This window comes from Rhopalosiphum maidis, chromosome 2 (assembly GCF_003676215.2).
Source record: "Rhopalosiphum maidis isolate BTI-1 chromosome 2, ASM367621v3, whole genome shotgun sequence".
Lineage (NCBI taxonomy): Eukaryota > Metazoa > Arthropoda > Insecta > Hemiptera > Aphididae > Rhopalosiphum > Rhopalosiphum maidis.
Window position 1 is genome coordinate 17,344,894 of NC_040878.1, and position 144,179 is coordinate 17,489,072.

The 144,179-nt window shown below is 26.7% G+C and overlaps 2 protein-coding genes across 3 annotated transcripts; one reads left to right on the plus strand and one right to left on the minus strand.

Annotated features, from left to right (window-relative positions):
• The first annotated feature begins 399 nt into the window (after positions 1-399).
• Positions 400-76,802, plus strand: LOC113554005. 2 transcript variants are annotated; one of them, XM_026957633.1, is made up of 7 exons: positions 400-624; positions 6,156-6,264; positions 32,160-32,359; positions 32,479-32,614; positions 67,588-67,721; positions 76,023-76,236; positions 76,653-76,802. In XM_026957633.1, the coding sequence occupies exons 2-7, from the start codon at positions 6,219-6,221 to the stop codon at positions 76,730-76,732; spliced, it is 810 nt and encodes a 269-aa protein (XP_026813434.1). In that variant the 5' UTR covers positions 400-624; positions 6,156-6,218; the 3' UTR covers positions 76,733-76,802. The 2 variants fall into 2 exon arrangements, with proteins under 2 accessions (XP_026813434.1, XP_026813433.1); XM_026957632.1 differs by having other exon boundaries at positions 400-581.
• A 25,677-nt stretch (positions 76,803-102,479) lies between these two features.
• On the minus strand, positions 102,480-103,898 carry LOC113551034. Its single transcript, XM_026953036.1, has 4 exons — positions 103,874-103,898; positions 103,591-103,801; positions 102,946-103,260; positions 102,480-102,642 (listed from the first exon to the last, which is right to left on the minus strand). The coding sequence occupies exons 1-4, from the start codon at positions 103,896-103,898 to the stop codon at positions 102,480-102,482; spliced, it is 714 nt and encodes a 237-aa protein (XP_026808837.1).
• Positions 103,899-144,179: the final 40,281 nt, after the last annotated feature.

The following is a 144,179-nucleotide window of genomic DNA, read 5'->3' on the forward strand; positions in this document are numbered from 1 at the left end:
CCTTGCAAAATCTCCAAACCTAGAACGTTTGGCCAAATTGGGTGGGAACCCTAAAACAAAAAAACAAATTATCTTTCTTATCTGTGCCGTTATCCCTACCATACAACATCAGTAGATACGTCACCGATAGGATACTTATTGTTATATAAATATATAATATTATAATACATAGGGTATACCAATCCGTGGTCCTAGGGCTGAGACAATATTCGCACACGTTACACACACACGTATATATATATACGTACATGTTATATTAAATATTAAATTCATCATGTTCTGATATTCGTGCCAACCCTACAGCTGCAGGGTATTGTCGGCGCATGTCTAAGCGTGCGGCGTACAGCCCCGAGACCATGTGCTCGTGTTCACCGAGTTTTCGACAGCCGCCTACTGCAGTCGTAACGTTTCCACTGGTCGCGTGCAAGTGTGGTCCATTCGTGAACAAAGTGTCGATCGTTTTCGTGGTTTATATATAATAACATTATCACTCTCGTTTAATACATTTTTTTTCACCGTCTGTTTCGTTATTCACGTTTGTTTGTCGCAGAAAAAAATTTCCAATGGACGAATTCAACGAGGTTTGATCTTTTTTTTTCAAATCACACAAACTATAAAATATAGGTACACTAATATTGCAGTGCATCGTAACGATAGCGTCAAACTGCTATGATTTTACATGATAACTTTGGTCTGCTTGAGAACAAAAAAGAAAAAAAAAATAATTAAGCTTGCTCGAATGATTAATAAAATGCACTTGTGCAAAAAAGCTATACAGCAGCTTTTTAGTTTTGAAACTCAAATAAACGAAAAACAATGGCTATATGTGCTCATGTTGATAATTTCAAAGTATTTTTTTTTTTTTTTTTTGTAATAAATGAAATTAATTAATTTATTGTCATCTGTCATTATGTCATACAAAGTATGATTAAAACAATTATTTAATAAAGTTAAAAATTGCATAATTATTTTTTTCCTATTTAGTTTCTTATTTTTTACGTACCTATGATTTTTTGTAAGGAAAATAGAGAATTTTTTTTTATTTTTTGGGAGGCACATATCAAAAACATTTAGGAATAAACCATTATAGCTTAAGTATGAGGTAGGTTTATAATAGAGCAATATTTTTTTTTCTCTCGTGGTATTTGTATGTGTATTATACTATTTTTTGCATATAATTCGTAGTTTACCTTTGACTAATATATTTTGTAAGACTCTTGATGTCTTGATAATTTTTATACGCGTTATTATGTGAATTGGTTATATTACATTTTGATTTTCAGCAACTATTTTGAGGTACGAGTACTAGGTGTATAGATTCGCAAGAGGACTCGATCAATGTATTAATAATTCGAAATTCAATACGTTGCAAAAACGTTACAAGTTCAAGATCTTCACTTTTATTTTTATATGCATACTTTTTGTATACACATGACGTTTCATAATATTAATACGTTTAAATATTTGATTTATATTATCATGTGGTTATTATTTACGTTGAAATTGAGTCGCGTGAATTAAAAAGTAATCACAGCTAAAGCGAGACGCTTTGTTTATTTGGAAAAAGAAATTTCGTTTACTCTGTGACAGAGAATTATACACAAAACACGTATATAGTCGGATGTATTGTTATAATTATTATTACTCCGAGGGGGTCTTGTATCATTTATCATTGTATTGAGGGAGAAAAGCATGCCTATATAGACGTGACGTACGTGATTTGAACCCGAAACTTTGTATTTGGTTTGAAAATATTAAATCCAATTGCCCTCATTATTATTACGATTATTGTTATTATTATTGTTACAATTGTTTAAAAACATAATGCATTGTTTAATCATTATTGAAAATTGAATGCATTTCGTGGAAACACTTCTATACAGTTTAAAATAATAATTCAAGTTTAAATATTGTATACATGCATATAACAGAACATATTATTCGCATATTATAAAATAATGCATTTTTTTTTAAATATACGCCTGCATTTAAGTGATTCGTTTCGAAAATGCATCACCATGTGCATCATAAAATTAAAATGTATGTTGATACCCTTATGGAATGTTGTGAAGAAAACATATAGGCGCTGAATTATTAAATAATTGAAATATTCTTTATTGTTGCTGTATAAATATCAAATAATAGTTCTAGTATAAGGTTAAATATTAATAAAAAATTCATATTATGCGTTACATACTTAAAAAAAACCCGTACATTTTAATAGTAAAATATGTAAACACCTTAGAAAATACCAAAAAGTTTATAAACTCCCTTACATAATTAATGTTTTGATTAAAACATGATGCCTACGTTATTGTTGAAAAATAAATACGTTTGATTTTACAGATATTACGTGAGATACATTTGTGTACTTAATAACTTAATATACTATTATAATGTATAATTAATTATACTAGTCAATGACAATTTGATTTTACAATAATATGCTTTATAATGGTTAAATATTGTTCCAACAGTTTTTTAATATGATTTATTACTGTACACATTAAATATGTAATTAGTAATTTACTTACTTTCAAACTATTTATTTTGGATTTATTAATATTATATTAATTTCATTATACTGCTATCGGAACGGTGATTATTTCTGAGCATTGTTAAATCAAATTAAATTTTTGTTCAACATTTATTCGCATACCTGATTAATCAAAACTAAAACTATTATTACGGTTATACCTATCATTGTAAAATAAAATCGAGTTGTGATTTTAGAGTGCATAACATTTTCTTAATCAAAGATCTAGGTGTTTGATTAAAAATTGTAAAAAGTAAATCGTGATACTTTGTAATAGAAAAATAAAATTATGTTTTAAGTAAGATGAAACATTGAAATATCGGATAGTTTATTAAAATAATACATTACTCATAATAATACTGGAAGAGTTTTTCAGTTAGTAAAAATGTTTTAATCTTTTATAATAGTTGTTTAAAATACAAGTAATAATCAATTTATTAAATAACTTAAATATAAACAATTCTAATTTTAAACATTTTGCTGTATTTTAAATTTGGTATGTAATTTAATTGACCGAAACTGTTAAATTGTTTATTATTACATATTTTTAGTAAAAATTATCTTTGTTTCTGAAAAAGAGTTATTTTATTAATTATCATTTATCACACTTTAGTACATTCATAGTATGGTGTATGAGTATTAACAAATAAAATTATGTTCCAAAGGATTTGTTTAAAATTTGTGTTAGTCCCAAATTCTATTGTATTTTTTATACACTCTCATTGCAATTTCACAAGAAAAAAAATATACAAATGTAAAAAAGGTCGTGTGTGTAATTTCGGTCAATGTGAATGTTTCTATTGTTATAGCACAGAACAGAATGAGAGAAATAAAGGAAAATAAACACAACAAAATAATAATAATATAAACATAATGTGAATCCCCCCCAAAAAAAGAATGCTAAGTGATCAGAAATTATTTTAGTGTTATAAATAATATGTGATGAGTCGATTGAGGACTATTAACATTTTCTGTAATATTGGGTCATCAACTGACTAATGTCTTACCTAGATAATATCAATTTAGTATACGAGTATTAGTAAATCAAATTAAACATTTAGTTTTAAGGTTTTATTTAGCTAAAAATCTATTATTGAACATAAATTAACCATGCAACTTTACCAAAAACAATAACATAAATTCTTTAAACATAGACCCATCGAATACTTCCATCTATATCTTCAGCGATTATCGCTTTACTTATATGCGGACCGGCCTGGTTATTGCCATGTATACCATTATCACTTTACATTAAATAAAATAAATGTATCTATTCTTTAGTATTTAATCTACGAACTTTACTCTGGGTACCTATACAAAATGTCGATAAAAAATTAGTCTTGATGAGATTATATAATATTGTATACATTATAATATGTATAACCTAACCCGTTGTGTTAGAACTCATACCCGTTTGTAAACATCTATTCGAAATTTTATCCAAGTATTATATGATTGTAGTTATACCTTTGTACTACCCAATACCCATAGATACAGTTCTAAACTCGTTCAAATAATATTTCAGTCATTAAGTAAACAGCCCTTTAGTTTAATATATTGTGCAAACATTATTATATTGAATTTTCATGTAAAGTACATAGGTTCTGTCTCTAATTTATATATAATAAAAAGTAATATCGCTATGTTAGACTCGTGGACGACATACACATCAACCACAAACATATAATTTAAAAACTAAAAACGAAAATAATTGGAAATTTAGTTCTTGTAAATGTTTAATACAGTGAGTTGAAGAATTTATTTCATATAATAAAATCGTTGTCACGGTAAAGTTGTAAGACTAATAATTAATTAGTTTTTCACTCCATCTGTAGTAATTTAATTATTATTATATACTTTGGGATAAAGATGTTTTTGGGTAAAACTATGTATTCATGCGCAACAAAAATATCGAAAATGATTAGTGTTAATTTTAAAAGTGATTTCAAATAAAATAAAATAGTTTATTTTTGCGTAAGTAGTTTTTTTTAAATTTTTAATACCGTTATCTACGCGTAATGTGAAATGACAAGAGTGAAACGGTTTTAGCACCACATAGGTTTAACGTTAAAAGCCTTTTAGTCAAATATTTTTAGTTACGTAACCAAGAAATTTCTCGTCTTAAAATGTTATAGCTTTTAACTTAACCAACAATTAGTAGGTACTTATTAGGTATTTTTTTTTATTATTTTAATTTCTATAGCTGAAATACTCAGTACTCACTAATATTTTTTATTATAGAATTTTCCAAAATTACATATTGTTAAAGTCAATTATTACTGGGGGAAAAATGTCCATGGTTTCTTTTTCAACCTATGAACCTACTATATATTTTTATTCGATCTAATTGTCCTAATTTTTCCATGTTTGAATAGGACGAATGAAGTTTGATGAGTAATAAACATTGATTAGTAATTACATAACTATAGTACATAGAACAAAAGTAATTTAGTAAATTTAATAATCAGTGTGAATTAAATCAAAAAAATTTAATATACTTCAATGGTTTGTTAAATCAAGATTCATGAACACTCACATAACTCTCAGGCTTTGGTAATTTGATTAATGACTATATTTTCACCTATTATAACCTAACAAGTTATATATTAAATAATGTACTTTCAACGCATTTTATAATAATAATATTTTATACAATTTCTATAAATTACAGTATTTATTTAAAAAATATTACAATTATTGTGATATAAATAAAATTGTACAAGAAGTGTATTTACGAGTATTATTGTCTCATCGGATACAGTGAAACCAAGGTTGTAGGTATACAAAATCCATCTGGTGGTTCGAAAACTTATTTCTTATATCCATCTACACAATAACACATAAATGTACCTAGGATTTGATGAGGTATCGATCGATAACGAATCGCTGGTATTAAAACTTTTTTGCGTGAACGACCGCCTAATCACAAAAATTAACTTTTTATGAGCTTTACAATCGTAGTATTTCATTCCGCGTAAAAGCAGCATTATTATTTTGCAGGTAGTAACATATTTATACCATTTAGACTATTTTACTTGTCAATATGAATACATTTTTTTTTTTAATTAACTAAATTCTGGTATGCATCACTGCATCACAATATTCATTTTAAATTATTTTACGGAATCGTGTTTGATTTTACAATATTATTAACTACTGATAATTAACATGCATCATTATATTATATACTACGTATCTATGTATTTTTAAAGCTTATAATCGTGATAAATTTATCGTTATGGCTTTTAGAAAATTTGCTTTGCTTATGTATGTGTGTGTTATATAGCTGATGTCTCATAATAGGTAGGTACTATCATTAAAATAGCGATGATACATTCTTATTATCCGTTTGAATATGAATTAAAATGCTGGACAACTAAAAATTTTTTTTTCTAATGTTTATGTTATACTTATTATTAATAAATTGAATCTGCTACAATATTTTGCAATTTAATGAAATCTATTTGAATACTCAAATCAGTTAAACTATTTGGTCTATTGATATGATAAAAAAAAAAATCAAATAAAAATAGTGGTTTTTACTTAATTTATCATATTATTGATGATTACACATACATAATCCTAAGTTAATAATATGTATTGATAATTTTTTTTTCAGGATATTCACAAATTATTCAAAGGCTAATCAATTTTGAAGGATTATATTTAACTGAAATAGAACATGTGGTTTTTCCTGTTATTCATTTCATCATTTTACATTTGGACATGTAAGTGTTTTTATTCTTTTATAACTATGATACACAGTTAAATACTTAAATACAAAATTATATAATACCAACAATCAAACAAAAATACACGTTTTGTATATTCGACGTAATAATATGTTAAATGTATTTTTTACTAATTTGAAATAATAATTATAGAGTATAATATGAGAATTTGTTGCAAAAAAAAAAAAAAAAATATCGTGATACACATAATCACATAATATATTATTGAAATGATTATGAAATATTTTTAACAAAATTAAAGTTTTTGATTTAATATTTATACGAATTATTCAGATATCAAATTACACATTTTGAAAACTTTACTGGTATTACTATACATATAGAGAAGCGATGTTTCTAAATAATAATTAATAAGAAAACTTTTCTACTTTTCTTTTCATTTTAGCGTAATAATATAATATATATATATATATATATTATTTTTTATAGTTAATAAATATAACACACATTGAGTTAAGTTGAAAATGTAAAGCGTAAGATAAGTAGACTCAGAGGTAAAAACAACAACTATTAGCTTGTTTTGAAGTTTTTTGAATGTTACAAATATACTAGAAAATATATTCCATAAAAAATAATGATAAATAAAATGAATTAGTTTTAGTTGAAAAGAAATGTATTAATTTTTATAATTTCTCAAGAGAATGTATTATTGTGAATTATTTAAATTTTAAATTGAAGAAAGAACCTTTTTTTTCTTTAAATTATTTGTGTTTAATACACTATTAATTATACGTAGCATTGTAAAATAAAATAGTAGGATCTTTTTTATAATAAAGAAAAAAATTGACATCTACTTCTAACGGGAGTTATTATTATATGAATTGCTTCCTCGTCCTGCATACGATTGATTTGTGGTGTTAAAGATGAGTTGAGTTTTAAAACGACCAAAAATGGTTTCAAAAGCATCAATCACTTTAAGGATAAGGAGACATCCATGTAGAAGGTTATTAGTACGACCGAAAAAAAAATACTTGTCTGTAAACTGAGATAAATGTTTTGAAATGTTTTAGTGTATACTGTATACCATTACAGTATCTACCATATAATAGTATCGCAATTTAATATTATAATATAACTAACCGTATTATTTAGGTTCTTTAGTACTACATATTTTATGTATACAAATTATGATTTATTTATAAAAATTATTGTATTGTTAAAGTTTGTTATATTCTGAGAAGAGTAATTCTGAAATGCTGAAAATACTGTTGATGACACATTTTGAGAGTGAATTCATAAATTAAATTAAATTTATAAAACATTGATATTGATACGATTAATATTAACTAGATACTTCCCACTTATTTTCAAAAGCCTCACAGGTCACTATACAGAGAACTAAGGAAGTCGTTCATTGAATATATTCATATTTTATGTAACATTCCGTCACAATATTTCTAGTAGATATATACCACTAAATCATACACACACACACACACACACACACGTATATATATATATATATATACCGTGAATGAACAAGTATAATGCAGTTTAATCAACAATATTATAGGCTTACCAAATGCACAAAAGTGGCAAATGTAAAAAATTATCAAATAAATTGAACCATATTTGTTAACCATATATGTTATGTCTAATATTGTATAATATATTTATGCAACGAAAATTTCCCTGAAAATATTACTTGACATATTGGAAAATGTGAAGGATTTATACAAGCACATTTTTTATACGCTTATCAATGTTGTTATACGCTAAACTAATAATTTATGAGTACTAAACATTTTTTTTTTTATTAAATATACTTCTATTAAAATAATGATGTTAATAAATAAAAATGCTTAATAGCTTTTATGGATAAAATATAATAATGGCAGTTATAAGGCATTTAAAAGAATAGAAAAAATATTCAAGCTTCAACAGTTATTAAGAAAATTTCTCTTTAGTCAAAATGTATTTTTACAACATTTTTTTGGTAGTGTTGTGTTTTAAAAAGTTGCATTCAAAAGACAATTTATTCTTAGCACTTCATAGTATTATTCAAATATTGTAAAAACTTTACTATAAAGCTAAAATACAAAAAGTGCCACTTAATCATATTTTTTTATTTGAATTAATATATAATGTCAATAAAATAGTAGTCGAAAATCCGTTCAATAATATGTGTTTTTTAAATGAAAAATATATCGATATTTTCATTAAATTTGGTTTTATTAGATCCTTTCATACTTTTTGTATCTAATCGAATTCTTATAATTTTATTTTTTTAAGATGTAATAGCTTAAAAAGCTTTAAAGAATTTTCGAATAGTCCACCTACAGTAAACATCCATATTGACCATATTAAAGAACACCTAATATTAGGCTAAATCTATATTGCGCGTTATCTTTAAAAGCAAGATATTTTTTGTTTATAAAATGTATGAATCGAAGAACGTAGCCGCATTACTATACTGTTTATATGTAAATTTTATTAAGTTGCTATCGAATGTTATACCTAAATATCTGGTACATTAAACCATTGTAATATTTTTACACTTATCATCATTGCGTTTAGCAAAATTCTTACAAAAATATACAATAAGTTCCTAAAAAGGAATGACTAAATTATATAATATACTAAAAGTTATAAAATAGTTTTTTTTTTATATATTTAAAGATAATTTCCTCGAGTTATAGAGATTTACTACTTTTTTAAGCTCAATTATTATGTACAGAAATCCACGAATTATCTGTTAAGAGCATACGCGTATGATATTAATGTATCATTTTCACACTAGGAACTTGACAACACCGACAATCGAAAGCAATTTATCCTTTTCTCGTACTATGTGCATGTGAAATTGTGACAAATTTTGGGTAGTAATAATTTTGAAATGTTACTACTGAATTATTCCACATAATATCACTGTAACTGAATGTAATAGAATTACTGTTCGTTTCACTTAAATCAAATGACACAAGGACTAATGAGCTATGCAGAATATTATAAATTGAAATATTTTTTTTTTCAAGATGATATAATATTCTTATCTGAATCAATGTGTATGCATATTTATCATGATATTATCCATTTTAGTTATGCTCAAAAGCGACCCTTCAAACTAGATTTGCTTAATTTGCAAAAACTTAGGACCTTCCGACCATTGCATTCATCGAATATAATATGGCGTCATTGAATAAAATTTAGGTCAGTCGTTAAACACAGTTTTTTGTCAACGTTTTAACTGTATGAATATATATATAATCACTGGTCGAAATTAAAATTGTTTATTTAATTTTTTGTTATTGATGAATATTTTTAAATACATTTTACCGATATTATATGGGATTTAAACATAACAATAATACTAATATCATCATCATATAATTTTTTTTTATTGAAAGTTGTTACTAGAATAACGTCGCAACTGAACAATCATTGTAAATACGTTTTTGGCAAGACGATTTAGTTAATAGCCACAATAAGTTACTTACGTGATACGCTATTATAACGGCATCGTAACTTGGTTTAAAGTTCATATTTGGGGGATTTTATAGATCATACACACATGATAATATATAATATTACAACTGCTGTGGTGGAAATGACATCGCCGCCGTTGATCACTGCTCCAATAAGACGGCATAAGGTGGAAAGATCAATAATACATATAATATTATGTTCTCGAAACAATAACAAAACGTAAGCTTCGAATACAATTTAATATATATATATATATTTATAAATAAATAACACGCGGGTGGTATATAATTTTATGATACGGCGTTTGTTTATAACGGACCGGTGGATTGGATGACCGACGGGGACGAGTACTGGCAATAAATGATTTCTCCTATACATATATACAACAGCAATACGCACATATAGCCGATCGTAACGAATAGGCGAAGATGGCCTGACGTCGTCGAATCGCCAACTTTTTTTCTGATGTAATTTATCGCGATTCTCGTAGAACGCGAGCCGTCGAAACACTACAGCGACGGTAAGACGATTTTATCCTTTTAAACTCGACGATATAATAATATTATTTACACAGTGTGTATCATGTAGTAGCCCGGTGAAAACCGTTTGGAGGAGAGGAAAAAATTATCCGCCGCTACAACGATGACACGCGCTGGTGTAACGTGTCACCACTCTTCGCGCACGTCCGGAAACATCCTTAGGATCTCACCTATTTTTACTCTTCATTTCTTTTATCGCACGCGACGTGATATCGACGAATGTGTATGTACATTATACCACGCGTGTACCTATAGGATGCACCTATATTATTATAATATATTATTATATACGATACAATGATATTATACGTTTTATATTCCCATCAGTGGAAACGGAATATACGAACGTTCGGTAAGCGGTGTTACCTTTCTGCGAATAAAACACATCGTAATAAATTGAGTATCAAGAATACATTACATTATACGGTATGAACGTTTTATTAGATTACTATTCGTTTCGTAACTGTAAATTACTGTTTTATCAAAATATTTTTCAATTTGATATTTGTATTGGAATATAAAACTGGTATACTTCCAAAAAAAAAAAATGTTCTATGTATTCTAATATCATCATATATTAACAAATAAATAATTTGCTGTTTACAAAACAACATTATATTTTAGTCAGAATTATCGATGTAGGTAATATGACACGTTATTATTGCTTTTATCGTTTTGAGAACTCAAAAATATTAAAATACATATGTGTACGGGGCATAGTAATAATAATTATTATTGTCAAATATTATTTATTTACCGTAATGTAATAGTTGCAGGAATAATCAGTTTTAAGCATAAAAACTTCTACGGATTTGTGACGAAACAAATACACACGAACGCGTCTTTGTCGATATATTTACCTAATTAACATAATGGAAATGACATGAATTCTTCGTGATACGGCGCATTGACACGATGATTCAATATTGAAACGAAGTCAACTTGACTTGTTATACAATTAGTGAAAATCAATGAAAAATCTAATTTTATTTTCACTTCACGTACATCGGGAATTAAATAAGTAATTTAAAAAATCAAAGCTTAACAAACGAAACATGTACGCGCATCTTCTGTCGAAGAAAAAAAATTGTGTTTGTTAACTACATTTTGTGTTTTATTTTTTATTCTTAAAAGAATATTCCGGATGTACCTGTATACTGAAGTTTATTGTAATATTATAACAAATACGCGTGGCCAACGGGTGACTAAATGCATATATATTTCATTATCTTAATTTAAAGATAAACACTTTTTGAACCAAACAGATGTTTTACAACGGTTTCGCGTTGTATTGTTGTCGTGAAAGAACAAAAGCGCAACCTTTCTGTCGGTTCGCAGTTTATTATGGAAGTCCAAATGAAAGCCGTTCAGGCGATCACGCTTATATACACGATGAAAACGGATATCCGGCGGTACACCAGATCTTCCGGTGTCCCGATTTTTTTCCTCGATAGTCATTTTTTTCCCCTCCATTCGCGAATAACATCCCAAGACAAAACTCCATTAAAACTTTACGCCTTTGATGCAGCACCAACGCCGAAAAGTTTTTATTTTTTCGGACGATTTTAACCTTCGACCCGGTTTTACGCTGTATTAATGTTTTGTATTTCACCGCATAGTGTATAGTGTATGTTCTGGTATGCCCGCGGGTAATCCGAAGAGGGTTATTATGTGTTTTTGTGTATTTTTTTTTCTCCCAAAACGAGCGATGTCTTATTCCGAAATCAAAAGGTTGTGCGAGTAAAAAAAAACGCTCCTTCCTATCGTTCATATCACTCTTGGTCGGTTACAGTTTCCGTGACACATAATTCGACGAATGAAAGATAAAACAGCGAGAAATGGGATTTTTTCTTCTCTCTCTCTCACTATCGGTATTCAAGTGCCATCCATCATAACGTGAATTTTGGATTTTTTTAAACGCGTATCTATAAAAATAATAATAATAATAATAATAATAATAATAATAATAGTAATAATACACGATATATAACTATGTGGCGTAGCACGAGTCAGTTCGGACGATTGTTATATGTGACGTATAAACGTATCTATAAATATATATATATAATATGCTTAAGCGACTTTGTAGTGCGACCGACCGCAACGACAGGGAGAGAACCGTAACTCGATTTGGACGGTGCCGTCGTCGTCGGATTGAAAACCCGTAACACCGTGAGAATCCCATTAAAAGTTACTATTTAGATTTAATAATAATATACTACACACGCAGCCGCTGTATTATTGTCATTGTATATACAGTATAACTGGTGTGGTTTTTCACAGTCGCGGCATAATGTATTGTGAAATGGATGTTGACTTTGTGAATCCGTCGACGTGCGAGAAAATTGAAAGAGAAACCTACAGCAACGAGTTTTTATATACAATTACTATACACCTCTTGTGGGTTCTCGGGATACACGTGCGGCGTAAAGGGTCTCCTAAAATTTGTGTGACAAAAACGGTGAGTATCGCGTAAAAACTAACACGATCCCCATTATATTTGTCACATGAAATTTGGAAAACTATATAATATATGATATAAGGTGATTAAACAAGCACGAACACCTCAGTATAATACATTTATTTAAATTTTATTTTTTAAAAATGTTTAAGTAAATACATTAAGACCAGATTTTTTAAATACTTAGGTTATTTTATGCCATTTAATGATTTTTTCGCGGCGATATCAACTTATTTTTCCATAAGCGAATAACCGCCTTTTTTTCCTGAACATTTTTTAACAGATTTTGCTATTGAAAATTTGTATATATCTGATTCAAAATTTGAACAAGTAATTTTTTAATTATTCAACTTTATGTTCAAAGAATAGTAGAAGAAAAAGGTTTAGAAGGTATGGGAGTTGTGTTGGTGAGAAAATTACAATACTAATATACTGTACGTTACTGCTGTAATTAGTTTTAATTTATCATCATTTTTTAGTTTTTAAACATGTTTAACGTATAATAAAAAATACTAAAATGTTTTATTTTACATATTCTATTTTATTTGAATTATTTTTAAGGATTCTATTCTTTACATTATGTATTTTAGTAACTCGGAGGATACTCTTTCGAGTTTTGATTATAAATACATGAACATGAGCCTTCTGATTAGTATTTTATAAATAGGGAAAAATGGTCTCGTAATTGAAAGAAAAGTCCATATTACAATTATAGTACTATCCTTATATAAAGTGATATAAAAAAATCTTTATAACTGAAAATATTACCCTCTAGTATTTAAATAAATTCATTATTAATGGGAAAATGTGGTGAGCATGATTTGTGAATGACTCTGTATCTATGTATATGTATATATATATATATATATTAATATACGCGTGTGTGATTATTTTATACTATTATTATTGTAATATACAAACGAAACGGGATTATTTCCATTAGCGTAATACACTTTGGGTATCGTTATTTTTAGTATGTGTCATATACCTAAACGTAATATATTTTATTTTGTATGTGGTAACTGGTAGTATCATAACACTTTTACATGGAAATGGTTAAAAGTATAAAAGTCACTGTGTTACGCGTAAATAACACATAATGTGTCTACGCTAATAATATTAGGTATGGTTGTCGGTTCGTGTATTTTTGCGCCCTATTACCATCTTGTCAGTCACCAATTATAAATTTATTATACACATACATAATATTATTATTATCAATATAGTTTTCGGATAACTTTTTTTGGTACGGGTACCTACCGTACCTTTATATCGCGTATATTATGTATGATTTACACGAAGTGTGAACTAACTATTTGAATCTTCGAAATATGTTACAAGTACATTATATTATATATCAATGTTACACACAAGTTCAGATTAAATGTTGTATACTTTTATGAAATTTTTTTTATTTTAAATTATAACATTATTTTTATTGTTATACCAGATATATACCATTATATTATAATTTAAATAAATATTCATATGTCACGGAGCAATGCATTTATTTTCAATTGAACGAAAAATGCACGTTGGATATATTCTTTTTAATAGGGTTATTTTTTTTTTTTTTGTCAATAAGTATGTTGTTGACAAAAAACTCAGGTTTGTTTGATTCTCAACTAAAATATATAAGGACGTTAGCGGTGAAATAGGTTTGTCGAGCCCGAAATTCCTCTCCTCCCTATTAGGAACGCCATACTGAACATAGATAATAGACTATAGCTCTAGCTAGTGCATAAAAGGGTTTTTAGACTTGACTTTTTATATTTTTATCAGAGAAATATTTTATGGCTAAATATCATACCGAACGAATCGAATAATTTAACTAAAAGTATTTTATGGTTTATTAAAATATGTTTAATAATATTATAGTATTCACGTTCCCTATATTTTATTGTACCTAAATATAATTTTGAAATTTTATTTTTGGAATATTTTAGAATGAAATTATAGTATTTTTATCCAATATTATTTTAATAATTTTTTTTTTTTTAAAAATTACTCAATTTCTGTTTTTTAATGTTTAGTTTACTTTTAATCACATTGTTTAAAATATAATACATAAAAACAATGTATGAGATGTTATAAAATTGTATAATATTAAAAGTTAGTTTCTTACTTTACATTTCAAAAGAGTTAAAACTTTTTAACTATAATGAGTGTACAAATATTAAAAGAATCAACGTAATATCATTTTTCTTTTGAATTTTCTTTATTTTGAGTATTTTTGATTAAAAATACTATAACAACAAAGGTAAAGCGTCTGCAATTATTAAATGTGTAATAAGTATAATAGTGTTTATATAATTGTGTACATTGCACTTAAGGTTCCAATTATGTTAATGCGTTGATTTTTGTATTATTAACACTATGATCAAATATTTTTATAGTCTATATTAAGTGCACCTGTGTTGTTATAGTATTATATAGAACGGAAAAGCATTATAATTTACAATTAATTAAAACGTCTCGTAAAAAATAACGACTTAATTTAGGCGATATAATATTATATACCTCAATGTGAGTGTGTTTATCTCATATTATAGAATCAAATAATATCACACTTAGTACTTAGCACGTTCAATAAATATAAATATAAATAAATGTGAGTTATCATATTTTAAATAACTTTCGCGTGCGCCGTACTTGTATCGAATACGTTGGTCGTATTATATTTACGTATAATATAGGTTTATTAGGTATATACGTACGATTCATATTGCTATATCGGTATTACTTTTCACTTTTGTTTTACTTTACTCTTCGTGAAATAATAACAATAAAATAATGTGCTTTACACGAAATTTCGGCAAACGTAATAAAGTACAATAATGTATTTTATGTGTAATATACTTTACACGTGCGTGGAAGTTGTCGTTTTCACTGTTGAGAAATATTATGAACTGTATGCAAGTAATACATAATGATTGTACAAGTACATTATATTATAGTACATGTGGATAAGTACAATAGTTAATATAGTTTTGGGTATCATAGTTACTTGTTATTAAAGTTTCAATTATTTAAAGTGACTGTGGAGTGTCAAAGTTACAAAGTTACAAACAAACAATTTTGTATATTTTTAAATTAGGCAGGTATTACACTTGTATTGTGATGTTGAAAAGAAAATATTTTGTTGGTAAACAAAAACTTCAATAACTTAATTAATTTAAGACTCGTATTCACGTATGAGTACACATACAAGTATGTAACAATTGAAAGTGTGCTCAAATGAACTACCATTAGTAAAGTTATAATTTAATTTTACTATTTTTTTTTTTTTACATAGATACTATCGTAAAATCTTTTGTAATTTTCATTTAAGTTTTTAACCAAAACTAACAATAAACGATTTATTTGCTGCACAATTCATTATTATTATTATTCATAATTATACAAATAATAATGATTTCCTTTTAAATAAATGTTAGAATTCAAATTGTCTCGAGATAAGTAGGTATACATTTTAATGTTACTTACATACTTACGATTTAATTGACTAATCGTTACAATGGTAATAGTGATATATACTATTTAATTCAGAAGCGTGATATACATATGCAAATAATAATTATTATGTTTACAAAACAAACGATCATTTTGATATCATCACAAGACCATAATATTATATTAATATTACAGTGTTTCTTTAATCATTCATTAATAATTTATAATAATACATATTATACACATATACTGCACTTAGACACCGACCGTTGACTGTTACACGCATATAATTATTTTAATCATGTCCAGTTGTCCATGCAGGTTCGCACTTAATAATTTTCGAGTAACTCTTGTACATGTATTACTATAGTAAAACATTATTTAGTCTCGTATTCTTGTATTACATTATACCGCTGCATGTAATATATGTATCTTACCAATTATTATTATTATTATTATTGCAAACTATGTCTAACACAATCAATACGTTTGATTGACGAGTTCACGTATTACATATTTACATAAATATATATAAATATTTCGTATATTGGCAATAAATCGAAGCGTCGCGATACGACTTTGATCCGTTTCGTACATGCATCATAATAATATGATTTTTGATGTAACTGCACATATACACGCGAAACGGTTTCGTCATCCTGCAGCAGACAATGTGTATTATATTATTATCGATATTGTAATGTGATGTCACTGCAAAGTAATACCACGGTTATTCGATGTCATAAATATCATAGTATGTAAACGGGACCGATCGAAATTTCATGTTATAGATAAATGGCGGAGATTTCGTGATATATACTATTCTTATGACACATAATCCCCAGAGTTTTCGCCACACAAAATTCTGCAGATCTACCCGACCAGTATAAATTAAATCTGTTTGCAGGTAGTTAAAAAAAAAATAAAACATTTCTCCGACAAACAGTTGTATCGGTCATCTAATATGGTTACTGTCTAAAGAGTATGAGAGGGTGATATGTAATAAATTAATAAATATAAAACATATTTCGATCTGAATAACGTTATTTGCGATCGTAGGATCATAGCCTTGTAGATGCACCATAAATTAATGACTAACCACGATATGTGTACATATAAATATGTAAATTCATAGATGACATGCGTATAATTTATATTCCATTTTCAATCCAAATAATATAATATGAAACGTATCGAAGAATCTTTTACGTTACAGAAAGTGTTTACCGAGGAAAAAACATACGATCGTAAGACCTATAGGCATTTGTATCTACATGATTAATCTATTCCAATCGTACATTGACCATTCTTAAGACTTTCACGGCCACAATATAATGGAACAGTATAATAATATGGTCCGAAATCAATAGGTGTCTGTCTATATGAATGCAATAATCGTACGTTACTATACGTTAGACAAATATTCCAACTCTACGGTATAAATAACGATCCAAAGGGGTGACAACGGAACGAGTTCTTATATATATATATATATTATATACCTTTGAAATGTGCTTTTACGGTCCGATAATGTGGCTTTTTCATTCGCGCTGTAGTGCGGGGCACGCGCGCGTCGCACTATTTTCGATCGAAACCATAATCATCTATAGCACCTTGCGGGTGCAGTAAGGTTACTGCTACTGCAGTTAAAGTGCAATATAACTGCAACGAATGCGTCTGACCGGTGTACCTATATATGCATAATATGTTCACGTATGTATATATTATAATATAGTATATGGACATCGTCTGCTGCATTTATACCCGGATCGGTATAACCTTTTGCGAGAAACGTACGTGGATTGCGAATTGAAAATTGCATAATATATAATATAATATATTATTATATATTATTTTATTGCATAAGACGTGATGTGACTTGAAACGATTACGGTCGGCTGCCATATATGCATGTATTATACAGGTACGGTGGGTACCTATTATACGGCGTAATGTACAGCACTTACCAGCTACTATAGGTATATACACGAATACACTCATACGCGAATCTACTATATTATAATAATATAATGCTATATAATAATATGTATAGTTATAAATATATATATATATATTGTGTGTGTGTGTGTGTGTGTGTGTGTTACCGAAGAACGTAATAGAGGCGTGGGAAGTATTTATTTGTATATTTTTTTTTTGGAGTTTAGTCGATGTTTATAACTACAACGAGCGTGTTATCGCACCATAAAGTAAAGCTCTGAGTCGGCTGCAGCTTGGTGTAACTTCGTACATACCTACTTATACGAGTGCCTTACATAATAGTTATTATTGTTATTGTTACTATAATTTTTCGTTTAATTTTAATCAAACTTTGATCGATGTATAAGTTGAATAACGATAATATTTTTATTATTGTACGTGGTCACGTGCTGCAGAACTACGCGTTAAATCTCTATTAGTTCACTTCGATACTGACGGTACTACACTATTATATATATATATATAATATATGGTTGACCATTAAAGATATGAGATAATTATATTATTATTATAACTATTCGATAAAAAATGTGTTATTTTAATATGAATAATAAGTAATAATAATAATATTTTAGTCAAGATGCATATATTATTTTATAAATGAACCATAATTATTTAAACGATTTAATTTTCATGCACATGTATACAAGCAATATAGACTACATTTTTGAAAAATTAATTTACACGATTATTATAATTCAAACCTTATACATAATTCGAATATATTTCAAGGAGGTAAAATGAATAATAACGCAGCGCTCTACGAATTTAAGGTCGTCGGAAAGCACCCTCGATGTTTAGCTTATTATAATTTATAGGTCATGAATGGACTAAACAACATTTTGGGACGTTCAGTTATCTGGTTTTAATTTTGAAAATAATACTCGAGTGTCTTTTCTAGGTCGTCGGAGGAATGTAATTTTAAAATATATGCTCAAACGTGTCAATATTAACACATATTAATTTCTACAATAATGTATATCGTTCAGCGAGAACATCGAGGGTCGGAAAATATTGCCATTCTCGACGTAACGATGTTGTTATAACGAGCACCGATATGATTACTTACGTGTTTATTAACTGCTCCTCATTTACATGGTTTTGTTTATACAATGGGCGATCGATATAAAAATTAATTTTAAATTAGTTGAATATATTAAACAAACGGTGAGATACATTATGTATAAAAATTTAAAAATTATAATATACCTACAACGTGGTTATAACTATTATTTTTTCTCAGCTCAGTCTAGTGAGTTAATTATACGCAAAGTTTCAAGTACTTATACTTAATTTTTATTCTTATATTATAATTTTTTTTTTTTACTTTCGTATACACAATTTTCAATTATCATATTGTTTTCAGACTATGGTTATATTATATCTTAGGATTTTAAAAGATAGTATCAGTGAATGTCTACGATTCATTTAATACAATTTTATTCACTATAAAAATATATTGTTCATTAAAAATGACAATAATATGATGTGCTAGTATGAAAAATAATAATTTCCACCTGATTTTTAATTATGTCAGTGTGTTTAAAATACACGAGTATTGTTTAATAATACATAATATATATATATATATATATACATATAATGCAATTACAATAAATAAACGTTTGCTTATATATTATATATATTAATTATTTGTTTGCCAAATTGTAATTAAAAATCTTACGCCTAATAAGTAATAATACAGTGCCTATGCTTTTAAATAACAATTATATTATTTGCATGTAATTGAAACATAAAGTATCACGAATAAGAATCGAGTGTACACGATAATTAAAAACGTAGAAGTGTCGCTAATACATTAAGCGTAATATATACTAAATAGATCCAAATATTCGAATTAAAAATAACAATTTTTGAAATTCTTGATAAAATTTGTATTTGCTCAATGTTTTTTCCTTATTAAGTATGCAAATGCTAGAATCCTGCGATCTAATTGTTGATTATTGAACGCGTACGCCTTGCAGTATCGTAATATATACGACAAGAGTAGTATATTTGACCTTTTTTCATTAAAAACTTATCGCAAATTTATGAGTTTCAGCAAATATATGTACATTGACTTTCCTAAGAAAACGACGTGTTGTACGTGCGCGAATTAACGGGCTATGATAATAATAAATCTCATTGAATAAATAATATTCAGTGTTTTGTATTACTTTTGTCTTTCTTTCTAAATGCAAATTAATTGGAATAAAATAAGTATCTAATACTTCTAGGAATATAAGCTTTTGCTAATGCCACTTTTAAGACACTTTCATCTAATTTGTGTACTGGTTTGAAATTAAAAAAAAAAATAATAGTAATAATAACCCGCTTGTTTTTCCAAATCTCATTGCAAATGAAAATTAATGATTACTTTGTAAAAATGAAAAAAAAAGTATGATTCTTGTTTCCACGGAGTTAGGTTTTCCTAAATTATACTTTGAGTGCCATTTAGAATTACTCAAAGGCTACCACGGGGAGGTGGATTTCGTTGACCCCCGGAAATTATTTCACTTGTTTTTATATATTGATTTTGTCTTGTGTAAATTTGTTTAATTTTAACAATGCTGTTATTATAATTATTATAATTTAGTACAAAATAGTTAACAATTTTAGTTTCATGCTTAGTTATTGCAATCGACGAAGTAATTTATTTGTTTTAATAAGTATTTTAATTTTAGATTTTTCTGATATTTGATTTGGAATTGTATACTTGTATATATAGTATATACAATACATACATTAGTTTGTACACTTGAAATTGACATTTTTAAATCATATTATAGTATATTGTTGTGGTGAGGATAAGATTTATAAAACTGTTTATTGAAATTTGCGATTAATCATTTGTTGTTCTGCATAATAAACTATCAATGCAATTTGAATACACTATGAGTGGACACGTACTATACGAGTATTTACTGAAATAGAATTTTCAGAATGCTATAAAACAACGAGTACGTATAAAAAAAATTAAGACAAGTGGTTTTCGAATCTTAAACAATAATTTTGAAAGAAAATGTTTTTGGTGGAAACAAAATACAAACCCTTTTTTCATTTTGGCAGAAACAACGTACGCCCAAAACTCGAGCACCTTTCCACGGTACTGTCCTTCCGAGTAACACTAGCGATAGTGATTTATGGACGAATCGATTTCGCTTTTGTTCGCGGGTAGCCAGAGTATGATATGGGAGGAACTCGACGATACGAGTAATACATATATTTATAGTTGGGACTCGTTTATCCTCCCGCGGGTCGCCGTCAAAATAACGGTAAAATTCGACCGAGACAATGGACATTGGTTTATACATGCCCAGATAAATGTGGGCAGGACACTGTGAATGTACGGAATTTCCGAAAAAATTTCAATCATACCGACCTTTTCTAGTCAAAACATGTACATAGGTATTAGGTAATATATTATAATGTTCTATTTTATTATATTACAGCAGTGAGGCATAAATTGTAAGAGGTGCCTATTTAAAATTGTTTTGATTTGTTGTAGGTATGACTTTGGAATCCATAATGTATTTGATAAATTTAATTTAATATTGTATTATTAATAATTGATATTTCATATTTTATCGTTTTGCTATATTGAATTTACTATAATACTAATAAGTAATATGCATATTATATAACAATAACATATTTGAAAATGTTGAATTATGTTTGATATTATTGAGAATATATTATTTTTATAACTTGTGGTTTAGCTGTAACGCATTTAGCAATTTTAACATATAAAATATCCATTTTAAATTAAAATAATTTTAGTTTTTAAAGGTGATTTATGTTTTTTTTTCTAATTAAAAACTCTATTGAAATGAATTAGACATAACTGTTGGCTTAGAATTATACCTTATTATTGTAGTACAAAGAAAAACAAAATAGGTAGACATAATTTGTATTTGCGTTGAAATAGTAGGTACATTAATTTTAATGGTTTATTAATTCGTCGTCAACGAAAAAACAATTTGAAGCAGCCCGAAATAATGTTAGAAAAATAAATCGTTGTTAAACTGTATATCATGTTTTCCAATTGACCAATAAAATGTCGTATCCTTGTAATGCATTTAATCTTCATACAAATTGGCATATTTCCTAGGGCAAAAAATGTCAAATATTATGAATTATAATGCCATTTTTCAAATTAAGTGCACAGAAAAACCTCGTACTTCAATTGTTATGCTTTTTTTCCCTATTCTTACGATGTTTTTAATATCATTATACGCCATTTTTACAACGGCGATAAATTAAAGTGCGAACAACATATATGGGCTTAACCAAACATAAAATAACGTAGGATTTGGCTTAGTCCTGGTAAATGTACACAAAGTGGCATCTAATCGGCCTCGGCGGCGGAGGAGGTGGCGTATCACTGGCGCTCGCGCGCGTGCGCGCGAGCGCGTGTGTGTGTCGCCTTTAACTGTATAAAGTACAATACTCTCCTTTGGTGTCCTTTAAATTCTACAAATTATTACACATTTCCGAGTTTAAGCTACTTTCTATTATAAATTATCCACTTGCATAATTTTATACACATTTGTCAACAACGATAATTCCTTGGCGTGACCGTAAAACTTTACCTATTTAGGTACTTTATTATTATTATACAAACAATGCACAAAATAATATGTGGAAAATGTTTGATTAGTTTTTAGAAGAAAAGTTTTTCTCCTTCTTATTGTCAGTATTAAACTATTTTAGGTTCTGAGTGAAGCTTGCAGGGAAACATATTAGTTTCATAATAATAATATCATATTTATTAGGGATTTTAGCAGGCGTTGTGGTGTCGTACAGATATAGTGCTTCGAAAGTTCCAAGAAAAAATGGATTTTATAAGTTGATACTATAAGGAAGTTGTATTTAGATTTTCTCGGTATTTTTTCTATTATGCGCGAAGCAAAAATACTGAAAACTTACTGTCGAAACATTTTGAAGATATATCAGCGAAAACTGCGATTATTGACCTTTGTTCAGAATCGTTTTTCAATTACAGCAAAATTGAATATTACAAGTACTATACACAACTAAACTGTGGTTAAGTAAAGGGGAGTGGAGTGATGAGTTCCAGCACTTTGTTTTTGTATCCTATATGGCCTTTTATTTGAAACTATGAAACGAATAAGATTTTTTTATTCAATGACACTTTATTAACTTGTAGAGCTATTATTATTAATTTGAATAATAAAATTTATTAAAAATTCTTGTAACAGAGAATTGTTATATTTATGTATTTTAATTTAATTTGTTATCCTTTTATATTATACTTAAAAGCATTTAAATGTTTAAACGTTATAAAAACATTATTAAATAATTGTATTACTCTTCAGATTCAAATGATTACAGTAGAATAATCTTATCGATAATTGAAATTTATTAGTATGCAGCATAAATTGTATTCAATAAATTAAAAAAAAAAAAAAATAATGATAAATTAAAATACTATAAAATTATTTTTATTATTTTACTGTACATTCTATATTCTGCGATAATTATTTTTATAATTTATAATTATATTTTGTTACTATAAATTATCAATATTTATTTAATTTAAATAATTATCAGAAACCACTTAAATATTTAAATATAAAATGTAAGACCAAAGTGGATAATATGTATATATCCATATCTATATATCCACCTTGTGTAAGACATTGCTATATGAATTTATATTAATAAAGATTGGCGACATAAATTAAACATGTTTAGATATTTATCAGCTCAATATTATTTTAAATTGTATACGAGTTTTATTTTCATTATAAAACAGTATTAATTTTATTAAATAAAATATAATGTTTATTTAACACAATTTTAATTTAAACGTTTCAGAAGTTGTAAATCTAAACTATAAGATTTCAAATAGTTTTAGAAAATAAAATGCACTTACTTAAATTCGTTCGAAATGTGAAACGAAAAATTAAAAAAAAAAAATGTAGGGTAATACATTTTACATGAATAATTTTTTGCTTGTTATAATATGTTCTTATAAAAATTTGAGATAATGACTAAAATACAAGGACTTAAGTATTTAAATGCACATGATAATTATTACGTAGCATCATGTTACAAGTTCACGACGATAACAATAGCAATAATGTTATTATTAATTGACCAACTAATGGTGTGTTATCAGTGATTACTTTTAGTTTTTACTTATTATATACAAGTATATGAGCACTACAATATGAAGTGATCTATTAAACAGAGAATCCGTATCGTAATAGTTAATTTTTGTGAATTTTAAACCTTTTTTTTTTGTCACTACATTTTTGTTTTTTTATAGCTATTAATATACTGAATATTGAGCTAATAGTTTAAAAATGTAGAGCTGACTTATGATTGTGAACTGCTTTTCCACTAGTCTATTATTAAAACATGTCATAAGTTAAATGGATCACTTTGTATACTTATACATTATAATATTATGTTATGTATTATTTATATGTTTTTATTTTGTTAATGTAGTTTGTATATAACGCATTGAATGTTACAACATAATGTAATATTAACATATTTATATATAAAAACTTTAAATGAATTATTCAGCTGAAGTTTAATTTAATATAAATTATTAAAATTTATATTAACTTTTTCAAAACCCAATAATTTATTATTATTATACTATACAATATATTTTTACGAAAATAGGGTTATTTTTTTCTAATTCTGCAAACATTTTTTAATTCATAAAAATACTTATTTTGTCCTTAGAGGTAAATTATTGTATAATATTATTAACATAAAATAGCAGCAATTTTTTTTTTATATATATATATATATAATATGATTTTCCTTCAAATATTATTTATAATTATAATTTAAGTTGAGGTAGGTACTACAGGTAATATAAGTAGTACTTTTTGTTTGGACATTTTTTCGTTTAAATATAAAAATAAAAACTTTTTTATAATACCAAACAATACTTATGTAAAATAATAAATATTAACTTTATAATTTAAAGGAAATGTTAATATTATATTAATTTCTATAGAAAAATGTAATATAAAATACAATGTGTACACTTTTTAATAGATAACATTTAAACTTTAATATTAATATTAAATATATTTTTTTTTTGTTTACAATCTATATCAAATAAATCAATTGGTAAATGAAAAAAGAAAAAAAAATACACGAAGAAGACACGAGTAGAGAAAATATCCATTGATATCACTTTATAAATATATATCCGTATAAGTAATAATAACATTAATAAATTATTGGAATTCTAGTGCTATTGGATGGTGTTTAAAATATACGCGTTATCACAGAAGACTAAAAGATTAATTGTTAAAAAAAAAATTGAATTCTGAAGTAATAAGGAGCAGGAAGAAATCTGAGTTTGTATTGTAAACTAGTGTGCCATATATGATCAAATGTGTGATCTACACCCAACAATACTCCAGAGCAATATTGTTTTTCTTCAATGGATAATGTATCATGTCGTGTTCAGATACTTTTTTGACGGGTAATTTTTTAATTGTAAATATTATTTTCGAAGGTGTTGTGTGTTTAGCTGGAAAATAAATTGGAAGAAGTTGGATTATTAGTTGTTCTGTTATATGGGAATGTTTATTGTCGTTTATGTAATTATGCCAGTGTGTGGTTGAAAGTTTTCTTCTAGATAATAATATGTACTTACTAGTTTAGCCTTTTCTTTATAGGATATAACAAGGTAATTATCTGTGTTCCTCAATGGCGGCACAGTTCGACGGTGATTTAAATTTTTTTTAGTACATATCCATATTGATTTATTGTTATTTGAGAGAGACTCTAAATAACATTGATAAATGTGATAAAAGAATACTCTTAAGTGCATTTGATCATTTGTAGAATATATTTTTGTTATTTGGCATTCGTGTAATACATCAACGATTTCGAGCTTATATTTTTTTTTAGATAGAAGTTGTTAAATATGACGTGAGATTTGTATTGTAGATAAGGTTTTTGGTGATGACTTTAATGCTGCGTTTATAATTATTTTTGAAAATGAATATATCACATTTTCAGTTTCTGTGTTATATTTTAGTGATGTTGAAAGATTAATTTTAGTAAATGTTGAAATGATTTCCAGTTTGTCGAGCTAGGTGTTATAGTAGAATATTTTTTCGTTGAAATATCATAACATCTTATTAATAATAATAATAATAATGGAGAATGGGCAGAGCAGTGTCGTTAAGATTTGGTGCCCAGAAAAAAATTAAAAATATTCGCTCTCTATTTTATTTATCATGCATATTATAAGAAAAAAATTGGCGTCCCTTTAAACCATACGCTCGGGGCGCATGCCCACCCCCCTACAGCATGGCTCTGAGAAAGGGTAGATGAAAGAATATTTAAGTTTTAAACTTTTAAATTAGATATATTATTGTTTGGTATTTTTGTAATAAAAAGGTCAAATATATATCTGAGTTATTTATTGAATCAATGCATAACGCTTATCAATTTCTCATATTTTCTTTAAATACATTTTAAAGGGCTTCGGGACCCACTTGAAACCAGTGGAATTGTACCCTACGTGGGGGTTACTAAATTCGCTAATAATAATATGAACAGACATGATAATAATTTGTGAGGAACAGAAATATGAATTAATACAATTCAAATATTTAAGTTTCAAAAATGTCAATTGAGTTTGATCAGAAAATAAAGTGATTCAACATAAAAAGATTATGGTAATAGTGAAAAAAACATCGAATTTTTTCAACTTGTATTTATGTTGGTTTTAAAAGACAAGACTGTAAAATTCCATCAGCGTTTAAAATATATACAGCACCTATGTTTCTCATTCAAATCGACGTATTGATAAGTAGATAAACGACGTCACACATAATCTGAAATCTGATTTTCTGTATTTTTGGTTTAGGTACGTTTGAAAATGGATTTTAATAATAATAAAAAAAAAAATACAATTTATTTTTTTCTTATAAATATTTATTTCCCTAATATGTGTTGAAATTTTAAATTGTATTGTTCGTATTAAATAGTAATGTTGTTAAATAAAAACGCTGACAAGCTATTCACATTTTAAATGGTTATAATACAATAAAGATTAATATTTCTGATTTAGTTAAAAAATAATGTACACTTATTTTGTGTTTTTGTTTTTATGCACATCGCGCACTAAATCTAATCACGGATTAAAATCTACCGTGAAATTATAACATAAAATTGTCGGATGTAATATTAAAGAAATAAATAAGAGAAAAATTTGCCAAGCTACAATATTTTAAATAAAATGCCCATAAATTCGCTGGGTATGCAAAAAGAAGAATCTATAACATACATTTACATACATTATACTATGCCATTACATTAAGTATACATAAATTATTATCATCACATTAACGTTTAAGAGTTTATTATTCTATTTGATTGAAACTTAAAAAAAAAATTCACAGAAACAATATATGAATTAGTAAATAACAAATTCAATTGTTATTTAATAATCTAAATAAATCGAGTAGGGTTTAAGTTTAATTATTTAAAAAAAATAAAAAGATGTGTACTTAATTTTAAATTTGTTGATTACAGCAATGTAAAACAATATGAATTAATAACGTTTTGAGTTTAAAAAAAAAATTATATATATATCTATAAGCTTATCTTATATGATAAACCCTGTGTTTTTTTTTTCAATAGACAATGAATAAAAACATTTATGTCTTTCGTGAAGTCAACGAGGATTTATTTATATTGTAAACGATTTAATTTATTTATGAATGTCCATGCACGTTTCACACTTTCTTTGGTCCGAGAAATCCAATTTAAATTTACTGTCTGTCTGCAGGTCCGTAAACACATTAGGCGGCAAGGCGGCTACAAAACTTGACGTGAGATCTTGAATATTAATACTATAAAGTACTGTATAAAGTACTCAACGCTTCTGCAGAGAACCTTATTGATTTCGTGTAGGCTCTCAATATTTGATTTTAAATGTTATTTAATGTTAACATTTAGACCATTGGCAAGATTGTCACGTTTAGACAATACGTAGTATTATGACAGTGGTATTGTTGATTGTTGTCACGATAATTAATATATTATTACCTATAGGTATTGATTATAACAGGGATGGGCAATTGAAAGTTATCAAATGGGCCAATTTTTAGAAAATTAAAATTTAGTGGGCCAGAGTATAGTGAGCAAAAAAAAAAGGTCAATCAAAATATGCATTTTAATTTAGCATAGATGTAGGCCACGTAGCATAGAGTATAGACGATTGATTTGAAATTGTATGATGTAATTTGAAAATGTAGCGCAGATAAAAAAGGTTCGCGAGCCGCCAGTTGCCCACCCCTGGATTATAATATCAATCTACAAAAATCATCAAATTTGTTTTTCGGTCATAATGCTATAATAGACGATCATATCTTAAAAGTCTAAGTGAAGGTATTTAAGTATTCTGAGTATTAAATAATTAATCATTAGTGAGTTTAGTCTAAAATAGACTATAAAATGGTTTGGCGGTAGGTGTTACGCGTTCAGCAGTGACGGTTTATAAAATGAGGCTATTAAACTCGACAATAATAATTATATTGTACAAAGTTATTTTACACTGCCGTAATAATGCAGCAGTAATAGAGTTTAATATTATACACTCAGAGTTCTTAAAAATGTGTACCGTTTTAGGGTCGTATAACTATTATTATTATAATATGTATAATACTAGCCAGCGACGGTCGGGGCTTAACGACGATACGCATAATATATTATTATTATTATTATGTATAGGTTACCACCATCATCAGACGTATTATACTTTAATATTTTTCGTGACTGCCGTGGTAACTGCAGTTTAACACTCCGATTATCATCGTGAAATTATTATGAATTATGATTTGTATTCTAATACACGCGTGTAGCGTTGTATATAATAGAAATACACGACACTATAACACATGCATAAGCGACCTACTGCGATAATATGTTTTCCATGTTGTTCGTTTGTGTATTAATATAATAATAATAATAATAATGTTATATATTATGCGTCTAATAATGTGCGGCGCGGCAATACGGGGGCAAATGGAGTAACATATATTATTATTATTATTATTACTGTATTATATGCATATTATGTGTGTGTGTGTGTGTTTGGCTGAGATATTATTAATATTGGCCAACGACGACCGCACACCTCGTCCATATTAACAGTCGATTATCCCGAAACCCGATGAATTCCCAAATACACACACATTCACACATATATATTATATGCGTTTAATGCGAGAATAGCGTTTCGTTTGGTTAAGTCGCATAATATTATTGTGACAAAATACACAAAATGTACATTATTAGCCCCTACGACCGCGTACTCTGCTGCACCGTACGGTATTTACATTATGATGCGAATATATATATATATATATAAGGTACGTACAATATTATTGTTTTGTATTTCATCGTAATAGTCGTAAATTCGTAATGGTGAAACGACCAGACTACTGCTGCTGCCAGCAGACGATGACCGGGCCAGTTTTAAATTCGCGCCGCCGTCGTCATCGTCATTTGTGTACCTATAGCGTCATTATTACATTATTAAATGCGTCCGATCGGACCGAGTATATATGGGGACAGCCAACAGCTATAGCTGAAATATAGGTGAAAACACTACGCCGAATGCCGAGCACTGCAGAATTATTATTTCATACTCCGCCGGCAGGCGATGACGATCACAATAATATTAAATAGGTGGTTCGAGAACTGTTGACCTTCCGAATAGCAACTCCCACACGGTTATTCGCCGCGGTTATAATGAACTTTCGAGACGACGTTATGTATATTGATGTTTAAATTAATTTTCCGTGTTTGCTTAATATTTAAAATAAAAACAATATGCGTATTACATGTAAAGCAATATACTTACAACAGTTTAAGTATGACGGTGACGCGTGTGATATATGTTCAAAGATATTAATGAAAGTCGCGTTTTAATGTTTGGTTCACATGAAACATTTAAATTATTCTAATAGCTTTTAAAATATTTCTAAAACTTTCAGTTTTTAGTATAATACACGGTTAGAAATATTATGCAAAATCTTTAGATTCAAGAGAACTGTAAATAGTTTATAATTACAAAAAGTTTTAACATTTACGATCGTTCACAAATATTTGAAACTAATTAATTACACTGTCGAGGTTTTAGAATATTATATGGCACTTGAAAGACACTGGAAAAGTTAGAATAATTTATTAGTTATCATAGCTAAAATTTAATATTACTATAAATACCACGTCGTAAGTTCTTCAGGGTAAGAAGGCTTCAAGTAGCACTGACGTACCTGATAATTTCTCACAGTTCTTTACGTTAAGTTTTAGTTAAAGTGCAATGCAATACCTTTATAGTCCCTATGCTATATGAACTATAATATATTAATATGGTAAGGAGGGAAATGCGATAAGTCACTGAAACTTGTCGACAAGTTTATAATTGCTTTTAAAATTAAATTGAATGGTGTTTAAATGTTGATAACATTAAAATAATTTTTTTTTAATAAGATTAAATTTTTAGACATTCTATAAAACAACTAAAATAATTCTATTTAAAAAATTGACTTCAAAATATAATACATAATAAATACCGACTACCGATATAACAATTGATAATAATGTTACACTAATTAATTTAAAATAGTTGTAAACACTTACAATTAAAAATCATGACTAATCTATTCGTATTATGTTTATTATTTACGATAAATATAGTAAAACATTTTTAGATAATTTTAAACAAACAATAAATATACTTTGATAAATCAAGTAAAAAAAAAATAAACAAAACTTTTTTAAATCCACATAAAATGTATTTGATTACATCTATCTTATGTAAATTTAAAGTATTTTCACATATTAAATACTACTTTTGATAAAAGTGAGAACTTAATGGACCAAAAAATCAAGTTAAGTGTCAATTTTATTACACGGATTGTTTATTTAAAAAAATATACAATTTTTGTAGGTTAAAACTTTTTTTTTAATTTTTAATTTTATCAATAACCTATCAAAAACAATGCTTTTAATCATTATGATTGGAAAATATGACTTGTCTTGGACGTATATCTGCCGAAAAGTACTTGATAACGTATTATCATATATTATATTTAGTCCTACTTTGTGTGATGTATTCGTGCTTCTTAGGTATTCCTAATATTATGTTTTCAAATTTGAATCAAAAAATTGATTGTTTTGTAATTAATCCAGTTATGTGGTTATTTAATAAAAACCATTGAACATTAGAAGTACTAAACAAGTTTATAATAAGTTTAAATATTCTTATTGTACATCATCAATTCGTCACCATGTATTTATCATTGTTATAAATTTAACATATATTGTAGGTACTTATAGTACGAAAAGGGTTATGTATAGTTCTGATATTTCGACAATCTCTTGGTTTACGATATTATGAGTCTATTTTTTTTTTTTTTATTACGATATTAAAGGGCAATTCAACAATATTATATTATTTTACGTAATAATATAATAAATAAAAAAGACGAACGAAATCAGACATTGAGGATTTGTTTATATAAAACACGCTTTATTATAAATGTGCAAGAAAAATGCTAATCTTAATGACACAGTCATTGTGCTTGTTGATTTATACACAAATCTCTTATTTTAAAGTTGAAATTGCATACATTTCAGACTTTCAGAGGTGTACACAATATTTTCGTTTATTTTTGACACACTTTCACACAGATCATTATTGTTGTGATTCTGTTGTTTTTGTGTCAATAAGTGTGACATCTTTAAGCGTATAGCCGCTAATATGACACCTTATATTGACCAATTAAATCGAGAATTTTTCGAGTTGCTTTAAGACTAACCAACAACCATAGAAAAAAAACCAAACGACATTGTATAAAATCAATTCATAACAATCATTGTTATATTATTATAATACGTATTAACTACGCAATACAGTTGAATTCACAATTCATATTAGGTCTAATGCTGTTGAATCATTTTAAAAACAGGTAACGGATTGACCGTAAAAGCAGTGGTGCCTCGGTACAAGGTCCGCGGGGAGACAGCCTTGCTCCGGTGCGACTTCGAGCTGGAAGGTGCTCTCCTGTACGCCGTCAAATGGTACCGTGAAAACGAAGAGTTTTACCGGTTTGTGCCCAAGTCGAACCCTCAGAAGACGTCTTATTCGGTGGATGGGATTAAAGTCGACGTAAGTATTCCGTAACTTTTTTTCCCCGCCCTATACCATCACCAATACATCCCTTTCGATGCGGTCGTGTGACGATTAAACCGGCTTTTTATATTTTACGTATTTATTTGTTTGCGCAGCACACGCAGTCTAATAGCCGACAGTTAGTGTTGAGAGACATAACGCTGAAAACCACAGCTAATTACCGGTGCGAAGTTTCTGCAGAAGCGCCGTCGTTTGCTTCCGCACAAGATGGTGGCCGAATGGAAGTTATATGTAAGTATATAGTGATTTACGAAATTTAATTTAATCGAGCGACCTCATCTGCAGTAACGTCATTACCATAGTCACTTTATTATTATATTATATGGATTAATAAATGACTTTGAATGAATAATTTAATAATGAGTAAATATCGAACAAATAGCAACAACATTTTTATGATTTGTGACCGGAAACAAGTTTGCAGATTCACTAAAAAAAGTTTATTCGTCATTAAACAAACTTCAATAATATAATATTATTATTGATTAAATGCTAACCTATTCATACTAAATATGAATAATAAGAAACGGCAAAGTTATATTAAAATTAATCATCGCAATTTTTTCTTGTGCGAATAGTTAGGATTAGTAATGATGCCATGATAGAAGTATGTAAGTACTCTTTTCTTTATACATTCATTAAGCGTTCATTGTGACATTGTTAATATTATTTTGAAATACCATTTATGAGTATATTTAGTTCAAAATCGAACAACAATTATTTAAACGATAAGTTTTTATATTTTTATAATTAAAATATATAAAATATACCTAAAACGCACTTTTAAAAACTTTGTTAATTAAAATAGTACAATTTTATTATGCAAACTGAAATTATATTATTTATTATTAATAAGTTAAAATATTAGAATTTTTCATAAAATATAAACCTTAGTTTACATAGGTTCACGCAGTAGTTTAGTAAATTTTTTTTTATTACAGATAAAATGTAAATATTATAAAATTTAAGTTTTCATTCCGTGCAAATCACTTGAAAATGTAATAAAGATAAGTAATACAATTAAAAATTTAAATATATTTTCATGGTAAAATGTTAATGTAATATAACTATATAAAAATATTTGATAACTAGTATGTTTAAACTGTTAAATATTTATAGTTATTTTATTAGTAAAAATTAAAGATAATTCATAAATTTTGTTAAAACTGCCAAAGGTAGTATTTATTTTCGGCTATAGTATTTAAAGCAGATTTTATAACTTGTAAGGCTAAGATCAAAACAAAGGATAAAATACGTGTATCTAGTAAATACCCATCATCAATGAGTTATAATATTACCTACCATATCTAAATACACCACTCAATATATTGTATAGTGTTATCAAATCTATAATTAATGAAATAATATTTTTGTTTTTTCAAAAGATCATTACATTCAATTGTTATTAAAAATAAATAACAATTTTATAGTGCCTATTAATATTACACACGTGATAAACTGTCAACATATTTAGGAATTTCAATTAAACATACCTTTAAGTAATTTATAAAATAACGAGTTTACTTCAATGAACGACCCCAAAGTGCTTTTTTAAAGAAAGTTAATTAAGAATTTAAATTCATTGAATACTTTTAATAAAAAAATATTAGAAAAATTAATTCTAATTGCATGCGTTGATACGGTGTTCGAAGTAAATTCTCATTCTGCTGTTACTACAAAACTATAATAATATTGTATAATATACCAATATACTTTCAAGTTTTCAACGTATACCAAAATTGCCCCTCTCGGGGCAATTCATTTGTGAATTAATATATTTCACGTAAATATTTTGTTCACTAATTTTATCGATTTAAGCTACGATAGTTCTCGGAATTTTTCCAATGTTATATAAATTAATGTTATCTCTTGTTCAATTTCACCCAGTTCAAAACTAAGCAATCACAATTATTGTAACTTTTCAAAAACAATTAGACATTTTTTTATTTTTTATTCACTGTAGAAGATATTTAAATTAAACTATTACGACTTTACAAGTATAACGCTCAATGAAAGAAGAATAGTAACATAGTATAATACAAAACAATGTCAAAGAATTCCAACTTCAAATGTATAGCTGCCGTATCAATTAATAGCAGACCAATATTATACAAATCGTATAATTATATAAAAGCCGGATATGATAAATATTGCTTATTATATGACTTTTTAATAAGTATACCATATTTTTATTTTTTATTACACAGAGTGAAATATTTTAATTTAAATTAAATGAACATAACATCATTAGATTTCACATTAATTGTTTGTTAAATGAATTGGTGATTTAATAATAAATAACATTTGAAATTTTGGAATGCTCAAAGGATACATTTTATAAACGATTGTATAAAATGTATACATTTAATGTAGTTATGCAGTTCAATATACACAATTAAATAACATATTAAACCGTATATATAAAAGCATGAGGGTTATAGATATGTATCGGTGTGTCCCTAGTCCCTCATTAGTATATCTCTTGTAACATAAATTTAAATTTAGTACAAATTCTAAAGACCTTCATACAAATAACAAACTTAATGTACATAAAAAGTTGATGAACATCTTTACTGGAGTTTTGTGACAGACAATTTGTTATTGTATACTTGTATTGTGCTAGTATGTACCTCAAAAATCTTGTTTCTCTATAAAGAATTTTGATGTATTTCGAAACGTTTATTTTATTTATTAATATTGAATTTGTAAAATTTCCTGAGTTTGCAGCACATTCAGATAATATTATGTAAGTAAAACATTTTTAAATATCCACGGATGTATAATGCAAATATAGGAGTAAGCCATATGCCATTAGAATAGATTCAAAAATAATTTTTTTTCACGATAACATTATACACTTTAATTTAATATTTTCTTAGGTAATTATAATTACCTAATATAATAATAAACATATAAACCTAATGAACGTTTGCTAATACGGGTTTTTATATAGAATATAACAGTTTAAACGATCGCTGCTGAGGTGTGTTACAACAAAAATTGAGAAATTAAAATCACGTAATACAATTCGGTTGAAGCGATGATGTGCAATATGTTTTTGTTGTGTATCTCAATAGAAAAATACTCTAAAGTGTCATGCACGGAATCGATAAAATTGTAATTTTAAAATCTAAAAAATATAAGAACAAGGGTTTGTTTTATGCACGCATACTGGTATAAGTAAAAGCTATTGAACTTTAGCTGTCACATCGTACATGTATCAGAAAGTATAAGAACAAAACGCCGTATTATATTATTCGTTGTGTGTGCATGTGTGTGAACTATTGATGAGAATATATACGATGGTCTAGCGATGTTTATATTTTATTTTCTGTTTTTTTTTTTTTTATTCAAAATGCAAAAGTACCTCTCGGTACGAAACCCCTTGACGTTGGTGACACTACCGAGATTTCAATATCCCAATGTTAGTCTACGAATTTGGGTCAACCTTTTTGTTTGTTGTATGAAAAAACCTTGGACGAAAAAAATTGTATTTTAAACCTTTAATCAACTTCTACCCTATAATAATGTTTATAGATATAGATAAATAAAATATAAATTCTAATATTAGGATATATTATTCATGTGACACATAAATCAAAAACAATATTTACATATTTGTAGTTATTGCAAACTGGTTTTCAACCGCAATTTTTTTTAATTGACACAATTTTTTATAATAATATGCATTTAGTAGATATATATTATGTAAGAATTTTATTATTTATATATATCAACAGCATATTAATTAGTTATACAGTATATGCATACGTTGCGCATATTGTATATATGCATATAATATTAAACAATATTATACTTGTTTACCTTCGGCTTTGACATTTCAGCTAATTCATAAACTAATAAACTTACTTAAATTAAAAAAAAATATTAATTAATTGAATAACTTAACAAGAATTTTATTTTGATATTATTAATTATAGACCGTATCAAAATATTTAAAGTAGGTAATCAAAATTATATTTTGCATTAACCAAAATATATAATATTATAAACATGATATCAGTAGGTAAATTCATTTCAGAATAATATTTTAAAAACTTCTCGTGCCATAATCATATGTTAAATGTAACAATTACATAAAATAATATTTGGTGTACTGCAGTTTAAAATATTATCTTAAATTTGTTTTTTCTTTATATCTGCCCAATAAATCTATTTAAAATACTATCAAAACATTCCAGGATCTTCCACGACTGTAAATTTTGAGTTTACTGAACTCGCCGACATATTATTGTATAATTATCTTTGTTGATCACATTTTATAACTATAATTGAACCACAAATTACAGTAGTATATAATATACATCTATATAATATTAATATATAGGTTATTATTCTATAAACTATATTTTTATTTTTAATAAACTTAGTCTTATGATTTGCATAAATAATGTGGATCAGTACATATTTTTATTATAAAAAAATCTTTTTGGTTTCATTTAATAATATTTAAGTGTTTTGTATATAACAAGAGTAGAAATAGTTGAAAAGGATTAAATAACCAACTCTTTTAAATTCTACACAGTAGATATTTTTAGAGACAAATAATAGAGCATCTTCCTAGTAAATTACAAAAATTACTGAAATGCATTGTCACTTTAACTGTAATATACCATTGAAAACTCAGATTCAGATTAAACTTTTTTTTATTATTTTACAACTTTTTACAGTCCTAGAAACTCAAAAAGTATAACCCACTCGTTAACCTATACTTTGTTTCTTTTTCAGATTTTTGTTTTAAATATATTTAAAAAATTAACTGATTAAATTTTGATGACTAAAGATATCTTATAAGTAGTATCTAATAAATATCTTATACATTTCAAGTTTAAAATGTTGTCAGTATGCTTTTATATAAGCCGTGAACTTTCAAATCTATGTGCGATGCTTATCGCACTTTCTTTATTGTCACGTGTTCTATACATGACGCTGGTTCTGATTTGAGACAACATTGGACGCTATGTACTTTGAAATTAGAATTCGGTTGGCAAACAAATACGTATTCTGTCAATATGTTTACTAGAGATTCAGATCTAACAGCAGAAATACAGAAGGGAATTTCGTTTTATGTATTAAATGTTGTGGCATTTATATTATGGCACTAACAAAATGTTCGTTTACACAGGAACAGTGAATTAATTTAATAAATAAATAATATCTTATGTTTAAAATGTATTACCTATATTTTTTACCGTGATTTTATATTTTTGTGAATTTCTCGATGCAACAAAGAAATCATTAAGTCTACGTATAACTACGTAATAGTTGGTACATATTTTTATATTTTTATATCATAATAATATATTAATATTAAACATGATTCAAGCGAATTATATAAAAACAATTTTTTCTGTATATTTTGAATTAAGAGACCCATTAAAATTAATTTATGAATTAATTATGTATCTTATAATTGTTGTAAACGTAAATATTAATTTACTATAATTTTAATTCCAGTCCGATAACTCAAAGTTGAAGGGAGATAAAAATTCGCTTCGAGATATGTATTTTTCGAGATATCTAACTTAAATTTATATTAATTTATATTTCTAAAGGAATAAAAAAAAATTCGAGTTTTCAAGTTTTTCGAATTATCATGGTTTGAATTATCGCGCCTCGACTGTATTTTATTCTTTTTTTAATTACTATACATTTTAGTTTACAAAAAATAAAAAACATCAATTATTGTAAATTTAATAGACGTAACAATATATTTAAAACAGAAAAATGTATTTAGAAATAATTTTTCATAATTAACTTAAATCATAAAATATGTTATATTGTATTTTAGATATAATACAAACTGAAATTTGATCTCCGTCATTTTTTGCTGGAAAATTACATATTATTTTGTACGTTTAATCAATGACGAGTATACACTGGTATATTGTTTTCATGGATTACATTTTTGTTATAATATTTTTTCATGACATATGCAATTACACTATAACATAATATTTAAAAAGGATATCAATTGGAATTTATTAAAATTAAATTCTGCAATGTATAATATGAATTATAGCCAAAAGTACAATGAACAAATATAATTCTGGGATAATTAATTAAAAATAATATTTTAATATTTTTCATTTTTATTAAATGCGTGCAAAAAAAAACCCATAGGTATATCGTATTATTTTATAATTTGAAGAGTTGATATATCTATAGTTTAATTATTTGCATTATTTTTTTCGTTTACAAACCATTAGTAATAAACCTAAATGATTTTTTTTTTTAGGGTAGGTAAAATAAATGCTCCAAAAGTTTCATGTACTCAATGTAAATGTATATATATTTAGGATTCAGTACAGATAGTATTTCGGTGTTGCATTATATAGATGAGAGGTCATTATTGTAATTTTTCAATAGTTTTTCAGCAAAATTCTAAAAACTAACAAAAAAAAAAAATAAAACCACCACCTCAACAGATTTGTATACGCAGGAGACTCTGCAGGGATCAACCAAACTTTTTATATTATTTTATAACTTTTAAATAATTCTGCAGAGAGTTGAAATGTTTATCGATTAAATTTTCACTTTTTTTTATTTATTATAGACGTATATAATTTTTTTTAAATGTAACTGACGACGCAGACCATATTTTGGATTTCGTATGTACACAACTTTGAAAATATTAATTATTTACTCATAGTATAGTAGATGGAGAATATTCATACTTGAAATTTTAGTACTAGGTACTCATATTATATTCTTTATTATATCCAATACATTCATTATTTTTATGATCATTTAATATTTGAAAAAGTTCCTATAAATTACATAAACCAAAACCACGTTCCGTTAAGAGTAGTTTTTATTACGTGACAATTGCATAGCTTTCGGGTTGTTAAAAAAACAATACAAGGGGCCGAAGCAAGCAGAGCGGGACGAATAACCAACACTCTATGGTCTGCAGTCTCTGGTTTCTGTATCCTTTTTGTATATATTACCAACGTTTATATTGTTTAATTTGTCAAAATATCATGATACCGACGGTTTCAACTGATCACGGGGTTTCAATGAATTATATTATATTTTGAGTTGAATAATATTATAGTATGGTTTTATACGACCCCTGAGAGATTCAAGTGAATTTATAGCGAAATATAAATAAAAACCGTGTCCGAAAATTAACACAGTGAAGATGGACGTGTATGAACGTATCAATACTGCGTGTGCGCGAAATTAAAACGCACAGAAATTCATGAGTATATTAAAAAATCATTCTGAAAATGTTATTTAATTTCAATCAATTAGTGTATTATTTCAATATGAAATTCAAACGCTTTTATTTTAATATAATTTCATGAAATGTATTTAAAAATGTTTTAAAAGCTCTTTAAACTTATTAATCGATTTAAAAATATGAATGTAATTCGTTTTTTAGGAACTAAAGAAATTAATTTAAGTGGTTCGTGTAACTCTTGTAAAATATTTCTTTATTCAATATCTATGCGTACAATTATTATTTTGTTTAATTTCTTTCAAAGAATTTGTTTACGATTTTATCATTAACTTACTCATTTATAAAATATTAAAAATCGTATCCAATTAACAATTTATCACGCGTTTAATCTTTAAGTATTCAATATGGTTTATTATTTATGATCAGTTCAGAATATTTAAAAAAGATATTAAACATAAATATTAATTAATTTTATACTAATGCATTTTAACAATAATGACTAATGAGTAATGACCATTATGCATATTATTATCCACTAATTGTATAAATATTTAATATTTATACTTACATACAATTTCAGGAAAAATTATACAACTCATTTTTTATTAATTAATTTAATTTATTAATTTATTGGAAAAATATTTATGAATACCATATTGCATTATAATTTTACGTTATATATAATGTTCTTAATTAGTACTAAGTATTATTTGATTCTAGCGAACTTAAAACCCCGTTGAAATAGTATTGTACAGTTTTAATTAATATAATAGATAATCCATAAATATCTTTAACAGTGTAAATAATATTTTAAATAATGTTAGACAGCAGACAAACACTAAATACCGTAAAAAATATTTTATATTTTAAAAGAAAAAAAAGTGAATTTTAAAAAGTGCAGTAGATTTTTATATATTATAGTATCACCTATTTAATTATCTCGTATTTTATTCAATCATTGATCACGCTTGTCGAGTAAAAGAATACCTCCTTCTTATAAATGTAGAATATAGGTATTATTTAGTATTATTACCTGTACCTACGGCAGTTTGTGTTGTTTATTGCTCGTCGTAATATAGCAAAATGCGAGTACGTCGATAGTACCGCCGTCCATCATATATAATATATTGACATTACGTCGGATTGGTCATCGACTATAGTAGTCATCGATGTGTATTTATATGGTATTATTATATTATATATTTCAGTACTGTCAATCGCATTTTCGTACGAAAAATACTTCCCAGCCTTATGAAACAGACATTTTTCTCCTCTCTCTTTTTTTTTATGATTAATTGTCGTGATCGCTGCGGAAAGGTAACCTCCAAAATGCATTGCCATCGGTGGTGTGTACACAAAGCACGCAAACGCACACGCATACATATTATATATATATATAAATATAATATAGGTACATTGTATGCGTATCGTCCTATACGATGGGAGGGGTTGCGGTCGTAGATGAATTTGCCGTTCGACGTTTCGGGAAAAGCTAAAGAATTTCGTGACGGGTGTGATAAATTAGGTTCTCCGACTTGGACAATATTTCACGTGCAACACACAAAAATATAATACACTTGATTGGCCGACTACGCGCTACTTTACGATTCTCCATTTATCGATCGGCATCAGCTCGAACCTATTCTGTCGGTGTTGCTCATCATTGCGAAAGCCAAACAAAACGGGTACGACGACGTTTGCAGGTACACCAGAAACCGGGTAATATTGTGTAACGTACCATAAACCCAGCCCTTATAAGTTATAACTAGGGCTCAGATTTATATGTATTTATGAAACCAAAATATGTATTTACGTTAGCAAAATATGTACATAAATATGTGCTAAAAAATCAAAATATGTATTTTACTAATATGATTTATTTATTAATATTTAATTATATAATATACCCATATCAGTTTCTAATGAAACAAATTATATTTTAAATAGTAAAATTACTTTAAAAAAAGGTGTTACAAATAATAAAGTATAAATTAAAAAAGCTAAAAAATTTTTAATTATCTTGATTACAATTTATGATGACAGCCATTTTGAAATTTTGAAATTCAAAAGATCTTTGATTTGGTCGTAAAATTGCCTTATACCGACTAAAAGATCTTTCGGCTTCCACTGATGTCATTGGATAATATTGCATTTTGACTATGTTTGAAGGAGTAAGTTATAAATCTATCGTAGATTAAGTTAAATTATAATTGGTATTATTTTGTTACTATTTTGTACTTTTGGAAATATGGGAAATTGTCTGAATTGAAAAATATAATCGTATATAATTAATAATTATTAAAAAATCGTAAATGAACGAATTGTAAAAATATGTAGAAAAAATGGAATAATTGAGAAATATAAAAAAAAACATGTACTCATGGCAAAATATGTAAAAATATGTAAAATAAAATATAGTTAATTTCATTGGAAATCCCTTGAAACGAATTTATCACTTACCTAAATTAATTTATCAAGTCATAGTAAAAATATGTATGGGTTATAGAAGTTTAAAGCGCTAAAAACATAGTTAGGTATTAATATATTATATAAACATAAAGAAAAACTATGCGCTAAAAAACAAAAATATATAAATACTGATTATATTGTTTTGATACGCACATTTTATTTTTAATTTAGACAGTTACTTTTTAAATTATATAAAAATATCATTGTAATGTTCCGCATCTCTATGTTAATGTATATAGGGTGTCCCGTAAGGATTCACTCATTGCGGTATATCCTGAAATAATAGATATATCATAATTCTGGTTTTTAATAAGATTCACAGAGACAAGAAATACAAATATTTTATGTTTTAATTTATTTTAATGTTTTGATAAAAAAAGTTGAAAAATATATTTTTATTTAATTATTTTCAAAAAATTAAAGATAGCCATTTTGTAGAGTTCATTTTTCTGAAAATATTGATGTTTCAACATTTTCATTTCATTAATTTCCTAATTTTTATTATTTTTCTAGTTTCGAAAAGCCGGCCTTACGAGCACGTGGGCCACATGTTTGATACAAAAATACTACTATCGTATTAAATGATTCACAGTTTTTTTCAATACTAGAAAAAATATTAAAAATCAGGAGATGAATGAAATTAAAATATTGAAATGTCAATATTTTCAGAAAAAATGAACTCTACAAAATGGTTATCTTTAATTTTTTGAAAATAATTAAATAACAATTTATTTTTCAACTTTTTTTATCAAAACGTTAAAATAGATTAAAACATAAAATATGTGTAGTTCTTGTCTATGTGAATCTTATTAAAACACTAGAATTATGATATCTCCATTATTTGAGTAGATATATCAATGGGTAAATCCTCATGGGACACAATGTATAGAATATATTATCAATGTGCAACATATTATGCGAAGTGTTTATAAATAAAAAACTGCCTTTAAAGTACATTTAAATTTACGTATTTATATTTAATTAGTAATGTACTAATTCAATTAGTTAGATTTAACTAAGCTTTAAAATTTTATTCAAAAATTCATGTCAATAAATATATAGATATCGTTACACACAGCGATCAATAATATTAATCGGTTAAAAAAAAACTAGGAAAAAAAATACAAACAACTATATATTAAATATTGATATGTTAATTAGATGTTCTTCGTTCCACATTGACAAAATGACAATATACAAAGCACATGATACCATTATTATTGTTACTATTGTCAGGTATAAGTTTATAAGTTTAAATCTATTAAAAGTTTTTAGCAATTCACATCAATAAAATGCATCGTCTACTACCCGTAAACATACATATATCTACGACGTTTGTATATTATTTTAATAAATATTTGCTTAACGTTTTCAAGAACAAACGTCTGCACGTTATTGGCTTTACGCGATAAAAATAAATAAATAATAATAATAATAATAAACATAATATACCTACTGCACGCCTTGTCAACGAAACCGTATGGCAGTACATAAAATATTGAGTTGCAGTATAGGACTTTTAAACGCAATATTTGAAGGAAACCCATTAGACGCGCGTGTCAACGAATAAAATAATATATTATGTATAACATATTATATCGTATGGAATCCCGAAACCCCCGACCGTTGAATTAATAATTGCCGGCTTAAAACGTATTCATTCGTTGGACTCTTCATCTTCACTTCGGAGTTATTCGCCTGTCACAATGAGAAACGTGCGAGCTCTGTGAAAGAGAAAAGGTAAAAAAAAAAAACCAATGGGGTAAGATAAAGCATCAGCTGGATTTAAAAAATTGATACGGATGAATGTAAAAATAAAAAGTACCAGAAAACTGTGCGCATTAAACTGTCGAATAAGAATATAAAAATATAATATCATTTTAAACGCGTGTAGTTAAAACGTTTTCTTAATGCTCTAGTTAAAAATAATAAATAACCTACACATTATTATTAAATTATATTAAAAGTTACACGATCTTAAACCGAATGTTTGTTTTTGAAAATTATCATACCGCAAACATTTGAAAACATTGCATTCGTGTTATTGTTGCGAACAATGCAATTAAAAAATAAACTGTACTAATGCAATGTAAACGAATATACGATAATTATTACTACCAGAGATGTGAATAAATAAAGATAAAAGTTTATTTTTAAGTTATTTTATTTCTTGGACATTTTGATAATAATATTATTATATTATACGGATGTACAGAATTATTATACGCGTATTAAACCGTGGTACGTAAACCGTAACAATAATAATATAAACGATGCATTTTGCCAACGATTTACCTTCGCTAAAATCATTTTAATTATGTATCGTTATGACCGCGGTTAACATTGTCTATAATATTTTTATTATAATTTGGACGATAGGCAAACTGAACGATTTGCAGCACACATGATCGTTTCAGAAAACCGTCATAACATTTTCTAACTATATAATATTATGATATACGTACACCCAAGAATAATGGTACTATCACAGTTTTATTTATATGGCAATAAGACATGTTATAATGTCTTGTAAAATTATTAATGTATACACATTAATACATTATTATTATTATTCTATATTGTGTAATTACTGTAAGACTATTAGTTTGAATTTTGATTTAAATTAGGCGAATCAAAATTTAAAAAAAAATTATGTTATTAAATAAATAATTTACAGTAAAAAAGGATGTTTATTATCCGAAAAACAATAGTTTATATTAATATAGAAGATTTCTTAAATAGTACAAAAAATCGTAAGAACTTTAAAATATTTTACCTTACGGAGGGTAAGCACTGAGCATGCTTGGAGAACTATCTTATACATGTTATATATAAGTGTATGAAAAAACAAGGACATAAAATATATAAATAATATGTATCGCGTGATTTAGATAACTAAGACAAATGTTACGATACTTATTTATTAAAAAGTTTTACGCGCGATTTTTGTAATTTTTGTTATCGCACGTGAGTTTTATTTTATTTTGATATAGATAATTCTGCGTTAAATTTACTTCGTAACTAAATATTATATTTATAAACTCGTCATGTTATAAGTACATAAGTACCCCCAGACACGTATACAGAAACAAATACATGTTTTTGTGTTTATGGATTAGGAGAGGGAGTGAAATAATTCAATAGTCATATCGAAAAAGGTAATTTTTAGTAATATTTCAGGGGAGGGATGAACCTTGAATACGTGATTTTAGTAAGCTAAATTATAACGCAGTTTGTTGAAAACTTTAGTATATTTATTTTCAATTCCTAAACATTTAGATTGTTAGTGTATTTTATTAGTATAGTGCTATAGAATGCATAATGTTTATTCGATCTCATAAATGTAATAATCAAAAATAGTTCGTGTCCCGGTTCCGGGATTTAAGGCATCATCGGATTACAGATATTTTAAATCGTTACCTCAGAATAATCATATTCAATTTCAATAATTCTACTAAATAAGTAAATAAACAATTATTATTATTAAATATAAGACGGCCTCACACGTCTTGTAAGTACGAATGCATTTATGTATAAAACGCGGATTCGAATTTTTCGAGATTGGCCATGGTGATTTATAAGCAATAAAATAATAATATAACCATTTGATTTATGAAATAAAAAATTTTGTAGTTAAAACAATTTCTCACTTTTATAATATTTATATACATTAAATAGTTTTAAATTAAATAACAATTATAATAATAATAATAATATGTGTTACCATTTAATTCGTATGACTTAAATAGAATAAATTATAAAATATTATAATGTAAGTACGAGTATATTGCTTGTAATTTATTACTAATATTATAAGTTATAACTAATTTGAGATCAAAAGTTATAAATGGTTTATGGTTTATAATCGAATCCAAACTATGTTCACTTCTTATCATCATACTGATACCGATATAAACTTCTAAATTTAAAGAGCTGAACAGTCATAGAAAATGGATTATGCCGAAAATTGCCAAGTAATAATATTCTATATTATATATATTACTATAATTTAACTATATTACCATACATTACGTATGAATCATGAGCACATTTTGAGATCAATTTGATCAATAACTCGTGTACGTAATACGCAATAATATATTTTATAATATTACTAGTATCAGTTACATTATCGTTGTTACTACCTACCTGTATAAGTAATTTGTAGTTTGGTATTTCAGAACACCGAATTGTACAAATTATTGTGTGTATAATATATCTTTCAGTTATTGATATTTATTTAGTAAACGACATGCGTATTAACATATTATAAATTTACTTAGATGGTGTAAATTTTTGGAACATACAATTTAATATACATAACTATATTATATTATATGGATAATAAAATGTTTCTGCCCCTCCCCCCACCAACCCCAACAAACCGCCAAATTGAATGACCACGTGTCCTTTTAAATTCCTTAAACTACCGTCGAACGACTTATTTTTACAATAATACGATTTCCATATGACGTTTAAATAATATGCACTTAACTAATGTTAAATATAAAAAAAAAAATTCACCAAATACAATGCTGCTTGTTTGGAAGGATTCGATATGACAATAACGCTCGATACAGGGATATATTAATTCTCATATTTTAGTATTTATATAAGTGTCATATGACGAGAAAATTGCATTTTAATTTTTACAGTCACCGTGGTACGCCGTCATTATGTTGATCCGTTGAAACAATTCTGGGCCTTACATTTAAATACGCTTTGTTATAATATTATTGTAAACGTACTTTATGATTTTTTTTTCTCAACACTCGATTAAACTGCACTAATATAATATTAAAATATAATTCAATGCAATTATAACACGCGCACACTATAAAAACTAGTGAGAAATTGTTATTTTATTTTATGAAGTAAAAACATTTATTGACATTTATTAGAAATATGAATTCTTAAAACTTCTCACAAATAAAATTGATATTGTAATGCTTACTTAAAAGCAATAATATTACAAAACGTATGAATTAAGTATTATACTTTTTTAAATAATAATAATAAATTTAAAAAAAAAAAAAAAACGTGTGATCGATAATAATTGGCTTCAACAAACAGATCGAATATTATTCGGTCCATATCAAAATAGTCGTTATGATTTTTTTTGATTTTCAAATGTTTAACAAAGCAAGGTTTGATAAACGATGTTGTCCATAATGACATTATTATTTTAAACCAACCTCGTTACGCAGAAGGCGACTGCATCACGGGCCACGGACCACTGGTATTTTTTATTTTCATTTACGCGCTCCAGTTGGACGCAAAACTAAGTGAACCACGTCATATCGTCCACCGTATTAATTTAGGCGTCCTCGAAATATTATGTTGCAAAAAAAAAAAAAGAGTTAGAGAAAAAAATGTACACCGCACCTGTAAAGTTTACGGTACGCGGGCGGGCGGCGCGTAGGTATAGATATGTATCCGCGGTAATACGTATCGGTCGGTCAGAGAATAAAAATAAAAATCAACCGACAACTTTTGATGTTTCGGTCCATTAAACTTCTGAACAAAAGTTTTCGGGCAAAAGAATGCTTCGGCGATTACTTTCGTTCCCGTGAAATTATTATACCGCGCCACTGTGTGCAACACGTTGTTGTTGTATAGCTCGTGATTTTCTACAATCGCGGTTGTTGTTAATACAAAACATTTCTATAGATATAATAGTATATTGTTATGTTCTTATGATGTCGTTGTAGGCCCGAGTGCTGCTGTTTTATATCGATGAAATATTAACATTTAATAGAATGGTTTAACGTATTATTATTATTATATAAAGTTTAACACCGATGAATATTCGTTTGACATCTATTATTGCACATGCATATTATGTGCTTCAAGACCTGTCTTTTTGTAATCTAACAAAACATATTTTCGTAATGCATTATGCATTTATGTATATCGACAGTCAATAGATTGGAATAAAATATTTGATTTTAATTTATATTTTATCCGATAGACCGTCAATGTACAAATAGTATACCTATTTTCAAAGTAATTTCTTAATATGATAAAAGTGAGTGATGGCCGTTGGATCTTCTGGTTTTATTTATATTACACTCGTGTTTTAGTTAACATCATTTATTTTCTGTTCGATATTACTGTAGCTTTTGTTATATCTTAACCGCAGCAATACTTAAATATAAAGATAATAATATTATCACAGTAAATAGTTATCAAAATTAATGCAGTGGATAGGCGGGGTATTGTTTTATTTACTATCTATACTGATTCGGTCTGATGGAAGTTAGAATAAACTTGGGGGAGCCGTTTAACGGAAATAATTGATGAACTAAAATCTTATTTGTATCTCAAAAATTAAAATGGATTGCATTCATTTTAAGATAAAAATTAGGAAAACCATTAAAACACTCGAAGTATAGACACTTTATTTAATTTTGATATTATTACAGCGATTAAGCGTTTTGTTCAATACGTTAGTAAAATCATTTTTTTTAATTATCATTACATCAAATAGGTACCTATTACAAAAAATATAATTATAAAATACTCAAGTAGTATAGTTATTATTATCGTTTATTATCTGTTCAAGTAATTGCAAAACTATTAATATAGCATTAGCATATACATTAAACGTACAATACTTCCAATATAATATAGCATAATATACGATAATACAGTTTATAATGTCTATCAGTCGATTGAGCTCCCCCCCACATACAACCACTAAGCAAATGTACGGGTAAAACACCTTTACTGTCTATCAAATAAGTTCCAATTTAAACACAAAAATATACAAATAACATACCGAGAGTATGTAGTTTCTAATCGCGAACCATAGTTGAGCTCTCCCCAACGCGCAAGTGTATAGAGATAGAGGTGCACATATCTATTTTATTTTTTATTTCACTGGCATTTTAAATTTATGTGTAAAATCGTTCTGAGCGAACGCTGCTAGTATTCCCGATTGCACTCGAGCTGGAATCGTTCCAAACTGGCAGTCGAATCGTCAGTTTTTCATTTTCGCAATATCAATGAGAGAAATATATCGAACATTCGTAGGTAATAACGTTGGATTATATTACATTTTGTTTATTAAAATTATTATTTTTTTTTCGCGTTTCTCATATTATACCATCTCGTGGACGACATTTTTTTTTCATATATATTATATAGGTATGCTATTCACTCGTATAATATCGATTGCGTATGCATTACGTAGGTACAAGAATTTGTTCATACGCACTGGTACAGTGGTACAACGCGCGTATGTATACTTAAACATATACACGGAAGATATCGAAAAGCCGGAACCCGTATTTTTTTCTGTACATTTAAACGAAATGTTCGCAATTTGTATTGGAGTATACGGGGAAAATAGTATCTACCTATGCACTATTGCTGTGACAGTTATATTAAATAAACTCGCGTATTTTAATGGTTTTACCGTGTTTGAACGAGACAAATTATGCTATTTATTTAATTTAACTATTTAATAAAGGTTGGCTATGTAGTTACAGATAAAAACCAAAGTTAATTGATTAACACAGTAACACTAATTCTGTAAAAAATTCACTTTTTACTGTTTCTAGTATTTTTATATAATATTTGTTTTTGCCAATGCCACTGACTACCATCATTATAAATAAATTATAATAACATAATACAAATATTAATTTATAATTGTGCAATTAAATAATTAAAAAATATTATTCATCTTTTGATTATGATTATCTTTGGTTTAAATGATTGGCTACTTAATTAATTAAATCAGATTTTTATATTAATGTGCAATATTATTTTACACATTTTAAATATATATTGTATACGTTACAATATAAAATATAATGATAATATAATATTACAGCACAATTAATTGAACTATTAAAATGTATTTTACTTCAATGTATTTGCAATAGAGTAAGTATCTAAATACCTACAATTTTAGTATCGCGATACTCACATAGACAAGTATTTAGTATCTATCTAATATCGTGATTTGTAATACTTATCATTAGTTAAGTATCTTGTCCATTCCCGTCTAGGTACTGTTACCGAGTTACAGCGTAAATACATAGCCATTTTGATTTTTAGACTAAATGAGGTGTTATTTACGAAATTTAAAATGATATATACTATGTATTATAGTAATTTACATGGTTAACATCTGAATTGACCCAAACACTCCGACACTATTTAGGGCAGGTGAACGTGAGCGTTTTGGGCTTGTACTTACTACGCTTTTATTGTCATGTTTTTTTTTTTATTTTTAATGCGTACCTCTTTAGAATATAATAATAATATATGGTGAGGTTACTGCCGTTAGTTATTTACAATGCGTGTAGTAGTTATTTTCCATGTCCGTGTTTTGCCCTTCATTCAGAGGTCTACTGCTATTTAAACTTAAAAATTAATGTGAACATTGGTGAGGTCCGAAAAATTAAAATGCGTAAGTACCAGTTACATTTACACTACAAAATAATAATAAAACAATATGTATTTTTCTATTATCGACTGCAGCGTAAATCACGAAGGAAAAACCATTAAGTTAGGTAATAAAGATAAATTGATTATTTTTTTCATTTTCGAACAAAAAACGCAATAGTCAAAATAATATATTAATTACTCCTTATACACGTTTTTTTTTTTCGCTGATATTTTAGTTTTTCCATTACCGTTGTGTAAAACATGTTTTTTTTGTTTTCCAACCAGCATATATAAAATATATATATGTGCCTATAGGCGTTGTGTAATTATTATTATGATATTATCGCTGTATATAATAAAACTCGCTACAGGTCCAAAACCAAATTTAAGAATAAAATAGAAGAAATTTACGATTGTAGTAAATAATGTTTATGAGGGAGTTTTTCGTAAGTAGTATCCATTATTATTTTTACATTTGAATTATTAAAACTTATGCGTTTATATATTTGTGCGTCTTATGTACGTGTTTTTATCCATAGTTGTGTTATAGCGTGTACTTATTAATTTATAGTTTGAATGCTTTACGTTTAGTAATATAAACCTTGTATATAATATGATGTAAAAGACAATGTTACTATAAACGAGAAACACAATCAACGACCATGGCTGTAATAAGTTCGTGGTTTTTATAAAACATCCCTAATTAATGTATCTAAAATTAAATATTACACCGTAGTTATATTATAATTACATTAACACCGCGTTTTAATTTTTAGTAAACTGAGTAAACAGTATCGAAATGTCGTACGTCTTACAAAAGTTTCAACCAAAATCACCTATTCTAAATTGTGAGTATTACAATATTTCGAATAGGTAAATTATATCGCATATCAGAGTATTGTATTAATTTAATTTAAATTTATTGCATTTTTAACATTTTTTTAAAATAAAAATATTTTCTTAAGATTTATATATATTTATTTATAACTCGAATTAAATGTTCAAATTTAATTAACATACTAATACTTTTTAAACAAATCTCGTAATTCATATTTTAAAGTCAAATATTCTAATAAACATTATCCCAACATTAAATCTTTGTAACGGTAAGCAACGCAAATAGATTAATACCAAAATTATTTGGACAAGAATTAGTTAATAACTACATAATATATGAAAACTGCTGTTGCAATAACTTAACTTGCCTAAGCAAGCAAGATTATTTTTACATATCTATCAGAGACACAAAGTACCAATCAATGTATTTTTATCTTGGACGGTTAACTAAGCATAAAATATACTGAAATATTTACTCTGGAGAAGTCAAATACAAGTAATAAATAAAAATAAAATGTGAAAAATATATCCAACCGATTGTGAAATAGATATACTAAATCTCTTGATTTTTAATAATCGAAAATTTTGTTCAAAATTGACTAATTAAATTTTAAAAAAAAATATATTTGTTAGATTATTATTTTTTAGTATTTTTCAAAGCATACTTAGAAATTTTTTATTTTTTAGTGCAATAAATTCCATTTACTTATCGTTACAGCGTTACGTAGTTATTTCAATTGGTTTTACAAATAAAAATTTATAAATTATAAATTATTTCACTCACTTAAGGCATTTTTAAATAATATTTTCGATTATTATATTAAAACGTATATTTACTTGACACAATATACATCAATATTAAATTATATGATTTCAGTGTTTCAGACACACGCAAAGTAAACATTAACGAAGACTATATAATATTATTTATGCCTAATAAATAGTTAAGTTTTATTATTGTCCCGCCTTTAACAGTTTTTACAGTATATATATATATTATGTACAGAACGATTCACTAAGCATGCTCCTTCTTTTTTTTTATAAATTTATTAAAATTATGATTTTTGGAATTTTTGATTATATTATTATTTCAAATTATTTATACTTTTATCACATTTAATAAGTGTTCTGATACTAAGTTCTTTCTTTTTAAATTGGTACTAACTTTTTTTCTGTACATTATGAAACAGCTGATTTTTTTTTGAAAATATTAATGTAACTAAATCAAAATTTAAAATTTAAATCCGAAGTTGCTGTATCAATATGTATATTATAATTACTCTGGTCAACAATACATAAAAATGATTTAAATTAAAAAATGTAAAACTAATGTATTATAAGATATTGTATTTATTACTGTATCAGAAAAATTGGTAAAATGGTGGTGAAAATGGTTAGCGAATAACCCATATAATAAGAACATAATTAACTTAAATAATTTATCAATAAGCATAACATCAAATAACGTTTGTTGATAAAAAAAAAAAAATCATTATTTGATTTAGTATTATATAAGAATCGTCATTTATATTAGTATATATATTATATATAGGTATTCTCGGGTCCTGGTAGATCTTATGTAATATGATGATTAGTAATTCGCGATATGATTATACTATACTATAATATCGTACACGTGTTTATTAGGATGTTCGTAAAGCGTGTATAATATACGTATAGGAAGTACCTCCTACCTACTATACATAGATAAATAAAAAACCATATTTCACTCATTAAAAATTAATACAAATAAAATGAATAACAAAATTCTATCGAAATAATAATTTATGATAGTTGACGAAAACGAATAAAAAAAATGTCACAACCACCTTGCGGCACCCACCTCTCATCAACCCCATCCTACCACCACACTACCCAACCATCAGCACAAGGTATGAAATTTGTGGGCTATAATATTTAATGACGGGTCAAGACGATCGATGTTTTGCACTTCGATTTATTAATAATAATATTATAATATGTACCTAGGGCTTCGTGTTCTTGACACCAGTAATGGGAATAACTAAATAATGCACACTGCACAACCACGGCGACCGGGGCATGTTTATAATATTATTATTGTATAATATACAAAGTTATTCATAAATAACTGTGCATGTGATTGACACGTCCTGTCGGTCGCGTTCTGACAGAGTGTTATGCTTTCGTTTTGTGTACGACAGGCTCGCGAATTATTTTCTTCGTAGTTATAGGTAGGTACCTAACTACATTTGAAATGTTTGTCACAACGACGGTACGTGTATTTTACATAGTGATTCACCAAGCATACACATTACACACTTATATTTTTTTCATTTAACAACGAATTTATTTCAATTATGATTTTTGAAATTTAAAAAAAAAATACGTTAAGATCATGTTTCAAATTCTTGAGCTATTTTATACTTTTAAATGAAAACTTTCAATTTTTATTTTAAATTGCTCAGTAAATAACTTTAAAAAAAATTGTATATACCTAATTCGACATTTGAACAGGTCGATTTTCAGTTATTAACAATGGCGTACGTAGAGTTTATCGATGGGGGTTGATGCTTTTGATGATTAATCAAGTTAAGCATTTGTTGAGATTTCAATATATCAACGAATATTTAGTATTGCTAATCCGTATAAACGAGATTATCCCGCTCTATTTTTCAGATAGGTTTTAAGACGTCGAATAGTCAAAAAATGCTTGTCCGGGGTAACCATTTTCACTAGTTATTTAACAAGAATAAGAAGTTTTTATACAATAAGTAAACATTTTTCATTACATACATTTATAGAGCTGAATGCAGAGATTTTAAGATTTTCATTCATTCATCTTACATATTTCTGCAATAATCTAAACTTCCTGATATGTTTTTATTATGGGAAAGGGTTAAACCACTAACCTCCGTCCATCCGTTGCCGTTGGTATACTACTGGTTATTAAAAATGTTTATATCATGGATAATATTGCTTAAAAATGGTTTTACAAATAAATACGATTCATGTAAAATTGAATCTAATATTTGTTATACTTGAACTATTTTAACAAATTATATATAATAATATAATGGATAAAATTTTAAAATGAATACATACGCTATATATCTTCAGAACCCATTATCATAGACCTATTACCCTCGAACACAAAGTTAACAAAACAAAACCGACACTTTTGAATTTTTATTTTGATGCATCAAAATTTTCAAAAAAATTATCTGATAAACAATTTATAATAATAAAATGGGTGCTATAATTTGAAAAGCAGAAGCTCGCATCTCTACAGGACAGAGTAATACAAACAATCTGAAAAAATTGAAAATATCGTCTTTAGGAATACTTGATAGGTTGAAAAATCTGATTATGAATAACTACAATAATAAAGAAATAAGTGGCTGATCAATGACCATGCACGGTGATTCACTCTGTATACGCGTTATAATATCGTATACATCGTACACGTGCATAAACCTGGTGTCTTGAGATGCGTATAAAGGCTTATATTATTATGCACCATATTTACTCTTTTAAATAGAACGGAAATTGGAATAAATATATATTTTATATAACAGATTATACAGATCGATAATAATAACAATATATATATATATTTTTATATATAGTTGTATATAGGTTTTGTTATAATATTTTTTACTTTACTTATCGCACGGTTTGGTATTTTTTCTCTCAAATGTTCACGAAATGAAGGTATACCTACGTATTTTAGGGATGTTTGTGCTTGAAGACATCAGCCGCTGACGGTTATTAATTGCCTTCACCTCTGCAGTATATAATAATAAGATTATGAATAATCATCATAATAAAAAAAAATAAAAAATATAATAAGAAGAAAATGAGCAGAAGAAGACCTTTTTTTGGGTGGGGTAAGGGGGGGGGGGTTCAAATAAAAATGTCCCAGTTATGAATCGTAGGCACTTAATATATTTGACAAAGACTGATGTCGGATCGTTAGGACAAAAGAGTGCATAAAAAAATTATATGAATGAAAGACAAGAGAAAAATATTATGCATAGTATTTTTTTCTTGGAGAAAACACTTAAAATTGCACCTATTAAACGGACTGAAGTTTCAATACTTTAACGGTTAATTTCACTTGTACATTCATATATATATATTATATATATAACTATATATAACAACTAGTTTCTCCAGTTTTTAAATTTTACAACATATTTTATGCAAAAAGTTTATTCTGCAAACTAACTGTACTGTATTGTTTTTAATGTAATGCTTCGAGTGTTTCGACCGTTGTTCTTAATTTTTATTTTTATATAAATAAAGTCATATAAATACTCTTTTTTTTATCAGCCATTTCATGTTTTACATGTATTTCAAACGAAAACAAAATAAACAAATTGAAATTAATTAACAACTGTAGGTTTGCTATTTCTTGTACATTATCTATAATTTTTAAATGTAAACGTTTAAGTTATACTTCAGTACGAGTATAGGTGAAATAATATAGAACGAAATTCTGAAGGGTTGTTTTAAAACACTTTTATTTCGATACAATAATTAATAATATATCGCATGGTTAAAATTATTATTAGTTTATAGTTCATAAAACTGCGTTTATTAATATAGTTGACATTTGACAATCTTAAAAATAAAAATATATTTATTTCAAACTTGTTTTTAAGTATTTAATTATGATAGTTGATACTTATAATTAACTGATTTTAAACATTTGAATTCGAATAAATCTCTATATAATATGAAGATTGGCGTTTTGTATGCGACATGGGTGGCAGCCATTAATACAAGATAATAATTGTATGTATAACGTTGAGACTATATAAAATGAAAATCTGAAATTTCTAAATAATATTAGACGAACATAAGAATTATCTTAAAACAATTTTATTACATAATTTTAAATAAATAAACGCAAAGAAAATGTTATACTACTCTTGTTTGTTTTTCTAACTAAAACTCGTACCGTAATGCATTTTTGTTTTTATCGTAAAAATTATAACTATATAAATTATAATGTAATATAATAATATTTTACGTTTTTATGGAATATAATTATATTATTTTTTATTATTCATCTTGACAAATAATAGTTAAACAGTCAATTCAATATAAATAGTTACTATTTAATATAGAACAGACCACAGCGTTACATAACTCATGATGAAAGGTGTAGGTACCCAGCTATATGATATAGTGTTCATTTAGACATTATATTATAGTGTAGACAACGCACCGTTACGCACAGTTTGTAGTTACTGATTTCATTAAATTTGTTACATAGAATATTATGAACGTATTACCTTAATGGCTAGTACGAATTATATACCAACAGTTTATTATATATGAGCCACCCCGTAGAGTTTCAAAATAAATAAATAAACTCCCAACTGCAAAGGTTAGCCGAGTAAAAATAATTTAACCCATTTTATATTGTTGACCGTTTTTTTCAGAATCGAAAATTAGTTCACTTTATACGAACAAATCGCTGGATTGACTTACACAAAGCATATTATTATGCCATTAGGTGTATGAAAAATGTATAAGTATTTCGAGAAAAGATCATATGTCTGCTAATTTGAAGATAAATAAAATTAATCAACGCAAAAAGAACATTTAAATTATCATGATTAGATAGATAATTTTAATTATAAACATAACAATATAATATTTTGTGTGATTAATGGGTTACTTAATTCATTTTAAAATTAATTATAATATTGATATAATGATAAGCCTACAACGCCATGGACGGTAAGAGAACATTTAATATTTTAATATTATTTTTACGTCTTGTCAAGTAGTTTAAATTATATCTCTAGCTGATGATGTGTTCGGAATTGTACAGCAGTTTTATTCGATATTATTTCAAGTGAAAAAAAAACATGGCTACGAATACGATAGTATTCGCATACCATCGAAAGAATAACGATGACTACTCCACAAAAATGTTCACTTTTCATTACGATGTTCATTTGACTCACGACATAGCGATTTATCTTTTAAAAAATAATACCTGCAAGATACACACGACATATACTTATATATAAGACCTGGGGTTACGGTTTAATCACTATATATTCACTATAGTGACAAGTCGATTCAAACCATAAGTGAATACTGGAAAATCAAAGAAAATATATTTATTAGGGAACGTTTTACGTTTGGCCATCCAATTTTGTGTAACTCGCGCTACTCTGAATGTATCTATCAATCGTCGGATGCAATAACACACGATCACCTTATATTATTAAATACATCTCGAGACGACAAATTTTGGTCAGCATACGGGCACACCATTATAATATATAACCCAACTGATTTCGTTTCTCACCACTTGTCATACAAATATAAGATATGTATTGTTATTGGTGCTACAACAACAATTCTATGTGCTGTAAAACAACTTTTCATCTACCTCTATCAATGGAATAAAAAGTGTGATGTCCAAAATGTTTTCACCTCACCCACCCAGAATCCTTGAGATTTGTAGAGAACCATTTCTGTCGAATGCATACTCATCCGAAAAAAATAATCGATTTTGTTGGTTTAATAATTATTGATATTTAATCCGCATAGATATTTCTGTAATAATAAGTTATAATATTATAATGGATTTATTTAATTGAAGTTTATTATTTGAAAGACTTACACAAAAATGAAATCTTTTTCAGACAAACGGAGAATAACAGAATTACTAAGATAATCTTAGAACAATGTTTATAAATTAAGCAACAAGAAATATTAAATCATTCATAAAAATAAAAATCACTTTAAAAATATGATTGTTATAAATTTATAATCAATGAATAATTGATAATAATAAAATAATAATTGAATTCTTGATAACGATTCGCATTAAATAATTGAATATTTTTTTTAACGTCTTAATACGCTTTAAGAATATGTATATATTATTTTATGATATAATATTATGTTCCATCAAAGTTTATAAAGTATAGTTTTAGCGCTGTTGTGAATTTTCCCCACTATAGCTGGGCTTGTGTGAGATGTTTTTTTTTATGATCATAAACAGCGAAGTAACAGTTTTTGGGATTAATACGATTTAACGACATTATTTGTTGCCATAAAACGATATTATGCGTATTACGTATAATATAATATGAGATATTTCTTTTACTCAGAAATACGGAATACAAATAATTCCATTAAGAATTTATAACTCTCTATTTCAAAATAGAATAATATAAAATATAACAATTTTAAATCATTAATAATTTACATATATTATAATTATTGTTTATCAGACAGTAATTTATTATACATTTATCTACCAAGTGTTTCACCGTATAAGTAATTTTTTTTTTGATTTTAGACCAATGGTTTTCAATCTATGTACCAATGGTACCATCATGGTTTATACGAGAATAAAAAAAAATATATTGAAACCATAGTAATGGAGAATCTTACCTCTATGTCCAATCGTCATACATTTTTTTTAAATTTGTTTTTTTTTTCAAAATGTATGTAGTACTTACGTAAGTTTTTTTAAAATTTGTATTACTAACTTTTGACGAGTAATCAAATACATGGTTACTATAGGACCAACGTCTTTAATAGTATGTCTACAGTAGACAAGCGGGTATGTCCGAAGACAAACCAAGAGGTATTCTGCACTCTGTTAAGTTAAATATTGCTATGTATTAATTCATTACCGACGCAAGATAATTGAATTAAAAAGAAGTTGTCGAGCGGCTATAATTTAAAAACAATGTTTAGGTACCTACAATTGTCCTACATGTATTGGACTGGCCGCGCGATCAAACAATTTGCGCGCAATATGTGAAATGTCTGTAGTAATATACAATATCATATAGAGTATTTAAATACGTTATTCTTTTCATTCGTATTGTGTATACACTGTAAGTTCAAGTGTGTCTGCTGCAGTCACGCTGGGAGTATTTGACGCATTGTTATATTTTCAGTGTCAGCATTTAAAGAGTAAAATAAACATTTTTTTTCTGTCGGCAGTACTTCGCTTAGATGGTCTAAATATTTTACATAGTTTGTAAGCATAGGGACTTGCATTTTTCCGATTGCGCTAACTAGTAAAGTTCTGCGGCACTAACAAGTAACAGTCAGTTATTTCATATTAATGTTAACATTTATATTTTTAATGTTCTCTTTAATTTTCCGTTTCTTCGAAATAATAACGAGTGTTATACAACGGTACAACGACACAATATAAGGTGTTTATTGTGTTACCCACGCCAAGTATAACGATGTTTTATATTATAATTATATTATAACCGTCGAAGAGGAGAATCTTTTGATGTCTGCACAAATATATTGGTATAAACGAAACATATATATTTTAATAATAATAGTAATAATAATAATAATAATAATAACTATAATAAATAATAATAATCGCCGAGAGACTTTTGGTGAGCTTTGGATGAAATATTATTTGCCGGTGTCAAAAGGATACGCATGTAGGTAACTATACTACCTATCTATCTATATACTATTGGAAAATCAATAAGTCGCGATTCTTTTTTGATACGCAAATGACCTCGTTCAAAAGTATCGCTTTTCTCAGAAAGATATACCTACCGATACACCTTTATTCCGTCCATATTTCTTTTATTTTCACTCACATAAATATCCCCGTTTGCGTCTATCTCCCTTCATTTCCTATTCACTATTCTTACACGCGTGGCCATCTTTTATACCGGATTAGGAATCACACGTAAAGGATGCAATATACAACACGTGCAACGGTGATCAGAACGTTAATAATTCAAAATAATCGTACCCGGCCGATTGCGCCGTACTTACCCGTATCCAAGAGTAGATAATAAATGAGTAACAGTGGGCAATACGTACTGTGTATGTGCAATAGGCACAATTTAAGTGTTCGGGTATAGTGTATTGTACGGTATTATAGCGGGGTCAATTTCAATTTTGTAATTTGTTCGGGGCGCCCGCGTCATTTTTATACGTGAAAAAACAAGTTGCCGGAACGATGTAACGATTTGCCCACGCCATGTCGTGAACAGACACCGATGGAATAGAACGATTTTTCATTAATTCATCCGTGTAATATCATTGTGAATTGTCTTAAAATGAAGTAATTCGTCATTGAACTCTGATTCATACTATTTAAATCCAAGACGCTACACGCGTGTACAAAACAATATTGGTTTAAAAAATATTAATTTTGTGACGAACAGAAAAAAACACGTTTTAAAAGCGATTCGACCGTGATATAATCCAAAAACTGACGCGATGTTCACAATATATAGGCGAGAGATGCTTAAAATATATAGAACAGTTTGACAACAAGCTTTCCACAAAATTTAAAAATCTCCATAAAATCGTATTAAATAACTTAATTTAATAACTATTATTGTTTGATAAAATAATAAAAATATAATTTAGATTATAATAATATTTCTATCCATTTAGTTTAAATACAAAGCTGATAAAAACACATGCTGGAAAAATATAAACACCTATTATGAAATTATATTGTATAATGTATCTACTGCGACTTGAAATAATATCGCAATAGCTTCTATCATATTATGCTTTGAACATTAGACAATCTGCAAACAATAGGATTTATATATAGCCATATAGGTACCTACGGACTATTTATATAGCTGGTGCCGCTTAGTATTTGCTTTGACTTTGATGCGTATATACATATTGCATATTATAATAATATGTTGTGTATAAAACAACAGCGATATCATTTTACGTGAGGTACCTATGCATTCAGTCATTTATTCCGAAGAACCTAATATTATAAATAAATAATTCTCCACACAGAAGCTGGTTTTCAAAGTTAGTGTTATCACTTTTATCCTTTGTAGTCGAAACCATATATATCCACACACACACCCATACATATATATACATATATATATTGTAGTTTATAGTTTTCAATAACGTTTGACTCTATGTTTACAAACCTAATTTTTTTTTTTACACACCAAACTAGGTCGAAGGCAACCGTCTGTATGTCCCATGTAATATTATTATTATTATTATATATTTGGAAACTGATTTTAATATTATAGTATTGCAGTTTTAGATCGTTATTAGTCGATTAAAATATGGGGATAATATCAAGATTTTTGTTGTCATATTAAAGCAATTTAAATAATTTATTAATTATTATATACTAGCTGTTAAATATTCCATTCGACTTAATAGCATTTTGATGAGATTAATTCGGGAAACATATCGCAATATTATTGATAAAGTTCAATGCGATATTAATTAATACTTGTGTTTAGTACGAAAGTTTTAATGGTGATTACATTTGATAAATTGACATAATATAAAGAAGTTTCATATTAATGTCAGTTTATCAAGTACTAATGTGTTATAATATTTATTTAAAAATATTATTTATAAATATTTTTGAAATTATTACAATATATTTATGCAATTACTTGTACTGTACATACTTCTGTACTTATGTTTCGCTAAAAAAAAAGATTCATTATTCTATTTATCTATAATTTTCAGTCAGGTGTTTTCAAATAATATCTTGTATGTACAATACCACAATATCGTATACATAAAAGTAAATGATTTACAAAAAAAAAAATACATTTTTATATAAACTAAAAATTATATTTTCAGCTACTTATTTATAATTTAATAATAGCTTATATTTATAATTTTATGATATTATATTTGAAATATTCTAATTTCCTAAATTGATGAATATAAATATAAAATATAAACAGTTTTTATTATATTTTAAAATTAAAGTGAATCAAAACATTGTTGATACCTAGGTAATTTTGCTTATTTTAAATTATTTAAAGTATTTTAAGTTCAAAACTTATAATTCAAGAGAATACAAATTATTTTGACGAACGAATGCAGCAGTTTTATGTAAAATATGTTGTTTTCATTACGTTATTTCACTAAAGATAACTTGAGTTTAAATTTGAAGTTTACTTATTTTATTTATTTTTCCATAGGAAAGCATATAAAAAAATCTATCCACCTGCAATATATTATATTTTTCGTTATAAATCATTATTATTATTATATATCAAACCAATTGAAATTTGTTGGTTGAATATTTTTATGATACTTACTACCTACACATTGGCTACATCTGTTTCTTGTATCGAGGAGCAATAGAAAATTACGCATTTGTCTTACACTGCACTGCTACTGCAGACGTGCCAAATAAATATCTATAATCATATTTTATTTAAATTATTATATTTTTTCGAATAACCAAACATCATCATAATATAATACTGAGTACTTTATTTTTATTACACGAAAATAAATTAAGATGAAATTTAACATCAAAATCAGTAACCGTGAAAGGGATAATTCGATTTTAAATTCATACTGTAAACAAGGAAAAAAAAATCGAAAGAAGTATTATAGTAGTCCCACGATCCACACTAAGTCACATAAATCTATGCACGTAAATACTAAAAAGTTGTTTTCGAAGTTGTGCAGAATTGTAAAATTTGTAAAAATATATCAAGTTAGTGATATTATTATTATACACGGATATTATTACTAAGTATACCTTAAGGTGTATCCACTATCTAGACACAAAGATATATATTAATTAGTTAAAAGTTAATTTGCGTCAACAACTAATTCAACTTAATTCTTTAATTAAAACATATTTATATCATCGTGTGCAATAATAATGAATTGTGTAATTAATTAATATAAAATGGTCTTTAATATTTTTTTTTTAGTTTAAATATTGAGAAATGCAAAATTGCTAATAAATAATGTATATATTAGTTCATGAACTGAACGATAATTAGAAAAACCATTTAGGTAACATATTTTATATAAGCTATACAATTATTTTTTTTTCATATACACTTTTATCTTTTTTAATGATATAGTTTATATTATTGGATGGCTATGATATAAATTATAACTTATAGCTCAACGAAGTTATAAATGTTAACTTAACTAAACTAGATAAATTTAGTTGCCCAGTTTTAATAAAATATTTGAATAATTAGCTGGAATTAGAAAAACTGTGTGAAAAAAGATACGCCGTGGTCCTGTGATAACTAGCGGCGACATCCTAGTAATTACACAAAACGCACACAAAAAAGAAAATTCAAGAATAAAAAAAAGTGTTGTAATTTAATTTAAATTAAAGCTGAAAATCAGGAGGGAGCAATAACTTTAACCTCAATATAAAATGTCAGATCCCCTCGCCCCTAGATTACGATTATGTCCTCTGTAGTAGTCCGTAGTAAAGGGGCGACTTAGATGTATTTGATATTTAGGTATCTACATATTATACTATTATATTAAACACAGTCAACAGATTATTCACCAGTCAGGACAAAAAAAATTATCTTGAAATAAAAAAAAACTAATACGCTATAATTATTTGCATTGTTCTCGAACAGAGAGAAACTATTATATTATATAGTTGCGATAGATATGGCAAATTTAAATAGGACTAAGACTGTGATATACTCGTTATGTATAAAACCCTGGGCTGCGATTCGGAATAAACCTTTTTTGTAATTATTTTTCAGACGCAACTAGTATCATGCAGCCAGTGATTTTAATTGTAGAACGTAGAACGGTGCAGAATTTCTAACTAAGCTTAGGTTTCACTTGGCATAGGCTGCAACTTTAAATTATAAAATATACATGTTATATATATATATAATGTTATAATTTATTTATACAATTATTGTACACTGACACGTGTATAATATGAATTTTTCTGCGAAACTCGCCGATGAACTACCAAGCTCTATGATATTCATATTATTATATTGTATGATACACCGTTACTAATTGAATATACTGTGTGAATGCACATGCGATTAGGCACAGTGTCGTGTGCCTACCTGGCCTATGTTACGCAGGTAACGAGTCAGGACTTAGGATTATGTGGAAACCACTCACGACGCCCCACTACATGACATGCAATGGATAAAAATCCTCTCACCGGGGAAATCTTGTAGACAAACAACGTGTAAATAAAAAATAGGGTTTTACCTAATAAAGTAAATTGAAAACGATTCGTTATTTGTTTTGACGTCGCACAACAGTTGTAGTTACGGTATACCTACCGGTGCCGTATTTTATTACAATATGCATATCACATGTATGATATATGTAGAATGATTCGCAAAGCGTGGTCACTCCCATTTCTTTCGTCTTAAAAAATAAATGTAAACAATTTTGATTATTGAAATATTTAAGTAAGTACAAGATAATCTAAGTGTTTTTAAATACTTTCAAATATTGCGAATTTAAAAAGTTTCCCGTGGCGATACAAACTTCTTTTTTTTAAAAATAAAAATCAACCATTTTTACTGTAAATTTAGAAACAAATGATTTTTTTGATAATGTTATGTATCTATTTCTATCTATATGAAAATTTAACTAAAACAAGTAGTATCCAAGTAATTCAAATGTACATACAAAACATCATATTCCTTGAAAATGGTTTTATAAAAGTATGAAACGTTTATAGTTCTATACGTTGTATTTAAACTACGTAGTACTTATTATACTTGCTAAGTCAGCTATCACAAGATATACAATTTTTATTTTAAGAATTGATTTATATTATTATGTTTAAATTATCGTGAGCCAACTCTATTTCCTAAACTTATTATTAATTTATTGACTATTATTCTTAGCACACAAAATTGAATTACTCAAAAATACTAGAATTTTAAATTTTCATTTAGATAGGTACATAGTTTGTTTATATTATTATATATGATTATTATATTACAATAAAAATAATAGATAAAAATGCGTCATTTTCAGTTAAAACGTAAATAAGTATCTTCTATAAAGTGTATTAAAAAATAAGTAAATAATATAATTTGTGCATTTTTAATACTATAGATTTTAAATAGTCCTGATAAACATCACAGAGTAAAACCACCTACAAGTGTTATTATGTCAAAAGAAAACTAATTATATTAACAACTTTACTTATTGTTAATTAATGACAAAAACTATAATCTGTAGATTTTTTTTGTCTTTTAATAATCTCTTATAAAATATAAATTCTAAAAAAATATTTTAATATTTGTATAAAACTAAATAAGTCAAAATAATATTAAGTGTATTAATATATTTTTTGTGTATATAAAATTACATATTGATCATACACACTCTTTTAATAACAAAATTATTAAAAATCTAATTTTTGAAATTTTTAAATATTATTAAAATTCTATATTTTTAAAATCTTGTGAATCTTTTTACTGCCTAAGTTGTGTCCTGTAGATATGCAACCTTTTGTTTTTTTTTTCAATTGAAATTAAGGGAGATTACTTAAGAGGAATTTTCAACTGTAAATTATTTAAAACAGCGATTCTCAAACTTTTTTTTACGTACCATTTAGGTATATTATCAATCAGTTACGTACTACTTAGGTTTATTATCTATCAGTTACGTACCGTTAATGACTAAAAATAGAACGATCCAAAATCCAAATTGTACATTTAAATAATTTTTTTTAAATAATAAGACAGTAAAAACTACAACTACAGTATAATTATTTTTTATTTGTTAATTTTTTAAAATAAGATATGAATTAAATAACTGAATGGTTTATTATCCAAAAATGGGCCTCTACGTAACACCATGTAGTCTTTCGCGTTACACAGTTCAGAGAATCGCTGATTTAAAAGGTAATATTTTAAAAATTTCAATGTATCAAAATAAAGTTTCTAACAATTATTTTTTAGTCATTTAACATTATGTACTACTTAGGATAATAGTTGCATGTTAATGAGTGATTTACACTTGAAAAATATGGGAAGTATGACATTTTTAAAGTGTAAGAAGGTTATATCAATCTATTAATATTTATAAATTAGAAAAATTAAACTATGTTATAAAAAAATATGAACAATTTGAAAATATAGTTTTCAAGTATATTTAAAAGTTTTAAAAATGAATTGCTTGTTATAGGATATGATTTTGTAAATATATTTAAACATTTTAAATTAGTTGTGAACACAATATATTTTATATTGTATTTGTTTATAATTATATAATATTTTTGAATTTCTATACTAAAAAAAATTATAGTAATAATAACTACAACTATGGCTGTTTTATTACAAAAAGTTCTTTATTAAAGCTATTAATAATAATTAAGAGTAAACACATTTTAATTATAGTCCATGTAATTATAATTATAAAAATCTACGGTATGAAATACTATAATATTTTATTTATTTTACGCTTCAGTCAATAATATTGAAATGTTCTTTCATATGAGCAAATTAAATTCAACTGTATTTAATAAACATAATTATTATTATTTATTATATTTCACTCTGAAAATTTAATAAAATAGAAATTTGTATAGGTTGATATTAAACTAATCCACGTTTAATCATATTATAAAGCTATAAATAATAAAATTTATGTATTTGTATTTTAGTAAAAAAAAAAAAAAAAACTATAATAAAGCAAAATAATTCCTATATAGTATAAAATATTTACAACAAAGACAATAAGTACTTTATAGTTTAAAATAACTCTATTGGTTCAATACCATTATTATTTTTTGGTAAATTTAACATTTCAATCTCTGTATTAATAAGCATCAATTGTATAAATATCAATATGCTATTGTTACCGTTGTATAAGCAGAATTATAATTATTGAAATATTCCATAATTCACTAAGATTTTTAATTTTAACGAACATATTTTAATGCATCGCCAAATCAAATCAAAATTGTTTAACTATAATATGTGATTTTTTTTTAAAACATAAAAATGTGATACTACAATAGGTTAACGAAATAATATTAAAACAAGTTTTTGATGTAAAGGTTATCTCGAATATTTTCTTTTTCTTTAATAATAAAGGTATTATCTGGTAGACGGCGTTTCGCATAGATAATATAGGTGTATTCTTGTATAAAATAATATTTTAAAACTTCAAAGTAAGACAAGTATATAGTTAGGATTTTTTTCAATCAAGTGATTTTAAATCACCTAAATTAATAGTTAAATGATGCTCAGTTCACCAAAAAAAAAAAAAAAAAACTGAAATATAAAATTAAATAAAGGAATAAAAATGATTTATTAGCTTATAATGTTTAATTCCATTATGGAACGTCTTAAAATTACTGTGAATATTATGTCACGGAATAATATTTGATATTATGTAACGGTTAACTAAGCTGATAGTATATTAAGGATTATGTTAAGTCGATTAGTTTCTGTAAGAAAAGGAAAAATTAAATTAGATTTAATTTGTTTAATGTTTAACTGTTATAACAGGCTATACTCACATTTTATTTTCATTTATTTCATTTTATTTTCAGACTTGCCTAAAGACGGACCGTACATTACTGGTGATAAGTCAGTTTACCAGTTTGGTGACACGATCAATTTGAACTGTTCTTCAGCCAAGTCTTATCCAGCATCCAGTCTTCATTGGTTCATAAATAACATTTCGGTAAGTTAAATCCGATAAATAATCTTCAAGCATTGTGCTTTTTCAAAATTTAAAACAAAGACGAATTTTAAAAATAAAAACTGTTGTGTAGTTCACTAGCACATACGTTATCTGTATTGTTGAGATGTTAATATAAAATAGACGAATGGAAATATATTTGTTAAAACAAAAAAATAAATCAACATAATTTCCAATTATTTGAATTATTGCAAATTTGAATAAAAGTAAAATATTTTGACTCATCACTATCGTGTTAAAATAAATGGTTTCCGTCCAGTTTCGTCGTTTTCGATAACTGCAGTAGATGCGTGTTTCTATGAAGGTCTCTGGACATTGTACGACCCTTTTGCGGTTATAATATTACCGATATGAAATGGTCTGCTCAAAGACAGGTTATAATATTAATATAATATTGTACTGTCATAAACTACGTCTACCGTCCCCTCCCCCCTTGTGTTGTAGACGGTGCAAGTACACGACTGCATGCAGATACCATCTATATTTATATTATACACTGTATATCTACATTTTGTGTGTGTGTGTGTGTGTGTGTCTGCCAACAAAGTACACCGGAACCAAATTACATATTTCACTGACTATTATAAATTCTGAATCCTCCTTTTGTACCGTAACAACAATTTTATTTTTATTTTAAATTTCACTGTAACAATTCTCTACCCGTAAGTTCTCCATCGACAGTGTAAATGAACATGCAATTTAGATTATATGTTTATCGTGTATTATACGCTACGATAATATAAATTAATTTTGCAATGAATAATTACACTCATAAAACCTACTACACCTACATACGATTTAAATCAAATAATTCTTATCTCTTTATACACACTAATACGAACGAATAAATATACGTTAAAAATACCACTTGTATTTTTTTTTATATATTTATATAGTATATTACGTTGAAGAATTTTATAAAATTTATAGTCGTTTATATTTTACATAAATTTGTTGGTTCAGAATATGTTTTGCAAAAACATAAAAAACATATTGCTTTTCTTATTCAATAACGACGTATTCTATCTTTTATATTTATTTGGTACAATAATATACAAATAGATAAACGATACATTCGTTTTACTTCAAAAACCTAAGTCATATGGATATGTGTATTATATAAATATAAGTTTTACTTAAACTGCATTGTATGTAGATAAAAATAAAGCTTTATTTTAACATAGTTTTTCTACATCTAATATTATATATTTATACGTATTTTATCTTTTCAACCTTTCATATGCGAGGAGGATCTGCAAACGATAACCAAAATTTATAGATAGAACATTAACAGAATATGAAATTGAAAAAAAGTTAGTCGCACATCCTTTCTTATAAGTTATCACTATTAAGCTATTGTAATTTAAATAATATGATTTACTATAAACCTATGATAATTTGAATATAAACGTGATGTATGAAGTCATTTGTAATTAGGTTTGATACGTAACTACGAATTTAAACTGAATACATTTAAAAACAAATAAATAACTTTTTATTTACAAATGTACTATATATTTGAACCGTAAATTAGATCAATGAAACATAAGTTGAACGACACGAAAACGTATAAATTACTTATAATTGATACGCATTCCATGTCTGATGTGAGAAAATAATAAAACAAAATAATTAAGTATCAGATATTTAATATATTACAATTAACTATTAAAATGCCAGATAAGAACAACAAAATGTTAAACTTGTTTAAAAATGTTCCATTTAAGTGTTTAAGTTTTTCTTTATTATTTGTTATTTAATTCATAGCCTTTGATTATTACCTTGAAAAAATATATAATAATAATAATAACTATTCATATAATGTAAAAACTTTCATTTTGCTGGGTAACTTAATAAAAATAAAATTTGAAAAGTTGTTGTCAATAAATAAATATTTAATTTAGTTTTTACTGTTATGTGGATAATTTTCCAAGCTTAAAAAGAATAAAGCGCCTTGTGATTACATTTATTACATGTTAATAAATTGTTATTATTAAATGGTACTTTTAATATAATATCGATAAATAGCTGTAGCGTAGTATTTATATTTTAGAATGCGAATAAATTCAAATTCAAATGGTATCATTAATTTAGTTTCAAAATGATTGAAGTATAATAGGTAAACGTATTGCAGGTATTATTATCTAATATTACATCTTTCATTATTAATTTGAATTACCTATGAGTATTTTTGAGTCAATCCCCAAATGTTTAGTTTAATATTATCAAACTGTGTTCACATACGTTTAGTAGATACATACCTGTATCCAAGTTTTATTTTGGAACTATTTCCAAACAGTTTGAGAATCTTAGAACAACAACAAAACGTTTAAATTAATAACTGCTGTATAATAATAATAATAATATTATAATAGCAGAATTTCGCTTATCCGATGGTGCCTAAAGAGTACTTCGGTTAAAACAAGAAACTGTGCAGCAACGGGCTTAGCGATGCAAATCTAATCCGACATCATTCGTCAATGCGTTAAAATATGTTTATAGCGTTTAAAGAAAAACAAATTTTTTTTTACGACCCAAAGCTAGCTAGATTGAACTTGAGCGTTCAAAAAGTGTACGAGATAATATATTTACGGGCGCGAAAAATAATAAAATCTTTATTTTTTTCTATTACTGGATATTCTCAGCGAGGTGGTTTTATTGCCACCGGAGACGGGAGACGAACGTACGCCCGTGCTAATGAAACCCACATACCGGCTATATCGGATTTACACTAAAGATAAATTCACACAGAACAAAACGACACCGTCAACGTAACCGATTTGGATTCGTTTTTCTTTCTCGGGGCTCTCCCTATAGCCTTATCGCCTCGCATGTTTAATTCCGTTACCGACATTCCGCTAATATACACTACTTGCATGTGTTTAATTAATTGCTGTCCAAATAGCGACTACATTAACAGACAAGTGAAACGTTGTTCGTGGATTTTCACACAGCTCGTTTCATAATATACTGCTTATATATAGTGACTTGTGGAACGCAAACACAATTAAAAAGCATTGTTTATTAGTAGAAATAGATCGTTTTCGAGCTGACGCCAAACAGTTTCAGCGAACGCGTAAATAACCCTAAGACGGTTGGCAGCTTAAAAATATTATTGGTAGCTGATTGTTGAAATTTCATTTGAAAACCCATTAACTCGATTTGTACCGATATAACGGCGAAATTTTAAATTTTATCTCGATGATATGACTTGCGTTTACAACCCGCCGCGTCCGAAAGACCCGAGTGAAATTAATGTAGTAACGTTTATTTATTTGAACATAATTGTACGAAAACTACTGAACGTGGTCACAAAGTAATATGAATTTTATTTTTCTAAACGTATGTATAATTATAAGTATGAAATAAAATGATTTAATACCTATATAGCGTCTAAACGCGTGTCCTTTAGTTCGGCCATTCATAAAGCGACAAAGCATTAGCTTTTTGAGTTGAATGAAAATCTATTTCATCACCTTATACACACCACGTGTAATCCTCTCAGGTCTAAGACACACGCGAAACGGATAAATTCCGGTCCGCCGGACTTCACAAATATTTCGAAAGCTTACACATTCATAATGGCAAATAACTTGAAAGCCATTAGATTTTCTAGACGGACACTAAATATCTACTAGTAAAGTAGTAATATTATCTCAGTGGACGTATAATTTTTTTAAGAAAAAAATTGTTAGCTATATGTTCTGTACATTGCAGTATATAATGTATAAAACAATAATATAATTTGCATAAATAATCAATTATTACCCGTGTATAAAAATAATATACATTTTATATATGTGGTTATATTTTAATTATTATCAGCTAAGTAGAGAAAACTCTACAACCTTTATGTTTTTACGATGTTATACATGTACAATAAATAATACAAATAAACGCGAATCGCGAATTAAAATAAGTAGTATCTTCTGTGTTATCTGTTTGGTTGATATTTTAACAAAATGTCTCATAATAGACGTATTTTCAGTCTAGGTTTGTTTTTTGTTATTGTTTATGTAATGGAGACTTCGATTTTTAGAATATTATTGAAGTATTCCTGTTGATTATAATTTCTATAGTAGGGCTATTCATGTTATAGTGCAGTTGTTTGTTTCACGAAGATCTTAGGGATTTGAGTGTTATTCTCAGGTATTCGTTATGAATAATTTGTAATTTGTAATTTTCATTAGGAAGTAAAGTTTGGTTTATTAGGAAGGATAAGAGTTATATTCTTGTTAATTTCTTACTATTGATATACATTTTCTAAGTTAGTTTTTAGTCAAAGTGTATCCCTAAGTAATATGTATTTTATCGAATCATTTGTGTTGTTCTATTGGATTTTTTAATTGTTAACTTATATTAAAGATAAATTTGTGTATTTTATCAAGGTAAAAATAATGACTTCACTTTTAGTGAGATTAAGGTATCTTGATCAAGATAATTCGTTACAGAAGTTTTGTAGATATTATATTGTAAATTTTAAAGTATTGTTTCTTGTTTTTTCTAAAAAAAGCTACAGTATAAAATGAGCAATTTTTTATTTATATTCAAGATGTAACTGAGAACTTTATTCAAAATTTAAAAATGTGATTAAATATTTTTTAATTTTAATTTGTCATTGGTACTGGATCCACATGGTCGTATTATTATCTATGTACCATAGAAATAATGGAACTGAAGTATTTGTTAGTAAAACATAAATGTAAATGTAATAATAATTAATCAACAACGTTCAAAAATGTATCCACAACGATTTGATGACTGTCGAACGCTGTAATTATATATAAACATTTATAATATGGGAATAAAGAAACGAAATAATGACATATCCCTCGTTACGTGATTTATTGTTAACGGGTTTGTTTTATAATTCATAATTTACCTAAGTACACGTATAATTGTACCTTTAATGTATAATATTATTTGGTATTCTATAGTCGTGCATAAACCTTACATTGGTTAACTATAAATATGGAGTAGAGTATAATACAATATAGTACAATGACTATATTACACATTCCAATGTGATACTAAGATGAAATATTAATTTTTAATGCTTGTACTTTATCATAATTTAAACCTTAATATAGGTGCGTATATTTATAAATTGAGATCAATAATTTTGATAAAAACGTGAAATTCTAAAAAAAAAATTGTCAAAAATAAAGTTCACTATTATTACATTTTAAATCAGAGGAAAAAATATTACTTAAAATCATGAAAATCAATTAAAATTATATAGTATTGTAATTTGTAATAGGTATTGAAATTACATATGATGAACGTCAATGATTTAATTACCATTAGTGAGTTACGTTTAGTACAGCATAATATTTTATACAGAATAAATTGCTGCATAGAAGCTTTAAACAGTCGGTAAAAAATGTAAACAAATAAATTACTCGAGAATTTCTTAACAAGGTTGTCTTTTGCATAATGGCATTTAAAATATGATGTGTCGGTGAAAAGGATTATTACACGCAAGCTTCATGCACGCATTCGGTCACGGTGTGGTTTTTTTTTTGTCATACAAGGGAATACCTTGTGCCAAAATCCGGTGTACGAACCGTAATTATACAGTCAAGCAAGGGTTGAAGGGAATTTGAATTTTCATCACTATAATATTATAAGAATAACTTAAAATTTCAACAAGAAGGTTCACCCGTCAAATCAGACCCACGTTAAAAACCCAACAATCATTTACCATGGTTTTATAGAACTTTAAATTCGTGGCGCTCTTTTTCCGGTTAAGCTAAAACCTTTCTATTTCACAATATGTTTGTAAAATCTTCTTATGATTATCGTTTATATTAATATACAAAAATGACGGAATAATCTGTATATTTTTTATTTACTTAATTGGATAACACTCGAAATAAATATACACCTATAACCTTTGAAGTCCAAACAAGATTCTGTTAAATTATTCAGTTCCTTTATTAAACGTATAGGTTTATTTATTTTAAGTTCAACAATCTAGATGTTTGGATAAGATTTTTAAGACGTTCGTTTATATACATTATACATATATTATCAATATATCAATAAAAATATTACCATAAAATACATAACCATGAATCATATATTATAAAAAAAATCACTTGTCACCAATGATTTATTTTATAAATATATTTAAAAACATCAAACAGTTTATACTCTGTTATAAAATGTTACTAAATTAAAATAATGAATTGCAAAAAAAAAAATGAATGTCATGATAAATTTTATCTGATTTAATAAACGACAAATATATCTTATAATTATTGAATAATGTATTAATAACATTTAAATCACATTTTGGTAGGTATTATATTTCATAAAAATCTTGAAAAATGTGTCAATATCACTAAGTATAATTTGATATATTTTCGAAGGATCAATATTTGATAAGCAATTTATATTTGTTAGTAAAATTTATTCATGACTCAGTAAGCTATCTTAAAAAACGAAAAATACTTCTCTCAAATCTCTTTTTTTAAATTTCTATTGTGTATATTGTAAACTGACAAATGATTTTGGTGGAAAATTTCATTTAAACGTAGAACGCGTTATTTTTACATAATGTTTATGGTCTGTGGAATACCTACTTCTAACGCAAGGGACATCACCATAAGAATTTAAAGCTAAACATTTATTTTTATTTGTATTTTTATTTAGCGCCAATTGCAACTATAGTCTGTTTTCGTGATTTTTTTTCAGTAAAAGTAATAATATTCGATGTAGTTTTACAGTTAGAACATAATAAAACATAAAATATTAGTTAATATGAACATTTGGTTGGTAGGTTGCATCTCAATAAATAATTTCGATAAATAATGGATTAATTTAATAATTTAAAATGATTACAATTGATTTTGAAATATATTTGATAATAATAATTTAAAATACACAATAATCGGGATTAAAATAATATACATAATGTAGTTAAATAGAATAAATATTTGATTTTGATTTTAATACAATATATTATGAGTTATGAATTTATGATAGATAAAACGCAGTAAGCTTTAATTTAAAAATGCCTATCGAATTCTGTCTACATTTTTTTGACACGCCCAATAATAACCTTTAGCCGATTATTATGTAATTTCAATTGGTCTAATAGGTTTATTGACATTGAAAGTTATACATAAATATATATACATGCAATCGGAATACTAAACATATTTCATTTTTACGGTACTCAATGTTATTGTTTTTCATTATTTTATTTTTTTAATGTACAAGCAAAAGTATAAAAGGAGTGTAAGTTCCTCGCTAAAACGTAACTCTTGATTTTATTATTATATGTTGATACATTTAAAAATATCAACAAATACTATTGAATAAAATTATACTTAGTTTATTATGTTTTTTTTTATTTTAAAATTGTCCATATTTTAGTGAAATTAAAAATATGTATATACTAAATTCAGGTCACTTACAATTATGTTATTTAATATAGTTATAGTAATAATAATAATATTTTGTTGAACATACTAACATACAACACTCTTGATAAATAGTAAATGTAAAATAAGTGCATACAGTTACTTTTATTATTTATTTTTATCTTAGAAGGTATACTTAACTTTAAATAAGTTTTACAAGGTAAAATATTACTTTACTAATTTTAAACTATGTTGTAATATTATTTTGTGTGGTGTCAGAGTATTGATATTTTATCTAGCTTCTATTTATGCATCATTATTAAAAAAATAAAAATAAAAATGAAAATAGATTTGAAATTTAAAATTAATAAATGTTGAAAAAAAATGTATTATCTTTAATAAAAGACATTTTTTATCTAACACGAGAGTACCAGGGTAACCTACTGAAGGCAAAAATAATTTGATTCAAAGTAATTTATAACAAAAAACAAGGTTATAATCATCACAAACTTTTTTTTTTTAATAATAATAATAATTTTAATATTTTACAAATATTGGAAATAATAATATGTAATGATAACTATTTTGTAGTACCCAAACAATAATTAAATTGTAATAGCTAATATATTTTTAAATTAATAATATGTATCATTAATTTTATTATTATCATCATTTTATATACATATACATAAAAAAAACAATTAGTTTTCTCATTATTTTGAAGATTATATTATAATATGCAAGCCGTTTGAAATATAAATACATTTTTACATGATAAACAAAGCTATTTAATGATATTTTACGTAAAGGTGAAAATAATGATTTTTTCACGTATATTATTGTGTATGTTCTGTGCTATAAATATATATTTATTATTATTATTCATTTTTGAGATTGTGCGTGTGTTTTACAGGCGAGAGAAGAATCTTTGAAGAGATTCCCAGCACAAAAACACCCTCGAGGACTTGTGACGACAACTTTGGGGTTGCATTTACCTTTGGACGCGGAAACTGTGTTGAACGGTGCAGTGAGGGTTAGGTGTGTGGCGGTACTATCACCCGTATTATGGAGTAGTGACAACGAGAAAGTGCTGCCCAGACAAGATAAAAGAGAAGCACTCCTGCTCGGTAACAAATTACATTTATTTATTCATTGGTATCGAAAATAAAAAAATATATATAACTATACCAACAGTTGTTATTACATTTGAAAATCGGTTTGGAATAATTTCAAGTGTCATAATGATTTATTGCTAATACTGAAAAAAATTATTTTTTTTAGTCAAATAAATGATATGCTCACCCTCCAGCTAATAATAGCGTCTATTTTAAGGACATTCTTATAATAAAGGTACATGGTCGACATAAGACATCAAATATTGAATCACCCATATTGAATAAATTACAATTAAATATGTTTATTCAAAACACCAAATATCCATTACCACTTACAAATCTTAACATCTTTAAAGTTGTCTTTAACAACATTGTATATATTATGGAATATAGACATAACCTAACGTTCGATATTGTTATTTTTTTAGTTACAGGATCTTCCAGCGAATGTAATTCCAGCAGAGTCATCGTGTTCCTATTTTTATTATTCATACATGTGTTTTTTTAAAATGAAATAAGAAAACAAATTATTAATAAATAAATAAAAAATATCATATCAAATATAATTTAATTCTAATATTTTAATTTTTTGAAAAATGTATTTTATTTGTAAATTGGATTGTATTAGATATAGTTAATCCCTATTTAAATAAACATGTACTACTTGTGTTAAATATAAATAATGTGTTTTAAATTACTTAATATCCTCACTTCGAATCGTTTCTCGCATTCTGTAAGACTAGTGAGAATAACAATTATTTAAAATTTCTATTAGATAGATATAATATATAACTTGCAGGCAAGTAGCCATAATTTTTCTAAGTGGATGTTATAAAATTATCAACCTTGATAGACAAAATAAAATATTATACTATCTATATGTTGGTCAATCCCAGCTAATATAATTTATATTTTGATAATTAATTTATATTCAATAATGACTATATTTTGATTCAATTTGTTTTCAAAACAAATGTAATAGATGATAAAGTCAATGAGAGATGATTAAATTAAATTTACACAACTTTTCTCATAATTATACCATTGATAACTAAAAATATATTAGAAACTATCGTTCAAAGTATGTAGTAATGCTGGCTATAATTCATAGACACAATTTACATTGCAACAATTTATTGATACGTGAAATAATTAATAAGTCACATTTTTTAAAACAAATATAATTTTAATAATATATGAATATGACACGCTAAATAATAAATAACTTTCTATATAACTTACCAATTTAAAACTTTCTGATAATCATTATCATAAATTTTGTAAATGTTTCAAAAACTTATTAGATTTTCATTTACATTGAATTGATGATGACCAATAACGAATATTGCAAACATTGATATTGTTTCAACAAACAAGAATGTTTCACATTAATTTAATGACATACGACACATCAATCATACATCCTTATTATAATTTTATTTTGTGCATAATTTACTTAATCCTATATCACATTATGTAAACTTTGATTTTGCATAAATAACACAGGTTATGAAACACCTAATTATTAAAATAAAATTAACAATCAAACGGGTTTCAAACACAGTCAAAACTAATCAATTCCATAAGTGTATTACTGTTTAAGAATAGTATAGTCATTAATATTGTTTCAATTTAATATGTGCCTTGTGCCTATATTATATAATGCTATAGCGAGTCATGAAATCAACTACTGCTTCAAGAATTTATGTGAAATTAAAAAAGTTTGTAATGAAATAAATACCTATAATGACTAATATCTATATAATAAACTAATATGTGCCATATAAAAACTAAATTATAATATTTTGAAAAAAAATGTGTGATTATCATTATTGAGTAGTTAATTAAATACTATAATTAAGCAGAGGAATATGGACATAGAAAAATTTACAGAAAAATATAAAACTGTATACCTGGTTATTTATAAGGACTTAAAAAACTTACTAAAATATGTATGGTTAGATACGGATGTACAGACATATTATTGTAATGACATCACAATTTCTTAGTAAGATTTTTATCAGTCAATCAAATAAAGAAATGTTATCACATACATGTGGATAAAATGTATTAATAGTAATTGGTATTTGTATTATATGTCATTGTATCCAAATATTGTTATTATATGTATAATGTGTGTATATAAATATATCAAATCAAGTATAAATTACCGTTGAAATATTATACTTATGTTAGCTTACATTAGCTGTCGCTTCACACTGTCCTATTCACACAAAATCGTATCCTTTATTTTTATTTAAATTTATTTATCAATACCGAGTTTTCCTATAGTTGTAACATAAATTAAAATACAATTCTTTAACATGATATTATATGGGATTTGGCTATTCTATTATGATGGTTATACGCAACTAATAGGCGCGTTTAATCGATAGTAATTTGTTTGAGCCCATAAGGAATTTAATATAATATAAAATACGTAAAAATATAATGTATATATACACTATAATAACGTATAATGGAATAGCTGGTCCCACACACGCGCACACAGGCTCAGATGATTCCCTTTTTTTAAGAATTACTATACATATGTACATAATACTATATTCGTATAAATATTTTACATGCAACATACTATATTTATTCGATTTTTGCTATCATTAACTATTATCGATCATTGTTAATTACAGTTAAATTTGGTATATCATATAACGTATAATATTCCTATTTAGTACTTACCTCATATAATGAGATACCTGTAAAATGTTTACTATAAATTATTCAAAGTATATAATTTTTTTTAACGGCTGAAAAAATAGCAAGTCGAGATTTTCATAACAATAGTTTCAAAAAGAAGTAATATAATACGTAAGTACTCAACAAATTGTATCTTCAACAGTTGAATCTTAAACACGAGATATCCGATTTCTGAGAACGCCAAAGGACGCATCCAAGAGCAATTTTCTATAGCACTCGAATTTATTTTTACTATCATATAAGTTTTCAACTTTTAGTTTTCATGTTTATTACACATAAAATTTCTAGAAATATCCAAATATACGGCTTGAAAAACTGAGAAAAAACATACAATAGTAACATTATTTGTTCAACTGAATAACGTTCATATTACATTATTACTTTATATAAAGTCCTAACGATTCATTAATATTACCATTGAGATAAGTCTTTAAAAAAAAATGATAATCATATTATGATAATGCTTTGTGTTATTGTTAAGATGCTATATGGTCCATGTGATCATACGGTATTATACTATTACGGCACGTGACTAAAAAATAGAGATAAAAATAAAATATAACCTAGATAATAATTAACTGACACGGGGTATCTTCGATAGTCGATACCAAATACCGTATTTTATTGTCGTATTAAATACTATGTGTTCTATGACACAATAGTATATTTATATAAATTTAAAATTATGTGGTATACACTGTACATCAACTTTTTTAGCATTACCACCGCTAAACAACGATCCAAATATTATCAGTACATTCATATCTACGCCGTAAAATATTTTGAATTGTCAAGTAAGTCTTGTAAAATACCAAACTACCGTCATTTACCAGTAAGTACCAATTTAATTATTCATTTTTACACGCAGTTATCATTCATATCCAGCACTAACAATAATTACTACACTCTAAAATGAAAAAATAAGAACTTCAATGAATAAGCATGAAATCTCAAGGACCATTTTAGCGTAAACTCAATTATAAATATTTGGCGTTCCTACCTACTTATAATATGTTTTTAAAGTATTTCTTAGGAACCTGTTATCAAGTGGTTTTTCGCTGTAAATTCATATAGCAGTCAAACGTTTCTTCAACTTGAAATAAAAAAAAAAGCTTTTAAAATATTAGAATATTTGATACAAAATTTGTTAGTCAAATCATTTAAAACGTTTAAAAGCCATTCTTATATTTGTATAAGAAAGAAAATGTGATTTGCGATCTAAAAAAATAATTCCTACTTAGAAAATTAAATATTTTCACCATTTTGTTTTTTATTTTTCATTAAAAAGGTAAACACATCCTCTCGAACCTGTATTTTAATACCTAAAATGATTTGCAAAAAAAGAATTTTAAATGTAAATTTATATATTTGTTTCAGCTAGCCCAATACATGAACAATATACATATTTATGAGTTATAATTAAAATAAGTTAAAAGTGAAAACTATATTATATATTATTTATCACAAGAGTGGTCTATCGACCATTTCATTCGATAATTGGGTCACATTTTATCTACCTATTTTGTATATAATATGTATTTATGTTTTATTACTCGAGCACAAATGTACAACTGAAAAGTATAAAAATATATACAATTTATTAATTTTAGTACTTTTATAATTAAAATTTTTTTAATAACAAACAATATAAAACAAACAATTATTCAAATAATTATTAATTTGTTTTTAAATAACATGACACAGAATTCACAAATTCAAATCTAGTTTTTCCTCTTCTTCGTATTTTTATTGAAATTAAAAATATAATGTTTTATAGTTATAATGTATGTTCTGGATTTTAATGATCTTATGTTTCTTTAAAATTGTCTACTTGATATTTTAATGGTCCAATCACTTTATACTTTTTTGAGAAAAAGGTTCATTGTGGCCCTATAGCATAAGTTTACTATATATATATACATAATATATTTATATGAAGTATATATACCTGCATAAAACGACAACTATCAAAATACATTTTTTATAATTTTGAAAAATTGAAAAAGTGACTTCAAGTTGTTATGTATTTATAGATTCAAAGTTGAACGAAAAAATGTCATTGAGCAAAGTTATAGATACACAGGAAAAAACAGTTGCTGTAATAACAATACAATATAGTTTTGAGTTTCATAAGAAACTATACATCAATCAGAAGTTAAAGAAAGTACGCTTCGTATATATTTAAAATTTAAATATATTTGGTATTTATTTATAACAGTTGATATTGGTGTAGGTTTCAAATAACTGATTATAAATGGTTTTTAGAGCATTATTTATTTAAATATAAAATAAATATATATACCAGTGTACGTATATTAAAATAATTGTTTCCGCTTATGAATAATGCAGAATTAAAATATCAAGTTTTAATGATTATAATTTACCTAATAGTATTTGAAGTCTTAAACTTTTTCCTACTGCATTATTTTTGTTTAACCGAGTAATTCATTAGTGAAAAAGGGGAATAAATTGTGTTATGAATTAAATTCCTTGAATATTTTTCTTTTTATACTAAACTTAATGTAAAATAATTTAAAATTGCAGAACTTTAAATCAGATGGATTTTTCACCACTTTATAATTTAATTTACTTTTTTTGCAAATGTTAATAATTCTGATACCTGTGTAGGCATATTACGGTATTATTAATGATATTTTTTAAGTTATTTATAATTTAATTTTATAAACGAAATGTAGTTATTGTTATTAAGTATTAAATAAATTACCAGTATATATATATATAAATCGTGAATACATGTAAATTAATCATGTAAGTATAGGTCATGATAAAATAATATTACAACAATGCATAATAATAACTTATTTGTTTTGCATGACGTTATGTCATCAATTATATATACCTATTATCTATTGGTAATTACTATCGTCATTATATATATATTTTTAATTTGTTGATATAATAAATAAATAGTATTACAGTTGTAATAATTATTAGATATTGTATTTTCCATTATTATTAGTTTGAATAAATAGAATACAAAATATTACACAAAAAATAATGTGTTTGTATTTGCGATTCATATTGCTCTGGTAGGACCACATTGCCTGGAAAATGTGTATATTGTTTATAACATATATAACATTACATATAAATACAATAAAGTATATTATTATGTATTATACTTATAAGAAAATCGTTGTTGCCGAGTAATTTATATTCGATTTTAAAGTAAATTTTCTTAAGATTTGTAGATCATCAACTTTTGGGGACTAACAAATGATTAACCGCCTATATACATCCAGTTAAACGTTGAACGGCTTATTCGCTGTCGGAAATGGTTCCGAAAGCGTCTGACCGTTCCGTCTCGCAGTAATACCCGACCACACACGCATCGACACCGGAAGAATCACTCCGAAACAATTTACCGAAACCCGTTGGTCGTTCTACGCCGAGATGGGTACCGATATATGGGCACAATATACCAAAAGTGTGTGTATATATCGTAGTAGTATAATATATATACATTAGGTACGGGGAAAAAAATCATCCGGAAGCAGCAGTACAATAAAACAGGCTCGTCCATTGGGATTTGCCAAATTCGTTATTAAAGGGAGCTCCGAGACTTGCGGGGCAATAACGTTTTACCGGAGTCTATATATATATATATACATACGCACACACACATACACAATGTACCGTACACCCGTTAAATTGCAAACGAACGGCTGACCGACCGCGCAAGACGAAGATCGTTTTATTCGATTCCTTTTCGCACTGCGATCCGCGCTCGCGGATATCTTCCGAGGCCGAGGGCTTAGCCGATGCCGTATACGCAAGGATAACAGCCAGTTTTTTTTTTTTTTTTTTTACCAAAGAACGATTTTCTCCGGCCACAAATACGCGCACATAGATATATACTTACGAAGTATTATCGTATACGTACGCGCATGTATATATATAATATATATATATATATATATAGTCGTAAAAATTATCGTTGTGAAATTTCACTTCCATATAATGGCTGGGACTTGCAGCAGCCCATTATTATCGTTTATCTATAATACGAACTAAATTCAATGTACAGGGCGATATATTTTTTTATTTTTTTACAGTCGTCGCAGGCATACGGTTGTATTAAATATAATATTATTTATTTTAGATTTCGAGAGTTTTAACATAATTGATAATATTTCAAACACCAATATAATATGTCTAGAACATTGAAACATTAGTTAAGACCGTTATACGATATAATATGTGTTCTACGTGAAAAAATCACTCTGTATACCTACATCTGCAATACTCTTAAGTATTTTAAACTGTATTTTCAGATTAGATCTGTGGATTTTCATGAATCGAATACGTTGTAAATAAACGCTTAACACCACTTAACCGCACGATGCACGATATAATATACCGGAAGCAATAACATCTTATGTTTATTATACTATTTACTATAAAATAGCATTGGAGTAATGAGAACTTGTAAATTACTTGAGTGATTATATATTAATCAATACTTTAATACGTGACATACATGTTTGTATTAATAATAATAACAAAAAAAAAAAAATTCATATTTGATAAACTTATACTATTTTAAGAATAATCTAATAATTATTATTAACAATGATATTTGTAACTGCCTATGCTTTTTACGTTAAAACAATTATTTCAAAATAAATTTGGTTGTAAATAGAAATATTTTTACTTGTATTTGAATGCTTTTTATATAATTGTAACATAATATTAACAATACTATAATATTCATAATATTGATAATTTATTATTAATATTGTACTAAACTATTTATTTAAATGCAGATAATAGTTATTTATTTTAAAATATTTTACTAATTAACTTCCAAAGTAGTGTAGTATGTAAATTACATTAGGTTTCTTTTGTATTATATGACAATGATATTATATAATATATTATAATTACTTTTTTATTTTCGTTAAAAACGAATATTGATTAATTGGTTTACTAAATAATATTTAACATTGTTGTTTTAATCAAAAATTAGAATATTGGTTTTAATATTACTTATACGATTGATACATAAACGAATGACATTACTATCCATTGTTCCTTCAACAAGTAGGTAAAATAAAATAAACATTTTATGTTGATATATTACATTTTATTTTATCGTCTGATATGAATACACAGTACACATACACATACACGTGCAAATGGAAATCACTAGGTGTTGCAAATATAATATATTATGCACAAAGGTTGAAATGGTGGAGAGAATAATATATGAACAAACGGTTGCGACTTACTCCGCGTGTGAATTATTTTAGTGTTTTACATTTTATAATTGTAATAATTACATTATTTTGTTTATGACTTTGAACGCGTTTAAATGTATTGTACACAGTTCATATGAGTAATTTTAGAGATTAATATCGTTTTATATTTTATAAAACGCAAAGTTTAAATAAGATATTAAAACAGGAAAACGTGCTTGAACAAACCGATACAAAAACAAGATATTATTATACACTTCTTACACGATTATTTCTTGAATTTTTTGTTATTTTAATTGCACACATTGCACACAAAAGTTCACGGGCCGCCTTCGCAGTATAAAAATGTTTTTTTGAAACTAAAAAAAAGCTTTTTACTATAAAACTAATATAAAAATATAAATAAATGTATATGTATGTATATTACATTTTTTTTTTTTGGTTTGAAATGTATATAAAAAGTTTTGTTTGTGAATGTGGTCACGCGAATCATATCTTTTACGGCGCCCTCTACTCGTCCTTAAACGTATACTAATTTTCCGTGAAGGGAAGCAGATATTCGATATAACAGGGAGTTATTAAAAGAATAAAAAAATGACATATGGGGAAAGTCATATCATTGCAATATACATTGGCGAGGGTTGGTATGTATTATTATACAATAGTAACTGGTCACCTGCACCACTACCACATCTGTTTCACTCACGTTATAATATTAATAATAATACAAAGTTATTGTTTGAGCTGACCGACAAAAATCAATATATTATTATACACATAATGGTCATTTGGACAATAGAACAAGGCAAAAAAGTATAAATAATATAGTAATAATATTATGTATACTATATATGCACTTCCCGGTTTTCACTTCCGTCTTCATTTAATTAGTCTGTTTTCGTTTATTTATAAAAAAAAAGAAAATACTGGTTATTTATATTTATATTTATCGCTATTTTGATCCACGGCTTTTAATGGATTTTAAATAAGCCGTTTTTATTCGTTCACAAATTCTGTGGCATATATTTACTCTCTAAATATATATTTTTTTTCATTTTCACCTACCTAATATTATATTTATTAAAAAAAATAACAATCATAATAATAATTTAAATAATTTGTAGCGCTTCATTAATTATTCATAGGTAAACTTCGTGATAATGCCTAGAGCCTTGAATTTAATATTATATTGTATATATATATATACATATACATATATATCTATATATTACCACACATAATACATATATAGTGTATACTTACAAGTACTTAATGAAACAAGAAAACTGAAGAAGTAACAAAGTTGTGATAATTTCCCATGATAATCATGGGAATTGTTCCACACAAGCGACACAAGTGTAATTTAAATTTGCATATGCCAGAATCTCTACATGGTATAGTTGTCACATCAAAAGTAACAATAACGAAATCATCCAAACGAATACAATAATACAAAAATGTAAACAAATATAATAACTATTAAATGATAATTAGTAAGTGTTGTCGTTATTATTTATATCTGTGAATTAACTATCATTAATTACGTTTCACGGAACATAAACCACCAGATGAAAGCTTTTATTTTTATTTTTGGACTCGTCGATACATTACGCGTTATGCCTAACATAGTAGGTATACTACTATGATAATGATATTTACATCGTGAGTCTATTACAAGCGTAATTTAAATGCGTATTCTCCTACAGAATTCCAATCTTATCGATCACCTTACGGGGTTTATTTTTATATCTTATTTCAGTATGTCTATACAATAAAAATTTCTTTTTTACAATATTTTTTTTAATTTTAATGTATTTCTTTCCACCTGTATCTTTAACTTATCTATAACTTATTATCATCACGTATATATTTTCAAAGTTTCATACAAAAATGAAAAAAAAATGAATAACAAAAACGAAAGTTTTACCGTCGTAAAAGTTACTGCAGGTATATAAATATATAAAATAAATGACGGAAAAAATATACTGTGGTTACGGTTGCGCCACTGCCACTACCAGTCGGCACAAAGACGCGTATAAAAAACACACACACACATATTTATATATATATATAGACAGGTGAAAGACGACGGTGTGGCGGTGTGAGTGGTGGTCCACAGTCCTCTGGGTTTGGTATTACCGATTGGGTGCGGAAGTAGGGGTAGTTGTGGCGGTTAGACGGTAGTCGGTGCTGGCGGGTGTAAGGAAAAGATTTACAGTCGTTATTCATTAGCACACCGGCGTCAAAAGTTGGCAACAATTACAACGGTATCACGGCCGAGTCTCGGCGGGCGGGCGGTCGGGCTCGGCAAAGGCTGGTGCACGCGTTTTAGGACGTCGTAACTCAAAGGTCCCGCGTGTAATTCGACCCGCGTATACAAGTGCGTGCGTGCTTTCATGTGGATACGACGAAGAGAAAGAAGAATAATAGCCAGATTTATTGCGGCGGGTGGGTGTGAGAGGTACTTTCTGGGAGGAAGTGGTGGCGACCGCCATCCGCTCTCACACGCAGTACACCAAAATTGTCGAGTTATTTTTTATTTTTACACCTGTTATTGTATTTTTTTGTTTTTTTATAAACGTTGTGTTTTTTAGATTCTGAGCTGCGCTTAATAACTATATCTATCACATGTATTATGTTTTTGTCGTTTCACAATAGAAGTATGTGAATTTGGCACAACCTCCTGAAAACCTCCCAACAAAATTATATCACCCTGACTTGTTGGACATTCGCACTATAATAGGGCTTTGTTGGTAAAATAAACTAACGATATCAAGTAAACACGATTGCAGTATGAAAGTATTTAAAATCGTGATTAATGAATCATACAAGCAATTTAAACGCTATAACACAAACAAAATATTTATAATAATTTACCTTATAATAAGTAATTATAATATATATTATTTTTTTTCTAAACAATAAAATTTTGTACAACATATTATTACGAAAAACGCATAATCGAAAATAAAACTATGAATTAAATATATTTATTTAACACAAATCCTTAATCGTTTTCGGACAAATAGAGATTAAATCAGAGCGGACCAGGTTTACCTAGTAGATCAAAGAGTCAAAGACAAAAAAAAAGTTTTTTTTTTAAAAAAGAAAAAATTCGACAACTTTTCTCTTCTTTGCTATTGTTTTATAATATTACTATAGCAGATAAATTAGATATTCTACTCTAAGAGTCATAAGTTATAATATGATTATTTATATGGATCAGTGAAATTTCAGATGACTTTGAAGACCAACCATAATATATATTCAAATTAAAATAATATTCAAAAATAGTATTCAATAGTATTTTATTCCTAGTATTCCTTTTGTTAGAAACTTTATATAATGTTAACGCATAATTATAACTTATAACTGATTACGATCAATAAAAAAATAAGAAATTTTACATTATTTGAAAATTTGTATTTTTTTTATTATTATTATTGTATATTTGTATAAAATACAATATTTTGAAATATTATAGTGAATATATTCGTTATAATATATTTCTCGCGCAATCGATTTATACTTATTAATTAATTAACAATTTGTAATAAATTCACAGCGCGAATGATGTATATACATTCTCAGTTGTGTTAGAAAAATCGAAAAAATTTACAAGCATCGGAAAAATGTCCAAATATTATATATATGATCTAAATAAAATTAAAATTGCTAAAATTTAAAATAATATTAAATATGCCATATAACATATTAAGATCTTTAGTAAGTATCGTTAAGTAAAATTTATTAAACGATAATTAAATCATATACCTTGTGATATTAGTTTAAAGTGTAACTTTTTTTTTTTTTTTTTAAGAATTATAATCTGTTTTTATTTTCCTAAAATAAACAAATAAATTAAGATAATACAGTGAAGTTATTAATACTAAAAACTATTTGCAGAGTTAAAGTTTAAGTTCAGAATATCCTATTAAGTGTAACTAAATAACTAAATAATATTACTTTAATATTATAATTAGAAATTAATTAATGAAAATTACTTAATATCCACATAATACTATTATAAAGTTAATATTTATAAAATATTATCATTATTTTTTTCATTAATTACATTTGGGTAACATCAGAATTCAGTATAACATATTGAAAATATAGTATTTAAAAATTGTTCGATTGTAAATTCTACTAATTTCCAAATAGTCAATTTAAGATCCATATTTTGTAACAAGTAAATTTTATCAATATGTTTTACTTATGAGAAATATTTTATTTAATTTCCAACGATAGTGATGAACTGCGTGGATTATAAATATTTTTAATATAGTTTTAATTATATAATTTTCATAAGATATAACACTGTCTAAAGTATATTAATTAATAGAAAAAGGCTAAAGCTACATTAAAAAAAAACAATTGGTGGATTTTAGTTTAGTATTGATGAAATTTAAATTGTATCAAGTAAATGTGGTACCTATGAATAAACATACTATATATATATATTATTAATAAGATTAAATAATCATTTAAAATTTTATTTTTATTTTACTTAAGTGTATAAATAAATCTAATAATTTCACATCAGAAACATATAATAAATAGTTAAACAGTATAACTTCATAATTTAATGAAAATATAATATCTATATATCATTATGCAATTCTTTCTAATAAAAACTAATATTGTACTTTATGACTAGTTAACTACTATATTATAAAAATATCGAAATAATGCGAATAAAAAATCAAAATCTAATTTTTTGTATAAATTATATAAACATTGACTAATATACGTAGATGTCCGTTTTACATGAATAATAATAAAAAAAAAAATGTTTAATAATTTAATAAATTCAGTAGGTATATTATTTTATGTTTTTCTTTTCCATTTTGGTTCTTCTATGAATAAGATTTACCTTAACATGCAAACAGACCTTTACATCTAACAAAATACAAAACAATAAAATATACTTTTTTCGCACAAACATCAAAAAGTAAATATTATTCAACCGTATATTTGTTCTACGCTTACAATTCAATCATAATATATTATATTATATATTATACAATAGTTGGCGTAGTTACAAGCATCTTCCTATTTATTTCGTATAATTTACCTTTTTCTATGCTCGAGGACTTTATATACTAAAGGCCTATTGGTAAATTTTTGAGATCTAGTCACATATATAATAATAATAATAGTATTATAGGTTCTAAAAATGCTACTTTGTTAGATTATAATTTAAATTTGCCTACTACCTAAAACACATGCTTAAAACTATGATTTATAACATAACATTTGTGTACGCCAAAAATATATATCTTCATAGATAAAACTTGTAATTGAATCTTATTTCCAAGATCAAAAAAATATTATTATAGTATAATTATTTGAGAATTTCAATTGATTTTTCACTATCAGAATAGCAAGTAGCGTGTGCGTTTTTTTTTTTTTAAACCTAATAACTAATAAAATTTAATTTAAAATTCTTTTAAAAATAATATTTCCTGACTCGCGTACAACACTCGTATTTCACCACACAATAGTACAGGGAACAGGTAATAAATATGGGTAAATGAAGGTTCCCACACCATACATAGCTGGTAATAACTAAAAATCATCAATGATAAGTAAGTTTTTCCTAAAAAATACTACAACTATATAGTATATGTATAAAAAAGTTTCTACTCGAAAAAAAAATAATTTAATATTTGTTAAATCTTACAACCAAAAGTATAAGTTTTAAAACAAATTTTCTTCCCATTGTATTCAGACTTAGGGCAGAAGGGGTATTTAAATGTAGTTAATGTGGTTAAAATTGGTTTGGTTTTTAGTTGTACGCCAAAGTCTTTAATCCATTTTTTTAACATTAAATTTAATAAACTCAACAAAATGGATTGTCTCACTATTTCATAGCACATAATATATATTTAAGATAAGTATAGAGTGTATAGAAAGTATCTAATGCATGTAAGAATGGGAACTTACCAAACATTGGTAATATTCATTGTCATATTACACTTGCAAAAGACGACGCGAAAAGCATTGGTTATAGGTAGATTGAAATTACGCTGAACTGTTAAACGCTGTATATAGTCACGGATGCATAAACCAATCAAAAACAAAAAAAAATAAAATAAGACACATAGAAATGACGTGATTAAGAATCGGTCTTTAGAGACAAATTCAGAAAAAAACAGTCAATACTGTCAACGGAAAGTAAGCGTTAAACAAGTAAAAATTATATAATAGTCGCTAGTTACCTCCTCAAAATTTAACTATATAATAAAATACTTATTAATTATATGGAATAGAAACTTACTTTAAAATACAAAAATAATAATAATGAAAAAAATAAAAATAAAATTTAAACTAATTTTATTTATTTATTTAAATCAGAATTTTACAGATAGAGGATTTCCAACATTTTTCTCTTATTAAAAACCGGGTTTTTATGCTAACTTTCCAAACGCTTAGGCCCATGAATTCTGAACATAGTGGGATTTGAATATAACACTGGTTATAATATAACACCGCACCGTAGAACACATGGTTCCAGCGAATGTCGTACGTATAACCTGCATAGTGTAGGTATATAGTACAACTCGTATTAAGTGCTTAACCACGATTTTTTCATTTATTATTAATCATATAACAACGGTCACCACCTACAACGATTTTTTATCGAACCGTTTTTGAACTTTTCCCGTTGCCAGCGGTAAGTGCATATAAATAGATATAACCTAATATAGTGTCGTAAAGTATAACAAAATTCAAATACCAGTCTAGACCGAACCACGGCCAACCCGACGAAACGTGCCACCCGTTTTCTGACGATTTGTAAAGGTAGGATACACATTATTATATGTTTTTTATTCACGAGTTCCTTACAGAAATATATCGTATGGCGACAATTCCACTCGTCTCTAATACGTTTTTTTTAGTCATGAATTGCATTGGTCTTGAAATTCCAAATAAAATCTTTGTGAATTACTTGTAAAACATATAAATATTTAGGTTTAGGTACACATTTAGTTTTATTTGTGGAAACTGACTTGCACAAATTTGATTTTCGCATTTATATGATCATGTAAGTGAATGTTTGAATAATAATTTTTATTTGTACAAATCACTTTGTGTGAATTCTGTTTCTGTCTGTAAAAAAAAAAACAAAACTGTGGTTATTACATACAAAGACGAACATCTGAACGTGTTAATCAATATTTGATGTGTGTGCAGTGCGCTAGTGCGGTGGTGTGAATCGCCAGGTTAGGTTTGTGTTTATATTTCATGATAATAAATGTAAAATATTCTATTTATGTACTATATCCAACGTGAGTGGCGTTAAGTTTGACTCAGTATTATCTCCGAGTTTCACATTATGTTACAGTTTTTGATTATTTTATTCAAATTATAGTAATAATTTAATCCTTTGGGTCACTTTATACACGTATACCTATGTAGTTTTGTTTCATCGCATGTTCCGTGTATTTCTATATTAGGCCATCGATTAAATAAAACATTATATTATTTTAATATATATTAAATTGTCACTAATACTTTCATTTAATTTATTATTAAAATCGTCTCGAATACCCTCGTTTCGGTATTAATCGGTCACTAATTTACCACCTATCCATATTTTTCATATTATACAATTTAATAAGTAAAATTCTGAAAATATATTAGAACTCCTGTAAGAAAATTCACTATGTTATGTTACTAAAAAATAAATAGTAAAATTTTTGAACTAATATTAGTTAATGCTTTCTCCTTTCTCATCATATGACGTCCAATTATTGTAAATTACTATTTGCTTATTGTATATAATATGTATATAATATAAATTATAAAACTTGCATAGAGATTGTAAATTTTGATATTAAAACTCGTCTTAATCACCTAACGACGTGCATACAACAAAGGTAATATTTATTACGTATATTCCAGTAACTAAACAATTACGATTATGTGAGTTTGAATTGAATCAGATTAAATATCTTATATATATATATATATTAAATACATATACATTATACATAGTTCAAATACAAAAAATAATAATAATAAATCAGTGAATAGTGTCAATATTGTAATTATTGTTTTGTAAAAAAAGAAGTGATATCACGATAGAGGTGTTAACTTCGATTTTATGTATCAATAAAAAAACTTGTCAGAAAAACAAAAATTTTTTGTACAATTTTTTTAATTTTAAATACTTAAATATACATAAATAAATTGTTTAAAATGTATATCTTAATAAACTAAAGTAGTAAGATAGATCAAATCATTGACAAATTTTGAGATTTATTTTTTTTTTTTAAATTTTGCTAAATTTTTCTTAACATATCCGGTCACATATTATGTAACAACATTTGCTAGTAATTTCTTGATTTACTGTTATTTAAAATAAAAACATAAACGTATAAAAGAACATATAAACCATTTTATAAATTACATAAAAAGTGATAAAAAATTACTAACAATAATAAATGTCAATACGAATAATACGCTAATAGAATAAAAAGTATCATCGTCGTAATATTATTATTTATTTGTTCTCTAATTTTTCTCTTTCTTTGTCACCTACGAAACTTTGCTATGTTCAATAATACTTTAAGAACAATAGAAATGGTGTGACTATAATATATTAAATTGTAATTACGTTAATAACATATTATAAGTGTATTTGAAATGGTTTAGTCAAATTGTAATGATAAGAATTTCAGTTGAATTTTCCAAGAGAAAATAACGTAAAAATATTTTAAATACTTTAAATTAGGTACTACCATAAGAATTATTTAATTTTATTCAAAATATATTTCTGAAAGTATATCACCATAATAAATAACTGGTGACATTTTCCATTTTCTGGTATTGGTATTTTGTAAATAATTACGACAAATAAAACAAAATATATTTCATGACAAAATGGAGGTTTCGTAAATTCGAACATATTTTTGCGTTTTAAGACTTTTATTACTTATTTAACGAAAACTTGAGGAAATCAACAATTAATATAAATCATACACGAACTATATTAACCGATTAGTTACCGGGAAAAGGGTTTTAAGAACGATTTTAATCGAGTCACTCCACCTGTAGTAGTATCAACTGATTGCAGACATAACGTTTGGAAACAAAACATAATTATTGCTGAGCTCCATTCAGAATTTAACAAATATTATTTCGTTTAAATAATAATATGTTAAACAATCGTTCGATGCGAATTCTATACTCTCATTTATAACAGTAACTACCCGATATCGACTTAATCGAGTATAATATACACGTACGCGCGGGGAAACGAAAACGTGATGCGTAAGTTCCCGACCGGCTGCGGTATTGTTTAAAAATAAAAACGTGCGACAGTGTATATAAGTGTACGCGTCGCGCTTTTTTTTTTTTTTTTTTTTTTATTTCAAACGCCATTGAAAACAAAACAAGCACTCCAGTGCAGCAGTATGTCGGTAGAAAGTACTATTGTCTGAAGACTGTTTTTTTCGGAAGTGGAAAATGTCAGTGTGAGTATATATCTTATACACACACACTATATATATATATATATGTGTGTAATATTATTTCGTGCTCTTTCCGGGAGGGAGGTGGAAATTCTAACCTAGTACTCGGTGTGCGGTTGCAGATAGACACCGTGTGGCGCGCCGGGAGTTCGAGTGCTCTAACGAGAACCACGTACATATAGGTGTAGGTACGTCCGTCTGTGAATCGTTTCGCGTATCCAGGCACGCAAAAAAGTCGTCTCAGTCCAACCCCCTTATCACACCGGCGCGGCTGCAGGGTCACTTCAACAAATGTCACCCACCTTTTTACACGAGTGTGACGCAGCCTTTGAAGTGTTCCGTAGTCCAAGAAAAGGGGGTGAATCTCCTTGTGCACTAATAAAAAAAATTCTCAGTGTTTTCCGTTTTGACTATATAATAATAAAAGTAAAATACGTATAGTGCCATGTGCGTGTTGAACCGAACAAGTACTTATTATTATTTTTTTCTTTCCTTATTTATATTCCGCTGACGGGATATTAAATTAACGCGCACGCATATTACAATATTTGAACGTATACAAGTAGAACAATATACACACAATAATATAAGTCTCGGTCCGTTTATGATAATCGTTCGAAAGAAATGAGCATGGATATTGCATAAGCACTTACGAAGAATCTCACCGATCGATTTATTAAAATTTAAAACATTCTATGGCGTGGTGCACAGACTACGTTGGGTAATTTTGTTTTAGTACAGTATGCGGGAAAACTAAAAAAACTCAAAAGTTATTGTGCTTTGTCGGTAACTACAATAATTAATTTTATATGACCATATAACATGATTTTAAAACTATATCCATGCAATTTATTAGACTATTATTTTCAATATGTATTTATAATAATATTATCAAACAGATAAAATCAAATAGGAGTTATAAATAAAAGAAATATTATCACGTATGTGACTCAAATGCGAGTCAAAGACATTTTAAATATTGATATAAACAAAACTACATATGGTTTATATGTTAAAAAATGTATTCCTAAATTGTAAGTCCAATATAAAATAATAATTTAATTTTGTAAATAAATTCAAAATGAACAAAATAATATGCTGTAAGTATTATTGTTAAATGTTTGAAATAAAATAATTTGAAAATTCTATGAGAAGCTACACTGAACAATGAGCAATGAACATACTATTTTAAATTAAAAGCTTACGTAAGATATTCAATTTTTTATTTCATATAAACATATTACATACACAAAAAGGTGAGGGTTGTAAATTATTCATAAAACAATACAAGTGCAATTTATCGTTATTAAAAAAAAGTTTAAATGAAGTAAGTACATAATATTGTAATAAGTAATAATACATGCATAACTTTCATTGTTTTATATAATCGTTTAATATTATATTGATAATATTTTGCATCAAATTAAAAACTAATTGTATTGTATTTTAAGATTATGGAATTCTAGTTTCTGAAAGTTTAATAAATACACTATAATTCAGTTAGCCGATTAAGCTTTGAATAATTTTGCGTAGATCTAATAACTAATTATCAAATTTAAATTAAAACAATATTAATCAGTAAATACTACATTGGTCTGATGTAAACGGAAAAAGATTTCGTACCGTCATTCACTCTATCGGTTATTACCTATTCTTTACGGCTTATTATATAGGCAATATAGGTACATCACCGTATAGAAAATATTTTTTTATCACAATTTTTTATGTTATAAATTATAATAATACAAAACTATTATATCATGTTAATATATTTTATATTTTTATATATTATATTATTTTTTGTTGTTTTTTATAGCTAAACTCTATTATTTCTAAATAGATTATAATCCACTGCATAATATCACATATAATCATTACACCAGAGAAAAATATCAAATTAAGTGTTAAACATGTGTTAGACTATTATGTTTAATTGTAATTTCATTTTATTGTTTCAAATTTTAAGTCAAATAAATATTATCTAATAATTTAAATCAACATCATTAAATTATTTTTATTTTATTTTAACTGTATGGATTTAGCTAAAAAAATTATAAAACCATTAATAAAATCGTGGTTTTATATAAAAATTATATTAATTGCTTGAAAAAAAGTTTATTTGTGCTTGTTGAGATTATTTAATACTGACATTATAAAATATAATAAATTATCTGAAAAAATTAACACCATTCTTTCGTTAAATCATTTTGTTAATTGCACAACTACTATAAAAAAAAAAAAAATACACGTATGCGATAACATAAATTCTGTAAAATTAAAAATATGAACACATATTATATACAAGATATCATTTTTGGTTTTAAAATAATGACAAATATGTGTCGAATATAAAAATAATATATAAATGTCTACACAAATGAATCAGATAAAAAAAAAATGAATGCTTTAAAAGACGTATTTAACAACTCCATCCATACAATTTTTTTGCTTAATATTATATTATACATATATGTCGTAGTGGTGCACAATTGAAGACCCTCATTATCTTGTGCAAAGACTTTCAAAGGTAAAGGAAATGGATATTAGGATCGTTTGTAGTTTGAACGTGAAATGATGGAAAAACATTTTTAAGGACCTCATATCCCTGGAGCCACGGCTGAGACGTGTTTTGTGCAAAAATAAGAAAAACTTAAATAATTTGGTTTAGAATAAACTAGATCGTGGTCGGTGTCGAATAAAGTTTGTCTGTAATGAGACATATCAGGCAATGGGTTTGTGGTGGTGGTGATGGTGTTAGCGTTGACGCACGGGCACACAATACCTTTTGGATCTTTGCAAAATGAAGTTATGCAAGCGCACGTGTGTTTTTATATGCGTATATATATGTGTGTGTGTGTGTGTGTGTGTGAGAGAGAGTTCAGTGTCGTAAAACTTTGCAAATAAACTCATAAATACCTATCCGTCTGGCTTGGCTAGTGGATAATTTTCGACGAAAGGTTACATGGAGGTTTCACAAACGAATAAAATAAACTTTGCCGTTTTCTATTAATCTAGTATAAGGTTTATACGTGTATATATATATAATTTTGAAAGCAATCGTTTATAGTGTTTCATTCTGATGGCTATTTTCGAATTGAATCATTTTTCGATAATTTTCTGCAAAAGTAGAACATTGTCCGCTTTCAGCGGCTGTTTTTTCAGTAATCGTATGAAAAACGGTTAGAACTCAAGTTCTTGTTATCTAGAATTAAAAAATAATATCACAAGAATGTAGAAAAATATTAAAAAAAAAAAAAAAATAAAAAATATTATATTTTAATAATAATAGTAAAATATTAGTATTTTGCATTGTTAACATTGGAATATCAAAAGCCGACCGCGACGCAAATAAATAATGTTTGAAAATGTGTAAGAATAAGCTTCATCCGATAGCTTCATCTAGTTATCCTTTCAAATTATAATAATTTGATACAAAAAATATTTTTGTTAATATTTTTAGAGATATTGATTGAGTCACATTACAATAATTACTTCTTGTATTTTATATACATTAGTAAATAATACGTAATTATAAGTCGCTTATAATGAAATAATGAAGAGGTAAATATTTTTCTGGTAATTATAATATTTTAAATTTTTAAAAAGCATACTGCAAAAAGTTACACAAATCAAGGTTTTTGAATTATACATATATGTATATATTGATTACTAAGTTGTTTTCATAATTAAATATTAGCAAATGATTAATTTTAAAATAAATATTTGACAATAATTATTATTATTACATTTAAATAAATATATTTTTATTATTTATAGACACGTAATAATATTGTTATACTAATATTTGTGAAAAACCTAAAATCTGTAATAATTAACAATGTTAAGCTTGCCTTTGTGGTTAAACGTTGAATTACTTACATTGACTAAACCAAAATAAGGAGTGGCAACTGACAATTTTTTTAATTAGGTCGACTCTCATCAAAACATATCATAAATTAACACTACTTTAAATGAAACGATAGTTAGTACAAGCAGAGAAAAACGCTTAGTTTAAACGTTAAGTTTATATCTAGATGGCTAATGAATTGTAATAGCATGACCTGGACACTATTATGAAAAATATTTATTGATTTAAAAAGTATTATGATGAAAACAACTTACAACGTTTATTGAATAATTTAAAAAAAATTTTATTAGTTATAATAAAGTATACAGTGTTATTAAAATACTCTGAACTCAAACTAATTACAGTTAAGTAAAATAAAACATTTTATAAAATGTTGTGTTTTTAAAATTATTGATAAATATAATTGTATAATATTGTTGAATTAATACATTTTATAAAAACATTAGATACCTACAGAAATTATTACTTTTTTGCACTAGTCGTACGATGACAATCAAAAAAATTGGATGACTTTTTCTATGAAGAATAGGAAAACTGGAATCACGCACTTAAACAGTTAGCAAGTTTGATAGCTTAATAACTTTTTGGAAATATAATTCCATCGAAAACTATATGAATCTTTACTTAAGAAAAAATACATCTTTATATAATATTATATAAGTTATATTATGAAAGTCATCGAAATGAGATCGTTATTAATTGGTATGCTCGACGAGTACGTGCGATTTTATTATCATCGTTTTATTATTGTATTTATACTAACCATTTTTTCTTTTTTCTGATATGTATAGATACACTTTATTGTTGTCTTGGATTGCGAAAGTATATATGTATGCATCCCTCGTATAAATAAAGTTTACCTTTTTCAATAAGAAATGTTATTTCAGGCAATAATACGAACGTCGAGGAATAGAATAAATAAGAAACATAATAAATTAATAAACGATTAAACTCAAAATATTCTGATAAGTAATCATATTATATTCACATAAAAGCATATTCCTATAATTATACTTGAAATCATACGGTAGTGCCAGTATTTGGTTTTTGAACGTTTAGAAAATAACGATTTAAATATAATATATTGACTATTCCTCATATGATCATGAGACATCGCGCGGTCTACAATAAGATAGTCACCCTGTATATATGCGTATGTATACTTATATTATTATGTATACTCAATGTTATGGCCAAATATTATGCGTACTACGTATATACTATAATATTGTAGTATGGCGCTCGGGGTCGATTGATCCACCGCCGTCGAGCCGAGCAGCACTACCAAGCCCAATAAAATCCCCTTTACCGTCTTAATCCGACCATCTGAGCCTAATCTGCTTGATTGCGGTCTCGCATACACATGTACATATATATATATATAAATTAGTATGTGTTGTCGGAGACGAGATAACACAACCCAGCAACGGCTGCCACACGTGCGCGTAAAACCCTTTGCACACAGCGGCGCACGCGCACAACAACGATCGGTACCTACTACACGACTGCACGCCCACGTCGAACACGTAAGCTTCGGAGGTTAGTCTCGCGATCCAGCAGTATTCTAATTGTATAAATAACGACCGAGCTTGTCGGTGGCGCAAACGATAATATATGTCCTCGGGGGTTGTCCGCCTGTTTAAATAGTCACAGCCGTCGCCCTCACCCCCTCCCATCGAACCGATATAATAAATATATACCTTCCTGAAAACCATACGTCGTTACTCTCTACACAGAGTCTACAGTATCTGCGTATCGATATTTTATCGATATAAATTAATAAGAGACCCGACTCGGGCGGTGTGTTACGCTGCGCGTTTGTTTAGGAATTTTCATTATCGTTTTTCGCGTCGCGTCTATTAGGTGCCGTCTACCTACGTATAATAATATGTACGACAGTCGAGTGTACAATATGTATATATAAATAGGTACCTAAATACTATGCAGCTAGCATACAGCGTTTGTTATACCTTTACCTGTTAGACCGGAAATTTGGAATTCAACTCGTCGCCACCGCCGGCACCGCTGCCAGCGACGACGACCGTCGTGCATAAATCAGACGAAATGGTCGATTGAAACACTTTTGCGGACTATTATTATTATTATTATTATTATTATAATACACATACCATCACGAGCCAAGAGTCGTTATTACGGTCTATCATTATCACATCCGTTTTATCAGACCTTTATCGCGTTTTGTTTTTTTTTCCGCACACAATTTTAAACTTTTAAACGAACACCGAATAATTAGAATCGCAACATAATAATAATTTATTTTACATCGCACTATATATATATATTTTGATATACACTATATTTGTATATATATATTTATTTATTTATATTTAGCTACAGTCGAAAGAACTTATGATGTTTACTTCGATTTGTCAGTGCCGTCACCTGTAAATGCATTACTATTTTTGTGACTACCACGACAGACCGTATTGTCATATTGTTAATATCGAGTGAAATACAATTGTGAACCACTGTCGACTGATCAAAGAATTTTTGTTTCTCAGTCAAAATATAAATAATTTTGATCAATTGTTAATGTCAATAATTAGTATGGTTATTGGCTATCAATTATAAATTATTTACAATATTCGGTTTTGAAACTATTACGAACACGTTACTTTCAAATCGTTATTTTTTTTTCATCTACAGTCACATAAAATATGTTTTGTTTGCGTACAATGTTTTTGTAGTAATTGGCATCGGATTCCTAAAATTTGTTCGGAAATCGTTATTGTGTTTTATAATATTATATAATATAATATAATGTACTGTCGTCGTTTCACGGCGTAATTGGACCTACCGCCACCACTGTTGTCATTATATAGTGCTTTGGCTGACCTTGGACGATTCATTTTTCATTTTAATGAACATTATTCGTGTCGAGTAATTATACTAATCTACGCGATGATTTTTATACGCTCCGATTAAGAAATTTCCCGCCACTGCGCGTTAAATAACATAACCATTAACCACACGAACCACCTGCCCGTGTATTGTTGATTCAGGGACAATAATTTAGTATTAATATCAGTGGTAATATTTAGCTAATTAATAAGTTAAGCTCATTTATATAAGTAAGTTCGTTAGTTATTTAATATAAATGTATTATATTTTTACTTAATTTATGTTAACGTTGAACTTATTTATCTATTAATAATTATTTACTAAACTCAAGCAAAACTATTGTTTATATTAATACATTTTTAATTTAGGAAGTTTGTAACATTTATGTTTAATAATTTAACAAATGTTAGTAATTTTAAGGTTATAATAAAAATAAAATAACATTATAATAATAGTAATAAAAAAGGTTGGTTGAATTATTATAATATAATGTTTAGATTAAGTAGTATATACAAATTTACTTGCAGTTGCATATTGTTTTTTAAGTTTCTACCAAAAAATATACAAAATATTATTTAAAACGTAACAGACAATAAAAATTATATTAATTTATAGAATTCATAACTATTATTGTACTTTCGTAATAATAGAAATATTTGTATCTTATATGAATATTATAGTTGTAATGAATAGGACCCATCTTTTGTAAATTCAATACCACGCATTAAATGTCTACCTACTTATCTTATGTCTGATTAATTTAAACGAATCATTAGTTTGTTGTTTACTTCGATTTGATTGTATATCCTTTTTAAATGTCATGTGTATTATAATAACTTATAAATAATAACTCTATCGTATCGTATACAATCCTTTATTATCAAAAAAACATATAACATATTACATAGATACCTAATAATATTCAGTTTAAATACTACACGAATTGTATGAAATAGTAAATCCATTTAAAATATTCGTTTTAAATATTATTATCAATGCGTGTATAAATTTTCCTTTAAAATAATTAGATATATTATTTGTGGCGTTAGGTTAGATTAAGTTAGGATATATTTTTTGTCACATTATAATTAAATGATTTTTTTTATTTCTAACGGTAACCCTCTTCCAACCAAAGCACAAAATACAAAATAAAAACCGAAATAATTAGATATTCTCACTAAAAAAAAAAAAAAAAACTAAACTTATCAGTTGGTGTGACTTAGTCTAAACGGAATAAATTTAATTTTGAAAACAGATTTTTATTCATAAAGAAATGTTTTTAAGATCCTATAATATTATATTTTGAGAGATTTTCGCAGGAAATTCCTTATTTCCTTTATTGTACCATTCATCCATCAGTTACAAAATTCGTTGCCACGGATACCGATAATATAATTGTTTGTTTTATAAAATGTATTATACTTTTTCTCGCGTATATTCCTATAAGAATCATATTACATAATTGTCATAGCAACATTAAATGAATTACATTTTTTAGTTATGTACTGTTATTCATCTAATATTTCTACATGCACTATATTTCCATATAGCTGCGAATAAACGACTATATCACTTTTATTATTATTATTTTTTTTTTTTTTTGAGGGGAGGAGTGTTATAAGTACGCCTTAAGTTTCATGTAGTGTTTAAATATTTCAAATTGAGTTTAAATATGATACTTTGATTAAGTGATAATTTATTTGTTTTTCTCCTAATATTATCTAATCGTAAAATTTCTGCTTTTAAATAACTTAGAAAAAACTTAGTTATCTATAACGAATCAATAAAATTATCAAATATTTTAATACCATGTATTATATTTTTGTAACATTGTTCCTTGTATAGTATTCATAATTAATTTACCAATACACATTCACTAATATTTTAATCAGTTATAATACTACGAATACTCTTAATTTTAGTTTCAGTCCAAATTGTTTATTTTTTTACATATTTGCATAAAACTACAGTAAAATATACCCCAGTAATATGACGTTACTATACTTACTTGAATTTTATAGTAAAATTGCTTATAGTATTATGTAAATACATAATAATTTCAAAAAGGAAAATTAAAAATTGTATATGTTTTTATTGGTGCTCTCACTACTTTTTTTGTAGTCTGTTTTTAATATACATTTCTCTTCTTAAAGCTGTAGTATTCATTCGAACGCCATCTCTATGGGTCTTGTGTGCCGCAGGCCGCGGGAAAGTCGTTAATTCCACTTTGACGTCATTATTCAAATCGATTAAAAGACGGTCGATTGCGCTGTAAGTATCGATAATAATATCAGGTAACATTGAAAGAAATTATAATTATTTTTTCATTTCATAAATTATTTTATAGTTGTCTGTTAAAAAACAATTTTAGATAACGTCAATTTCAGACGTTAGTAAAAGAACATATTTATTTTAAAAGACTCCTTTTAAAAAATAATAATAAAAAACCCCACCCATTGTATCTTTCTTATATTCAATTATAATTGAATACGTATTTACTAATTTAATTTAAGTATACGTGCGCATATAATTTATTAGAAGAATAATATTGATAAAACGTAATTTTTCTAACCTCATAACCAAATCCTTTGTTGGTTTCACATCAATAAGTATTTTTTCCTCTTTATTATTTGCATATAATAGTTTTGTTGGGTTTGAAATTAATTTAAAATTGACAGATTCCAACTCTACTTCTTTTCGTTGATCATCCATATCATCTGATTTTAAATATATTGTATCTGATTTAGGAAATATTTCGTTTGTAACTTCTGTTATGTTATTGATTCCAACACCTTCTCTATGGATTATCTGTGCTTCTGGCCGTGGAAGAGTTGTTAAATTCTCTTTGACGTCGTTATTCAAATCGATTAAAATGTTGTTTACGCTGCTGTAATTATTGATAATAATATCAAGTAAAATAGAAAACAATTATTAATATTTTTTTTAATAGATTAGTTTATGTTTATTAATAACCAATTTTATATTTTAATATAAATTTCAAGCGTGTAAAAAACACGTTTATTTTATAAATATCCTCTTAAAAGAAAAATTAAAAAAATATTAATAATCGTAAACACAAAAATAACCAATTCATTATACAGTGTATATCTATTTTAATCTGATTTTAATCGAATACGTTTTTACTAATTAATTATAAATTAAGTTCACACGTGTAGTTTACTATAAATAAATAATGATAATTTGTAAATTTTCAAACCTTATAACTATATCTTTTGTCATTGGTATTGCTATGTCATTTAATATTTTGTTATTTCTGTTATTTGCATATAAAGAACCTGTATATAGCAGATCCTCTTCTTTTTGTTGATCCTCTAGATCATATGATTTTATAGATGTTATATCTGTTTTAAAAATTGTTTCATTCAGGACCCGTGGTTCAATGGATAATGCCTTACATTCCGCATTGTCTAGATGAGAACAATTTAAAAGTTATAATTAAAATTATGAAAAATAGAATTTCAAAGTGATAAAAAAGGTACTTGTGTTTTCCATGTTATCTGTCATTTTAAGTTTTTATGTTCAGTTGAGTTATTTTTTAAGTATTAATAATGTGTGAAGTAATATAAAGTATTAGCCAATTTTTTTGGAAAGCGAATTGTTTAGATTTAATTGTAAATTGTAAACAAAAATATTGTCAGGGTGATGTACTTTTTTATTTTCATTTTGTATATACGAAAAAAATATTATTATGTATTCTGTTATTTTTCTTGTAAAAAGGTATTTTATTATAATCCATACATATATTATAATTTCAATTTTCAATAAGATGTTCATTTATTATTGTGAAAATTTAATATAGTTACCATTTTACCAAGCATATAATAACCGAATTTCCTATAACTTAACATTTACTTTATTATGCCCGTTAATAAAGTAATGTAATGTATTAGATTAATATATTATATTTTTTAGTAAAATAAATAAAGGTGGTAAGTACAGTTTTTTATAACGCATTACTTACAATATTTATAATATTTTTTAGAATGAAACCTCTATAAAAAAATTAAATGGTTAATATAAAAGCACAAATTATATTTTATTTAGTTCCTTGTCTTTTTTTTTAATAATAAACGAATTATTATCTGTCAATAATAATTAGTATTTTATTATTTGAACTAGAATAACAAAATATAAATGTAATACTTTACTATACAAAATTATCATGTAATTGAATTCTTACTTCCTTAAAATTATTGTACATGAAAATGTATTTATTGTTATTTATGTAGAATAAATATTTTGATATTGTGTTAAATTTAGTCTATAACCCATAATACTTGTATACATGATTTGTATTTAAACCTAAATGTTAACAATTTGACAAAACCATACCAATTAAATCAATTACACATTAATTATTATTTACGTATTTTGAATACAAATGTATTTAAAAAAGTGTGAGTAAGTGTTAGATATTATTTATATGTAATAAGTGTTTTCTTAGGTTTAAGAACATTTAAATCAAATCATTTCTGAGTCTGAAAAAATTTATGACAAAAATAATATCAAACCAATAGATAACCATTTGATCAATTTAATTATCATACAAATAAGAAAATCAGTTTGAATATCTTTCGAAAAACTATACATTATATTTAGAATGTCCAATGTATGTAAATTGAAGTTATACATATTGGCTCTTTTAACAGATGGAAAAAAATTAGCTCTGTTACAAATCATTCACTCTTCACTACATGATCTCTAAAAAAAATATTATTAAAAGTTATTTAACTAATTACAATTATTGACTCATCGTAAACAAAAGATATTCTTTGGGTACCTGTTAAACGACTTGTTTCCACTCATGACCCTTAAGTAATTATATATTATATGTAGGCATAACCCAAAAGTGCAAAAAACAATATTCTTTTAACAAACTATAAGCGCAAATAAATTTAACAAAAATAAAATGTATTTTATCAAAATCATATAGTTTTTAATCAAGCTTTTACAGTAGTAATATAAAAATGAGTTTAAAAAAATTAAAATTAAATTACATATTAGTAGTTATTACTACTATTAGTATAAATGTATAATTATAATGAGTATCTTAAATTTAAGTTTGACCTTTGAAGCACATAATTTTTAGATATTCCAAACAGAAAATTTTTTGCTATATACAAGTTCCATACTTTTATATTAGAGTTGACTTTAAAGCTTTGATTTGTAGTTTTTCGTCCATTTGATTGACTTTTTTAATTAACTTCTGCCTAGTGTTCTTTATGCACTTCGATAAAATTATAAATTTATGGGTGCAACAAGTACAATATCGTATCAGATAATACAATTTAATTTTTGCGCTTTTATCCTACTAGTAAGGTACAAGGGCGTGAAACGAATTTTTTCGATCGAAAAAAGTAGACGATTTGTGCTTTTGGATTTTAACAGTAGGCAGTGATAGTATTAACTGAAAATAAAAAATAAATAGTATTAACACTAAAATACTAAATACCATTTATTTTTTCATAATTATATAACCTATACATATAATAATTAGCAATGTGCTATTCAAACGTATTTAACTATTATTAAATATTATATAATTTTAAACAATGAAAAAATATAAATAAAAAAAATACAGAAAGTATTTGTTTTCAAACTTCTTATTTTGTGGTTTTAACATTTTCTTAAAAATAATTTCTTTTTATCAAAAGTTAATCTAATGCAATTAATGGTATTTTTAATGATGTCAAACTTTATGAGAAATATTTATAAAATTTTGGATTTTGAAATATTATTTTATTATATTATAAACAATAAAATATATTAATAAGAGTTGTAATTATTATTCAATGTTAGAAAAATAAGACAAACTTTTAATTAATTGAATATTTAATCGAGAAATAACCATATAAATGTATTATTAGTTAAATACGTATCATCAAATATAGAAATAATACTAAAATTATATTATTGAATATTTTTTAAACATTTAAAAAAAATAAAAATTCATATTATGAAAGAACTACGCTTTAGATTAATTCAGTAGAGGGTAGTTAGTTTCGGCATAGTATGTGGTTATTTATTTATCTTATAAAAATATCATAACACAGTAATCAACTTATTGCATGCAGAAAAATGTAATTATGAGACTTGTTTTATTTTAGTTTTAATATTTTAAAACGAACAAGTATTTTAGTGCGTAAAGCATACTAAACTAACACGACTTATTATACTTAATTATTTTTATAAGATAATGTTTTCAATTCAAATTGCAATTTATTCACTTATTATGTTTGTATCCAAGGTAATTTATTAAGCATACTTAACACATTATTTTCTTATAATATATTTTATTATATTTAAATTATATTAGTTACTTAAACAAATTATACTTATATTTTAAATGTACAAGTTTTACATATCAAGTTTTTACAACATCAAGAATAGTAAAATAAAATAGAGTGCAAAATCATAAATTGTATTTGTTTAGGAATCAAATATCGCTATAACAAATTTCGAACCTTTGCAATTGAGTTAACCAATGAAATTCACATTGATGTTTTTATATTGTAAACATGAAACATACAAAACACAAATACAAACCAAATCGAGTGTTAATCGTTCCAAACACTGCGCATGTTATTTCAAACATAAATAATAAAACCTAGTGAAAGGTTTCGGACACCGTAACGGTGGTCCATGTACCCGTTACTGACATATCCCTTTGAAATTTCTGTATGCTGAAAATAGATATAGTTTTACGTACAAAAAAAAAAAGCAGGCAAACATTGTTTGTAATGCTTTATTTTTATGTATAGTAAAATTGTTTACAGAATAAATTAAAAGTGCAGGAAAAATTTTCCTTATAAAAGTTAACAGAACATTGTACAAAAAAACGTAACAATTTTGCATGGAATATTTTTTATACAGTTTTCAATAACTAACAAACATGATTTAACTTTCTTATTTTCTTAAATAAAATGAAAAAAATATTGGGGTTCTCATAAAATAATAATAAAAAAAAAAATTGACAATATATATATAGTTGTAACTAGGGGCATTTGGAAATTTTAAGCTATCCACATAAAAGCAATTACTTTTCATTGCATCTCAATAACCGAATTTCACCAGGATTTTTTTTATGACATAAATTAATGTCATATCGCACCTGTCAAACATATACTATAATATAATATGATATAACAGTTTATATTACCTAGAAGTAGCAATGTGGTATACATTGAGTGAATTACAAACTATATATAAGCAAACAAGTACAAACCAATAATTTATCTATTGAAATAACTAAGCAGTATACATTATACAAATATTCATTTGACATTTTTGAAAATTACCTATTATACATCCATATGGTAATAGTTCTATAACTATTATAAGCGATAAGCCATCTAATATATAATCCGTATATTATCCCTCTCTCTACCTAATTTACAATAATATCAATGTAGGGAATATAGTAAACGTCTAAAACACTTGTATTCTTTTATAAATTAAGTATGTAATTTGTCGTATGACTCGTTTGCACATGCACGCTGAATATATGTATGTACATACATTTTACTGCATAGCAAACAAGATATTTTTTAATAAAGTTTACAAATGGCCACGTAGTAAAAACGTCTAGAAAAAGATTTTTAAATCCTGAACTCGACAGCCATATTATAACATTACCATAGCTATAAGGTACCTGTGTTCAACATTTATCAAACATATAAATAGCTGTAATGTATCCGGTCTCTAGGTATAAACACGCGTTTTTAAAAAAATGTTCACCGTTTACCTATCAAATTTAGTACACGTATTTTATAAGCAAGTACTTGAAACTGATTATTTTTATTATCATTGTATTAAATAGATTCTTAATTTTATGTAGATAATTTATTTATGCTATTAATTAATTGTGTTATAAGGTTGTTATAATCCGATGTACATATCATTTATATTATGTAACGTGTGCACTACTATTAGTTGCATTCAAGGCATAGGATACAGAAAAGATAATAAATTAATTACTAAATTAATCAATAAGTATACTATGCGTTCAAGTATATATATATTTATATTTAAATTTCCTGTGCAGTCTATACAAGCATTTCTTAATGGTCGTAGTTGAAAATTCCTTGCAGTAGCATAATAGTAATAATGTATATTCTGTCAAATAGTCTTGTTTCTAATTTTTAATTTACTGAGTGTAGTGGGTAAGCGTGGATAATAATTTTTATTTTAAACAACTTTATAAAAAGACATCATAAACTTCATATTATATATATATATATATAATAATTATAAACTTTGGTGATCTCGAGGGCCATCAACCATTCTTCTCAAATATGTTTCAAAGATGGCCAACTCGAAGTGACTTATAGAGAATTGTCAATCATTTTAAATTTTAATGCTTTGTGAAAATTATTTTTACAGTACCTATTATAACAAAAGTTGTATAAAAGCAGCAGCCTGAACCACTCTTTACATTGCATTGGTATTTCAAGTTTTTTTTTTTTTTTGGACGAGGAGGCCGTGAACATTTTTGCGTTAAATGTGGTTTTTAAAAATCATAAATTAATGTATTACTTTGTTACGTTAAGTTGTACGCAACCTACAACTATTACGCCATGCAGAATAAGTACAAACCGTTATAATTTCTTATTTATTTCTCGTTATCTTTTACTAATTTTTGTCGTAAATACATTAAATAAGATAACTAAGATAATTAATTTATTAAATATGAAAATAAGCGTAACTAAACGTTAGTCTTAAAAACCATACAGACATTTATTACACATAATAAATATACCATAATGGTCGTGAGTTATTAATGTGAACGCTGCATTCTCAACATGTTGATATATTAAATTATATAGAGAGCCTATATGTTTTCTTTTTTCAACTAACATAGGAGACCTGTAAACCTGGTCTCTTGTATATTTCATAAATATATTTTTTTTTTCGGAGACCAATCAAGTCATAATTTTATTAGGTATTAATTGATTTGTTAGTCTGTAAGAAAAAAACATATTTATACACAATACATGTTCCGTGTTTATCAAATGTTTTAAAAAAATAAAATTAATTTTCGGAAAATAGTAAAAATAAAAAAAAAATACGTATTTATGACATAGTCAACATAACTGTGAAGAATTTAACGAGATTGAGCGCGATGTAGCGTATACAGGTAGGTATACACGTCATAATAATATGTGTACAAGTCGGTTTCGGAACTGCACGTTCCGACAATGCGATAATGTTGTTGTTCGCATTGAAATCATCCGCGATCAACAAGGAATAACACGAACCTCGCTCCAACCGTAAGTGAAAAAAAAAAACAAATTTTTCGACGTTAAAAGACGATTTTTCTGTCGGTAAATCACATACACCGCAATATAATAATATACTATACGTATATATTCTTGCACCCTTCGGGGTTGGCCGATGGCCGGCGGTCGAGTGGGTATACGCATATTATATTTACGACTTCGAACCCTTTGTCCCGGACGCACGTTTGCTTTTCAGCGGGGTTTGTAGCGGAGGCGCTGACTGGACAGACGCGCGGGCGGTGCAGTGCATATATATTATTATTATTATTATTATCGTCATAATATTATAGGGAACCCGTCGGCACGCGTGTGGCGTCGGTTTTTGGGGGCGGATGGGAAGGACACACATTATTTATGATGATAATAATAATAATAATAATAATAATAATGTTATCTATCCGTATATTTAATGTCGGACGATGGCTGAGGGTAAGAATTTCATTTTTTTTTTTTTTTTTTTAGATATAGAGTGGGCCACTCTTTGATTTCCGTGTTAACTTAATGAGTAAAACACTAAAATACTCGATAGAACACACATCGCATTATATGTATAGAAATCATAACAAATAATCTCAATAGTAATACTTAATAACTTTTATTCAATACTAATGTTGTGGAGTGAAATGAGAGTGCAATAGCGGCTGGGTATGACATCGTATTTATCGTTTAAGCTGCAGCTACAGTAACTGAGGATATTGTTTTGAATAATCTTTATCGCGAATTTTGTACAATATTATTACGCAGGTTTTAGAACAAAAATATTCGTTTAATTATCTTACTTTTGGGTCTGTCTAACAATTAAATGTCTTCTTCTTTGTGATTAATTGATATGACAACAATTGAGAACGATTTAAGAATATCATGTGAAGAAAAACTAAATATAATTTTAATTTAGTATATTGTGGATAGACGCTATTATGCCGAGTTGTTTTTATAGAACTTCTTAAATAGTATTGGCGATGATGACTTCAAACTTGCATTATTTTAAAGAGCAATTAATACAATAAGTCTGTTCAAATTCGCAATGGTTAAAACTCTTGGATAGGTATTAAACTATATTGCTTTATATTATTATGTACTAAGTATAAATTATTTCGATTATTTCAATTCAGAAATTATATATATTATTGAAAATTATTAAAAATATGAAATTGATTATCTTCTCGGTATTTCATTATATAATAATTGTATAAATGGAAATTAATACAATATTCCAAGAATTGCTAATAACATTTGTTTTCCGGTAACTAAAATAAGAATTTTATGAAATATCCTTGGAATTAACGATCTCGGTTTATTTTTTTATAATCTATTCAGTATAATGCATAATTGTTATTAATAAATATTCTACGAACTAACCAGAAAACTAAATTTAAAAGATAGTTGAAATATGATCAAATAATAATACATAAAATATATGAATAATCCATAGCATTTTAAATATTTCTATAACGCACATTACTTAGTGTTATGTATATGTATTATCAATTTTAATTGAAATATAAAGTACAACAAAATGTATAAACGATATTTCGTTAATATTCGAAAATCGCACAATACTATATTATGGAGAAATTCTTTTAAGCATCCGATTTTAATGGATCTTTTATTTACTCAATAGTCGAGTGGAAAATCTTAAATTTGTAGCAGCTCTTTGAATTGACATTGTTAACCTTAACTGGCAGTAAAACAATAAATGATTGGATTTAGTATTTGCTATTTAATATTATGATGGTAATCCAGACTTAACAATGGTGGTAAACAAGGAAAAGCCCAGGTGTTACACCATAATTTACCGTCTTTGTCCATTATCATATTGTATCGTGCGAATAACATTATACACTGTGCTAGCTAAACCGTATCTCCGTGATACCTATACGTCCTTACCGCCACTGTTCACCTAATAATGAAGATCAGTTATAGACGATACTCGATGATGGACAAAGGGACGACGATACTATTTTTTAATATAGAACGTTAACCAAGACTCTCTAGTTATCCACTGCCATTTTATTCTTTTGGAACATTCAAATATGTAATATATATCCTTCTGACATAATTTTAAAATGTATCCGATTTGAACACTAAACAATTTGGCAATCGAGAGAGTTTAAAATTAATAAGTTCAATAAACTCTAACAAGATTATGTATAATAGTATACAATTAATAATGCAGTTTCTATAATTTATCGTTAGGTACATTAACAATTAAATTAAAAATTTCCAAGGTACAGTATATGCAAAATAGGACCGACAAATATAATAAAATATGTTCTTCGTGCATATTTTACCTCATTCGTATAATTTACGAAATATTGGTCGGTAATTGTATGCGGTTCAGAAATAAAATATACATAATATTATGAATTATTATAGTATGATCAGCGCAACAGACAGCTGCGGACTTCCGATGCTCTATCGCAACATTATTATACGGATCGGCCATTGCGTAGAGTGACCCACCACCTGACATCGGTTTCAGAATATTTATTTTTTATTCGTTGAATAGTTTTAAAATTAAATAATTCTTTGTTTTTTTTTTGATATTATATAACTGTTAAGGATGCAATATCATGGGCTTTTATATTTTTTTTCAGTTACAGCTGATAGGGTGTCAAAATAACAAATTGCATTCGAGATGTATTAAATTCCAATTAATTATTTTACAATCATTTAGAAATTACTCACGTTTTTAGTAGTATATTTATACTACTAATAATATTATTGACAATGAATTTATATCATAAAATTCCTTTTAAAATTTAAGATTTCCTAGTGATCCGCAAAATGCAAGAAAACATTAATTAATATTTGATTGAGCTTTATAAAATATGTAGCAAAATGTTGAATGTTATTTTTTATTTATACTACGTCAAGTATACAAGAAGTGATTTTTAGTCGTTCATTTAGTTTTTTTTTACCTTTTTGTAATAACATAACTATAAATAAATATATATATTTATATACGTATGTGTAATTTTTTGAGAAATTGTAGGTCGTTGAATTAAAAATTTTAACTTTAAATGTACTTAAAAACTATATAATTATTATTTCATATATAAGTAAAAACATATTTTATAAATTATTTCTTTGTTTATTTTTTCCATTGATAATAAAAAAAAAAATATAATAAATTGCAAGATACCATCACTCACATACCTATTTATGAAATGTTTATTTGTTTATTACTAACAATTTGATTAAAATTGTTGTGAAATAAGAAAAAAAAACAAAACTTGAATTCACATAACGTCGGGTCATATATACATATTACCATAAACTATATAATTGATAAATTAGATAAAACTCTATACACACAACAACAATATTATTATTATTATTATTATAACAATGTACCTATGGAAGTACGAAATGTTTTGCTCGTCAAACCGTTGATCCATGACGACGCATATTGTTTTTTTAAGCTGTAGAGATGACATTCACAATATCATATTGATTGCGGCTATTTATATGCGTAGGCAATGTGTTAATCATTTTTGGAAATGTGCATTCCCCATTTTCTTCATTCGAGCAAAAGAGGTTTATTGTTAACAATGCAGGTGTCATAAATTTAATTTTCCGGTCTGCCAAGCTCAAAGCTCATCCAACAATGCACGTGGTGTATACAGTATCGCGCATTTACATACACACACACATTTATAATATAATATACGGGGTTTTGCCTATTGTCATTTTTTTTAAACGTTTCAGTTCGTCCATTTTTGTTTAATTTTTTAATCTAGTATGTGATATGAACAATATTATGTAATATAGAGTATGTACAAGTATGTGTAATAATAATATATATATATATATATATTATATTAACGTTTCGAATAACATTGTGAAAATTCGTTGTGAAATTAAAATTTTGTTTAAAAAGCATGACGTGAATCGTGCTATACCACGGGACGAGACGACCGAAAAATCGAACAAATTATTAATAATTATAACGACTCTGATGGTTAAGGGTGAGAGGACACCGAGTTCTTGGCCTTGATGAATCAATTAAATTGGTTTAGGGTCCCATTTTGCTGGTCACAAAGTATCATTAATTTTAAACTTAATGGAGTACCGTCGCTATATTATACTGCCGTACATATGTATACTTTGCTTTCACGCACTCGCCGAATATTATGCGATATTTTTATAACTACGGTTCGCATAACTACTATAATAATGTATACTACGATATGCACTTTCCGTTACGGTCTTAACTTTTAATAATGCATGATAGGGTTACATCGTCGTTTTACTATTGCACCGCAATACTCGTAATATATATAATATGTACATATTATTTGGGAAATTATATTATAGTTATATCAATATTTGTCGCTTTTAACGTGTGTAATCATCGTGCCATAAAAACATATATTATATGAATAATTAGTTGAAATTAATATTTATAATAATTTATATCGAGACTGATTTTTTTTTCCTTATCTCTATGTATAGTCGATAACATACTTATCGTATATTATTATATAAGGCATTTTGACAGTGATGTATATGCGCAACGCCTATCCATACTAACGTCAATATTTAAAACAAGATAGCCAAATTTCAATCTGCGAAAACGATAATGATAATATTATAAACAAAGTTCCCAATATAATATGGCCTAGTCGATTTATGTACATAATATACGTTAGTTGTTTGTTTACACTAATCGTTTGCGTTCAAGTTGTAAATCAGCATAAGGTATAAACATAGTTATTGTATGTTTGTTCCTTTACATCATTTAACTTTAAACTTACGTACTACGCTGAAAATGTTGACACCTACGCAACAACTGTAATGAACATATACAGATAAAACTATTTATGCTTTGATTCAAATTTTTAATCGCTCCTCTCATTTCGTTTTATTTGAACGATGAAAATATACTAATTACAACGTGTATTTTTTTTTTTTATAAAAACAGTAAAATATTTTTAAAAAAAAGTATAATATATTGTATACATAAAAATAATACTTGATTATTATAATAGATAGAAGTGTTTTTAAATTAAAATTTTTAATTTGTTTACGTAACTAAATAAAATTAAGTACATATGATGTAAATTGTACGTGTTATTCCGTCATAATAATATGCTATAAAACTTGTAAACGTAAACTTCAAAAATAAAATTGCTTTTATTATTTTTTAACGTTACTTGAAAAAATTAACAATATACATCTCATCGTAAAATATATTCTACCTACATAAATTATGCGCTCATAATAAATTAAAAATATAATATATTGAATAAAATTATAAAGTATACACAAATAATTATAATAATCGGATTAATTTGTATAAAAAAAGTGAAAAAATTCATGACTAAATATTTTAGTTTAAATATACTATTTTAATCAATTGTTAAAAGAAAAAAATTTAAAACATTAGTGTATAAATTTATAAATTCAATAATATAAGACAATATTTTAGTATTGTATATTTATTTCACTAAATTGCTTGTCGCCATGGTATAGGCACTAAACGATTTAAAAACCTATAAATATAAATTCATTTCTCAGTAGAAAAATTTACTTTTCAAAACTTTAACGAATGCCATTTTATTTTCATTCTTCGTTGATTTATTTTAACTGAATATCAGTTAAATTCAATTAAAATTAATCATCAGTTTATAAAATTCGAACATTTTTGCACAGCTGTATAAATTATTTATTGTTACTATGCCTTTTCTATTATTATTATTAAAATTAGTGAGACCCATAACAATAATATCGTAAAACATTAAATTTAAATTAAATGAAAGCATTTAAAAAATGTATTATGCTGTTAGATTTAAAATAACTGACATTGAAAATATTTAGATTATAATTTACTTTTTACTTTCTAAATCTGCGTCTTTGTTTGTATGGTATAGTCTTTTGGAAGGAAAATAAATAATGCTTAACTCGTAAAAATAGATATGTTTACTGATTTACACATAATTTCATTTGTGTTTAAGCAATGCTGTCAAAATAATTTACACTGTTATCTTTTTTTTTTATATATATCTTGGCTTCTCAAGGGAAACGCGTACATAAACTAAAACATTGTAATTATGATTTAGAGGCCAGTTTTAATTGAAGCCATTTTCTCTGCAGGTAGGTCGTATACCGTGCAATTACTATATATAAATATAGGGGACACAGATTTACTGAGACCAAAATATGCATTATATTTTTTTTCCTGTCCCCTCGTTATTTATGATCCTAAAGGGTACCCTACGTTCATCATGCGGAATTAGCAGTTATTTGCATTGGCGAAATCTAGAAATATTATTCATATACATTTGATTTTTTTTCTGTTGACATTTAGAAGAAAACACAAAATAGATAACGTTTAAGTATTATGATATATACATCTACTATAATAATTACTATTGGTACATGTAATAATACACGTTAGTAACAACATTTTATTAAAAATTTTCATTTTAATAGTTTTTCTAACCTATTATTAATCGATTATTTATTTTATTTATTAAAACTTAATCCGAATTTCTATACATATTTATGTGCAATGATTAATTTTGATGACATAATTTGAACAACAGAAATGACAGATGGGTTTCACCCAGTAGTGGACCACGGCTAGTTCATTTTATAGAACTAGAGTATAGGTCTAGGGCAAGCATCTTTTTTAGCGTCTGATAGGAGTTTTGAGAATAAAGAGCAAGAAGAATATTATTCGATGACTAAATCATCTTAATTGTTTTAATATTTTTTTTTTTTTTGTGATTAGAGTATATGAGGTTTGACTAATAAAGTGTGAGCGAAAGTATTAAATTACGTGACTGTACAGATGATATTATGCAAAATTATAACCTTAATTATAATTTGCATTAATGCGGATATGATTTATTTTTATATCTATTTAATTGTGCAATTATTGTTATGACTATGGTGATGAAAAAAAGTCTTAGAGTTCATTCGCTAATTGCTTTTATATTTACATAATTAATTGAACGGAAAAAAAATGTTACCAAATATGAATGCATACACCATTTTGATATTAACTTGCTAACTAATCTGAGATCAGTTAGTGCATTATTTATGAGTTTTGAAAGGTCTTCTTCAATGTGTTGAACATTGCTAAGCTGAAAATTAATTCTATTCCATACATGTCTTGTTTAATCTGCAATTACAAATTTGACTTACAATAATAGTGTTCAAAATGTATTAATTATTAGCCAACTGGAGTATAATATACTGAATTCATGTTGTAATTTTTATTTTTCTATATTACAAGAATTAAAAATGCCTAAGTATTTTTTTTTAATTATTATTTTTGAATTAGAAATAAAAATAAATTCATAATGAAAAACCCTTTCAAATTATATTATAAATCAAAACAGTCGACGAAGTAGCCAACGTCTTGATTTTATAAAACATGGGAAATTTTTTTAGTTTGCAGAATATCAATTAAATTAAAAACCTTTTATTTTAAAAGTTAAAATTTAATAAAATCTAATTTAGACTATTTTTTTTTTATTTTGAATCATTTTTATTATAATAAATATTATGTTAACTACTAAGAAATTGTCATCAAGCTAATTTAATTGGTGTAGTGCTGTTGCATATATATAAATTATTTTCTGCAATCTCATATTTATGTATCCTTACTATAAATATTGTTTTAATTACAAGATAAAAATAAATGAATTTAATGGAGTTGAAATTATAATTTATTTTATATGATATATTAAAGCATAATATCTTTAGTATAAACTCACAGTTTCTTTTTGTTTCATAAACACAACAAAAAATGATGAATGGAAACTTTTCAAGTGAAATTATTAATGATCTTCTCAGTTTTTAAGATAGTACCCAAATGTCAACATGGCACTCTTGTGTAAAGTATAAATCAATTTTCCCTTGACTTAGGTTTTCTTTCTGTATAGCTTTATCGGGAACAGTATTCGAATTTCAAAGCGATATAATACATATATATATACTTATAGCGATAACAAATTGACGATTAGGTATCTTAAACACAAAATTTTCAACCGTTTTAATGGTAAACGTGATGATGACGTAGATACCCAAGTATCCGGTAAAGGATGAACACCCTTTAAAATAACAAATAATATTTATTTTTTGTCTAGGAAATATTTAGAAAACTTACTCTCTCCCACTATTTTTATTTATTATTTTTTTTTTTATATTAAATTTAACAAAATATTTTAAATTTAAAAACCACTGATTGCAGATTTTAATATAATTTTTTTTTTTATAACTATTAAAATTTAAACAAAAACCGTAGGTATATTGCAATACTATCCGAATAATTGTACCAAAGTCAATTAAACATAGAACTCTGACGTTTTTGGACCTGTGTATGGAGAGAATGACTTTCAATTAGTATATTATGCCCCGCGTGTTTTTAAAATCCCGTCCTTTTACGATCACACTACACATTCCGCAAACAAATAGTGTACCAATACGGATGCCTTTAATGTATATACCTACCTATAATTCACGGGATAATTTGTAACAAACCGCGTGCGCGTGGTTAACGAGCATTTTAATTAAACTAATATCGAAATTAACACTGCGCCATTTGTAAAAGACATCTGACGGTGGCGTTCGTTCATACCCGACGAGAACGGGCAAAAATCGAACGATTATATACCGACCCCGCGGATAGGGTCTAAAATGTCTGGCGATAATCAATACGGCAGTTGATTTCGTGTCAATGCAACGCAATCAGTAAAAATGTTCCAGCCCGTGACGTAATTCCGTTACTGCGATTTCACTAAATAAAATGCGACAAAAGTACTTTTATACCGTATAATATAGGCACATCCATCATTGTCCACCGTCGGTATTGGTCGGTGCCCGATGGGTGTATATATTATTATTATCCGAACGGTTAAACAATAAAATTGAAGTAGTTTTGTTTATTTTATTATTATTATTATTATTACATATATATATATATATATTTTTTTTTAAAGAACAATGATGAATTAGTTTTTGTGAATAAAGTAAATTTATTACGTTGACAGCTTAAACGAATGAACAAATTTACCTAATTACTTCTACTACTAATAATAATAATACTACCTCTACTACAAATACTCGTAATATCAATAATGATGATATAGACGTGCTTCTAGTGTGTACTTTATCTGTTTTCTTTTTCCCGTTACGTGAAACATTGTTTTTATATAATACAAATCTAGTGCGGTGTAATTCATTATGTTTAGTCATTCAATTCAAACCGTATAAGTAATCCATGTCATAATTTTATATCAAATAAATGTTTATCTGAACGTAAATCGAATTGTATTTTATACGACAGAAGAGTGTATTTATTTTATTATTAAAGTTTCAAAGTCTAAATATGTAACATAATTACTTAATATTTATCATTAAGATTTAATTAAATATTATCGAAAAAATATCTAAAATAATTAATACTATTGCAAAATTTCTGAAACAAATGGATATAAGTAAATAACCATTTTTGTTTTAATTTGAGAGTATTAAATCGGATTATTTAAGTATAGTTAAAACTCACTGGTTTATAATGCATTTTTTTTCTTAGTCTCGTATTTCATACAATTATTTTGTACTTCAGAGAACTTCGAGCGTTTGAACGATTGCAATTGTAAAAACTCTTACTAAAAATATTATAATAAGTAAATATATAATACAGTCCATTGTATAATTTTTATAATTCTAAATTAATAAACTAATTATTACATCGCGTGCCACAATATGAATGTTGATAAAATTTGTCTTAATTATTCTACGTAGTTCTATTGATTTATCCTATATTATTAGTTTCCTTTATTCAATTTTAAACTGTTTCATATCGATTTATTTGAATTAATTCGATATCAGTAAGAGTGCTATACCGCGGTCGAGATCGGATGTAACCGTGCGCACCACTGCACCAGTCACTACACTTTATAATAATACGTATATTGAGGTCTTACATCACGTCGTAAGAAATATCACCTGCAAAAACAGATTATTTGATGTACGAACATCGGGATATCAAATTATCGACGGTACCTACCTGTGTAATTTATTACCGTAGTCGAACGAACGCGGGAGTTCCGTGATGCCCCATACACACGTCCATAGCGATTTACCGTCAGATCTTCACAACGCATTTTCAGCCGGTATCCCCCAGACAAACGATACACAATTATCGGCACAATTGGCATCGATACCTAACAATATATTAATGTACATCGTATCGTACCGATCCATTGCAAAGTAGCTGTGGGAAGTCAGAACACGGAAATTGTTACCATGTATATAATATAGAATATTATGCACACGCGATATAATAATATGGTCTATACGGTGTAGGAAGTACCTCAAATAGTTGAGGGAATCGAAGAAAATCGTGTAATTATGATACATTATTAAACACGAGTTGATGTACACGTGTTAAATCCTAGTGTTCGTGATAATACATAGTGTCGGATACGATCAACGAAATACTGTATATAATGTATTACACCTATTTATTTAATTAAGTATGTAATTAATTGTGCCGTGAAATCAAATTCCCGTCAACGTAGAATTGACGGCGATGCGCCACCAGATGTTACAGAGCACAGACAACATATATGTATATATTATATTCGCTGTACATACATAAATATCTCGTGATACGTCATCTCCGATGATTTTCTGTACAAAGTGTTTACGGAAACAAAATAAATAATCGTACAGATACGAGTAGCCGAGTGAACATTTACTCGCACAACTGGGTAAAGGATTATACGAATCGATCGCGCCGTGAAGCTTCCGAGAACAATGATATGTTTTCTAAGGCATAAGTTGTTAACTTGTTCACGGATTGCACTTGGACGTAATATTTTATTATTGTATGATAAACGAACTGTAACGGAAAACTGAATAATTCGGAGTGGTGTTTTGGTTGGTTATGAATTATGGACTATGGGTGACCGGTTTTATTCACACGTCAAAGGACGAAAAAGAAAAATTAAATACACACTCGACACTGCGCGTATAGACACACAATCGTACGTATTGCATAACGTATAAACATTATATATATATATATATATATAAACATAAAGATTCGCCAAACATGCTTACTCCGTTGTTTATTTTAATAAAAATTAATTCAATTAATTAAAATTCTTATTTTTAAGGATTATATTTTTGAATACTTAGAATTTAAAATCATTTAAAGAGTGTCCTGTTGCAATAAAAACTTATTTTTTTCCATGATATCATCGTTTTTTTTTATAAAATGTTTATCATATATGTTTTTAAATTAAAAATTGAAGTAGTTTGAGTAGTTTTAGATGTATATAACTTTGAAGTTTGAATACCTACTAAGAAAAAAAGGTTTAAGATAATGGGTATCTTATCAAAGAATGAGGGCTATGGTTGCTCGAACGTTTTATTAAATAATCTTAATCTTGTATAATTTATGAAAATTATGAAATTATAACGAACACTAAATACATTAGATATTATATTATACATTTTATATTTTATATTTATGGACTAGGTAGGTATTATTGTAAGTTTTTATAAATCAAAAATAACTCACTCATATTTTTAAATTCACATACATCAACATTTTCAAAATAATTTTAAAAGTTGCTAAAAAAGGTTGGTTCTTTTTTTAATTCTTTAAGTGGAGTGAAAAAAAATACTCACTATTCGAGTAAACATTTAAAGTTACAGAAATTATAATTCGAATACATTCATTTAATATTAGATGAAAAATTGTGGTGAGCTTTCTTATTAAATTACTGGTCACTGGGTAAAGTGTAAGTGTACATTATATACGAATATACTTACCATTTTAGTAATAACCCGCAAACTTTGTAGCAGCTGGTCGATTACATCAAGTACCTACGCCATTCTAATCGTGATATCCGGCCAAAGTGGTGGTGGCGAATATAAATCAACTAATAGATAAATACGCTTTGCAACCCATCTGAGTGGTCGCTATCAAAAGGCTCCACGAGAGTGTCATCGATATGTAAACAAACAAATTTAAATAAGTCAAGTCCTCCAGATACACACTCTATTTATCTATATATATATATATGACACCCTACGATATCGTGTGCTCATTTATAGTGCGCATGTGAACTGTTTAGATGTGGAGCTACCTATATACTTGAGAGATAGCTCGGGGTCTTCATCTGAAAGCATCAGTAAACACATTACATTGCACCTAGCTAATAAACTTTTCTACATCTCAAAAAAAAAAAAAAATTAAATAAACTCCTACAACTCGGTTTTAACATTTTACAAACGATGGTGTATTAACATTTTCATTTTTTTTTTTTTTTACTTAACGATCATTTTTAATGAATTTGTCGAAGTTATTTTGTTGGAAAATAAATAACATATTGGTTTTAATTTGTTTCCATCTTAACGTAGGTATTTATGTAGTTTTAATTGGTAAAGATACAGCTTTTAGATTAATACTAGTTTAATTATTTGCATGCTTGTAGTATACGACGTCTCTTCTTTGATTAGTAGTGCACTTTTTTTAATGGTTGAGATCAAACGGAAATTTAAAATATAAATTAGACCTAAATTCACTTTAGATATAAAGACAAATTGAACTTAAATTACTTGTACAACATTTACGGTTTAAACAAATGTTTAAGAACAAAATAGTGTTAGGAACTAATAATATCCTACGACAATCTTATTTACTTATTATATATGTATATGTATACATTTAATTCTAACTCCGCCATAAGTATACACATTTTAAAAGATTTATTTAGTTTAAAAATAAAAATAAAATAAGTATATACAGCAATATACACACATAATATAATTCAATTTAAATAATTTAACATCAACATTTTTTGTTCTAAAATCATACTTTAACGGTTCCGTTTTGGCTTTCGATCTTATATAATATTTTATTAAGAAAATAAGTCTATGGTCAAAATATTATTGTAATATATATTAATATCGACTAAGCATACACACTAATAGAATAAATACAATATTATGATAGAAAATTTGTCACCATTATAATTTAGGTACATTCAAAAATAATAATGTTTGAACAAAGAGGTCTTAGTAGACATTAACCTTTGTTAACATCTCTTTAAAATAATATGAATACTTAACTAGTTTTTTATTATTCTTATTTTCTATGAATAAAATTCAAGTTTACCATGTCTGTTTTTTTTTCCATATGATTTTAAATAAAATATCATCGTAAAAGGTCACAGTTGTTTTCTTTTTTATACACGCATTGTGAAAACATATTTTCCCGTTTAATTGAACTTTGCTTCGCACAAGTTCTGTTAAATTAAAAGAATTTCAGTTCGTAATACAACTACATTTTCTAATCCTCGATGCAGAAAATGTTAATATTGGATATTTTATATTTTATTATTATGTTGTGTTTGTACAATATATTTTAACCTATTTTTGAAAATTTGTAAATAGTGTATCGTTGTTGGTATGTTCAATGGAATCAATTAGGTGTAGATGTTTTGTTAAGACATATACATATTATTAACATAATATCACATATATTATATACATATTATCAACGTTTTACATTGAACTATATAAATATTATTTCGCTTTCGATTTAATTTCATGTCTCCGATCCATAAAACTTCAAACGAATATACTAAGATAGGTATTTTACAAATGAGAAATTGTTTTACTTTACAAATTTGAATAAAACAATAGTCTATAGTGTAATACTAATAAGTCATTTTCAATAACAGTTTCGTTATTAAATTATTTTTAAAAAAAAAAACGGTACATTTTAGTATTATATTCACTAGATATCAGTTTTCCGTGTTTTTTTTTTTTTTATCAGTAGCTCATCTGAAATAATTCTATAATTTTAATAATTTTTATTAAACACATCATTTTAAGAAGTATTTTAGTAAACGATTTTTTTTCGATAAGATTCTATCATCGTTTAAATATTAGGCGTTATCAAAATAGTTTTTAAATAATGATGATTTTGATTTTAAGGACATTTAACAATAATATTGTGAACACAAGTAAAATAACACACTAGTATTTATTTTCTCCTAACAATACAAAATTATTTTTCCAGTCACAACGATAATTAATTGTTTAATGAATTTATGTACTAAAAAAATTTACATTATAATTATAACTGTAATGAATTCCAGATAGACTATATAATATTATAATTGTATGGTTAATGAATTCATAATTCGATGTATCACTTACATACATATTACATATAGTTAAGTCTATTATATTGTATGAGTTAATTTTTCACGAATCCTTGTCGAACTGATAATGTAATACGTAAACTACTGATAGATTAAAATCTATTTCTTTTATCAATTTCGCCATAATCCATTGTTAAGCCATACCATTAAATGTAATAAAACAATGTACAACAATGTATTAACAATGTTAATGTTATTTTCAAGAAACAATGTGAGTGCTTTATTTTATTTGTCTTAAATCAAGATTATAACATCTTAAACTCTTGATCTGTCAAAAATATATACTTTCATTAATTTGCACATGGTGATTTTTACTTTGAATATTTATTCTTACACCCATCGTTGCAAAAATAAATCTTAAGATAAATATTTAAGTATATTGATAAAATTATAAAAAAAAATTACCATATTGATTTGTTGTAATTTTTATTTTAAATATTAGGTTAAATTAATTTTGTTTAAATTCCATATTAAGTTACTAAGTAACATTGTTATTAGTTATTTAATATGAGAAAACTTTGTAAATTACGAATCTTCAATAAAATATATTGTAGATGAATACGTGTGTAAAGTTAGCAATTTCAGACCTATTCTGAATTTCACTAACTATATTATATACTAGAAACATATTCTAACCTGTTCAAATACATTATTGTAATTAATTTTATAAGATGTGTAACATACCTTTATTTATTATAACCATATTGTCAGTCTGAGTTTATGAAACTATTCGTAACCCCTTTAATTTACATTTTTAATTCAATTTGGAAATCGTCGAATAGCATCATTCACAAGAAAGTGGTTTATGAATCTGCTTTCGAAAAGCTGATATTACATATCTAATTGTCTACATATACTAATATCTTGAAGACTGCTTGCAGCCCCTAATCACATTAAGTCACTTACCCATGTTAAATTGTAAAATCTAATTGTATTTCAACATTTAACATTGTAACGTATTCTTGAAATAATTACCTTGGAAAAACATTGGAACGCCTTACTCTTCGGGGCACGTAATAATCTTGGCATACTTATACGAACAGTTTACGATTACTCAACAATATATATAATTTTATAATATTTGAGTTTTAAAACGATGGCCAATATCAATCAGTATGGCTGATGAATTTAATTTTACACGTCATGTACACGTTCTGCGTAATGAACGAATCGTAACGACTGAACGTGACCCTTTGCATGATTTTAAGATATAATATTCCTACACCAAATAAGTAATTCTAAACGAAGGATACTACAAAAATGTATTTTCATCAATTTAGAAATATAGTAAATTTAGATTTTATTATTTGTTTAATAAAAAAAAAAAAAACAGAAATTACCCGAAAACGTAGTACTATCTTGTATGATAATGTTATTGTTTAAATGAAATACTAATTTTCTATTAACTCGATATATAATATTAAAGAAATAGCTGATGGGCACGATAGACGTGGTTTAATATTATGTAAGCCGACCACGCGCTGCACCGTAATCGAATTTGCTCTCAATCATTTATAATAATACGAGTAATAGTAATAGCCTTATGAAATTGTGGTGAACATAGGTCTGTTGCGACTTCGGTAATAATATAATATAAGCTATATTCACATATTCTTTTCTAAGTGCTATTTGGTATTTTATTTATCGATCGTTAAGGCGAATTCTCACGTAGTATGATGAAAATTGGTTATTATAATAATATACGTATGAAATGGTTGCAACTGATAAACGATCTGGTGGATTTTGAAATAACGTGTGCCAAGAAACCCCCAAAGGCGTGATACAGATCGCGGCACAACACTTGTTATATAGGCATCGGAACCGAGCAATCTGACGGAGGGCTTGCGGTGATGGTGCGGGAATCGGGGGAACTTATAGGTCGGGGTGAGGAGGTTGCGGGATACGAGCCAGAGTTAAGAGTGCGATGCAAACAGACGGGCGGACGTGTAAGTGGGAAAAGCCACGCGTTGAAATTGACGACCAATCCAACCGATTCAGCCGACCGATAAATCAGGAACGGCCGCACGTTAATTGTGCCTCCTCTTACTCCTCCTACTCTTACACATATACGCGCCTTTAGTTCATTTATCTTTGGAATTCAAGAAGTCCGACGGTAGCAGTGGCGGTGGGGATGAATCGCGATAGGGGCGACGATGGCAAGGAGTGAGGTAAGGAAAGGCATCCAATGTCGGCATGGCGATGAAAGAGAACCGACGAAATAGAAAAGAAACGAGAAAAAGGTAACGGCGCGGGGTAAAAACGTTGTAAAAAGATTGTATTTTCAGATATAGGAGTCGGAAGCAGTGGTTGAGTCAGCCACGAGGAGAGGTTTTTTATATATATATATACACACACACATATATTCTCGATGCTTATAGCTTAGATTTGTGAAAGTCCAACAGTGAGATGTGTGACACATCTTCTATACGGCCGCTATAAATTCACTCGTCGATGTACCTTTTGCCCACCACTCCGCACCCTGATCCCTAAGCCCTCCGGAAAATTCTATCGAATGGTCTTCTGGACAACGGAATGGGTCTTTCGATAAACACGACGGCTACCATCGCTGAACCGTTCATATGATACTTACCTGAAGTTTGACATAGAGAAAGAGAGAGTGATTGAGAAAAGATAAAAATCCTTCAAGTTGGTCCTATCGTATCGATATTGAACTGTGTGTTGACTCGAATTAAGGGGGCTGAAGCATAGTGCGTTTTAAGGATTAGTGCATGGCATTTCATATTGCATGTATATTTTGGCCATGTCATTGTGTGAGAAGTAAATAAACATTAGTAATCATTATTATGATCAAAATAGACAGACTACGTTTTAAGCATCTAAAAGACCAACAAGCCAGACAAAATTACGAAGCTTTGGGTTGACGGATTTTATTTTTGAAAACAGATTTGAATTTGTCATCTAGTCTTTTAGATTTCGATCGAAGAAATTTTAGATATTGAATTAATTATCAAAAGAACCAGGTACATACATTTCCCTTATTTTAAGAATTAAGTAAGTGTTCAATTTTACAAATATCAAAAATCACCTAGAAGACTAGAATACAAATTAATATCTATTTTCTTAATAAAATTCATTAAACACAAGTTTTACACTTTAGTTTGATATTTTGGTTGTTTTACATTTTTTTTCGACCTGCTTCAGCCCTCTTAATAATAAGTATTACACGATTACATACCGATGGATCATCATATTCGGTGATGATGTAGGTTTATTATAAACAGCAATGGTACACCAGTGAAAAATGTAAAGGAAAGTTTTCGATAGGGAAATCTATGCACACCAATCTAAAAAAAATCGAATACTATATTCTATTGTGTGATTAACAATAATTTTACAATATATATATTAAAATGTTTATTTTTCAATAAAATAATATATGAAAAAATTCCAGATATCTTGAGAGTTTACCACCTTTAAACTAATTATATTTATAGATAAAGTAATATGGAGTAATATAATATATGTGTAATACAGAGTATATAACTTAACCAATCATAGCTGTAAGTCTAGAGTTGTGAAAGTGATAATAATTTTATGTCGATAACGTAAGATTCGTGCATTCAATTGATAGTCATACCGCAGACACGCACGGAAGTCCGGCCGTACAGATGGTAATAATTTACATTTATAGCTACCCATAATAAATAGGTATCGAATAATATATAACATAACCAATACGCTAAATCGTTTTCGTTTTCACCGTGGCCAATTTCCTTTCGTTTATATTGCAATACGAGTATAATGGTTATTGATGTTTTAAAGTTTATTCTTTGTTGTAGCACTGTTGGTAAAAATGAGTGGTTTTGGATATCGTGCGGTGAATTATTTTCTTAAACATTATTACCCAAAATGCACGGACAAGCGTTCTGTTACGAATAATATTCATGGTGTCTTAAAGTATGATTATCATACGTGTGTTGTGTATAGTATTACACCATTACGTCATTGTATCATAATAATCCGTAACGGAGTCTTAACTAATAAATTAATGGATTGCAACACGCCAGTACCATATTCGTAGTATCTGAGGTGAGACCGATTTACCGCCTTCTAATATTGAATAAAACTATTTAAATACCAGAAATTAGAGTGAAATAGTTTTTTTAATTTGCAAATAATAAATAAATTATTAACGCAAACGGCAATTGATATATTTATAAAATTAAAATATAATATGGTTACGCGTATTATATTGATGTGAATAGTGCGTCTTTATCTCAATAAAAACATACAAGTATTTCGAACTTGCTAATTTTATATTGATATTTCTGTGTATATGATAATATTATATATGTATGAATCGCAATCCCAATTAAGAGAACTGACAAAAAATACCAACAAATTCATTGGAAATCGTAGTAAATACTAACATTAATATAACCAAATCTGATCTCTATCAATTCTGGGGACAAAACAGTCCACTCGTTTCCGGTGTTTGAAACACAAAAATTAATTATTTTCCATGTTATCGGAGTGCATCCTTCCTGGGGATAAGGCGTGTGGATATTTATCTGCCGACCAAAATCTCGTTGGTTCGCCAAGAAATAAGCATAAAGCTCACCCCACCGCTGCTGGACCCTTTGAATTTATAAACAACGTAATAAAAGGGTTAAACGTACCTACATTTAAAATTGTGTAATCGAGCATTGTGTTAAACTGCCCGGAAAGTATAAGACAATTTCCCGCTTACGTTTGCCTATTCAACTATTAGTCCTGTCACAGGTTTTTAGGTATTTTTATTTTTCGTACACAATAATAAGCATACTACGTGTACAGTGTACACACAACTTTATTGTACAACGGCGGTTTTTTTATTTGTTTCATTTTTTGTTAAAAGTAATACGGAGTGCAGAAGTAGGTATAGTCAGACACGATTTTCAGTTTGGACAAATCAAAGCGTTTACTGGCTTCACAATTTATTACGCTGTGGTTCGTTTCAACGTCAAAACCGCGTATTTTGGGAAAAATTGTAAATTCTTTGGTTGCATACGTATAAAATAATATAACACACAATGAAATGGTCAAATAATAATATTATGTGTCACTGGAATTTTGACTACACAATTTATCTACATTTTAAGAGTACGTTTGAGTGGTGCATAAAACATTAAGGGCTCTTAACAACTTTTTATTTGACGACTGGTAGGTAAATTATGGCTTATATTTAAATGACCATAAAATTATTTTAACCCATGCATGAATCAAGTTTATATCATAAAAATACATCCTTATTTTTAAAAGTGGTTGATTTAATGGTTTAGAGTGTCACGGCGGATAGTGTCATAATTAATCCCGAGTTGTGTTACTTAAAATGTCAAAATGTGTTACACGGCGTAACGAGAAGGCAAAATAGGTACATATCTATTTAGAATATCGTTTTTAAACTATAATAATAATATTATAATATTATAAATATTTTATTACTTTTTATACAATTACAATAATTACAATACTATATTATACTGATTTTAAAATTAAAATTATATTTATTGTACACTAAAGATATTCTCGTCTGTCAAACTAAAAATAAATAAATTGTATATAAATAAAATTGCGTAATAATATTATGTGTATTTTAATCTTCTATATTTCTATGATAAAATAATAATATCTGCCAAGTTATATTTATTTATTTTTATTTTTGTTTGATCATTCAAAAAGACAATTGGTCCTACTGTTAGTGTGTATTATAAAAGGAGAATATCTTCCCCCGCCAAAAAAAAAAATAATAATAATAATAATGTACTAACATATTATGTAGTTAATACAACAGTAAATCAATATAAATTTTTATTGCCAACAACATTTATAACTGTGTTTCTTAACTGTGATTTTTCAATATTTATGGCTATACACAAACCTTATCACGTCTTTTTTCATTTTAATAAATGAAATATCTTTCTTATTATTGGCAAATAGATAAAATCGTAAATAATGTTAATTACAAAGGCTGTTTAAATTTTATTGTCAGAAACTTCAGGAATTATTAAAGCAGGAAGTTTAAAGAAATTCTTTAAATGAAATATTTTTCCAAGGAATTATATTTATCCAAAATAGGATATGTTTTTTAACGTTTTCCACGAAAATCCTCAGTCTTTGTGGACGTCAGCGTAATTGAAATTGAGACTGTTGACGACCGAATATATATTATATAAACTTTGTAAAATGTACATAATTAATATATCTAATTAATTTAGCAGAGGTGTTACCAACAGGTTGTTTTCAAAATGAACTTATAACTTATAATATTCATTAAAATTAAGTTAATAATAAAATATAAATTGATTATTCGTAAATATTACACAGTGTTATATCTTATATGCGTAAATACAATGTGTTTTTAATTTAAATCAACAAAAATAAACGGTAGCCGAAAGGTATTATTTTTTAAAATCAGTTGTTTGTCTAAAATAGTGTACGCCAAATAGTATCGATCTCATCGATATAATTACTAATATTATATTATACTTAGGTAGGTATACGTATTAAACCATGTAGTCATGGCCAGAGCCTTTTATCGGGCGGTGGTGTGTAACATCGGTGGATTTGGAAACGTTTACGATGAATCACCGTTAAATCTTTCTCTCTAACAACAGTGCAATAAGCCGGGTATTATGTATAGTGGGTATATTTATTACATGTATAAGTGTACGGTGGTCCATTTAACCACCGAATCAGCAGACGGTTATTATAATATACACCGAGCACCGTAAAGCGGTTTTAATTGGTTTGATTTTATTGCTTTGAACACCGCACCGTTTCGGGATAGTAAAACTTACTATATTATCCTTTGGACTGAAAAATCACCAACACATAACAGTGATGTACATTATTGTTTGTATAGAGATATATAAGGCGAACGCTGGCGTGTCGAAACAAATTGTATTTACTTGTTCCCAATATATATTATCTATTGAAGTTTTACTTCAAATTCAAGCTACTACCAATGTAAAATAACTACTTAAATTAAAATAGAAGAAAGAATAAGCTTGTCATCTGGTGATTATTGTTTTATTACCGTGTTTCCGTTTATCATGTCGGACTTGAAAGTTATAATCTTAATAATTTAAGTGTAAAATAATTTTTTTTTTTTTTGATTATGAATGGTGTCTTTTTAAATATTAAGTACAGACATGATACGATAGCAACAACGACTGTAAAATTAAAATCGTAATCGCTTATTGAAATATATTTAACTATATACGCGTGACTTTTATTTATATCTAGCTCCCATCACAGCCCCTAACTAAAAAAAAAATAATCGCCAGTTTACAGGGTAGTGTAATTTTTCAATACTTTGGAAACTTAATTTTAAATATTTGTGATGAAAAGTACATTTTTTTAGGTGTTTTAAATTTGAATTACTCCATAATTTAATTCCATTTAATCATCGCCTCCCTACCTACATAAATAAATACCTTACTTCATAAAAAGCGAACAGTTAGATCTTATTGGAATGACGGAACGAAAATATAATGGTCACCCTAAAATATTGTTATAAGGATATCTCATAATCTCGACAATATAAGGTACGATAGTTTCCGGTATTAGTGGATAGTTGATCTTGTTAGTGGTAGGAGGAGTCAGAGTACCAGTCCAAGGGATGGAAAATCTGCGGCACAGCTGCTGCGACCCCACACTCTTCGTCTACTTACAGTCGCCGTCTTTAAGATCAGGATTCTGATTGAGATCCCACCGGCGATGGTCTTATCCGTCCACGACCAGGCTACAAGGTACGTTATAATATTATATTAATATTTAATTATTACACAGAATACAGTATAATATTCACTATCCGCGCTTATATATTATTATACTCGTATAGTGATGATTTGAAAATTATAATAATAAACTCTATAGTGATACAATGAATAACTCACCATTATTTTTATAGTTTCGGATAACATACAACTAATTTGTATGCACATATGATCAAGCCAATCAGAGCAATAGTGCTTAATAATAATAATTTAAAACAAAAGGTAAACAAAATTATACTTTATTCAATAGTACGTTAATCGTGTTATATAAAAAATACTGTAAATTATAAGTGTAACTGTGTTAAAAGTATTTTAAATATTATCTAAAAAAAATAGATTTAAATAATTTTTATGTTGAGTAGCATTTGAGCGTATCACGTTTTTCGTTATAATAACTATGATCTATATCACATTATATTCACATGGTATAAATAGATATATAATGTTATATGGAACCATCATTGGCGCGACGCATGCGTAATGATGAGTTGTTCGGTTGTTCCCCGAAATGAGTCGATCGGTGTAGATTATATTGATCACAATTATTCAGTATACGAATAATATACTTTATATACACGTCAAATTTTTGTAATATTATCTAAGATAATACATACCGCTAAATAATACCAAGTCAAATTTAACAATGGATGACTTAATCGTATAATCTCACGGATATATATATATTTTAATTTTTACTCTTTTTATCCGTCTCCCATATTATACTTATTGTGCTCATATTATACGTGCATATACTTCATATTTTACTTATATTAAACAACAACAAAAAAAGTATAGCCCATATAATAGCTACTAAGACTATTATCAGAGATAATACAGGAGCTATTAGTTTCAATTTCGGGGGTCCATGAGCATTTGCAAAAAATTAACTGCTGCAAATCAAGTTAATTCACCCTATTTACCATTGTGTGGTGTTAGAAATGTACCTTCTAATATACCTTTCAAATACGCCCATAATCTTTGTGTTTTAATGATTATAATTATTATTATTAATAATGTTATAGTAGAAATTCTATGCAATAGCCGAAATGCGTGATGATAAACAAATGTAACGATAGGTGTGATAATATTATTACATATAGCTGGTTGTTGGTATAGATAATGTATTATTCTAACATAACAATAAACACTACCTATAGAATGTGCGAAAACGGACACTGCGTAAAAATAAATCAATTTTATTTCCACTAATTCTGAAATAATTTACGTATTGTATTATAATAGTATATCCGTTTGCCTTTATGTTATTAAAATTGATTTACTTTGGTGTATTTCTTTTGTGTTTTACGTCGAACAATTATATTGGATTAAGAATTAGATAATTATTCAATACATCTACATTATATGTTATGTATGTTGTAGTTAGACTTTTGGATAGTTTTTGAGATACATTTACTGATCAGCAGGTATTTATAATATTATTTAGTTAATAATAAATACAATAATAAATGTCTCAAACTAATATAGTAGTCAAATAAATCAGAATACTTAAGAGATTCCCGTGCATTTATCGTATTTTAATCACGGGCATGGAAAAATTCAGTTTTAATACAATTATATACTATACATAATTATACTGAAGATTATCGGTTTCTAACTCATGGGCCGCGGGCAGCATGGAACTGGGATGTGGACCATTATAATTTAAACATAAATACATTACTAACGTACATATTTAAAATAATTTTATATTTTTACTATACATATACCTAATAATAGTATATTATATATTATATATACATAGGTATAATACAGGTGTGTTCTTAGTCATTAGTGGGCCTCAAAGGTTTAAAAAAAAATCGGTGGTCTACACAACTAAAAAGGTTGAGAACCTCTGCTATAGATTATTTTTAATGTATATTTATAGATTTATCTTACTGATATTAATAAAAATAAATTTGCGTTAAAGCCACAATTAATAAAATTGTAAGCTATTTTTAGTATGAACATCATTCTTGGTACTGATTTATATGTGAATACAGTTTGACAAAATATAGTCCAATCAATACTGAATTAAGAGATTACCAACAAGCCTATCATCAGAAATAGGGGCAAACACATGTCTCCTTCACTCAGAATAAATAAAATAATTTATCGTTGAATTTAAATGTAACCTATCCATTTTATTTACCTACTCAATAACGATATACACTTGAAACCTATTGTAAGTTTTTATATTTCTATGTATTTTAGCTGGAGATACATCTAGACTTATAACTAAACACCACGTCTTTCAAAAACTATTTCGGGTCCTAGACAAAATGAACGCTCAATATGTGAGGTGATGCAATAACTCCAATACTAAAAACATACAACGATTCTTAAAGCCCAAGACATTATCATTCTCTAGTCTATTACCAACCATTTATCAGTTTAAAGAGAACAGCGTTATACAATATGATATGATTTTGTCAAAAATCGTAGGAAAAATCAACAAAATTGCAGGAAAACATAAGATTTGCAGCCCATACAACTACGTCAGTCAGCTTAAATTACATAAACCATATAATTTAGTTTAATTATATGAATGATTAAGAATAGGAGTCATTTAAATGAAAATTTTACTCTACTCATGTGTATACGTTTGTTTATATTGATTTTTTTTTTATTTAGAGCCATTACAACGATGTAGGGTATCTACTCATCTACTGTCAACTCAAAACTTACCGTAAAACACTCAAATTTATTTTAAACAACTATTTTGTTTTAGATCGTATAAGTAAAAACAAATTTACTACGAATGTACCTAAGTGTTATTTTCAAAAAAAGTCTTAAAAAAACCTTTTTGGATAATATTAATTAAGAATTTAGATCTCAAAAAAATACTTTTTATAATATTAATACGCTTATTCCTGTTTGTATATTTTGCTTGCGTACCTACGTAATCACATTTTACGCATTTTATTCAGATTGCAGATGCACATATTATATCAAAGTAGCAAACCATACATTCTAATCATATTGATTATCTTATTACAGACTGGCCAAGTATTATGTTTAATACAAACCTTAGTATGGAGAAAACCCTTCTATAAGTATAATATTTACCGAAAAAAAATTCAACCAAACGTTTTCACAGACATTTTTTACAACGACAATATTATTGTTATTATGACAGGCAAACTACAAGGATCGAATATAATACTATCACTGATACTGGAGGAGGTATTTTCAATTATTCTTATCTAGATTTATTACGAGAACATCGTAAGTACTTTAATTAATATTAATTATCTTAAATTATCTTCTGAATTTCTTTTTCTAAATTTTTAATTTAAAAAGTATTATTATACTTCTTACATTATGTTTGTATAATTTTTTTAATTTATGTTAAAGGAAATACCTACGATTACATAGTTAGCATAGTAATTCAAATGATGATAAAATGATAAAAATTTAAAATATTTTAGAGTATTTCGCAAACACAGCGAATGGATCTGATTGTGTAGTTGGCTATTAGTATTTTTTTTTCATTTTACGCAAACTTCTGAAATCAAACACCTGATTGTTTATTTTTCATTCATAATTTGTATGCCGATGAAATACTTATATTTTATTGTCTACTCTATTCACGGCATAATTATGTGTGATAAATCGATACATATGTAATAATATTGTGGTTCGAGCCGAATTAATACGCTTAATACGTAGATATCTCACAACAACAAAAAGTAGTTAGTCTGTGGTTGTGGATCGCTTGTAAATCAATCATTTTTTTTTTCTTACCTTATATTTCATTTAAACAGTCTGTATACTTATAAATCGTTACCGACGCGTACACTTAAATCGTAATTGATGTTTTCTGTTGAAGGCTAAGGCGTTGATTTTCAAATAAACGGATGAGCTGTGTTACTGCAACTTAGGCTATTTGGCCACTACAACACCTTCGAATCCCGCATCGCCAAAGTTAGCACTCTCGAATAGACCCCACTCCCCTACCAACTCGACGCCAAAGCGATCATTATGACGATATAGTAAATCAAGACACGGTTTGAAGTGATAATGTAACCACCATTTTTTTCGTCAAGGTTCATTTTAATAATCAATAGGTTTAGTTCAGACAAGTAATTTAATTCATCAAAATATCACGTAGACTTTTTTTCGCAAGAAATAAATAGAGTTAAAATAAGTTTCATATAGATACGGATAGATTATACATCAAACTTAAAACAATTTAATAGTAAATGTATAAATTAAAGGACAAAAGATTAATTACAGTTCATAGATTGTTTTTTTTTATTCGATTTTATTAACTCCAGTGTTTTAAATTTTTAATTGGTATTTATTAATTAATCTTACAAATCTAGCCAATCACGTCATGATTTAAATTTAAGACACATTGGAGCCGAGAAATGTGGAGACTGCGAGATTATTGATGAGTGGATTAAGATTGGTAGATTAGACGATTGTAGAAACGGTTGTAAAGTTTAGCTTTTCAATCTGAGATCCAAATGAACTGTATAATTAGATATATTATACATTAATTAATGAATTAATTAATATTCGTAGTACAATATTATGTATGGTTTGAATTTTGTCGACGTTGGCGTTGTTGTTGTTTTTTTTTCGTTTCTCCGTATACTTTCAAATGAGTATTTAGCTAAGAATTTATATTTAAAAAATGTTAATCTGTTTAAAATATCTATATTTGTCATAGTCGATAAAGATTGTTAGTAACGTACCTATGCATTTAAATCGAGTTTTTTTAGATTTGATGTGAGGTTAATGTACACGTTAGTCTATGATATAATGTTAACCCTTTGTATTTACGTACCGTATTATAATTGTGTAATATAGAATAATTATAGAATGTATTTTAAAAAAATGAACAATGTTACATGAAAATAATATTTAAATAATACATTATATTATATACAATTTACATCAACGTGTATATTATATATATGTACACCACGGTCTTTACATAGCTTATATTTGTAATTGATATTATAATATAAGTTATAATTAACAATGTTGTGTACATTTTTAGTATTAAACTTTAATAATTGTGTTTCAAAATTAACATAGGTATTGAATTTGCAAAATAAAAATGTATAGATAAATTTAGAAAAATATAGACCGCACTTATATTAATATTACGATATATTATATTTAAAAGTGTATTATTCTATTATAATCGATCAATATCCTTATTACATTCAGATTATTTTTATTGAATATGGATTTTTAACGTCGATATGTATACCTGCCTAATATCATTTTATACTACGAGTATTTAATATATTTTATTGAATTTTTGCTCAAAATTTTGAAAATTGTGTTTTATTTTATATCTATAAGTATGGTTGAATAATGCGTTTGATTCTGTACTAATTTGATATGTATTCATTAGTTTATTAAATTATTCACTTGAATTATTTATCGTGTACCAACATATTATTAATAACATATTTTGAATTCATTTTATATTATAGGTATTAATATTATTTCATGAAGGGTAGCGAATTTTGTCCCTAGATCTATAGTTAATACTTATTAATTATGCATACACCTACAAAGTGCATGCATATGATACACGCCATAATGTATTTGATATTAATATATTATTTACAACTGTATTACAAGAAAATGGTTGAACTGAAATATGTTTTACAAAGATCTAATAAAACAGCGTTAAAATAAAAGTACCTACTTTCGATTCTTAATAATTTTGTCAACATAATTCATATTGTGCTCTTGTCTGAATACAGACTAAAATTAAATTTTTAAGTGAATATTTCAGAAATAAACAAAATACAGGCCATATAATGATTCAAACATTTTGATAATCTATTAGCCTTATTAAACACAATATCAAAAGATACAATTCTAGATACACGTAATTATATTTATTATTTATATTAAAACTACTCTGACAAGATAATGTAATTACACGTCATGTATAAATTAAAAATATTTAGTTTATGATATTTTTTGAAAAAATTATTTATGTTTAACGATATTTTACTTGAACACGCAATTATACACAACAAAAAATGCAAAAACAATGTGTTAACAACGATATTTAATCGTTTCCAAACATACATTTACCTGTATCTCGTGTTGCAGCAATTTCACAAAGTAGGTACTTGTTTTTACATGTAGCCACAACTAATTTAATGATCATTATTTAAACTTGCTCACACAGTTCTTAGTCGTATGACACACACATGTACTTGTTTCGTGTTAACGCACTGCTGTGTATACGACAATGTTCTTCGCGTGCGTAAAATTATTCCCCGACCAACCAAGTTAGTTATATTATTCAACTTCTTTTACCAATCGTGTGATGTTTGATGTGATATTTTTTATTTTTTTTAGGTTCACTTTAGATTAGTCAAACGACATTTTTGATCGAATTAATTCTCCTTATAACGGCAGCCGTCCATTGGTGTGCATTGGAATGTAAATTAATTTTACTATAGTTTTGAGTATACACAGAAGGATTTGATTGCTGTTTGCAGAGCTATCGAAATAGCGAGTGGGTGATATACGCGATGCGATTCCCCGGGCACAAAGGGTCTAGACGAACGTGATTTCGACACAAAGCCCCGCAAAACGTAGTTCCACCTATAACCAGCAGACACACATTCCGGATTGATATAGCATTATTGGTCAATTTACGTAAAACGCTACGTTGCTTCGCAAAGTGATGTGTATATATTATATTATGTTATAATTTATAATAAATTGCGTTTGCTTGGTTGTCCCACAAATTGAAGTGTTTTCTTTGAAAATCTTTCTGCATCATATAAAACATTCACAGCCAGTGAGATTTAGACCAACCGACCGGTCCAATAAAACATTTATACTTTTTACTTTTGTTTTGTTGATAAAAAAATCACGAGGTATAAAAACAGTTCGCGTATATTTTCGATGGCGCAGATAGGAAGAGTAAAATATTGCCCAGCGTCAAAAGTTTGGTGGTTATAGATATATTTGGTGTTGTATTTTATTTTTTAAAAAAGACGTTGATTCTCCTTAAGTGCGCCCGGTGGAGATAGAACTTGATAGAATAATTCAGTTGATCGTATTTACTGAAAATAAAAAGTCGCAGTGTAAGAAAATGGACGTATACTGCATATATATATTCGGCCAAATTTTCCGACTTGATCATATAGCGACAACTATGATCATAAATAAATAATAATCAGTTTTTAGAAAATAATCATAAAAAAGGTACGGAAAAAAAACGTTTTATAATAATATAGGTACAATCAATTTTAGTTTAAGCGCAGTATCAACTATATACCTAGGCTACATAATTAATATACGACAAAACAAGTTAAAGTTCATTTTAAATAGATATCGTTAAGTCGTTATTTAATAGATTCATAATATAGTAATCATAAATTTAATACAATTTTGACGATAATGAGATTCAACATAATATGAGAAACGATGATTTTAATAAGAGTGTTTTATGATTAATTGAATAACTTAGGCATTATAGTTTTGACACGGTGCAAGAATATCATCAATTTGCTAACGTATTATTATACGCAATTCAACACAATAAGTGTTGTTTAATATTTTTTTTTTACGTTATAATATAAGTTAATTATTATTTTTGGATATTTCGTATTTAGATTTAATATAACGCATATTTAACACGCTACCGTTCCGTGTCGGTTAACAATTTGTCATTGTAATTCATTTCATTTATGTGCATACATCCGAAATACTGTAGGTAATTATTATTATTTAAATCGAAAAACTCATGATATTCTAAAATAATAAATGTTATTGAAATTTGTGACGAATGATAACAGTGTAAAGTGAATTCAAATGCCTTGAAGTGTTTTCGTCACCGTTGAATAATGTCTCTGAGCCAACATAATACCACCATGAATGACGTTTTGAATCGCCAAATATAGCAGGGAAATGTCCCCCAAAATACCAAATCAAAAACGGTGGTACCATAGTTTGTTGAAAAATAATGTCGGATGCCAACGTTTAAAATTATTAAAATCAAATATTTAAGACGCCTTTGGCAAGGTATCCGTGCAGACAGCAGCCGAATTCTTTCTACTTGTTTCTACTTAAATATTTTGTCATAATAATCCCCGATATCTAACTCCGTGCTCATATTATAATATTTCTGCAGTAATATTATATTAACGTTGTAAATAAAATCTAATAGAGTTTAATTATTTAACATTCAATACAAAACGATAAAATAAAAATAAGGTCAGAAATTCCAACCTAAAAACTTTACTATCAATAATTGAAAATACGATTCTATAATAATATTATATTGTATTTATTTAAGATTAGTTTTGCATTTTCGTTTAATGCCGGTGTAAAACGTATATTCCAATTATGTAAAGTTTTGAATGTAATTTTCATAAAATTGTAATTAATGGTTGTCATGCGTTTTTAAAATATGCTTATCGTCTGAATCTATTAGCGATGTAAACTTTTTTTTAACTACATTATGTAATAAAGTAAAAAAAAATAATGAACGATAAAGACTGTTAATATAATATATTAATATGTAAAAAATACGCTTAACCTACCGCCATATAATAAATCTCTCGGTGGTTAAATACCTAATGTCAATGTAACTTAAGTGAAAATAAACGGTATTTTTCATGTATATTACCAATACTATATAATTTAATGCCATAACACTTTATTAATTTGCAAATATGGAACGATCTTTGTGCTTATATCAACAATTATAGTAATGATTCAAGAAATTAAATATATATATATATATGTCGTTATATTGTATCGAAATTATTTTTAAACTATTGTATTGCTGTCAAAATTATTTAAATATAGGTGTTTGTATATTGTACTTGTTAACGTTAAACTAAATTAAAATTAATTGTTCTATATTGTTTAAGAAAAATGTTTGTCAAGTACTTGAAATTGTTTTTTCAACTGAAATTAATTTAAAAAATATAATATTATATTATACACTGATACATTTTGTACAGAGAATGAAAAAAAATATGACACCTACATAAATTAGTACATTTTCTTTTAAACTATTTAAATTTAAAGACCATAAATTGTCTTTGTTAATTTATATTTTCATATTATTATTGAATACTATTACATATCTATTTAATATATCTAATAAAACTATATTTAAATTTAAAATAAAACACAATTGTCCTGTATTAATTCCTTATTAATTATTTCTGAATTGAGTATCGTAAAAAAAAGCTGCGAATAGATAAAAAAAAAAAAAAATATATATGGAAAAAAATTATGCTGATAATGAAAAAAGTGTGGAGATGTACCTACTATTATTATATTATTAATTTCAGCGATATAAAAGAAAGACAATCAGCGCTATCGCTTATTATTGGTGTATTTTTATTTGGTGTATTCTATCAAATCGAAGGAACCATCGCATATTATTTATTATTCAATTTTAGTTTTTAAACATCAAATTTATTGATTTAATGATAGAGTTTAAAGTGTTTTTACGCTGATTCAATGGTTAAGTTTGGTACTCGTCATCTGGTTGTGAAAATATTTAGCCCTCAATAAGATCGTGGAGCCAGGAAACTTAGTACGATGGTGAGTGACAAATTAAGAACTTTTATATAATTTTATCATAGGAAATAAATTAAGGGCTCAGACCATTTTTTTTTAAATATCACGTCTTTTGATTATCTCTCTGGTAGCGTTTGCATAATAATTGCTTCGCTCGTTTAAGAAGATATAATATAAATACTATTCGTTAAGTACCATTGCACGTTATTTTAGGGTCTCCGCTAATTCGTATGTTAAGTACTTATGGTCGGATTAAAATTATTAGACTGCTAAAATTATAATTTTGTTTAATGATGAAAAAAAACGTTCTGATATATAGCCGATATCCTTAAGGCTTTGACGTTGATCGCTGCACGTAAGTAGTTAGGCTTCAGGATTAGTAGTATACATTTTAAAGCAACAATAAATAATTGTAAATGAAAAAAAAACGATCTCACAAATTGGTCTGTTTATTATTTATTTACATTATACAGTAACAAAATTATTTATAAGTATACATTTTTACAATTTGTTTAGTTTAAACGTAATATATTTTATGTGTATTATTACGTAGTATATACATTATACATTTATACATTATACCGTTTTGTGAACAATATTTATGTGACCATAAAAATATACTTATTAGCATTACGGTTTGTTTGTATTGATTTATTATTTATAAAATTACGATATATAATGCATTATTGACAATAAAAGGTTTGTGGTATTGACATTTTTATTGCAAATAAAATATGAAATTATATGTTTATAGTATTTCGACTAGGAATTATCTTAAAATACAAAACAGAAACGATTACCGTTAAATTGAAGGACTAAGAATTTTGAACTTATATTGTGAAAACCTACGGAAACCCCGTATAACTCGTAGATGTGGTACTTTCACGGCTATACTGAAAAATGTCGAACTATGGTTTCGAATACGTTTTTATTGAGATTTTCAAATATTTATTAATAGTATTTTCGTGGTAACCTAAAAAAAAAAAAAATAATAATAATATTAACATCGCTCTATCATCCTAGTGCTCGGAAAATGCCTCTTCCAAAAATCGACATGAATTTATAGTAAATATTTTTTACTTTGTATTAAAAAAAAAGCATGATGTGTACGTCACTTTTATCGGCCTAAATATATATATATATATAATGTACAATATTGTTTAATCGCCAATGGTCGCTATCACATTGCGAGGGAGTTCCTAGCTAAATAATTCTCGCGTGCCGCTTGATTGGCATACTCAAACACACATACATACAAACGTAAGTTATACAGTTCGTGTAATATACGTCATGTATACATGTAAAACAGTACACTTTGAAAATAAAAGCAGATGCGTTCAAACCATAGTTTAAATTACTGAGTCTCACACGGAAAAACGCGTTCTCGGGTACATACATAAGGAGATCAATAGCGGAGAATGCTATAAGGGGCTAAATCTCCTAAAAAAATTTAACAAGTGTTTTATTATTTTGTGTATTTTAATAATAACTTTATTAATTTTAAAATTATATTCTGTTTTGTTCTTTATTTTTTTTTGTAACCCTCTCCGTCGTCTCCCAGAAATACAAATATTTTATTATAAATACGGGTAGAGGTACCTACTTGAATATTATTCTAGTATTGAATACACGTTATAAAAGATATGAGCACATTTTTTATTTTAGCTGCTATTTTTAAGTACTCGTAATGTTACAATTATGTGATTTATATTATCTAATAATATTATTACAATAAATATTAACGATACATAAATATTTAAAACGCTAGTACACTGCAGAACGAGATGGAAGGTAAATTTATTTTCCTATTAGAAAAAATTGTTCCTCCATCACTCCTAAAACTCAACTAAATCTCCGCTTACAGATGTATATGGACGTATTATAATATTGTAGAAACATATTATTTTAGTACCGATCGCTATCAGTTATAAAACGTGAATAATAAATAAATAACTACATATAAAGAGAGATAACGAATGGCCATAAGGATTAGTTAAACGCGAATTTCCCAAAATTAAGTGCTCGCGATTCGCGAGTATTCGTATAGGTAGGTACATGTTTATTTATAACATATATAATACATATTATTAGTGTTCAGACGAGTATTCGGTGTGTGCGTCTGTAAACAAGCGTGACATTCGTGTGCAGTCTACTGTGAACACGCACCGCGCAGATGATTTCCCGAAGAAAATATGTGCGCGCGTGTGTGCGAACACATGTTCGTCGTTTGTATTATTTGTGCACACAGTTACCGCGGAGAAAATGTGTGTCGCGGTGTTGGATTCGGATAAAATGAAGACACCGTGTGATGTACGTTAGGTAATTCTTCAATGGTTAACGACGAGCGTATACAACTCATTATCGTCTAAAACAGTATTGTTTTTATACGGTCTTAAGTCATCGCAAGACAACCATTTTTGAAAAAAAAAAAGATCAATGAATAACCAATTAAAAATTAACTTAAGTAAAATAGATATTTTCTCTTCAACAAAGATAACAAAGTTGAACATTGATAACAATTATGTTTTTAAAAAAATGATTAAAAAAAATGTATTAAAGATGTTGCTATGATAATATAATTATATAATTAATCGGTTGCTAAGAGAAATCTTAGTAGGTATATTGTAACTCGAAATTATGACGTTTTGACGTTATAACCAAAATCCATTAATATTACATAGAAAAAGTTGTATCCAGCTCAAAAATATATCTATACATATATTTTAATATTTTAATAATTTTTTTTTTTTTTTATCATAATAAGTTACAACTGAAGATATATCTTTTTTTTTTTACTTTATTAATGTTCTTAATTACAAGAAACAGATTTTTAAATTTTATATTCTGAAAATGTATAAAAATTTAAAATCTAATTTAGAAAGAGTAGTTAATTTACTATAAGTATTTTAAAGTTTGATAAATATAGTGGTACAAGGGTACGACCTCAAAATGTAGGTCCACTTATTCACTCTTCCAAAATTTTAATTAATTATA

Excerpts from the sequence above, each read along its gene's own strand:
- LOC113554005 (XM_026957633.1), top strand. The coding sequence starts at position 6,219 with ATGTGGTTTTTCCTGTTATTCATTTCATCATTTTACATTTGGACAT. Across the intron at positions 32,615-67,587 it reads TGGCCGAATGGAAGTTATAT|ACTTGCCTAAAGACGGACCG; the intron begins GTAAGTATATAG and ends TTTTATTTTCAG. Across the intron at positions 67,722-76,022 it reads GGTTCATAAATAACATTTCG|GCGAGAGAAGAATCTTTGAA; the intron begins GTAAGTTAAATC and ends TGTGTTTTACAG.
- LOC113551034 (XM_026953036.1), bottom strand. The coding sequence starts at position 103,898 with ATGACAGATAACATGGAAAACACAA. Across the intron at positions 103,802-103,873 it reads AGATAACATGGAAAACACAA|ACAATGCGGAATGTAAGGCA; the intron begins GTACCTTTTTTA and ends GTTCTCATCTAG. Across the intron at positions 102,643-102,945 it reads ACAAAGGATTTGGTTATGAG|CGCAATCGACCGTCTTTTAA; the intron begins GTTAGAAAAATT and ends CGATACTTACAG.